We start from the raw sequence: 103,568 nt of genomic DNA on the forward strand, positions 1-103,568 counted from the left end.
TAAGAACATTCTTCAGTCGTTCTTGGAGGATCTTCTTGGACCCGCTGCAATCTTCATCGCGTTCTTCTAGTTGCTCTCGCAACTGTTTTACTGAGAGTTGTACTAGCAGCATCTTTGGTCAGGCACACACGTACTTTTTAAATGTTCTTTCGTACAAAGATCACTACCGATCTACGCGGATGTTACCGACGAACAATACTTTTCAAAAGTTCAAAATTCTTTTTAAAAAGTCACTGCTGAATTTATTTCTTTTTTACTCACACCGTAACACCAACTGTAGCGTTTTTAAATAAAACGAGCGGTTCGAATTTATATACATATATTTTTTTATAACTTTACAGTTCGGTACTCTCTTATCGACTAACTCTACTTCTAACACTGTTACCTATATATACTACAGTTACTGTATCGAGAATATTCTGGCGTTGTCCCACCTCTAATTCACCTACGTGACCGGTTATTCTCTCTCGCACTCGATACGCCGCGAACTTTCGAGAGTATTAGAGATGCAATGCAACCGTTACCTGGGCCATGCCAAAAGTATGTTCGTAACAATATATTGCCCTAATTGGTTGCTTACATTTGTTGTACGCAAGTTATCCAAAATATCACAAATGAACGAATGGGAACTAGAGAGGCTTTGTTTGCGCTATCAATTATCTTAAAGAAGTGCCGATCCAACGAAAAGAAGTTTATCTACAGCCGGAAAAATGAAAGATTACCCATGAAGGATCATATCAATCACTTATTTTGTATTTGCTGTCTTTTTTTATAAATAACAAATGTTTGTTATAGAAAAAGACAGCAAATACAAAATAAGTGATTGATATGATCGTTTATGGGTAATCTTTCATTTTTCCGACTTGTATATGTCATAAATTATACTCATTATACTAAAGTATTTGACTGTGTCAAACATAGTACATGTTGAATATTCTGGAAAAAAAGGTTTGGACTTCAAGCATCTAACAATTATTCAGTACATCTACGAACACCAAATTCCTTTTACTGACTTCTTCTTTTAGTACTGATAACCAGAGTCTGCTACATTCTGTTGATGTTATACCAACATTATAGGTCCAATATACAAACATTAATGGATTAATAGATTAGAGACACGTAATCTACAATTAATTAGATAAACACAAAAATCAGAATATCAATCAGAGGGAACAACATCGCCCACAGAATTTAAATTTAAAACATAGCTATTTTACTACAAGTAAGTCGCCTGTCAAATCAATGCGAGGTACGATCGAAACCTGAAGTGGCGAAACCTTGCATTTTTATTAGCACATTTCATAACTACTAAGTTGAAGAAAATGGGTTTTCGCAAATGGTGTATTATAAATTGTAAAAATACAACAAGAAATAGTCAATTTAAGTTTAATTCGTTTCCAAATTATAAGCAAAAATTAATGCAAAGAGAAAAGTGGATTTCTAATATAAACTACAATAATGATTGTATTAAATAAACAAGTTTAAGTCATTCTGTCATTCTATTTGCAGTTTACTAAAAACTTCGCTGATCTATGACACTAGGTGTCGCTCTTTCGAAATGTCAGAGATATATAAGCTGCGAAATGTTTACCTTTTAACAACCTCTATCTTTAACGTTCAAATGATGAAATCAAAACATATTTACCCTTTTTACAATCAAAAATCAATTAAAAATTTTTCGAAGTTAAATATTCATATAAATGTATTTAATACAATCATTCATTACAATAATGATTGTATTAAATAAACAAGTTTAGGTCATTTTATTTGAACTTTACATACGAGTAATATATTAAAAGTGCTAACAATTTCACTGATCTATGACACTAGGTGTCACTCTTCCGAACTTGCACATAAGGAATATGGAGATACAAAACTAATTGGTAAACTTTATACTGTATTTTTGGTTTTTTATCTGATTGATTCAATATACTACACTCATCAAAAATATAGAAATCTTAATTTCCTGATTCTTCCCTTTATTTTTTTTTTTAATTTAGGTCCATTTTTCATGGCATTTAATTAACCTAGATAAAGTTAGTACTTAGTAGTTTTGAATAGGTATTAGTAACCATGTGAGAAAAGTTGCATAAGATAAAAAAATAATGAAGAATTTAAGTATAAAATAAACTTCTACTTAACAAGAGATTCATAATGACTATCATTTTTTAGAAAGTTTTTTCTCACTCATAAAGCTATAAGGATTTACAGAACTAATAACGATAAATGTAACATATATTGTATTATTTAAACCGATTTTATATTTATAACTATCCCTTTGTTATTACTTACCTCTCCCACAGCAGTTACTAGTTGTCAATGGCCATCCATTATCAGACTCTTTTTCATAATATTGAATTATTGAAGACACAAATTCCTTACAACTACTATTGAATTTTTTTTTGCATTTTGTTGATAGAAATAAAACACATAATTGCTTATTTACAGTATTTTAGCTTTTTTTTATGTTGCCGAAAACTTTTTGATATTAATATAAATCAATCTATTTGATAATTAATGACAATTATTGTTTTTGGAGTACTAAACTTAACAATATTTCTACAAATTTTATTTTATTGAGAATATGAGGTATATAAAAATATGTATGATTGGAATTTCTAAACAATTGATTGTACCATGACGACGTAGAAATATCTTAGTTATGTGCAACAAACGGTTTACAATTTATAATACAATAGATTAGGTATAATATCTAGCTATCATAGGTTATAACGAAATATGTTTTTTCTACATAGTTATGGTAAAAGTAAAAACTTCTGGTTGTATAATTTCCCTTAACATAACTTTTAATTCTCGATCTATCATAATCCTATGCAGAAGACAGATCGCATAAAACTATTTTTTTATCCAATTAAATATAATACAAAATTAGTTGAGAATGTTATTGCAGACATATCGTTGCACATACACAAACAAAAATAAATGAAATATCTATTTATGTCAACATCTTTTATTAAAAATATAAAATTGTAACAAAATAAATATCTGTTTTCAAATGTACATATAAATATTTGTTTATTGTGTAATAGACATGCAAGTAATAAATTAAAACACCTGTACACATAGGCTGAGTATTAAATATTGCATAGTGGGTTGTACATGGATCAGATTGACATCAACACAGATATACAAAATAATAAAAACAAAAAAGTAAAACTATACTTACATAAAAAAAAGCTATAAAAACTTAGTTCTTGATAATATATGAACACAAATAGTACTTTGTCTTTTGAGTTGATATGTAACAAAACCAAGAGTGCTATTACAAATAAAAAGAACATTTAAAATATGGCTTTGAAAGTTAACATGAATGAAATTTATAGCAAAATACTCCTAGTTATATAGTATAGATCTACATAATTACATAAGTCACCACATGTTTTTATTAATACATCAAATTAATAAATAAAAGAGAAAATATAGATAAGTACTGATAAAGTGGACCCCTTTAATTATTCTTAAATTGAAGGAAAGAAAATTAGCCTTTCCCACTACATATTAAGGCTTTATAAAGCTATATGTATAGACTTTTCATTTGATAAGATAATACAGACCATGTTTGGAATATATAGGTGAAAAGTGTCTTATGTAGGCAAGGAAAACATTAAATCTGATTAATTGATGACCAATGCTAATAAATAGAGATATTTAATTATAAATTTAACTTTTGCGGAGTTAAAACCTACATTTGGTTCCTCAAATTTTGTATTTGGTCCAATACAAAGATGAAAACTATACTGAACTGTTTGATCTAATAAACTTCTTTATTTAAAAATCAAATATATACAGTATACTCCCTCTATAACGAACACGGTTATTACGAGGTTTCGCTTATAAGGAGATACATTAGATGTCCCATGAAATTTCTATTGAACTATAACCGTCTATAGCGAGACAAATTTGGTTATAACGAGAGAAAATAAGATCCAAAAACGTGTTTTTTACGTTTTTGGTCGGTGTGTGGTACAAAGATGAACTAAACCATATTGAACTGTTTGATCTAATAAACTTCTTTATTCAGAAATCAAATATATATACTTATTAATATATATTAAATTTTATAACTGGTGCTTGGAAAAAGGTTTCTGATTTAGAAGGTAAAATGTCAAATAAAAATAAGTTTCTGCAATTGTGGGTTATTCAAAGTTCTATATTATGTACAATTATTTATAAATATTTGTAAATGCATGATTTGTTACATATCATACACATTATTAAAAAATTACATAAAAAGTAAACAAAATTAACCATGAAATTAATTAATTAATAGCTGGTAACTCCTGTATGGTTTATAAAAATGTATGTAAAAGCAATGCATCAAAAGTATCTAAAGTACATGCCACACAGGAAGAACCACTGTAGATTCTCAATGTTTATACTATTCCTACCCTAATGGCAATGAAATCTATCATTACACATAACTTTGTTAAGAATATCATTCACCAAGGGTAAAGTAACATCAAGAAAGAGTAAAGATGAGTGGGGTTGGATCTTCCTAACTGGCAATTACTGTACACATTATATTTAATTGGGGTTTTTAAGGAAAATGTCCTTAACAAAAAGTATCAGATTGGTTATAATTAAATTACATACTGAAGGAAGATTGTCAATATAAAGGAAATATGGAAATATTATTGAATACGTGATATATTTAAGAATGTTGTAAGTGTAGCATTCAAAAGCAAAGATGTATATTACATCAGGTAATATTACAAATAATCCTTAAATGTGTTCAAAACCCCTCATTTTAAGGTGAAAAATGTCACCTTAGAATTAAGCTGCATATCTTGGAGAACTATCAGTTCAGTTTAAGTTTAGGAATATGTCAAAAAAGCAAAAAAAGAACTAATAATATTTCAAAATACAGTGGTAATAAACAAGTAAATAATTTTTGGTACATTAGAAAGAGAAACCTACACATGAAATTATGTAGGAAGTAATTTAAAAATTTGCAAACAATTATAAAAAGAGAGACTTCATTAAAATATCAGTAGTAAAGACATTCAAAAGATACTAAAGTATCAAATGAGATTATTATAAAACATTAAAAACTAAACTACACAATTTAATTCTTTGAATATAAAAACAAATCACTATGGATAGTATAAAAAAAATTGAAACATATAAGTACTGTCTTAAACAAAAGATTTTTTTAGAGATTAAAGATAAATTGAATAATTCACTTATTAGACCACATAAATAAAAGGATTTATCAGTAGATATGCCATATAAGTAAATTATATCAAATTGTCTCTTGATTCAATCCCTGCATCTATTTAGCTTAATTTCTATATTGCCTTATAAATTACAATTCCACCCTATCATCTTGGAACATTGTCCCTACAGGTCCAAAGTTATTATGGGTTCCCTATGGGATTTTGTTATTATATTATAATTAGTTTGTAATTAATTTGTTATTTGTTGTAAATGTTATAGCAAATGATTGCTAACTATGTTGCTTCCTTTTACAGTTATGATATATTTGTACCTGATCATTTATACTATAATCATAGACTATTCCTCTACAATAAAAGCAGGATTCATAAGGTCGGTGAGTAATAATTTCTTTGTCAAAATGTACTCTAAGTCCTTCAAAGTTGGGGGCAAAATACAAATTGCACTGTCTACAATAATAGTAATTTTCTTTTTCATACTGAAGTACTTCTTCTTGACTTACTTTCGCAAATCTTGGATGAACTGCATCAAATTCTGACACTGTTTTTGGACGTTTATTTTCACTCATTTCTTAAATTTGGAAGTTAATTTATTAGGCTATTTTGAATATTGAATATGAACATAAGGAAGTCAACAACAACTTTGACGTTTTATTGGATAAGTGTCATGTGTCAAAAGTAGTGGCATATCTTGTCATTATTTGTCAATTTGATAACTATCTTTGTTTTACGTCGTGTATTAAACAGTGATAGTTTTCTTACTAATTTTATCGTATTCTTTTAATAAAATAGAAGTAACACTAACGATTTATGATTTAACTATGTAGAATACTTATGTTGAATAACGCTCATTAGACATAATTTATGGGTAGTTTTGTAGACCATTCCTTTCATGAAAACATTCATCAATAATAATGAAAGGCAATATAACCAACTGACTGCTGAAGTATTCAGAAATTCCATTGATGTCACTTTTTAATGGCTACACTGTTTACTCTATTTTGACAAATGGGCCCCATAATGGCTTCCAAGCAACAAGAAATAGAAGTTTTAGAAAACTGGGAAGAAATTGAAGAGACTGATGTAATTCTTTATTATCTTTAATTATTTTTACTATTAAAGAAATTCTAATATAATTATATCATTCCTAAGATTTACTTTATAGGTTATGTAAACTAATCCTTTTTTAGGTTTTAGAGAAAAAATTTAATAAAATCTTAGCACCAAGTAAAACGCTTGATAATAAGAGGTATGAAAGACACAGATTTACATAAAATTACAACCTAATGCCAATAGTTGTTTTATTAGAAAGTATTAAGAAGTCATTTCACTATTAAAAACTGTTATATTTACCCAAAAAATTGTTTTAAATAATTGACAATTGCATTTGTTGTGGCATTACGTTTTTTCATGTTTTTAGTACTAATGGTAGTATAGAAAACTCTGTAAAAATAATTCTAACAGGAGATGATGCCTTAAGAACACAATATGTGCCTCCTGAGCCAACAGTAAAAATTTTGAAGAGACCTTCAAAAGATCTAAACAGTAATGGTGATTCTAAGGTGTATCAACCTAAAAAAACTTTACAGCAACGAGAATTAGAATATGCCGAAGCTAGGCTAAGGATTTTAGGTGAAGCTAGTCCAGAGAAAATAGAAGAAGCAAGGTTAGTAGATATTATGTTATATTAATACCCACCTGTGAAATTAGAAAGTAGTTTTTGTAGTCACATCCATATTACCTGACTTCAAATGAAGCTCTACTTGTAGTCACAGTATAGTTTATTTAGTGGTACAGTCCATACAAGAAATACATAGAAGTATAGTTTCTATAGATATGCAATAAATGTGTAGAAGTGTATATTCTAAAATTTACTAATTATGGTTAATCAGAATTAATCTCAATTTAAATTGAAAATGTGTTTATTTTGACTTTTCAATTTCTAATACTAATTAGTATTCTGAAGTGGAAATTGAAGTTTCAAAATAAATGTATTTTCAACTGAAATTATGAAGTATTTATTTATATCCATCAATGTAGATGGCCCCTTTGTAAGCTACCACTACTGTATACTATAGGAAGAATGGTAACATTCACTACACTGGTCTCTGATTTTGAATATGAATTGTAGATTTTTACATATATCATTTTACATATCATTTGAGATGTGGTGCTATAGAAGGATTTTGAAAATACCATGGACCCAATGAGTTACAAATGCAGAGGTGTTAAGAAAGCTACAAAAGGATTACCAGAGGTGCGAAATATGAGATATTAAGGCTCATAATGCAAGGTAAAATCAAGGGTAAAAGATCCATAGGAAGACGAATAATTTTCTGGCTAAGTAAGAAACCTAAGAGTGGTATAGTTGCAGCTCAGTAGATCTTTTCAGAGCAGCAGCCAATAAGGTACTGATAGCTGTGATAATAGCCAACCTCTGATAGGAGAAGGAACTACAAGAAGAAGAAGACATATCAAAAAGTGGTAAGATGACAATTAATATATTGTATGTGTTTAAGAAAACAATACTTGAAAGCAAAATGTATAGGAAGATATAAACCATATAAAAAAAATGAAACTAGATAAATGAGTTCATCTATAATAATTAAGAGAAATATGAGAAAATTTTAACTAAGAATAAGAAGTAAAAAAGAAATATTACAGATGAGTAACACACAAACCTATAACAAGAAAAGATTATTGACAAGAAGACAAAGAAAGCAGAATATCAGCTTCGGGGGGCAGAGAAGTGTAAAAAATGTCATTTGTTTGAACTATGTTTGACTGTGAAATAAATTTGATTGTATAGTTTTTGATTATTATGTGTATATATTTTTTTTTTTATATATCTTTGTATTATTTTTTAGAATTAGTATAGTCAAACCAAATCATTTGGAAAGTATCAATGTTATTAGAATGCCAAGAGGTCCAGATGGTACAAAAGGATTCAATGAACGTAGGTAGTACATTTTGGTAGCAGTCATATGATCTATTATTATCACATATCCATTTTCACTTTCAAAAATGAAAACTTGAACAGGACTCAATGAAATAGATTATTTACTTCGAGTAAAAGGGTCCAAATTGTGATGCAAAGGCTCATGTATGAACATATTGTGGTCTGTATATAGAAAGTGTTTTGGAGGCTTTTCAGTGGACGTTATATTTAAGTTTATCTCATTTTAAGATAGTACATGAACATTTTTATATATAAATATTATGTAAATTTACGCCTCTGGATGCCAAACTGATTTTTGTGCTGTTGATTTTATTTGAACGTTTCAAGACTGAAAGTAGATAATAAGACACTAGTAATAGTTTTGTATATATACATATAAGTTTTATATGCATGTGAAATGTTTTGTTATTTTATCTCAAAATATCATGGCTAGTGATTACTAAAAAAGAGATTTTTGTATCAATAATAGAATAAAACAAACAGTTAAGACAATATCTGATCACACTTCATAAAACGCAAAAGTATATCTCTTTAAATAAGATTATATGTTCTAGAAGACCAAAGTACAATAATAAAGATTTTATATTGAAATATTTTAGTATGCAAAACATATAATCTATATATTTGCAATATCATACAAGAACACTAGATAAAGATTTAGAGAAGTATAAAAATTTAAGTTAAAAAATAAATCATATAAACATATTTTTGATGTTAAAAGTCTGGATAGGGTATAGTGAAATAACAAGTATTTTTTTTGAGCAAAAACAATGTTGTTACATGTGAAATGTAATATAGGTTAAAATATGATTGCACAGTTTTGACTAAAGGCTGAAACTGAAACCTGACTTTCAGTCACTAAATATGAAAATAAATTTTATTATAACATGCATGGTGTCAAGATTTAACTATATTAAAATACTAAGGTGTGAAGAATGATAATAAAATGGGTATTTCCAAAATGGATATTAAAGTAAGCCAGATACAAGTCTCTTTCATTAATTGAATTGAAGTAATAATTCAAAAAATCGATCAGTTAGTTTTTGAGATCCATTTGACTGTCTGTATGTCTGCAGATTAGATAGAACAATTTTGATAAGGAATTCATGATATATATGGAAAAACATATCTAAGTGATTATTTTACTTTTGATGAAGAGCATTTTTAACTTGTGAAAATTGTTGAAAATGTTGATTTTTATGATGAAATATTATAGAAATAAATTAGCTCCATGTTGGGTGATTTACTTATATTGATCGATAAACTTTTTTAAGTTAATATTGTCGTCCATTTCTTATTTAATAGTATGAAATATTTATTTGCCCTAAATACTAAGCATGATACAAATATGTTTCATGTAAACGCAAATTTTTATATATTTCATTGATTTACACAATTTCCAAAAAAGTTGTAAAATATGATCCCTTGATTAAAAGTTAATTAAATATGCCAATACACAGTATATACTCAGCTCAGAGTGTTAGATTTTATATAACAGGCACAACAAAGAGTTCTACATATATTTAAATATACAAGGTCAATCATTTAGCTAATGAAAGCTTAGCAATAGCTTATAAGACTGAAAAATTTAAGATAGGGAGTGTATTTTTAACAAAAAATAAAAAAGCAGATGGTTATTCCTGTCGTGGGGGGAAACCACCATAGTTGCTAAAAATTTGTGTGCCCATTGAAGCAACTGAAGTCAAATAGAGGACTTGTTTACATACAGGGAATTATCGTAAATTCAAGTAAACGATTAATTTACTAGTAAAATTGCTTTCTACCACAAGTTGTGTTTTATCAGTGATAATTGATCAGTTTGTTTCTTTATTTGAGTGTTGCTTTTGTTTACAACAAAAAATCCATTGAATGGTATGCCAAGTGTAATTCAATCTACTTCGACAAAAATTTGGGAAGGAACAACAAAATGTAATATATTTTTGACAGAGTTAGGTCAATGTTTCAGGACAGGAAACAACCTAAGTGGGAAGTGCTGTCTGCGCCCGTCCAACCGGCCACATCTTAGTAAACTGGTATCGTACTGAAAGGGTTAATAAAACTTTAAGTCCAAATTATATAAATTAATTTCTAAAATTAACTTTAACAAAATTGGTAAGATTAGTTTTAATATTTAACTGTTTCCATAAAAGTGACATGCAAGAACATTTCTGAGGGTTTTTGTATATATAATTCCTATCTGCTATTGGATGGCACTACTATTCGATAGCCCGGTTAAGATAGATATTTAAGCTACAAAAATTCGCATAAAGCTCAAAATTGGTACGAGTGTTGAGAACACCATTATACATCTGCCAAAAAAATCAAAATCATAGGTAGCAAATAAGGGTTATTTTGCGTTTTTGTGCCAAATTGCATAAAAATATATCAGAAAAACATTGCAGAATGTGCAGTTGTCTATGAAAATTGTCTATATACTTTTTCTCCTAAGAGTTACCATTTCAGAAATATAACGATTAAAAAAGTTGAGAAATCTGTGTTCTTGGCGCATTTTTTTTAACGTGGTGTATTATGATTCTTTTTAATTCAATACTATTCAATAATAAAAAAACGGTACTATTGGAAATTATGAAAGCAGTGTGGATGAAAAGAAATTGGGGAAATTTGAAAATTATTAGTTTTATTCATACTCATATAATACTTCTTGTTCTTCCAGCTGGGTGCTAGTAAATTGTCCTAGTTGCGATGCATCAGATTTCTTCTCTCTGATGAATTCAATATTGGAGCAGAACAAATAATTCAACTTCAAGTGCAGTTGCATTTTGTATCACATCCCTTTTAACAATTGGAAAAAATTGTGCTAAGAAGTTTTTTCGGTGCAAGTGGGAACAAAGTCTGGATTGGTTCCAATGTGTTGTCGATTAAACACCAACCTCAGTTTTTTTTGGGTTTAGTTGATTACCAAGCCACACTTCATCTTGATAATATACCCAAAATAGGTGTTGATGAACAGAAGCAAAAGTTTGAGCAGAATAAGCTAATTACACTCGCTTTTTATAGGAGTATTCTTTACAGACCTACATATTGTAACTTATCTAAGCAGATATCTTTTTTTTAAGCTGCATAGATCTAAAGTAGAAAGCGAATTGCTTAGTTGAAGAACAGTGGACTAAATCTTGTTTTTCATCTTATCAAACATTTTAAAAGCTGTTGTTTTACACCTCCTGGAAGAATGCTGATGTATCACAGCCAGTCACTGCGTATAAAAATAGTATTAGATTTTGACACTATGTGAAAGCAGATAAACTTTCGATGAATATATTTCTGACTGATATTGAGCTTTCCCAGGTTTCAAAAAATAAATTTTGTAGGTTGTAGTTCGAGCAGTAAGTAATACTAGTAAATCAACCTCTCCACCAACTGCAACAGTTGTACTTGACATGTCAATCTGTTCATTTTATATTAAATTTTAAATGTGGAGGACCCAACAACGCCCCTTCGTGGGGGGAGGTCTTGAAATCTTAAATAAAAGCTTCATTTCTTATGACAGATTTAGTTTCCTTGTGAAAAATAGTAACTTTTATTCCATACTTTTTTTTCGAATTGTCGATCGATGGCGCTATAATCGAAAAAAATATTTATCCTGGAAACCCTAGGAAAATTATAGAAATGGTCTAATATCTTGAAAAATACACGTCCAAATTACAAACACTTTAGGTGTTTAGATGAAACCTATAATTTTTTTTCCAGATTTGGATTCTACGTGAAAATCTAAACAAGTTTTATCTAAATTGTTTCTCTCAATTCGCGATAGATGTAATCGCAGAGAAACAGATACAGTTCAGAAGTAAAATTTTGAAAAGATTATCTAATGTTAAGACAGTAGACCGACAGATGTGCTCTAATTTCAAAAACAATTCTTTCTCGTAAGCACTGTTAGCAACCCTAGAGAGTGGGATTATTGTGCGAGGGCCGTAAAATTATAGTACATTATTAAATTAAAATAATATTAAAGTAAATAATAAAAAAGTAATATTATTAAAAATTATTGTAGATCAGAAAAAATGGTCGTCAAATTTAACTTTATTGGATCTTATAATGGTTAATCATTATTAATTGTTTTTATGAAACAGTTTTATCAATCGAAAGTTCAATTTAAAATCAATAGATTATTGAAAGTTTACTTATATTTTGATCACTTACAGACGAGTTTCTGTTTTGACGTATGATTCATGCTGGTTTATCCGCTCGAATACTTTGTGGTCTTGAGGTTTCGCCCACTTGAAAATTGTTTGGTTTGGTTTTGTACAACAACCAATACACTTAAATCTATTCTGTCCAAAACCAAACCAAACAACACACAGAATAGATCAAAGAACTGCATTTATAAAATATATTGTGAATGCAACAATTTTTATGTGGGAGAAACCTCAAGACCGCTAAGTGTTAGGATAAACGAACATGAATCATACATCAAAAACAGAAATTTCGACAGATCCCAGATATGCAAACATTCTGGGAGAATGAGCACAGAGTACAATGGTAACATGCATCAATGATGAAAGAAACATACTTCAAAACAAGAAAAATCAAATAAGGAGCCCTCATCTTAAATGGAGAAAAATATATAGTAAACCCATCAACAGAATGTAGCAGACTCTGGTTATCAACACTAAGAGAAGAAGTCAGCAACAAGAATATACCAACATTAATGTATTAATAGAAGGGTAGGGACACATCATCTACAATTAACTACTTAAACACACAAATCATAATTTTGTATCAAACAACATTGTAACTCAAGCAAACTATTTACTCAAGTACACAAACAATCTAGGCCTTTCTGCTTGTGTCGGGGAGTTTGGGTGCGGTTCTTTTAAAAATCATTTAGAAGCTGTTTGTATTATCTTTAAAATTAAAATGAGTTGGGCGCCATTCCTTAATAGTTTATCTTCGTAAAGAAACGAGCTCAGACAAAGAAATCAAATTAAAAATTTAAAACAAAACGAACCTTTTATTTTGTTACGAACAAAAAGTTATTAAAAGATTCTACGTTAAAAGTTACGTCATCCCAGAAAAGAAATAAACAAGTCTGTGTTTACGGTATTAAATTACAAATGAGAAGTGCTTATACGAAACTGAAATTAAAATCAAATCGTAAGAAAACAAACATTTTATATGTTTGCGTATTAGATTATGAATGAGAAGTATATGATAATAAAATTATACTTTATCCCATATTTCGAAATTCGTTCACATAAAAAAATATATTTGTATATTAGGTAGAATGTAGGTACTTATTGTAATTAAAAAATCAATAATAAAGCACTTCACTGTTATTTAATTCATAGATAATCTTCACTGTTCAATAAAAAAATATATAAAATGGGTACAACCTGAATTATCGAAATGCTTGTGTGGCGTGTAGAAAGGATATAATTTTTTACCCTTTATGTACACAGGCTAGCAGAAACGTTGAATCTATCGGCAGCAGAAACATAATATCCACCATAAAATATATAGGATTGGGCGGCTAAGCAAACGGGATATTTTTCGAATTGTTGGTTTCAGAACACATACCATAAATCCATAGTTATTTAGATAACCTCGGACCAATAAACATAGTTCTAGCAACTGTTGGGGCTCCCGGTAAGGGCCTAAAATAAATATTTAAAAATATATAAGAGAAAAGGAGTTTTTCGGCTTACCTCGTCAAAAGACCACTCAAATAAAATTTTCCTCCTATCTGTTGGACGTTCAAAGAGAGAAAGGGAGGGAGATCAATGGCGAGGATCAACGCTCCAATTTTGAGACGATGGTCGGAGCTATTAGGAACTAGAGTTGCGTGCTTGAGGTAATTTAAATGCACTCGGCGGATATATGGCGTGAGCAACATTGATTTGAATATTTACTAGGAATTATAATAATACTTTTTGAAACGGTTACAACACATCAGATTTAATATCACAACATCACCCTCGGAATTTCAATACAAAACATCCTATTTCCTTACAAGATCGAGGCCAACTAAGTCATCTGTCAAATTGTCTGAAACAAAGCGTCAATGTAATTTTTATTACAGTCAATCGTGGTTTAATCTCATATAAATACAATATTTAACTTGAAACATGCCACAAGAAAACAATTTCAGAACCTCTTTAATCTCCCATTTATATTTTTAAAATGATTTTACAATTTTTTTGTGTATATTTCTTACACTTTTTAGGTTTTTAGCGTGTAGTAAAAGATACTTAATTATTTATACGACAATATTTAAAAATAAAATATATTTTATTTTAATTTTGGACTCATGTCTTGTGTGCAATTTCTTTATAGCATCATTTATGCGAAGTGTTGATATACCATCTGATTAAATGTGTTGCTCTAGTAAACCGGTGCGTATGTTTTTCTAAAGTATGGTTGTCACAATAAATGCCATTATATGCTTCTCTGGATGATATACTCATATCACCACAAAGGCCTTTTCCGGAACATGTAGCAACTGATATGCTGTTTTATATGTGAAGTTGTCGCTAATTTCGGATTATTGCTAGTCTTTTTATTTCTTTACTTAACTGATGTTCCTTCAGCAGTTTTTGTTTTTTTTTCTATTAATGCACTCGAATATTTAGCGCATGAAGTTCATCTGTTCTATGTGTTGTGATTTTGGAACAAATAATCGTCATATTGGCTCACTTATATTTGTTCCATGATTTATTGATGGCTTGGTCACTTTTTATTGAGTATTAAAAAATACCAAGACCTTAAAAAATTCTGTGTGAAATATCGTGTTATTTTTGTTATTGTCCAGTTCGTCCTTTTTGGCCAATTTGATATTGAAAACCACTGAAGTAAGATGAACCTGTCAATCGAATTACCAATGGTGGAGAGAAATCTATTTTCTAAATTAAAATTAATCAACCGCAATTAAATTATAAATATGTACTCTATTTACTTCGATGGTCGAATAACCCTTTGAGGGTTTTGATCTCCTACATAAAGTCTCGCCATTATATATATATATATATATATATATATATATATATATATATATATATATATATATATATATATATAATTATGATTGACCTCACGCGTACTGATAAACAGATGGAACGACAATATTAGACAACATACAATACCGTTATTTAATTTAAACTGAAATCCTTTAAAAACAAGTCATACATGACGGCTTCTAGGAATATGAATTAAGTAAAGACTTCCGTATTGAATATTTTCTATTTACCGGTGAAACTAGATAGAGTTGCCTAGGTGCTGGATTAAAAAACATACGTCCATGTTTAAAATTCTAACTTTTCTGTATCTGACAGACTGATATCATTCGTAGGACAAAATCCGGGAACTGGAGTATAGTCAAAGTGCTTTCTTTATGTGGCTTGAATTCAATAATGCGGATTTATATTTTATAGTAATTAAAAAATAACACACCAGACAGTTACAGTCTAATAAATTACATAGTTCACAAATATTACCTCGTCTACGTCATTCGAAATAATTCCCATAGTTGCATTTAAAAAGACTGGTAAAGTAAACATAAGAACCAGACAACCGAAAATTAAGACCGAAAATAGATTCTTATAAAACATTGGCTTCTGAACAGAATACTTTTAAGAATGATGTCAGTCTTTATTAGGACTGTAAATAATATTTCAGCCTATGAATTGTTCAAATAGCATTTACAGACTTATTTAATATACTTGAACATTGTTAAATCTTGCAAAATTATTTCCTTAAGGCCTCATAATATGTAAACAATAATATATTTTCTATCTAGTTTATTGCTATATATGGTACATAAGTTAGTTTAAGATGCATTGATGTATAGTATATTAATCAAATGATAAGATTTGTTTTTTGATATATTTATTATCTAAATTTAACAACCAGCTTTTTCTTTAGGTACCGTCTTCTTTAACGCGTTTATGCCTACATTTTGAGCCAATTTATTTATTTATTTTTTTTTCATAACAACAGTATTTAACAGCGGCTCTTTTAAGTGGCGTTGGCTCTTATAAGAGCCAGCGGCAGTAAACGAGTTAAGAAGATTGGCAATCATCATGGCCACTTTTACTTTTGATACTGCAGCTCTAAATAGTTTTTTAGATTATTTTACCAGAAAATGCATCTTCTTCCAATACTTCCATTTCCATTTTTGAATTATCATCGGAAATACCAAACACTTATCTCAAAAATTTTTATTAAAAAATTCTTTATAAAAGGTATATTTATTTAAAAGTACCCTTACGGGCTAAATCACAGAACGTTTTCGGAATAAATATTCCATCTTCAGTGCTGCTACTAGGTATACATAGTTAAAGCCACTAAATATATGGGCGAAAACCCTTTAAGCTATTTAGTTGGTATTAGATTACATGGTTGCTGATAATTTTGTAGGATGTTATTAAAATTTTAAGTAGATTGGTAGATTCACTTCATGGCGAGGTATATAAACTCTCAGCTAGGGTTACTGGTCCTGAGACGTATATCCATATGTCATAGTCTCTAAACGAACTGTAGGTATCAACTGTTACATTTTAACCATGTTTAAACATGTATATCAAGAAGCAGTACTGAAATGGAATATTTATTCCGAAAAAATAGTATGTGCTACCATAAATCACCTGTGTTTAGAGATTCGCAATAAACTCAAATTATCAAGGAATGTAGACTTTCGCGGACGGTGTTTTTTAATGGTACATTGTTTTCGGGGTTTATAGACCGTGCTCTGGTATTGTTTCGTCTTTAACTGCAACAGACTTTAACAAAACGATACCGAAGCTGACGTAATCTTCCGCCGCTTACTGCTCATCTTGAGTATCGTACTATTTATAACCTTCGGATTCTCCCGGGATTCGTCGGTTGGTCCGAATCGGTTTTGTATTTCTTCTTCTTCCTCCTCTTTATCCTCAATTCTGCATGTTCATTGGTAGATTGATACTTAGAATTCTTTTATAAACTATACGTTACATTTTCTTCTAATGGCTTTACTCCTCTTTCGATCTCTCAGCGTATTTCCTGTACTTCTTCTCGGTACTCTCGTCTCTGTCGGTTCCAGTAGTCTTTGTGTTGTGGCTGTGTCGGGGCTTGTTTCTGTTATATGTCATATTGGTCTCACACTGAATTTACAAATTCTTGGCTTCATCTCAGTGTTAATACGAGTATGTCTATTTGCTTTGTATACTTGATCTCTTACTTCTTTGTTCAGGTCTCCACAGCTGGACCTTCTAATTCCAAGGTATTTTATTTCCGTTATTTTTTTAATACTGATGCCATCGTATTGCGACAATTAATTTTGGATTTCGTATTGCTAATAGCAACATCCCGTTTAGATGCTGACTCTTCTTTACGATTAAAGTTAATCAGATGTTTTTCACAGGCTAATTTTTCACAGAAAAAGTAATCAGTGCAACAGTTTCTCTTGGGTTCGGTCAAACGAGCATTTACACTGTTTTGTTGTTCCAACATACATTGAACCACAACTATAGAGAATGGGGTAAATCCCTGGAATGGACAACGGTTCTCTTGGATCTTTGGCCAGTCTTAGACTATTTCTAGATGTGTCAATTCTTATTCCAAATATTCAGGATCACATATTCGGGTACCACGAGTTGTTTTCTTCGCTGAACGTTATGAAAATCTCGCTTTAGGTACTATGCCTCTTCAAGGTATAGAGAATTTTACGTTTTTGGGTTTGTAAATTTTTATAAATTCGATTTCAAATTGCAAACCCCCGTCTATGTCCGCTCCGCCTCTATATTCGGTCCCGAGTGTGTAAGAGTCGCAAATTCAATTCACAAGGACAAGAAGAGATTGGTTTTCTGTGGTTTCCCAATCTCATTGCTCAATTATACCTGTGCCTAGGTGAGGATCCAGCCACAGCTGAACATATAATGTTGACGCCTATGAAAGATCGGGCAGCTCCGTGTAGCTTTTTTTAAGCTGTGTTAGGGAAATTTGAACTCGTAAGGTTGATGTTATGGAAATTTTAAATACACATGACGACAGAGTGTATAAATCATGACGAGAAATGATTTTACTGTGAAAAATACTATATTCCGTTTATCAGCAAGTAAAATTAAGGCAACATTGAAACCTTTATTAATTGCTGTCTTTTTCAAAGGCTTAAGATTACTTTCAGATAGTTTTGCTCCTCGAAGTATTCGTAAAGAATAGTACGACAGCCTATAAACTCCAAAAACAATGTACCATTACAAAATCAAATTAAAAGTTAAAATGGACATGACTTTGCAATTAATACATTAACCAATTTTATTCAGACAGACTATCCATAATGCTGATGATACATACATTTTTCTTTTCATATCCTTTTGGCATTATGCTGTACTGTAACTACTTCTACTAGGTTTAGATTTCGCAATATTAAGGAAGAATACAGCATTATTATTTTTTTATTCATAATTCCTGCGTTTTATTCTGATTTTAAAATAGTTTCCTAAAATCTGTCAAAATTTGTTTTTCTTGATTAGTTAATTTAACTATTTGTTACTTTCAAAATTTTTAGTGTATATTCAGATTAGTATTCTCCTAGCGCTAGATTAACATACTTTACTTACTAAGCTTTGGATCACGCTGACCAGACCAATTATGGTATACATTATATATTTTTATAAACTACCACGTAAGAATATTAAAATAATTTTGTAAGATTTTGTGCAATATATTTTTGTGTGCATGTATGCAATATATATATCTCATGACATATTTAGGTTAAGTATTTATAAAATTATGTTTTGTGTTTATAGACATTTAAGTATTACATCAAATAACAATATATTTTTTGTTTTTGTTATCTTATATAATTAGGACAATATCTATTATTTATCCTTAAAATTGTTGTAATATAGTCAAGGAATAGGTAACTCATTAAATTAGTAGCAGTGTTAAGAACAAGTAGTAACTATCTTTTCAAATTACATCTTCTGTCCGCTACCGGCCATTGAAAAACGCAAAAAAAATGGAGTAATAATCACAAAATTAAAAAAAAATTGACAAATTGACTGGGAATACCCAACAAAAGTTACCTTTACCTGTTACCTGGGGGTCCCGATTTGTTTAGTCTACTCTCATCTGTGGAAGTGCTGCGACTTTCAGTAATGTTTGTTAGTCCGCACGTGTCATAAAATATGAGTTCTTCAAAGATACGGTATACTAGGCAATACATTGAGTATCCGTTAACTGGTGCCCCTGCAGATTTTTAACGTAAAGTACTTCCTTCGAAAGCTGATGTTTTACAGTGTTATTTATGGACAAGGTATAATTTAAAAAATTTCCAAACTCAGGGAAGCAACCAACGGTTTTTGAGATATCTAACGTACTGTAAGACAAAATTTAATGAATTTTTAAGAATGTGGCAGAAAGTTTTAATTCCCACCATAACAAGAAATCGTGTTTTACAATTAATAAATACTCATCAGGATAAGTATTTAAAACTTTTGAGGTATCCGGAAGTTAAGAAAAATGATAGTTACAAAATACGTGTCCAGGAATTTCAAACTGACATCAAACACTCGTCTGTTTGATGTCAGCGATTATAAATGGGAAATTTTTGGACAATGTTCTTGCGACAAGGAAAAAAAGGTACCTACAATGAATGGGGGCTTTTACTAGATCGAAGAAGACCTAGAAAAATGATTATTGGAAATAGCGATGTAAAGGAAACCTTAAAGCTAACAAATAAGGCCAGAAGAATGAAAAAAGAGATGCAAAGAAAAGAACTACAACAATCCGTTTAACATGAAAGCAGCAATAAGTTATTAAGAAAGCGAAAACTAGAAATTGATATAGAAGTAGATCATTCACTTCGCATGCCAATGTCAATACAGAAATGCAGTGTACGCAAAATTATTTCAAACTTCCTACCTTGGCCAAAGTCTGTGACCGCTATGAACTATCGGACAGATCTGCAACAGCTGTTCTACACCTTGGAATTGTTACCAACGCTAACACGAAAATCGTAATAGACAGAAATAAACGGATAAGAGCAAGAAACCAATCAAGAAAAGGTTTTATGCAAAGCTCCCCCGAAACTTTTAAGGCCATATATTTTGACAGAAGGAAAGATAAAACCTTCGTTATCGAAAATATTGAAGGCAAGCCCCACAGAAGAACACCACTCGAAGAGCATGTTTCATTAGTTTAAGAGCCAGGCTCTATATTTTTAGGTCACACAGTACCCCTTTCTGGATCGGCTCTTAGCGTTTGTCAAAGTATTGTCAACTTTTTAGAGAGTTATAGATATAATCTAGAAGAACTAGTGGTAGTAGGCTGTGACGGAAATGATGTAATTTCTCAACTAGAGTTAAAGTTAGGACGTTCTTTATAAAAATTGTCTGTCGGCTTCATTAAATTAATACTTATATAATTATGAGAAAACGTTTGATAGAATGAGCTACACAACCAATTCATGATACTTTTGAAACAAAAACAAATAGATACACGAGATTTTTTTTGTTTGAGAGTGGAAATCTTCTAAAGAACGTACCAGGTAAATCGTACCTGGCGTGAGTTGGATTCAGAGTAGACGGAGTACATTCGAACGCAATTCTCCTTTTGGGGATCTTTCCCTCGGATGCATCCATGGTACAATGCATACCAACTAAAACCACTCTTGGCTTACGCGCGTAGACCGTTTTCTCACGTACGCAGCCAACCTTTTTGTTCTCTTTTCTTTTTCTCTCTGTTGCTTATGTTTACACCTATTCTCTCTTTGCATATAGTTCCACTCTTTCGTCATTAAACTTACTGTATTCGAGCACCCAGTATTCTGCTGTGTCGCTTACTCCTCGGTCCACACAACTAGCATATTTGCCTTGCCCATCTTCTCAAGTTATGCTCTAAATGCCCAATGTCCCTTAAGAAATTGCGTGAAGAAGTAGTTCGTGCTTTTACATTTGTGCTCCACAACCAGTATCAGAGTTCTTGTCCACGCAACTCTCCACTCATTTACCTACTGTTCCTGTCATTTTGTAATGGTTTCTTTTCTTTCTTCTACCTTCTCTTGATTACTCTTGTCGTATGTTTTGGCTCTCTCTTTTACCTGCAGGTGTATTAGTTGCATCCCAGCTATAACTTGTAGGGCTACAGTCGAGGTCGTTCTATAGGCGCACCTTAATAGGGCTTTTCTTTGGGCCTTCTCTAAAATTTGTTTGTTAGTTACTTCCGTAAAAAGCTTCCGTTTTTTGCGTAGCGAGTGCCAACTCTCCCCCACAACGCCCCCTTTATCTATGAAATGAAATATTTGGAGTGGTCATAAATGGAATTCCAGTTAATAAATTACTAGGTATATGCGAACGATATGGTACTAATGGCATAAACTGGAATGTTTACGAATAATTAATTTTCAAAAAAGTTCTTGTTCAAACATGAATGTAAAAACTACTAATCAATCAATGACGTGCAAGTCATAGTCGCCAATAAAACTATTCTGCATGTTTACATGTAGATACCTGGACACTAACAGTAATGATTTTTTCAACATAATTATCAAAAATTGAAATTTCACGTAAATAAAACCAATATCATACACGGTATGGAAACAGCCATCATTACTAAATCCATGATGAAAAATAGGAACCTTTGAGACGTGCATGTATAGAAGACCGCGTGTAAATATACGTAGCGAATAAAGATAGAATAATGCTGATATCTTATCCACGTAATGGTAGCAGTAAAATACCAACTCCTTTAAGATATACAGGGAACAGTCGTGGGAAAACCCAACTTTAGAGAGAGACAAATATTTTGCCTAGAAAACGTTACAAAATGGTTCAATAGCGCTTCAGAGCTGCAGGAAACAAAGATCAAATAATCAAGATAAGGGCTTTCAAAAAGAGACGGCGCATTAAAAACTATATATACTGTTTATTCAATAAAAATAATAAAACCAGGCGTAGTTCATTCCATTCTAGTACAGATAGTAATGATCTTTATGTAATCATGCCATTTTATGCGTCATATGAAACTGTGATATCTATATCGGCTAAAGAAGGAATGATTAAAATATTTTTTTAAAACAAAGATATACAACATACCCTTGAGTAACATTCAAGTTATGTGAAACATAGATACAAAGAAATGCGAACTGGATACTTCATAAAGTAGGGCCTCACATATTACAAATAAAGAGAAATAAACGAAATAATTCAAACGTTAATACAGAGTAAGGAAGTCAAAGACAGATTATATAAGTACAAGTGAACATTTGCAGGAAAACAACGAGGCAAAAATATTATGATGGACCAGAGCAATAACATGTTGGAAATAATATGAGATACAAACTAAAAAGAGAAGAACCAGTTGCATATACTGTTGTTATATGCAACCAATATTACAAATTACTAGTCACAATGTTCGTCACAAAGAAATTTTTTGGGAATTAACGTGTTCTTATATAAAGATTAAACTTCTTTACGTCTTTTAATATTGCAAAGTGACGTCATGAGATTTATCTTAAAGTAAAATATAGATTTGTTATGTTGGTGTTAGTGCTTGCCATGCCAGCAGTGAAATGTTGTCATGTGCCTACGTCAGGAGTAATGTCACATTTGTCAAAATAAAACCATAATTACAAAAATGGCTGAGAAAAAGAGAGGCAAGAAAAGAAAAGATGTAAGTGTTTAAACAATTATTGATATTTGTATTTATGTTTACAAAAACAAAGATAATGCTATAGTTTATTATAACAATATAAGACGTAGGTTTTTTCGGTTTCAACAGATCTTAAGTTAACATATTGCAAAAATTATTGTGCAGGTAATCAAAAGTCCATAAACAAGCAAAAAAAACTAAGAAAGATTTTTATTTTTAGAGGTATCAGATTATACATTCCACCTGCTTCTTATACGGTATACACGACCGACATTATTATGTTTCTGCAACGTTTTTGAGTGATCAGTTTCGCATTAAAATTCTTTAAATTCACTAATTCTGCGTCATATTTGAATACATTGGTTTTGCATGATGCATATTATTAAAATTATAAAGAAAGTCGAAAAGTACGTGTCCAATTGCCATTATATTACATTATTACTTATTGTAATCATTGTATCTTTAATTATTTTCAAATAGTCATATACTAATTAAATAATTAACTACAACATATTTTAGACAAACTTTTGTTATTTTAGAGTATTAAAATGCTGAAATATTTCATGTTTTAAAAATTAGACCATTGTACTTGTTTGTGACCATCCATGCATTTTAGAGTGATGACTAACTGTACTATTGTTATTTACATACCTGCTGGCTATAACAGTACACATTTATTTCCTGTGCTCTGGTTACACTAAAAAACGGGATTATTACATTTATACCTTGGTTGCTAAGTAGGGTTTGAACTTTAAATAATCATTGTGTGATTTATCAACTAGTCATTTATTTGATTTAATATTTCAATATATACTATTTTTTACTTGATTTTGTTGTATTTTTAGTATGTTCAGGCTCTGGTATAAACTGTATTTTGAAAATATTCAAACCAATGTAACTGTTGTGACTTTATTTTATGATGTTCTGTTCAGTATATCCTCTATTTACTTCATCATGAACACTATATTTTCTTTCTGCTTTTCTGTGCCCTATATTTTTTTAAAATATCAGTTTGAGATCTCTTTTGAGTCTTTCCATCATTAATTGTTAGGCATATAGCCCTTCTCCATATTTCCATTAGTTTTGTTGGTGTATTATAATATCTTTGGGATTGGAAAGATACATTAATTGTTTTATGTAAGTTCCTTAATTTAATTAATTATATATTTGACTTATATGGCTACTTCTCTGTAGCACAGGTTCAGGGTAACTAAAATGGTTAGCTTTTAAATCTGTTACTATCCAAACATATAATTAAATTTTCTGTTTTTTAGCTCTTATCTATTCACCTGTATTGTATTTTCTATTTTGTGTACTATGAGTGTACCTTATCAATAATTGCAGCAATTTATTGATAAATAATTTATATGGATGTATATTTTGTGGAACTTATGACTGCTTAAAGTTTAATTCCTGTAGAAACAGTATTCACAGTTGTGAAAGAAAATAATTCCAAAAGCAAAACATGTTATCTGTCATTTGTTGAAAATGAATTCTTTTTATATGCTTAAGTTATTGGAAATTCCAATATTAAAATCTAAGGACACTTGCCTATCACATCTTTACATTCATTTCTGTAATATTTTCTGTTTCCAGTGCTCTGAGTTTATATATAGACTTGAAAATGTAAAAACCAGTAATTTTAACTTTTCCATTGTTTAGCATAGTTTACTTATTAGTTCTTCATGTAAACATTCACTGTTATAAAGAGTACATAAAGTATTTTCATCAAGATGTTTTCATGTTTATTCTATAAATTGTAAATGATATTGTGTTAAAAGGATAACATATCAAATAATTTAGAGGTTTTTAAATGCTGTTAAAAGGTTTTAATTAAATTATATCATGGGTGAAGTCATTCAAGTGTTATAAACCCTTTTTTGGATAATTCTTCTTCTTCTTCTATTTATTGGCTTGTATACTAGTGTATCCACCAGAACATTTGTTAGCATTGCAGCTTGTTTTGCTCTAAGCAATGCTGCAATACAAAAAACTTTTTTTTCCACAAATAATGTTAAACTTCAACAATACCACCAAACAAACACAGTACAGAACTTTATTTTTACAGACTTTAACTAAAAAGATATATTTCAATAATGATGATCAAGATAATTTAAAATACACTTAATATTCTTTGAAAAAACTGTTTTGGAGGCATGACCGTCACAGTCCCATACCCACCAAATAAAACTCTTGTTACCTGAGTTAACATTTCGGATTGTGTGAGCTGTGCCGTTAACCCAGAGTGAGACGAGTTTCAACCCTATGCTGTATTATTTGTTTAAACTAACATCTCTCGAAAAAATACTTCAACAGTTTTCAAATGACCACCATTTTAACAAGCACCTTTAAGTAAAATACCTTACAATACAAATATATTATCCGAGATTCAACTTTCTTTTTTTTTGTCTTGTCTTTCATGTCAACTTTTTGTTGGTTCATTGATGACTGCTGATTGTTGACTCTTTGGATAATTACATTAGAATGTCTCTGATGAAGTTTCTTGTCTTATTCTGTGTTAGAATTTATTGTGTATATACTATGTATATATATATATATATATATATATATATATATATATATACTTATGTGCATATACTTTAGCTGTTAGTCAGTTTGATTGTTAAAATATTTCAAAAATTACTCAGAAAATATGATTCATCAACTAGCCTCTAACATCCACTGCTGAACATAGGCCTCTCGCATGCTTTTCCACTTAGTCCGATTTTGCGCCATCTGAATCCAATTTGTAGTCACTCTTTTATGTCATCTGTCCATCTCATTGGGGGTCGACCTCTATTTCTGTTGGCTTGTATTTGGGGTCTCCATTCCAAAATTCTTTTTGTCGACTGAGCATCAACTGATCTTGCTACATGACCTGCCCAGTTCCACTTCAGTGTTGTTATCCTTTCAAATTATTGTCTGCTACTCCTGATCTTTTGGGTATAGTAGCATTGGGTATTCTATCACGTAGAGAAATCCCTAACATTATTCTCTCCATTGCCCCTTCTGCAACTTGTAGTTTACTCACTGTTGTTCTTGTGAGTGTTAGGGTTTCTGCACCGTAGGTCATCACTGGCAAAATACACTGATTAAATACTTTTCTTTTCAGACACATTGGAGTCTTAGACCTAAAAATATCCTTCATCTTTCCAAATGCAGCCCAAGCGAGGTTTATTCTTCTTTTCAGCTTGATTGTTTGGTTGTCTCAACTTATTCTGATCTCATGGCCCAAGTATTTATAGGAGTCAACTGGCTCAATATTTTGTCTTCTACTGAGATGTTTTTGTTGTGGACTAAATTTGTCATAAATTGTGTTTTTGAAAAATTTATTTTAAGACCAACTCTTTTTGTGGTAGTATGGAGTTCTTGGAGCATTATCTGTGCCTGATCAAAGCTGTCTGCAATAAGAACAATACCATCTGCAAATTTAAGGTTATTTAAAAATACGCTTGTAAAACAATCTATTGTTTTACAAGCGTATTCTAGCAAAGTTGTAAATAATTTAGGAAACATGTTGTCTCCTTGCCGAACGCCCCTTTCAATACGAAAGGTCCCAGTATCTTCATTAAGTCTTACACTGGCTGTAGCATGCTGATAGATGTATCTGATGAGGGATATGTATCAGTGATCTATTCTACATTGTGTTAGAGCTTGGAGCATTTCACTTTGATTGACCATATCAAATGCTTTTTCAAAGTCGACAAAGACAAGTATCAGGGGTCTATTATATTCAATGGTTTTTTCAATCAACGACTTAATGGTTTACAAATGATCATTTGTTCCGTATCCAGCTCTAAATCCTGTGCTCGCAAGGTTGATAGAAGTCTAGTTTTGATGTCAACCTATTAGTTATTATCTTCATAAGCAACTTATAAACGTGAGATAGCCGTGAGATAATAGTGAGATAAACGTGAGATAAAATATGATTAATTTCTGCTTAATATGGGAGATATCAATGATTTATTTTACTGGATATGTCATTTATATGTAAATTATTATTTACTCTAAAAATAAACAATTATAGCCTAAGATCCAACTGCAGGATCACTACATTCATAATGTAGTTAATCAAACTCACATTTTTACATACATTTAAAATTAGAACACATTGATAATAGGTTGATAGTCAAAATGTGACCGCAAATATTTTCAATTCAATTAACCCTGCATTGGCGTGGTGCCTAAAACTTACGTGTCTTGTGTGACATATCCCATAGCAAAATACGTCTTGGAAAACTCAATACTTGAGTATCTGCATCAAAAGTATATACTTTTCGTTTGAAATAGTGAGTATTATTCAAAAAATTGAAAAAGTATTATCTGCTTAAACAATTTATTGCACAGTTTAAAAATAGCAGAAATAGCAACTTAAAATCATTACATTTTTCTGAAGTAAAATAAAAGAACTAAAGACTTCTGAACACAAAACACAACACAATTTTCTTTATTGACTTATAAACAAATAAACATTATAAAGAATAATACATACATCAACAAAAGTTACAACATCATTTACTGACTTTCCTCGTTGACGCAAGTATCGCATTTGAAACATGCGTGTTCTAAACAAACAAAATGTCTGCAATCATACCACACGTAGCGACTTTTTCTGTCTCTTGTTCTGGGACACACTACACATCTACCTTGTACTTTCTGACGTTTAGGCAACGGTTCATCACATTCTGCAGTGTTATATCCCGGTGTCTCACGCAGTTTTCTCGGCAACCGAGGATTGTGTTGTCTTTCTTCCATATAATCTGCTGTTAGTGACAAACTAAGATATTTCAACTATTTTCGACGCTTCAGTGTATAGTCATTATTGTTGATCTTATAGATTACTTGGGAGTTAATTCCATACATATTCAAGAGTGCATAGCATACCGTCAACGGTCACCTTCTGCTGTTTCGGGAAACGTCGTATGTATCTGAGAACTGGTCAACGGTGTCAACCCCCCCTTTAGTAACATTGTAGAATGTGACTATTTCTGGCTTCCTAGCGTTTCCTGTAGATGAGTCTATTCTGTCATCATGGTGTAGTGTTGATAACAACAGAACATTTGTGTTTTTCTGTGGGATATAGGATACTAAGGTTGTATTTTTTTGGAAACCCAAAAAGTGTAGAATACTGTTCTCGATTTTTTGTGTTGACCATTGTGGAAGGAATTTGCTTCTTGTTCTTTCGGACAGTACCCACAGACGTTAATTGGTGTTCTTCAAGAATTTGTTGCATTAATGGATAATTAGTGAACCAATTATCGAATGTGATATTTCGTTTGCTGTCAGACACATGTGAAATCAATCGTAAAACTACATCTGTAGGCTTCATACTCAGCTTGAAAGGACCATCCGGTTGAGATGGTCCTTTCAGACCTCAGAGTAATCAGTATCGGAAGTTCGTAAAATTATTCAGAAACTGTTTCCTTGTGGCATGTTTTATCAAATTTCTCGTTGGGAATGAACCTTCTTATTCCTCTTACATTTTTGTATGGTCATAGTTTTTTATCTTACCAGTTGATCTCCTTCCAGTGAGTGATTTGCATCTTGCTTTGGAATACTCTGCTGTTATGCGGTTTTTGTGTTGATTCCACCAATTTTTACATACGTCCCTGTCCAGTCGTCAAAGATTTGACCTCTAAAAATGAGACCAACAAGATGAATTGTCAATTCCTCTAAAACTCATACTCTTAGAAGGGGGGGGGGCAAAATATTATCCCTTTTTGTGTAAAATGAACAGTTCTGTAAGAAACAACGCTTGAAGCGACTGGTGATTTTTTTTAATGTCAGTTACGCGCGAAATAAATTTTTTAAATAAAAGTTGTAACTCGACGGTAAACATTCGATATCTTTTGATCAGACTCTATCGACAAAAATCAAAATTGCGTTTTAATGGTGAAGAGTGCAGCTTTCGTATGCAATTTTTGCATATTGCCGCAAATGGAGTTACTATAAAGCTGTTAAACGTTGCGCGATCTTTACAGTAATTGATTACGATTCTCATAAGATCAATAAAATGTATCACTTTCATTGACAGGCCACTATGGAATTTCCATTTTTAGAGCCTAATCTTTAAAACATATAACACAAAATTTCGATTTTTAGTTTTGGCAACAAATATGAGCCTAAAAACGCTGAATTTAAACTTTTACATTACAACTGATAATCTTTATAATATAGTTGAGTCCTGAAGATGGGTAAACTGAGTTCCGAGCTTACGTGGGGCTTAGTCGGGGTCTGTAATGTTTTCGAAGAATATAGAAACAAAAATTAATTTTATATCACATAATTTTGTTATTTTACCCTTGTACTAAAAATGTGGGGTGGTTTAGAGGTTTATTTAGTAGTATACTAGTATATAATTGGCTTGAGCAATATGAGCTTCGTCGATATTTTTCGACCAACTCGTTGATATTTCTCCAATTTTTATTCCAATTTGTATTTTTATCTCCAATTTTGCCGAGGACCTAAGTAGTGTAGAATTGTTTTCTGCAGTGAACTGACTATCATTGAATTTTCTTGTCATATTAAGCTTATTTCAATACGTCCCCTTACTTCGACTGATTCGACTTTTAAATGACCATCAGATCCAAGCATTTTTTCCGATTTTCAAAATAATAATTTTCGATAAATTTCAATAATATAAAACACGTGCTCACTTGATAAGTTTTCGAAAGGAATTGTCGAGTTGCAGGTGCACAGGTGAAGCGGGGCACGCGGTGTTATATACAGAGGAGTTGTAGCTCGGGTGCGTACCGTTATAAATACAGATATAACTTCGTCTCTGTTTCGAATTTATTAATACAATTTTAGGAGTGTAACTACAGCATTGGAAAATATGAAGAGAAATAAAGCTGCAGGAGAAGATAATATTACCACAGATATGATATTAGAAGGAGGTAAGGAACTAATTGCAATTGTAACTAAGCTTGTGGACAGTTGTTTACATCAGGGCAAAGTCCCTAAGAGCTGGAACAACTCTAAAGTAATCTTATTACACAAGAAAGGTGATAGTCGAAAATTGGAAAACTACAGACCCATCAGCCTACTGTCACACCTGTTTAAAATACTCACCAAAGTCATAACTACTCGACTAACAAGGAAATTAGACGAATACCAACCATATGAACAGGCAGGTTTTAGAAAAGGCTATTCAACTTCCGATCACCTGTTAACCACAAAAATATTAATAGAAAAATGTAACGAATACAAGTTTCCAGTTTTCCTAGCATTTGTAGACTACGAAAAAGCTTTCGATACCATAGAACACACGGCCGTAATAAACGCAATGCAAAATTGTAGAATAGACAGCAGATATATTAACTTAATAAAAGAAACTATGAACCAAGCTACAGCTACATACTACCTAAATGAAAATGAACACACGAACCCTGTACCATTAAACAGGGGAGTCAAACAGGGAGATACTTTATCACCCAAACTGTTCACCTTAGTTTTGGAGGACGTTTTTAAAAACCTAAATTGGAAATATAAGGGAATAAACATCAATGGCCGCTACCTCAGTAATCTACGATTTGCAGATGACATAATCCTGATAGCTACTGACCTACAAGAAATGCAAACCATGCTTTTAGAACTACATACCGAATCTTCTAAAATAGGACTGAAAATGAATTTAAACAAAACAACAGTCATGCACTCCGAAGACACCGTGACAATAATAAACGATAAAGTTATAGAAAAAGTTGAAGAATATATATACTTAGGACAAAAAATAATACTAAATAGGGAAATTCAAACTGAAGAAATAAAAAGAAGAAGAAAGTTAGCTTGGAAAGCATTCGGTAAACTGAACTATATACTCAGAAATCAACAAATTCAATTACATCTTAGATCTAAAGTTTTTGATGCATGCATTATTCCGATATTAACTTATGCGGCACAAACATGGACAATCACAAAAAATAATATGAATATACTTAGAGTCACTCAACACGCGATGGAAAGAGCAATGCTAGGTATATCACTTAAGGACAAGAAAACAAACACATGGATAAGACAGAAAACCAAAGTCACCGATGTGGTGCAAAAATCATTAAAGTTGAAATGGGAATACGCTGGACATGTAGCTAGGAGCGATCTAAACAAATGGCACAGATCAATTTTAACCTGGAGACCATACCAACACAAAAGACCCAGAGGCAGACCTCCTATGAGATGGACAGATGATCTGAAAAGGACTGCCGGGAAAAATTGGCTACAAGTAGCGTACAATAAAAAACAATGGAAAGGAAGACTTGAAGAGGCTTATGTTCAGATGTGGACGTGAATGGCTAGACGAAGAAGAAGAAGAAGAAGGATTGTATTTCTATGCTACTAAGTATTGTTTTTAAATAAAAAAATAAAAATCGATTTTTGAAAATTTAGAAAGTACTTAAAAGTTCCCTTAAAATATTGTAAAGATGCTAAAAAATATAAACACACGTATACCCCCTCGTATCTCTGAGTATGTATACGCTGCCAGTGCGATCAACATTATGTCAAAAAATGTCGCTATTTTAGTAGGTAATTCCTAATTCTATAATTAACGCACTGTATTTTCTGCTAATAGACCGCAATCATCTCAATATTTTTAATTTAAATTTTTTGTACAGGAGTACGTTCACCCAGGGGAAGAAATTGATGACAAACCGACAAAAGAAGAGATTACCGTCGCCAAATGGATGAGAAGTAATGTTCAGATCAAGAAAACTAAATTTGCTAACCACAATGTGGAATATTTTACAGGTGAGATTAATTTATATTTATTTTAAAAAGTACAATAAATCTATATCTGGGGCGGATTTTCAAGTACCAAAAATTAACGTAAAGCCTAACACAATACATAATAAAAAAAGTTGTCTTGAAATAAACATTAAAAATAAAAATCGTAATATTTTGTGTTAAACATAACATACAGTAGATATAGTGATCGTCCGCCAGGAAGAACCAACTTCAGCCTTTTTAATATTTCCGAATGTTGCCGAGAAGCTGCCTAACAAACTTTTGTATCGTGATCGGTATCAACATGATGCCGTTGGAAGGGTATGAAAATGAGGATCTGAAGATAAGTTGAGGGCCATTCAGAGTTATGTCTGTATTTTTAATTTGTTAATTTCCATAGATTCTAGTAAAGATAGCTTAAGACCTTTATTTTGAATGTGAAGAATTTGAAATTCCTCATCAAAAGAATGATTATAGTCTAGAAGGTCAGGTGCGTACGTAAAGTCTATTTTTCTATTATTTCATATTACATAAAGTCCTTCTATGTTTTGCTATACATTTGATAAAAGTTCTACCAGTTTGACCGATGTACTTGGTCATGTTTTTGGGCAGTCGCCACTTTTAAATTTATATACACCACTGTCTATATAAATTTAAAAATTGCGTCTGCCCAAAAACTTAAGTACATCGGTCAAATTGGTAGAACTTTTAACAAATGTATAGCAGAACATAAAAGGGCTTTATGTAATATGAAATAATAGAAATAAAAGATATAAAATAATAGAAATATTGCTCATCTCTGGGTTTTTACCATGGGTTTCGCATTGACGAAAAAACACTGCATATACTTTTAGATCTGTTCAACAAAGTATATACAACAGGAGTAATACCCGAAGATTGGTTGCTGTCCACGTTTGTAACACTACCAAAGTCAGTACATGCGACAGAATGCTCCCAGTACAGAACAATTTCCTTAATAAGCCACACACTTAAGATATTTCTCAAAATAATACATGGAAGACTATACAAAAAAATAGGAGAAGATATAGATGACACCCAGTTTGAATTCAGTGGAGGACTAGGAACGAGAGAGGCTCTCTTTGCTTTTAACGTTCTCGAGCAAAGACAACTAGATATGAACCAGGATGTCTATGTCTGCTTTTTAGATCATCAAAAGGTTTTTGATAGAGTACGACATCAGAAACTCGTAAAACTGTTAAAAGAAAAGAATGTGGATAGTTGAGATATACAGGTTATTGTCAATCTGTACTGGAATCAAAAAGCAAAGGTTAGAATCGAAAATGTCGATACAGAATTATAGAAATCAAAAGAGGTGTTAGACAGGGTTGTGTGCTGTCCCCATTGTTATTCAATCTGTACAGCGAAGCTATTTTTAAGGAAGCAATATCAGAGGAACGACAGGGTATATCAATAAATGGAAAAACATAGATTCGTAGACGACACCGCTGTTTTTGCAGACAGTCTAGAAGCACTGCAATGCTTAGTAAATAGATTACATCAACTCAGTATAAAATATGGACTACAAATGAATGTTAAGAAAACCAAGTGCATGATTATTTCTAAGCAACATACAGTAGGAAGGCTAGATATCGAGGGAAAACAAGAAAGAGTGAATAACCACAAATATCTGGGAACCTGTGTAAATGAAAACAATGACCAAGGTAGAGAAATAAGGACACGCATTGAAATTGCAAGATTGCAATTATAAAAATGAAAACAATGTTTGTTAATCGAGACCTTCTTCTGGTGCTGAAGATGAGCCTTAAGATAAAGAAGTTGGAATCATTTGAGATGTGGTGCCACAGAAGGATGTTGAAAATACAATGGACCCAACGAGTTACAAATGCAGAAGTGGGAAGAAGGCTACAAAAGGATTGCGAGGTCATAAAGCACATCAAAACAAGAAAGCTGGAAAATTTAGGCCACATTACCAGAGGTGCGAAATATGAGATATTAAGGCTCATAATCCAAGGTAAAATCAAGGGTAAAAGATCCATAGGAAGACGAAGAATTTCCTGGCTAAGGAACCTAAGAGTTACAGCTCAGTTGATCTTTTTAGAGCAGCCGCCAATAAGGTACGGATAGCTGTGCTGTGATGATAGCCAACCTCCGATAGGAGAAGAAACTACAACAAGAAGAAGGCAATATTTTTGCCTGGGATTGTAGAATTCCTCTTGCTAATTTATTTTACAATTATATCAAATATAATTTAATCATATATCAGTTATTCAAATATCTCAAAAATTTTGATTCCAAAATAAAAATGAATAATTCAGTTTTATTTCTGGAAAATTTTTACATTTAAAACATTTATTGCTCCTTTCATGTTAATAATTATGGTTAACGTAATATGAACACAATCGATGCAAATGAATTGCTTTAGTGTTTATCGCATGATAAAATTTAAATGCAAATATAGTAGCTATTCAGAAAGTAATTTGCAATGACGTCTTTTATTTAATTATGTTCAATTATTCTTAAATCAAAACGAATAATTATAAAGATATCAACAAAAATTGGAAAAACGTAAAGACCTTTTTGAAACAAGAAATTAAGAAATCATTTGAAGAATGTTTCGAAGGAGAAATGTAAACAGTAAATTTATTTATTTAGTTAGTTCTACAAGCTATTGTAGATATTGGTCTGTTTCGGAATCAGTTTGAATTCTGGCTGAAACTCATGGTATGATTTTACTTATCATGGATTTCGGAACACAAGATCCGGCAGGGGGGACATATTTCAAACAAAGCAAGGGTCCTCTAGGTCGTCATTAAGCAAAATCCCTGCGAAATAACAATTATCACGTCAACATCAAGTGGTACTGTAAAAATCTCAGAAATGAACATAAAGAAGAAACATGGGACGTCACCAACATGTACGAAGCAGGAAAAAGCCATAACATTGTCCGGGAAACGAACAGACTCTATATTGATATCTTAGGAGTCAGTGAAACAAGATGGCCAGGTACAGGGCAACAGAAAATAGGAAACGATGGAAACAATCATAACAACCAATATATGACAGTGGAGTTACTATCTAGATTATTGGGTGCTAATTGTTTAAGAATAAAATGACACCTTAGTCATGTAACTATAAAAAGACACTTGAAATACCAATTTTATTGTTGGGGCTTCGACTAGCTCTGTCTCAGGTCTAGGTACAGTACATTCAACCAACGTACACCTATAAACGATTAATGGAATTCGCAGAAAACCTTTCGTTGTAGTAAAAGGCACGGTAAACTGCACTGGAGTTCTCCATAATCTTTTTAATTACTTACTTTGTTTAGAATATTTTTGCCTGTATTATCAGTTAGAGTTAATTTGTATAAAATTAGGAGCAAAAAATTCAAATGGTATTTTAATTACTATTATTGTTTTTTTGGCTAATAATGAATGTATAAATATAATGGTTAACCTGCTGTACAATTATTTTGTATATAACATTAGAATAGTGTACTTACTGATTATTTAAATTTATAAATCATCATCATCGTCACTAAATTCACTACCGCTATCATTATGTAAATCTATAATCACTGGATTAATTCCACTAATTTTATTTTCCCGGATCCACCACACTTCTATTAATCTGTCACATTTATTTACAGTTTTGGCCCATATTTCTGGAGTTGCAGTTTTAAGAGCTTCTTGCCACATTTCCCTAACTGCATCGTCACTCTATCCACTGCATCCAACGTGATTATCATAAACCGTTTTACATATGCCCCAGATGTGTTTAGTACTTGATGAAGTACTACGGTCACCATGGTATTGACCACAGTACTTTTTGAATTTAAATCCTAAATCCCTCAACACTTTCCAAGGCTAGTTCTCTTAATTTCAGAAACTTGTCTTTCTTTTATTTTCGCCAGTAAAGTATCTAAACTGACCTGTTGATTGTTTTCACGTATTCGATACAAAATATTGCGAATTTCAAATTTTTCTCCATCAGGTAAGTCAATGCTCCTAGAATGTTTACAAGTTGTTTTCTTGTCTTCGTGATACTCAGTCACAGTAAGATCTTCTTGAGCATCTCTGACAGTCTTCATTACAGTTTTTGGCTTACTTTCACTTATCCCGAGTGCGTCACAAACGCGTTGATTAATACATAATAATGACTTTAAAGGTCCAATATTTTATTTACTAGCTATTTCGTCAGATTTGGGAAAAACATAATAATCAGAGGGGGCCAAATCAGATTAGAAAGCAATTCGAAGCCTAGCTCATGAATTTTTGTCATTTGTCTTTTTTCATTGTGTAAGGAGAATCAACACTTGTCTATTAATAGTCTAAACCCTTTTAACTCATTTAAAATTGTGCATTTTCAATCTCAAAATACAATAACCATATCTTTTCCAACCCATTGAGCCACTCTTTGCCCAGTATAACATAGTAAAACGACAGTTGAGAAACACCTATGGATCTTAACAATACTGTTAAAAATAATCGTTGAAATTGTAAAAAAAAAAGTAAAAAGTACCTAACATTGCGAACGATCGTGCTGCGGATAATCATTTATTAACCCAAATCACATCCGATTAATCTATCGCTAGTAAACTGAACAAGAGAACTGAACAAGTCAAAATATTTCAATAAATAGAAAATGATGAGTGGTGAGACAAGGGCACATCTTGTTGCCAATGTTATTTAATATTTATAGTGAAACTATTCGTTAACAAAATCAAACGGAAAAATAATAACCATCGAAGAGATGATATCTAATATTAATTAGAGGACAATACTGTGTTTTCGGCTATGTTTTTGTTCTCGGTTATAAAAACTTCGTCATTCGTATAACAGGACCTCCCGAGATAGATTTTCCATTTTGTCGCTGATATTGAAAGTGTAGGAATAGTTACAATCTGAATGGGTGTATTAACCAAATACTTTAAAAAAATAAAGCTGATCTTAAGATAATGAGTCTAAAGATTTTTAACCCTAGAACAACAACGTGAAAGTAGGGTTACGATACTAACAACGTGGCGTCGTATATGACTCCAAAAGAACTGGCTGTAAAGCATAACAAAAGTACTTTATTTTTTAAATAAAGTGTTTTTATTTTTGGTTATAAACATATTTATTCATAAATTTTATACAAAAATATTTTTGCATAAATAACAAATGAGAAACTTAAAATAAAACTGTGGTACTGGATAAAAGTATAAAAAAATATTGACAATAGTTTTTTGGCAAAATGCAATAACTGAACAATTTTTTTTTATATGTAATGACACATAACAAACCAAAGGATGCATTTTTATAAACAAAAAGTAATTTACTTGCAGTCACTGCAAATGCACAGGCGGTGTTCGGCGCAGACCATTTTCGGGCAGTGCTCACATTTATCGCGCGCTTTTCGGTTTTTGCTTCTTGGACAAAAGTCACAGCGACCCATTGAACCTTGGGGCTTTTGTTCTATTATTTCTTCATCTTTACAATTTAAAATGTCTTTGATACTGCTGCGGATTTGTCTTGGCAAGTGATTATTATACATTCGTTCTTTTAAACAATCTTTAACCAAAATGAACGAAGGCTCCTTTAGAAAGTTTGATCGAGACAGTGGTTTATTAACATTTAGTTTATCTATGACGTAACTGTTGACTCCTGCAATATCCAACATGCCATAGAAAATTCGCAATGGCCATCTGCAAGTTTTTCTGGCGACTGTTGTTAAATGGCAGAGTTGATCAAACGTATCTACACCACCTTTTGTACTATTGTAGAACAAGATTATCTCTGGCCTTTTCGATTCTTCATTTACATCATCTTGAGTATGACATAATATGTATAAAAGAATGACGTTTTTATTTTTTTTTTGGAACGTATGACACTAAAGTGTTTTTCTCATCAAAAGCAAATAGAGATGATGAAACTTGTTTTCCTTTTGTTTCAATTAGTTGTTTAGCTTAAAATTTGAGAAAAATGTTTAGTAATTCCGATGCCACTTCAATAAATTGCTTCGTTTTGAATGGGCATAGACAGCTGAACTTTGTTAGATGATCTTCATCATCATCATCAATCAGCCCTGAGTTGTCCATTGTTGAACATAGGCCTCCTCTAGACTTTTCCATCTGCTTCTGTTCTGCGCCTCTGCTATCCAATTGGTCACGATTCTTTTGAGGTCGTCGGTCCATCGCGTTGGGGGTCTTCCTCGGCTTCGCTTGTCAGCCCGTGGTCTCCACTCAAGCAATTTTTTTGTCCAAATGTCGTCTTTCATTCTTGCAACATGTCCTGCCCATCTCCATTTTTGCCTTGTAATATGTTCGATAATGTCTTCCACTCCGGTTCGTCTACGAACTTCCTCGTTTCTTATTCTATTTCTTAAGCTTATTCCAAGCATCGATCTCTCCATCTTTCGTTGTGTCCGTCTCAATTTTTCGGCTGATGTTTTTGTGAGAGTTACGGTTTCTTCTCCGTATGTGAGGACTGGTAGAACGCACTGGTTAAAAGCTTTTCTTTTTAAATGGATGATCTTGATAATTTAATAACCATTTGTAGTCTCCATCAAATTTATTTGAGCCCGAGAGCAAAATTCTCTTGAAATCTGCTTGGTTACAAGATTAGTATGTTTCTTAGCCTTTTTCAGGTAACAAACTACGCAAGAGCTTAAAAATAATTCTATAATTGGTCGTGAAATGTGATTTTTAGATTTCAGACCAAATATCATTTTATATCTGGACCCATGCCCGATAGAAATATGCAAAGAATATAATATGTCAAACAAATCTTCATACGGAATAAAGTATGTTTTCACTATCTTCTAACTTTCTCTTAATTATGACTTGTTTGTGTCTCACCTTCAATGTATCATATAGGAATAATAAGTGATACTGCCTTCGGTTTTTTTTGCCATTGGTTTGCTTGGCGAGCAAAATTTCCCGTGCAACCTAAAATAAACAAAATGATAGATACCTAGTTTCTGACAATTACTTAGGAACTAACTGCAGCACTTGCATACTACTTTATTTACTACTTCTTTTTCGAAATTATTAACCATGTTCTAATTAGACTGAGTTATAATCTGCGGTAGTGTATAGGAATGAACGGTCGTGCATTTCTTATATTTAAGGTTAGATTTCAGTTATTCTTACCTTATTCATTTCATCATAATTCCACGGCTTTTTGGCGTCTTTGATCACTTGATAATATTGGTTTACTTTTTCATAAAATACACCCTTGTGGATATCCATATTTATATAATAATAACACTAGCAACGATTTTATCACATGTATGTGATAAAATCGTAATTCGACAACTGAATTGACTAAACATACAACCTGTCAGACGCTGTAACGTTCAATCATTCGGACGGTATCACCGTTTGCCGTCTGCCAGGGACGGCAGTCCTGAAATGGCGCATAATTTCAGTCAAACAAAGTAATATGAAAGTAATACAGCGTTTGCCGGCAATACGTGTAATGACTAGGCTTTTCTCGGAATAACGTATTACACCTATTGTCTGCGACATATATATATATATATATATATATATATATATATATATATATATATATATATATATATATTTATTCCAGGAAAATATTATTCAAATCTCTAATAATATTACCACAAATCAAATTAGTGAATTCACTATTCTTAATTTAGCTAATGTTACTTTACTTTCCTTCTCTGCTAATCTACAAATTTGCTTCCTTTTAGGAGCTCGAGCAGTCGATGCACTCCTTAACTCGCCCTTCGCAACCAAAGACGATCCCCTCTTCAAGACTCGAGAAGGTATTGCCGATTATCTCCACGTCATGTTAACGCACAAACTCTTCCATCGGGCACGTAAAGTACCGGTAGACGAACAAGAATTGAAAGGAAAGAAAGGCAAGAAAAAAGAAAAGAAAGAGGATAAAGAGAAGAAAAATGTTGATTCTGGAGAAGACGAAAAGAAAAAGGAGAAAGAAAAGGAGAAGGTGACTGACGCCGAAAGCAGTGTCGTCGAAGGTAGCAAGGATCAAAAGGTTAGTCGATGTTTTTATTTCTTTATTTTAAAAATATAACTATTTAATGAGTAATGCAATGGTTTTTAAACGATACGTTATTTCAACAACAGATAGATGTAAACAATTATAAAAACGCATAGAACATGCTTAAATTTAGCAATCCTTTTTTATCCAATAAAAACTGAGGAGCGGACTCCAATAGTATTGAATCCAGTTCCACTTGGATTTCGATTTTTAGTTCTGAAATATAGACCAGAAATGTTAAGATGTGCCACATGATGAAATATTTTTTTGAATGAGCAATAATTTTCAATTAAAAAAATATATTACAAGAAAGAGGAAAAATTTCAGAAAAAAGAAATACGGTCGTTTTATCATGAAGTTTAAAAAACTGAAAGGGGATACCAGAATTACAATTCATAGAGGAATAAAGAAGATGGGACACACGAGTAAAAAAAAATTAGTGATAGGTATATGGGAGATGCATTTTAGTGAACTACTGAATGGGCGAAATACAGATGAGAATGAAGATTTCCTTATAGAGGAATTGAATAGAGTATGCTTGAGTTGAAATATCTAGGCCTCATTATCTAGCTGCGGAAAGCTCGAAACAGAAGTGGAAGATCAAGTGAATAGAGCAAACAGAGCCCAGGTTGTCTAAGTTAAACAATATGGAAACAGTCATCAGACCAATAATGACATACGCGACAGAAACACGACCTGACACCGAAAGGACAAAAAGAATGTTAGAAACAGCAGAGATGAAAACACTCAGAAAAATTGGTGGTAAAATACTATGGGACAGAGCTAGAAGAACAGATATACGACATAGATGCAAGGTGGAGAACATTAAGGACTGGGTAAGAAATAGAAGAGTAGAATGAAATTATCATATAAGCCGAATGATAATAAATAGAGTAGTAAAGACGGCAAGAGACGGTTACCCAATAGGAAGACGGATCAGAAGGAAGACCCCGAACGACAACTTACTAAAGACACGTTGATAAACAGACAGAGTCATGGCTACATAAAAAGAAGAAGAGGATGATGGCATAATAATAGAATTGTCTAGTGAAAAAGAGAGTAAAAGTATAATAAATGGGCTTAAAATAACAAAAGTCCAGGAGAAAACGAAATAGATGCGGAAAGGCTAAAGAATGGAGGGGAAGAACTACAAAAAAGGATGTAGCCTTATCAAGAGGATATGGGAAGAAGAAAATATGCCCAAAGATTGGACCAAGCTGTATTGTGCCTCATATACAAAAATAGGAATAAATTGGCATGTGAAAATTACAGAGGTATTGCTCTGTTGGATACTTATTACAAGCCATTAGCCAGGATGCTAATACATAAGGTAACCCTTCATGCATTGTTCATAGATTTTAAACAAGCGTGTAATAGGATAAGAAGGAATAAAATGTATGAAGCACTGAGCTCCTTGGGCATACCCGCAAAACTGGTTAGGTTAGTAAGAATGACTCCGAAATCATGTAGTATGGAGAGGATTTTCATCGGATGAGTTTGAAGTGAATAGAGGTCTTAGACAAGGAGATTCATTATCCACGGTGTTTTCAATTTGGTATTGGAAACAATAATCACAAATAGCAGAGTTAAAACGACCGGATCCATTTTCAACAATGAACATCAATGTCTGGCCTTGGCTGATGATCTTATTATTCTAACGAAAACAAGAAAATAATTAAGAAATTTTATAAAAAGATTAGAAAAGGACGCAAAATATTTTGACCTAGAAATACACCAGGAAAAGTCAAGTACGTAATACTAGGAAATACAAAAGAGGGATAGTTTACTTTAATCTCTAATGAATCAAGGGAATATAATTTCGAGAGAGTGGTCCGTTTTACGTATCTGGGGATTATTATAGAAGAGAAAGGTCAAGAAGAATGGAAATTGAATGCCAGATAGGCAAAGGAAAGTGAAAAGATGGGAAACTTAAGACCGCTGATGAAATCCAAATATGTATCAAAAGAAATAAAGTTAAGGATATATAAAACGGTAATAAGGCCCACAACGACTTATGGTAGTGAAGCATGGACAATGAAAAAAGCAAATATGGAAAATTAGAAATATGGGAAAAGAAACTGCTCACAGCTATATATATAGAGACAAAAACACGGTTGGATGCGACGAATAAGCAGAAACTGTATAACGAACCAAACATTAGTCGCTTCATAAAGTCACAGACAGTGAGATGGATAACACGTGATGAGAATGGAAAGGAAGAGGATGCCAAAGATGATCCTAAAACGGGAACCAATTACGAAAATAACGAAAGGGCGACCCAGACAAAGATGGTTTGATAGCGTACAGGAAGATCTAAGATGAGGCCTGTTGAGCTTTGTAAATAAATAAATAATTTTCATTTTACAGTCAGAAATTTTCTTTTTGCACAAACGGCGATTAAAAGTTTGGCAAACTAAAGCGATGTAATGTTACTAATATGTGTTACAAGATCTATCAGTTGTATATTAATTTTGGCGTTCCAATCTTGTAGTATAACTTATAACGCCATGTTAATTGAAAATTTAGACACATAAGTTTTATGTTTCTTGTAGGCACGTGTCAACCTGTACTTTGTAATATATACTGTTATTTTGTAATGTAAAGTAATATCAATGTAATACAGAAGAAGAGATAGAAGAACTATACCATAGCATTAATCAAATCGTGAAAAGGTTGAAAAAGCAGGACCTAACAATTGTCATGGGGGACTTCAACGCTAAAGTTGGGGCCAGCAAAACATTATCTGCAGTTGGACCATTTGGTCTAGGAAACCGGAACGAGCGGGGAGATAGGTTGGAGATTTTTGCGGAAGCAAATCAATTAGTAATAATGAACACCTGGTTTATGCTACACCTAAGGAAACTGTACACCTGGAAATCTCCACAGGATTCTTTGGGAAGGATTGTAAGAAATCAGATTGATTACATCCTAATAAATAAGAGGTTATAGGAACAGCTGTACATCTGTCAAAACATACCCGGGGCAGACATAAATTCTGATCATGTACCAGTTGTAGGTAATTTCAAAGTCAGAATGAAGAAGGTTACAAGTAAGTCGATGAAGAAGTATGATGTTAGAAAACTGAAAGATCCCAATGTTCGACTGAAGGTGAGTGAAAACCTCAATACAAAGGTACTAAAATGCAAAAATACAGGAACTATAGAGGAGAGTCTGACCATCATACAAGAAACAGTGAGAGAAATTAAAGAACAACACCTGAAGAAAGATACAGACAAACGGAAATCGTGGATGACCGATGAAATACTTGAACTTATGGACCAGAAAAAAAAAACAAAGAAAATATCCAAGAATATAAGAGAATACATACCATCGTCAGAAGAAAAATAAGAGAATCCAAAGAGAAACAAAAAACAGAACAATGCCAAGAAATAGAGGAGTATCCGAGTCGATATGATAACTTCAATGTTCATCGAAAGGTGAAGGAAATAGCTGGCAAGTTCCGAAAACGCAACAGCGCAAAAATAACAGATGATGAAGGCAATCTTGCCATAACCAAAGAAGATAAAAAGAAAGTATGGGAAGAATACTTGGAGAAGCTTGTCCATGACCTTAGAACAATACAAGAGCCTATCATTGAAGAAAATTCAGGTCCCGAAATCCTACCAGAAGAAATAACGGCAGCCGTCAGACAAATGAAAGATGGAAAGGCACCGGGACTTGATGAAATTCTTGCAGAACTGTTGAAGCTATTAGAATAAAACAGAACAAATAAAAATAATAACTGAAATATTTAATGAAATATACAAGGCAGGAAAAAGGAAAAATACCAGTAGAGTGGCTCAAATCGGAGTTCGTACCATTGCCCAAAAAAACAGGAGCAAAAGTTTGTGAAGATTATAGGACCATAAGCCTAATGAGCCGTGCTGAGCCTAATGAGCTGAAGCTGTTTTTAAAAGTCATCCACAAAAGTATTTACCGGAAATGCGAGGAACAAATTGCGCCCAATCAAAACACCATCAAAACCAAGCTAATGATCATCAGCAAGGAAAACATAACTGGAGCAAATCTGTATGTGAACCAAATGAGAATTGAACGTGTCTCATAATACAACTACTTGGGAACTATAATCAATGAGTCGTGGGACAATACCCAAGAGATTAAATGTCGCATCGGAAAGGCAAAAAGTGCATTCTTGACTATGAGTTCTGTGTTCAAGACCTCACCCTAGACACAAAAATACGGCTCCTTAAATGTTATGTGTACTCAGTGCTTCTGTACGTATTGAAACGTGGACATTGAAGGCGGAAACTCTATCAAAACTTCAGGCTTTTGAGCTATGGTCATACAGAAGGATCCTGAAGATACCATGAACAGACAAAGTCACCAATGAAGAAGTACTGCGGAGGATGAACACAACTGCGGCTTTGGTCAACATAGTCAAGGCAGATACGAGCTACTTCAATGCATTTTGCAAGGTAAAATTGAAGGAAAAAGGGCCCCCGGACGAAGAAGAATATCCTGGCTTGCTAACCTGAGAGCATGGTATAGAAAGACCTCAACACAGCTATTTCGTATAGCAACCAACAAAGTCATCATAGCCAGGATGATCGCCAACGTTCGGAACGGACAGGCACCCTAAGAAGAAGAAGAAAGTAATATCAAGCCAGCGATAAAACGTAATTAGAGGAAGCTGTCAATTTGATATTTAAATAACGTAATTTACCCATCCATTCAATTTCATCTAATGACATGACAGATATGATTTGACATTTTCAAAGTAAAGGTTTTTTGTAAAGTATACTTTGCAAACATTTTTTTAAGAAAATCAAATTTAAAAATGAAATTTAACAGAGGGAAAAGTATATGGCGAGTGGTAGTATTCATTTCCATAATTTGTGTTTGTTCTACACATCTTACAGTTTTACCATTGTATAGAAGGAGTATTTTTAAATTTAAATAGACAATATTTCTAACAACTGACAGAATGATAAAAGTTTTATTTTGTTTTCTTTCTTTCTTTAATCCAACTGTAGTCATCCATATATTTTTTGTTTTTTAATTTCATCTGTATTTATATTTTAGAAATTTTAGTTGTCTAAATTATTTTTATGTTCCTTTATTAAGCCTACATTAAAATTTATTCATATTTATTTTTTACACAAAGTTAGATTCTATTTTTTAAAATGACAAAGGGGGGAAATTTATTAAAATATGTAAATTTATGTATTTCTCTTGTTATAGCCTGAAAAGGAAAAGAAAAAGAAGAAAATTAAATTGGAAATGCACTATGATCAACGTTTTGAAGACAATTTAGATGCGTACGTTTGGATATACGATCCAATTCCTTTCCACTATTGGATAATCGGTACTTTCCTAGTTTTGGGAGCTATTGGAATCTGTCTCTTCCCCCTATGGCCACCATCTGTCAGGTATGTCAATGTTCCTACTATTTCCTATTAATTTAGTCTCAATTTAACACGTATTTTTCTTAACTGCCTTAAAGTATTATCTACTTAGTAGTAGAGTGGAATCCCGGAAATCTAAAATAATTTAGGCTGATCTCTGTGCTTATCACCAAAAATTCGAATTTTTCGCGAATATGGACTAAAATACACTGAAACTATATGCGAAAATTCAGAACCAGATGTATATAATTTTGATTTTTTTTAGACTGTGGTAAATTAACATGATACCTCTAATTGCCAAACACATGAGACTCCCGGCTAGTAACGAGTGGGGTAATCAGTAGTGAGAACCCTGCCTTGAACGCCACCGTCACTATGACAACACACGTAAAAAATATTTTAACTACCGTTCCTTGTTAATTTCGATAACCGTTATCGGTGATCAGGTAATAATATATCAGTTATCAATTTCACCGTCACCATCTAACAAAACGTGTTTATATAATAATTATGATATGATATTCTCGGTGAACGTGACCGTGACTAACATCTGGTAATTTAAAAACGATGAACTTTGGAAACGTGTAGTATTACTGGTTGCCTAATCGACTGAAAATTACAAGATTCTGAATTGAACAGTAAATAGGCTGTATTTTACGAAACGAATATCCATATAATTTATGTTATTATCTATTGATATTTCTCTTTTTAAAATAATGTCATTAAACGTATTGACTATTTTTTTCTTTCATAAAAATTCTTAAAAGCTTACAAAAAAAATTTAATCGAATTCTAAAGTTAATATTTAGTTTTATGAAGCGTTTTTAAGAAAGTTTTATAGTGATTTAAATAGATAGCTTTATTATTAGTGTTGTAAATTTATTATTAGTCGAACCATCTAGTTGCGTTAGTGAAATATATTCAATATCGACGATATGTTTTTATAGTACTACCTAATAAAGTGCGATCGTATATTTAGTTTACGATTACTGTGACCACCTGTTACTGTACATAAAAGAACAGTGATTACGGTCACCATTTAAAATCACCGTTATTCGAAAATCATGATAACTTATCACGGCCTGATTTAAAAATCACCACTTACACCATCACTAAGGCATATTGTATTTTCTGTTCTATTGATTCTCGGTTTCTCTATGTCTAGTTTAACTGTGTAAATAATGACAGGCAATCATAAAGACCGTTCTTGAACATTAACAAAAGTAAAAAGTGTTTAAAGGATTAGATAATGGGGCTGGATGGGCACCATCACATAAAGCACACCTAGCAGGGGTATCTTTACTTTTTTTGTAGGCTGACATATTGTGTTCTCCACCACATTTGATGCACACAAATGATCTGTTGCAGTTGATCTTGAGTGGCCATATTGCTGACATCTCATGCATTGGGTGATACCTTTTGTTATTTTTGGAGGTTCCACTTGTATAGCTCTATTTTGAAGATTTGTCAGTTTGTAAATGTCTTTGTTGTTTTCTACTGGTTCTAAGTCGACGAAGAATATATTTAAAGTTTTTTTTGTTATTCTATCTTTTTCAGTTTTTATTTCATCGATGTCCGTCGTATGGTGTAGGTGTTTGATGACTATTTTATAGGCACGCTCATCTTTAGGTTGATAAGTGTGGTGTACTACATTTTTGTCCCTCATGTATTTTATTATTTTCCTATATGTGTCTGGTGTATCGCAACTTATCTTTACCGTGTTGTCTGCTAAGGATTTTGTGATGTATTGTGTGTTTTCTGCTATTAGATCTGTTTGTTTTATCATTTCATTGTATTTAATTACTCTGTAGACGTATTTTGGAGGTGGTTTTGATGTTTTATTTGCATTTTCGTTAGTTTTAGTGGATTCTCCTTCCTCTTGATCTAGGAGTGTTAGAGAACTATATTTGTTATTTGTTACTGTCTCTGATGGTTATTGGTAACATCCACTTTTCTTCTTTTCAAGACTTTTTTAACTACTTGCCAAGGATTTTCTTTATTTTGCTCGCTCTCATCAAATCCTAAGAATTCTTCATCGCTAGTTGATGATCTTATATGGTGGTGTTGGCTATTATTTATTGCATACTGTGTGGGAATTGATTGAGCTTCAATATTCTTAGGTTGCTGGTGTTGTGGTGTGCATGTGTTGCAGGGTGGGACATCCTGTATAGTAAGTCCATTATTTGTTGACAACATTTGTTGGTTGTAATTAATTCCTGGCCCATTAAAAGCAGGTAATGTATTCATTTTTTATCTGCTAGTCAATTAGTTGACCACTTTTATCATTACGCTGATAATCTAATTTGTTTTGTTTTTGTTTTTGATTTACACTTTCCGTAGCACATTGATAACGGGAGCAATCAACTGTATACTACGAAAGTCGGGTATATAAAATTAAAATAAAATTAAAATGAAATTAAAATGAACTTAAAATGAAATTAAAATAAAACAAAACAGAATAAAATAAAATCGAATCGAATTAACTGCAATCGAATCCGAATCGATTTGATTGGATACAAATAATTGATTCGATTCGATTAGAGTGATTGGAATCAACTCAAATTGAATCGAATGGAATCGAATTGAACCGAATCATATCGAACCGATTTGAATCTAATATAATCGATTGCAATCGATTTGAATCTAATATAATCGATTGCAATCGAATTGAATCTAGTCCAATCGATTGGAATCGAATCAAATCGATTAGAATCAATTGGAATCGAATCAAATCATATATATTAAATTAAATAAATTAAATGAAATTCTAGATAATTTTTATTTTATGTGTATTTATAGCAACTTTATTAGAAATCATTATACTCTTTTAACTGTAGAAATGATGATTTGCTTATTTCAGATTGGGAGTATACTATCTCAGTGTAGCCGCAGCTGGTTTCTTGGTATCAATTATTGTATTAGCTGTTATCCGTTTAATAATATTCTGTTTGATATGGACGGTATCAATGGGAAAACATCATTTGTGGATCCTTCCGAATTTGACGGAAGACGTAGGATTCTTTGCATCGTTTTGGCCACTCTATACAGTAAGTATAACTTTGCAATTATATTTATTAGATAACGTGAAAGTTTTCGTATTTTAGATGAAATGAAATCATTTAAGTTCATATGACAACAATTTTTACAAAAAACTGAAATACACTTGAGATACCAACAGTAGTATAAATTTTGTCACTGAATATTTCATAAAATCATGTAATATGTTCTGAATTTATTTATCAAATCAAACAATAAATACACGGCGGATTTCAACATTGCAAATATTTAATGTTTATAAACATTTTCCGAACGACTTTTAACCGAAAAAAACTTTTTTAAAGGAACATAACACAAGTAATGTCGGGTTAAAAGGTCACAAAATATTAGATTACATAGGATTAGCTCGAGTAATGTGTAGAATGAACTCTAAGCACTATGGAGCTTAGTAACCAGCATGGCCCCGTATCATTTTTAAAAATAAAAATGTATTTGGTTGTGCCGAGATTCGAACTAGTTAAAGTAATATATTCTTGTTCTCCTATTCTCTCCTCTTTGCCACACCACTGATTTGCAAAGAGCGTCCATATTTGAATTGTCTCAACTCTATATAAGGTTCGACATCCATATTTAAATTGTCCCAACTCTATATAAGGTTCGACATCGTCATTTTGGATACTTACGGGGACTGGCAAGTTGTTAAGGATCTGCAGTAGGCTTGGAGAAGGTTTTCTACTATCTTTTATATTCATCGACAAATTTTCTCTCATGACCGCCTTTCACATTTGTTTTTATTCAACGATTTGGTCTGAATATTTACTTTTTCAGAACTAGTTTTTTAATATGAATGGCATTTTATATAAAATTATGAAAATAGTACGTAATTTTGTAAACATAAAATATTTTTTTAATTTCAGTATGAATATAAAGGAAACAAAGGAAAGAAAAAGAAAGAAAAGGATTCCGATGCAGAAGATGACGATAATAAAGAAGATGAGAATCCTGCCGATGAAGAGTCACCAAATTCAGGAGTAGCTGAAGTTGCGGAGTAAGTGTATCATTAAGAAGGTTCTGAATCTGTATTTTCTTGTGGCATCTTGAAGTTAAATATTATTTTATATGAGTTTAATGATATAATTAATTGTAATTACATTTTTCATTTATTTTGTCTTTTCGGTTTCCAATCCGAAAATCGTTTTCAAAAATTGTAAAATAAAATTATGAATGATCTGACTTAACCTATAAATATTTATAATTGGTGGCGGGTGGTAATACCAATTTGACAGTTGACTTGCACAAACATTTTTCAGTCCACAAACAGACTTCTTAACATGCTTTCACAAACAGTCAGTTTCAAATGAATCACCGCGCCAGATGTGAGCCAAACGTGAGAATAGGCCTGACTATAAAAACCCATAGAGTACCAAAAAGAAATAGCAAAAAGAAGTACATTAAGGATGGAAATGGTCACGATAGAAACAAGAAAGGCAAATAATATCCATGTAAAACAAAGGAAAAAATTAAAGAGAGTGTTAAGAGAAAAGAAGAGAAAGCACATAGAAAATAAATTGAAATAAATAGAAGAGAACTACGGAAATAAAGAAGTAAAAAACCTTTATCCAGGCCCAAGAGATGAGAAAAGAGGATACCAACAAAAACCTATATTCTTTAAAAATAAAGCGGAAATAACTTTAAAACAGAGAAGAAGAAATCCTAGGGATATGGAAAGAATATTTCGACGAATTACTAAATGTCAAGGACAAGTAAAACAAAAAAATAGAAGCAGAAACAGCAAATAAACTCTTAGAAGATGTAGAAGACAATTCACCTAGCAAAGAAAAAATCGAAGAAATGATAAAAAAGTTGAAAAGTAAAAAATGCCCTGAAAGTGATAACATAACAGCAGAGGTGCTGAAGTGTGGTGGAACATTTTTAAATGAATAGATATACAAAACAGAATGCAAGCAATAGAAGTTTAGGCAAGGAATGCAAAAATATAGCTATACACAACAACGATACAGCAAGTATTTACATAGTGCAGTGAGACATGAACAATGACATAAAATCAAAATTTACTGGAAATCTAGGAAAGAAGAGTTCTGAAGAAGATATATGGGAGAATCCTGAATATAGCCTATGGGTGAAATCAAACGACGAGCTAAAGGAATTATACAATCAACCAAACATAGGGTGATTAAGGACCAGAGTTGGAAAGGCCACCTAGAGGCTGCCGGATAGAGAACTCCAAAAATCCTAAACTACATTATATCCTCAAAAAAGAAAAAATGAAGACGAGAAATATTTGAAAGCAAGAAATCGAAAAAATATGGAAAAAATGGGGCTAGAAGGTTGGAGAGGAAAAATGAACAACAGAAAGAAGTGAAGAAAAATCACATATCAAGCCACGGAAAAACTCAGCAGATAAAGAAAAATATTACCCTTCATTGGAAACCTGACAAATAAAATTATTGTCCTCTTCAAACCAAATACTAACATCAAAATTGGTAGGTATAGCTGTATTAATAACAAAAGTTTGTTTTCTCATATTAAGTGCAAGATACGAGCAATGTGCACTACAATCTACAAACTACCATGTCTAGACTGTGAAGGTTGCTATATTGGACAGACAAGCCAATAGCTAAAACAACGTATTACTCAGCACAAAAGTGACTGTCACAAAGGTAGAAATACACGCGCTATTATCGAACATTTCATTAACACAGTTGTTGACTATAATAGTTTGAAAATCTTACAAACTGTAAATAATTATAAAAACAGGCTATTTCTCAAAATGCGTTACATTACAAAAACAAAAAATGTAATAAACTGTAAAGCAGACACCAACTAACTGGGTAACATCTACTGTATAATCTGTAAAAACAATTAGAGAATTGAAAAACGTCAACTTTTTGACAAGTAACTAGAGGCAGAGGTTTTAATATTTATTAATTAAATGCGAAACTACAATTTTAGTATTTATTTAATTTATTCATAAAAATGAGCTTAAACTTAAATAAAATTAGTATGGTTGAATAGGTATTTTCAATACCTTTCAAACGAGGTATCACTGCCATAAGGTCCTATTTAAAATTATCTGTCACAGTGGCGCTGTAACGTCATCTGTCACTATTGCGTCACTTGTTATGAGTAGTTAAGAAGCCTACGTCTGTTTATTACATCGAGCAAAAAGACAAAAGAGGGAATGTAAAGGTAGTGGGGGCAAAAATATTGTTAGACAGGAAGTGCCATCTTGAGAGGCCAAATTAAACAAGGAAAGAGAGTCTTTCCTTGTTTAAGAAATCAAATTTAGTTGGGTTATGTTATTATTTGTCCCAATTGTCACATAAAATCTTATTTATATTGAAGTTTTTTAACAATTGTTTCACATTTTAGATTGTTATCGTTAATATTTGATTAAAATTTTCCTGTCTGACACATTCTGAAAACTATTTTATAGCTACTGTTAATAAGTGTCGGAAAATTTAAATTTGGCGCATTCGCATTTCCGGATATGTCCGCCATCAGAGGCCACTTTTTTGGTCGCCTTTTCATAACGATTAGATTTCCTCTTTTGTCTTTTTGCTCGATGGTTTATTACCTCCCTCCAAATTTCCCTATTATAAGTATAACCGTTCAAAACAAACGAGGGGGGAGACGGACTTTTGACTAGCACTGTATATACGCTACATTACGTAAAATTTTGTTTTAATTTCAGACCTGACAACAGGGAGCAGCAACTTGATAACAATGGATCTGAAAGTGAGAGCGAATCCAGCCAACGATCCAGTACAGGCAAAGATTTCGAAATTATAGAGCAGGAAGATGTTGAATCCTAAGCAATTAGAGGACTTTAATGTTTAAATCTTTGTGCACATACTGTGGTAGAAAAAATTATATCGGGTTCCCTCGTGCGATTTGAACTAATTTCCATATTAAATGACCTTCTAATGGCAAGAGTTTTAATAGTCCCTTTTATTTAAATAAGAAGACTATTTTTGTTTATCTAGGTGAGCGTAATCCTGAATAGAGTGTCATAAGAAGGTTTTAACATTAAATCTAAAATTCGTTCGACTTTGTATTAAAACAACATTTTATTCTTCATTATAAAATAAATATTGGTCATAGGGTATCAAAAGTTTTTTATTGACTACCTGTTAATAAGATCAAATTTGTTACAGTTCTCCTGCTTCATGTATTTTACAAAAACTTTTTTTTATTATAGTTTTTTAGTATTATATTTTTAATATCGAAAAGATCTTTACCTAAACATAGAATGTCTTTATTATTTCCTTTTAATTGGCTAATTTTTTCCGCTGGATGGAAAACTTCTAATTTAAATAATACATTTTGATAGTTCTGGGACACAAATTTAAACTGACTATTGATAACTTGAATTAGATTGTTATTCGATGGCAAGTAGTTCAAAGAGCTCGAAATGTACTTGGTCGGTTAGTTTGATTGATTTCAGGCTAATAAAATATTTTTATAGGGGTACTTTGGTTTTTTTCTTTGGATTATTTTTGTTCCTGAATACCAAAAGGTATACACCTGTGTACAGAGTATATAGAGACAAACGGTTCAATTCGTAAATGTAGTACTAACTAATAAACTATTATTTTATTTAAATATGATTGCATATTGTACTTTTCAACAATCGTTAAAAATAAGACCATAAAACTGTCATGTTGATTATTATCTCGGTAGTGGGGTAAAATGATCTGCTGGTAGTGGTGTATTTTAATAGATTTTTACCCGTAGTGAACTACGATTTTGGATCAAATATAAATGGGAATCAAACAATTACTTTTGTAGATCGCACACAGGGAAGATATTTTTTTCTATATTATAAACGTTTTCATTGAAACATTTGTCGCTAACAAATGTCATCATTGTAAGTACTTTCTAATTTTTACATCGTTAAATCCGCTATATGCAGCTAAGCGTTATCGTCTATAAGAATCACATTCCTCCATATAGAAAGTTAAGATTTAACCTTAGGGGTGGTTTTCTTCCTGTTAATATGTGTACAGGTTGTTCAAATGTTTCTGTTGATGGTAAAGTGACTACACGTGTGCATTGCGCTACATCTGTCTTCTTATATATACTTACTGTTTATGTTTGACCCATCTTTGGAGATGATTGTTGAAGTTTTTAGGGTTCATGTTCCATAAGCAGTTTTTTATTTTCTATGTTAACTTGTAAAGTTCTCTCCGCAGATATATCGTCCGTTGAAGCTCTAATCCTTTCAAAGAAAATTAGTAATTTGATAAGCAAATAGACTGGTCTTTAGGTCATTAGCGGAAGCGAATTCTAAATGATTTGCAGAATGTAAACATTTGTTTAAAAAAAATTATTTTACTGTCGATACCGACTGTCAACGTGTTATATATTTTTGGGGAGAACTATACCATTTACTTTTTTTGTAAATAATAATACTAAAGAAGAAAATGCAATAACGACCTTAGAAAACATATCTTATGGATATTATTGTCAAAAAAATATGTTTATTGAATTCGATAAAGTAATACAACAAATCTTTTCCCTAATTGTAATTGATATACTCTGTAATACTTTTATATTATTCTAAATGAACATTGAGAGTTTTTTTTAAATTTTTGTTTATTTTAACTGGGAAATATATAACGATTATAAAAATACTCAACATTTTCTATCAAAAATTTTTGAAGTTAATGTTCTGATTTTTAGTGAGATTTTTTAAAATCAATTTTAGTGGTTGAAATCAATTTTTTTGAGATTTATAACGAATCTTGATATTTTTTATAAATAAAGTACTGATACTCGGTTTAAAGGCACACTTTGTGTACTTTGACATTGACTTTCTGTTATTTTCTTTTTATAATAAATCATTTTGCTGAAAATTTCTTGAGAAAAAAGTTATATGTATTTCCGTACATTATGATTGTTAAAAGTACAAGAAAAATTAAAAGAATGTTTCACACCACGTTTTACGTAATACGTACGTACGTACAAACGTAAAAAACAACAACATAACCTAAAAATTGGATAAAATTAGATTTTCTTAGAAAAATTCCCTTCGACATAAGCTATAATTAATACAGTACGTAAATTTTTCAGCTGGACATATATACATTGAGGTAAGTGTGGCAACTGCTTTTTCTCAAAACCACTGCTGTCATCAAGGCCACAGACGTTTTAGTTTTATTTAACTTTTAGTATCAATTACTATTCTATTGCATGTGTTGCATGTGCATCGAGGGAGTTAATTCTGCAACGTAAATCTACGTAAATAATAAAGTTATTGTCATGCAGTTAAAAACCTTTGAAAAGCTTTATTGTGGAATATGTCCACCGAAAAACGAATAAGTATTATTCTAAAAGTAGTTAAACACAAATAAATAAATTATTTAAAGAAATTTAATAACAAACAATACATTCTACAGTACAAAAAACAAGTAAACTAAATAAAAGGTTCAAATATACCACCTTATTTTGCAAGACAATAACCTAGTTTGTATCGTAGCACATTCATTTCTTATTTTATTTTCTAAATCAACTAGATTTATGTGTTCTTTCGAGATCTTTGCCATAGATGGTAGATTTTCGCAGAAAAATCAATGGGAGCAAAATCGGGAGATCTCGTAGGCCTTTTAGTTTGGCTTTTTCGGCTTATAATGCGATCCTTAAAAATTGTGTTTAAATAATTTCTAACAAACATCTTCTAAATGTACATCTGGGAGATTCTGAATAGCTGGAATAATGATAGCTTGTAAAAGAGCAAGCTATTTAGCTGAATTCAGAACTCCCTCAAAAAAAAAAAAAAGAAAAATACCGTGTTCTGGAAGGATTGTGATGACCCCGTACTGAAAATGACGATTCATGACAAGGATATTTTGTATAAACATATAATTTTCGTGAGATGCATTCATTGCAGCTTCACAAAACTTCATTCTACGAAATTGATCTCCGGGAAATAACTCCTAAGTTTTTGAATATTTAAAACTTTATTAACTGTGATATGCGAGACCTCAACTCCTCGGCAACACTTCTAGTGCTTCTGGAGTTATCAACCTCAATGGGAGCACAAATAATTTCATCTCTCCTTTTGATTTCCTGCTTTCTTTTCGAGGTTATCTTTTTGCTTTTGTGACATTTTGTACAATCTTGTAAACAATAATGTGTTTCAATACTATTTACAATATTTGCAATTGTTTGTCTACAGGCTATGGGACTATTACTATTTTCGAAAGTAGTAGCAAAAAGATCTACACATTCTGACAAAGAATTGCCTTGATAATACCATTTAATTATTTGAACCTTTTCTGGAGAAGTGTAAATAAAAGTTTTAAAACAATACTCTTCGCTTCACTATCACTAACGCTTCGTGTGTTGTAATATTGGTATAGACTCGAGAAACCGCAGTTGCCACACTTACCTCAATGTATATTACCTATGTCCAGCTGAAAGATTTACGCACCGTATATATTTTTATTAAAAAAAAAAAATAATAATAAAGAGAAATAAAATACGACTTGTTTGATTCATGACTTGTTATAAATTCATACGTTTAAAAGACGGTTAAACAGAGAGAAACAATTAAGAGAGTATAGAACATCTAGTTTTTTGCAGTATATTTCATACATTACGTAGTTATGAACTTATCATAACTTATTTAATACTGCTCTGATACTTTACTGTTTTTTCAGACTTGCCATGATCTACTATCAATTTTTAATAATTATGATATGAACTAAACATTTATATTAAACATAAAAATTGCACACAAATATAAAGTCTTTAGGAAGTTTGTTTTCAAATTGCTCAAAACGCTTCATTACTGTTTTAATATTCATTATTAAGGTGGTAATGTCAACTCCACTGGTTATATCAGACGTCGAAACTATATTCCTATCAACGATACGAATGTGTTATTGCATATTATGTATTACAAGTAACTAATTTTATCGCGAAATTTTCAAACAAATTCGCGGATGCCTGCATATTGATATAGTTAAAAATAAAAAAAGAAAATTACTATTCTTATTGTGCGTTAAGGCAGAAAAATAACTAGTACATTAGTAGAAGCAAATTCTAAATTATTGTGCACGTTGAATTTGAAAAATAATTGTCTTTAATTGTAGTGATAGCTTGTTGTAGATTAAAGGCGGCATTTGTTTGAACTCGAACTATCGACGAGTAATATAAAATTGGAGTTAACTGTACACTATGATATTGGTAATCAAAATTTACCGTGTTGGTAACTGTACCTACAGTTTTAATTTGCAAATGGAATCATTAAGAAAAACTATAAAAATGATGCAAAGTCAAGGAAGTGTATCTTTAAACCAGGCTACTTTAATCAAATTATTTATATAGTATTTAAATCTCTCTGATATATAGTTGAAATTGACCTTTTATTTATCTGGTATAATTTTATAGTTGGTGCTATTTATTTTGAGAGTGTATACAGGGTCCACTCCGAAAACGTCCTTTTATCTTTATGAAGAGATTTTAAGGGGCCGACCTATTTATTATAGTTATTAAAATGATTTACGACAGGTTAATGCATTTAAAATTATATTAAATAAAATATTATGGTGTACACTTAAATATATAATTAAACATACTTGTAAATAATATTTATTTTAATTTGTCCATCACTTGTCTTAGCATTTGATTGCATAATGCTGCATATGGATTTAACTCGACAAGCTGAAAAATAAATTATGGTTTAAGTAACTTAGTATTTTTATTACATTATATTTGGAAGCTATCATGATCAACATAAACCAAAAATCTAACAATAACTCAACTTTATAGTAACACAAATCCAGAACTAGAATCCAGTGGTAAGAAACCACTAAGTTTCAGGTACCTTCTTCTTCTTTTTTCTTCTAATGGCGCTACAACCCTTTGTGAGTCTTGACCTGCTTAACAATGTTCTTATATTCTGCCCTGTCGGATACTTTCCTTCGCCACTGCCTGATGTTCATGGTTTTAAGATCCCTCTCTACGTCGTCTGTCCATCTTTTACGGGACCTTCCTCTTGTTCTGTTTCCTTGAGGCTTCCATCTCTGAACTTCTTTTACAGCTCGATTATCTGGCATTCTTTCTAGGTGACCAAGCTAGTTTAGTCGTTGTGACTTTACAAATCAAACAATATCTGCGCTCTGCATTAGTTCATCCAGCTCGTGGTTCATTTTAATTCTCCACGAACCATCGCTGCATTGGATTGGTCCAAATATCTTCCTTAGTATTTTGCGCTCAAATATTCTCAGTTGATTTTCATCAGTGGTTGAGAGGGTCCACCTTTCATATCCATATGTGACCACTGGTCTAATTACTGTTTTGTAGATTCTAAGCTTAGACTTACGATTCAGTAACTTACTTTTCATTAAGTCTTTGTATGCATAAAAGCACTTATTAGCTAGTTTCAGGTACCTACATTCTACAATAACAAAAATCCTCACTGAGGAAACAAATATTGCACAGCTGCAGTCTTAGATATAGAACAGCCATTTGATAGAGTATGGCACAATGAACTCTTATTCGCTCCGTGCGTGACCATGGTAGGGGTACTTTGAAACGATGCCAGCGTGCGTAGCGGCGAAATATGACACAATTGGACCTACCTTTTTACGCATAAATTTTATCAAAAATGTGTGCAAATACATATTGCGTATTTAATTGTGCTAATAATAGCAAAAATAGTAAGTGTAGTTTTAATAGGTTCCCAAAGATTACATATAAATTAGAGAAAAGAAAAAGATGGATCCGTGCTATTAATATGAAAAATTAAATATCACATAACTTCATTTTTATGCAATTGAAATAGGAAATATTTAAATAATTTACCTTAAATGATATTTTATAAGGCTTCAAGGCTGCAGAGTGCCTGATGACTTAAGCTTTTATATCGTAACTTTTACTATAACTGTTTTTAAATATATATGCTCTTTCACGTGAAAAACTTGATTTGCCAGTACTAGATTTTTCCCTCTCTTTTCCGTTTGTGGTTGAAAAGATATATTATGATGAATTTTGAGAAACCCAGTTTTTAATACTACATTTATTTTGTACATAAACTGAAAAAATATAATTAAAAAGTTAATTATTAATAATTGTCAATTTCGCATGAATTTAACAATGTCAAACATATGTCATATGTTTAACCTGAAAATTGGTAGGTCCAAAACTGTCAGATGAAGGCGGTAGGTGTCGCGTCAGTCACGCACGGAGCGATATTCACTTCAAAGCACCCTTCCAACTTCCTACTACCTCATTAAAAAAATCCTCATTTTCAAACTCCTCATCAAAATTTGATAGAGTACGGTACAATGGACTTTTATATAAACTTCTAAGCATCCATTAAAAAATCCTATGTCGAAGATCGTTACCTCCAAGCAGAATATAACTCAGCAACCTCCACGTACTCTCCCATTAAATCATGGGTGCCACTAGCAGCAGTGTGTTAGGTTCTATCCCTTACCTGATATTTACTGCAGACATCCCGTCCACAAATACAACAGAAATCTTTAACATTTTTCGATGCAACAATAAATGGCACGCAGATACCAGTCAAAGAAAGGAGACCCTGACAAGACGTGGGAATACACAAAGAAATTGATCACTGAAGCCATCAACACTACTAATCCCAAAGACAAAACAGCCAAGAAAAAACATTGGATGACTGAAGAGACTCTCAATCTTGTAGAAAAAAGATGAAAACTTCAGAAACGGTACATCAAATTCAAAACAAAAAGAAATAGATATATGCACCATAAATACAACTATAAAACACTCGTGCAGAAGGGACAAAAATAATTATATTAAAAACATATGTGTACAATTAGAGGAACATGCTGCATAGCGAGAGAATTCAAACCGTAGACACAGATCATCAAAGATAATGGTGGAAATACCATAACAAACCCAGACGGTATCGCAGAGGTGTGGAAACAATATTATGAAATACTATTCTCTAACAACGACCCAGACAATAATACAGAGAAAAGAAGTTATGAAAAAGAACCTCAAATATTGAAATCAGAAATTGAGGCGGCAATTAAAAAGCTAAAATTCAGAAAAGCAGAAGAAGAAGATGGAATAAAAGATGGCAAAGTAATGCTTAGAATTTGCAATGAGATCTGGAATACCGGAAAGTGGCAAAATGATTGGGGTAAATTCACGTTTATTCCCATATATAAAAAAGGTTCACCGACAGATTTCAGTAATTACCGTACATTAGCATTGATATCACACGCGAGCAAAGTACTTCTAACCATCATCAATGAAAGACTAAAATCAATTCTCTTACACAAATTCCCCTAGAACAATGCAGATTCGTCCCAGGTAGAGGAACAAGAGAAAATATTCTTAATATTCATGAAATTATCGAAAAATATCGAGAGTTTAACATAGAAACATATTTATGCTTTGTAGACTATTCCAAGGCCTTCGATGTCGTAAAATGGGATAAAATGTGGCATATACTTAGAGAAATGGGTACGCCAGAACATCTAATCTATTTATTACAAAAACTATATGTAAATAATACTGCTAATGTAAGAGTTAATAATGTGGTTTCGAAAAACTCTAAATTAAAATCTGGAAAAAAGAGGTTTAATCTTTGTATGTAGGTATATTTAAAAACCCTTAAAAGGGCTACATAAAAAAAAACAAACATTTTCGGAATAATAATTCCATCATCAGGTTAAAAAGCAGGTTAACATGCCTGAGCCACCAAAATACTAGGGTACAACCCTTTACAAAAAATGTACATGTTGTTTAAAAGTGAGTGATGTTTAATACTATTAGATTTAACTTCAGGCAACACATAACCATGCCTCACGTGAGTTCCTGAGTCCGGAGAGTAAACCTCTTCAAACGGACATCAGCTGGTAACTGGAGAGTTACCAGCTGATGACCCGTTGTGTCCTAAACCTAAATCTAAGTGTGTCATTTACTTAATATTGTAGTAAGATTCCATTTAAGTGTTTTGTTTGTGGTTGTGGAAGTTCAAAAAGCTAAATATCTTTTTTCAGGTAAGTAATTTTTGAAATATATCTATAAGTATATTCTTTTAGAAACATTAGGTTATGTTTTGATAGTCAGTGAAGCCGTTTTGTTTATTTAATAAATAAATTATTATAAATTATACTGAATACTTAACAATTTCAATTAAATGTTTTTTTTGTTATTAAAATCATAGGGCAGGGTAGGGTACGTGTAAGACATGAGAAATATGGGAATATGTGCTTGACGAAGGAAGGCGATGGATACGGACGACTGGAGAGAAATTCTTAAGGATGCTAGACTCACGCAGGGTTGTAAAGCCAGATTGATGGTGACATTAAGGAGAATGCTTTATCTTTAGTATGTAATTATATGATATGATACTAGTTAAGAGTTTTGTAATAAATGAGTATATCGGTAAAAATATAGCTAAATCATTAATAAAACCAAAGTAAAAGATGGCAAACATGCTGGGATAAGTTTGCTCACAATAAAGACGATTAGAAAAAAGAAAGGTATTCCTATATCCACAGATAATTTTTTTATATTGTGAACTGATTAATAGATATATAACTATATTTTTTGACATGCTGTTCAACATACCTGCTTTCTAGCAAATTTATTACCCATTTTTGCCGATGTCTCAAAATCTTCTCTTGCCAAATCTATCTTTTCGAATATTTTATGAAGTATACCTCTTTGGCAGTATGCCAAACTTAACGTTTTTTTGTGTTTATCTGAACATAGTTGTATGGCTTTGGTTACATCTTCAAATGCATCTAAAACAAATTTAAAAATTAGCCATGACAAGCTCTATATATATATATATATATATATATATATATATATATATATATATATATATATATATATATATATATATATATATATATATATATATATTTATATATATTTATATATATTACTTAATGGAAGCATTGCTTCCATTAAGTCCTCGTAGACACACCGTCTCAGGACTTGCAACTTCAACGTGGAGTCATATGTCACCATGTTACCTAATCCAACGGTAACTTTAACATCCTAATAATTTATAAAATATAATGTAAAACAAATGTAACTAATTATTTGTTAACGGGTTTTTACCCATGTATTTAGTGGCTACATTCATGTACTCCTAGACACTGATGATGGAATAATGGATTCCGAAAACGTTTTGTCTAAAACAGCCCGTTTGGGTTTTTAAAAATATATACCTTTTACAAAGGATTTTAATAAATTTTTTTAATATATGGTATACAGCCAAATACAGGAACGTAGATTCCTTGTGGAGATCGTTAAGTATTCCCTACGTAAGTAAAACTGGTATAAAAAGTCCAAAAAAAACAAAAAAGGTCAACTGCAAAAACTGTAACTTTCAGTGTTCAACCAGTTTTTCTGAAGAAGAACGTGACAAGTTATGCGCAAGTTTCTGGAAGTTACAGTATGAAAGGCAAAAGGACTTTATTCTATCTTGTGTTTCGTGGACTAAGCCAAAATATCGAAGGGTTCGTACTGGAACAGGCACTAAGAAGGAAACATCTAGGAAATATCATTTCCAGAAGAATGAGCACAGAATTCAAGTGTGCAAAGTATTCTTTCTTAAAACTCTTTGCATTAGCCACGGGCCTGTGGATACAGCTTTGAAGGGAGCAAATGAACATGGATTGTTTGCTGTTTCAGATAACAGAGGTCATCATGTTCCATCTAACAAAACATCTGAAGACATGATAGTAATAGTAAGAGAACATATTGCCAGCTTTCCTGCGATGGACTCCCATTATTGCAGAAAATCTTCAAAGCGACAGTATCTAGATCCAAGTTTATCAATTTCCAAGATGTATGACTTATGACGTCAATAAATGCAAAGAAGATAATAAACCATACGTTTCCGAAATTACTTATCGTCGTATATTTGGGAAAGAATTTAATTTATCTTTCTTTCACCCGAAAAAGGATCTTTGTGAAGTATGCGAGAAACACAAAAAGAAATTAATATCGGATGAAGATTACACAGCTCATATTGCGCGACGTGACGAAGCAAATCAACTCAAGGCCAGTGACAAGGTTAGAGCAAATGCAGATACTAATTTTATAAGTGCAACTTTTGATCTACAAAGCGTTTTAAATATTCCAACTTCGGCCGTTTCTCAAATGTATTATACAAGGAAGTTATGTGCCTACAATTTGACTATTTATGAAGCTGCGAAACCCAATAATGCTCACTGCTTTTCTTGGACGGAATTAAATGGTCAAAGGGGAAGTTGTGAAATAGGAACTGCGTTACTCTGCTGGATAAAAAGTATTCCAACTACTATAAAAGAAATTAGTGTTTTTTCTGATAGCTGCAGTGGACAGAACCGAAATCAATTTATTTCTGCTTTCTTTCTGTATATTGTACACCACATGCATTTTGATGTTATCCAACATAATTTTTTGGAGAAAGGGCACACATACATGGAAGTGGACTCAATGCATTCTGCAATCGAAAAAGCAAAGAAAAATGTATGCATCTTTACACACAATGACCTTTTAAACATTTTCCGACTTGCACGTTCTAATCGCAATAAAAATAAAAGTTGTAGTCCCTATAATGTTCAAGAATTAAGATTTTCTGATTTCATTGACTTAAAAGCTCTAACAAATACCTTAATTAAAAATAAAAGCAAAGATGAGAAAGGAAACAAGGTTGAATGGCTAAGAATACAATGCATGAGGTATGAAAAGGCTAATCCAGGATGTATTTTATTTAAATACAGACCTTCAGAGACCGAGTTTCATGTGCTTCGGGTAGCTGGAAGAGGAAGACCAACAGCAACGGCGATGGATCTACAGCCATTATATAAATCGTTGTTACCAATAACGGAAAAGAAGAAAAACAGTTTGCTTAAACTTATAACAAGTAGCATAATTCCACCTGAATATCATGATTGGTACAAGTCTTTGCCTGTGAATAATAAGGCGCTTGATAGAGTTCCAGAACCAGCAGTATCAGATTCAGATAGCGATATTGATATTGATTATTTTTATTGTATGTAAGCAATAAACATCTATACTACAAACAATTTTTTTATTTTTATCGGTTCTTACGTTAGTTTTACCATGTCAAGTTAGACATGCCCAAGTCATATTGGTTAATTTTATCTTACATCGGAAGTGACCAAGTCATCTTTATTGCATTTTTGTTAGTGTACCATAAGAGTTATTTTATTATTAACTAAAGTAAAATCCACAAGGAAAATAATTCCTGTAGCTGGCTGTATACCACGTATAACAAAAGAGGTTAGTCTTTGTATGTGGGTATATTTTATTTTATAAAAACCCTTAAAAGGGCAACATTACAAGCACGAACGTTTTCGGAACAACTGTTCCATCATCAGGTTAAAATACAGGTTACCATGCCTGAGCCACCAAAATATTTGGGTAAAAACCCTTTAAAATGTAATGTGTTACCAAAGATTGTACATGATGTTGATAATATTATATGATGTTTAATATTTTAATTAGATTTTACTTCAGGTAACATACACCCATGCTTAAGTGAGTTCCAGTGTCCGGAGAGTAAACCTCTTCAAACGGACTTCGGCTGGCAACTCCAGCAACTCCTTCAGTTGCCAGCCGAAGTCCGTTTGAAGAGGTTTACTCTCCGGACACTGGAACTCACTTAAGCATGGGTGTATGTTACCTGAAGTAAAATCTAATTAAAATATTAAACATCATATAATATTATCAACATCATGTACAATCTTTGGTAACACATTACATTTTAAAGGGTTTTTACCCAAATATTTTGGTGGCTCAGGCATGGTAACCTGTATTTTAACCTGATGATGGAACAGTTGTTCCGAAAACGTTCGTGCTTGTAATGTTGCCCTTTTAAGGGTTTTTATAAAATAAAATATACCCACATACAAAGACTAACCTCTTTTATTAACTAAAGTATTTGCCTCTAGATGACTAACCCTCGAAACATAAAACCTTCAAAACTGTGTAGTTATTATGTTCGATTTTATAGGCACTTCTAAAACTTTACACTTCATTTTCTCGAAACTACCTAAACATGACTTGGTCACTTTTGGCAGTATGCCGACGATATATATATATGTTATATGAGAAAATATTAACCTTGAACTAGCTTAAGTTCGCCGACTTCAGATTTCATCATCCCATTCCCATAGAAACCGCTGAGCACGCATTAGAACTTTGTACGAACCGTTGGCCAACATTCATGGGAACAGCAATTCAGCACTTCATACCAAACCTATAAATTACCATTCTCAGATGCCGGAATCACTCTTAGCTGCAACTTCGACCAGTCCAGTTATTGTAGTCATTTTAAATTAATTTAATTTTGTACTATTATTTAATATTTAATTTGTAACAAATAAAGTTCTTTTTTTAAAAAGTCAAATAAGTGATTAGTGATCTAACAATTGGCGCAAAGTCAGTAGGATCCGGTTAACGTTGCTAGAACACGTGTATACTCACTGGCAGCGGCGGATTCTCATCCCTTAACGGAACAAAGAATCTACGGAAGTCCTCACTCCTGTGACCTACGGAAGGAACACCTAGTGAAGCCCCTGGTAGCCGAGCAGAGAGAACAAGACGACCCTTAAAGAAGAAAGCATCTCCGAACAACCTCACTCCTGTAATCTACGGAAGGAACACCTAGTGAAGCCCCTGGTAGCTGAGCAGAGAGAACAAGGCGTCCCGATGTTCTTCTTTATGTAAGTGGATTTTGAATCATCTCGTTAATAATTTTGTTATAATAATTTACGAAATTGACTATACTGCAAGTCAATTAATCAAGATACATGAAAAAAATACAAGTTGATTATCTAATATTTGAAATTATTGATATTTCTTTACATACTATTTTATACTGATATTTTATTGACATATTTTTTTTTACTTGCTATATTTTGGTATATTTTTCTTGATATATTTTTATTTGGTATATTTGATACAGTTTTGTTGATATATTATTTGATATTTTTATATTGATACATTTTTGCCCTTTATATACCACCACATTTTTTTTTCTCCCTTATATACTGATACATTTTATATTTCTCCATACTTCTATTTTCATTTTCGTTTAAAAATATCTCGAAAAATGCCCGAGACACGTTCCCAGACTCAACAAGAGATCGAACCATACAAGCTTTCGGAAATATTTTCTATTATCCCAGAATTTGAAGGCGATCCGATTTCTCTTTCTACATTTTTAGATGCGTGCGACTGTGCTTTTAAAATGGCCACAGGCGATCAGCGCGTTCTATTAACGATTCACGTAAAAAATAAACTCAAAGGTAAAGCTGCACAGCTTATTAATTCTAGAAAACCAATTTCTTATACAGAAATAAAACAATTACTAAATCTACATTTCGGAGACAGTAGAGACCTGACCTCTTTAATACAAGACTTACAAAGACTAAAACAACTATCTAACGAATCTCCTCTAACTTTCTTTAACCGTTTACAAGTTCTGAATGCAAAAATGCACGCCTCGATCCAAGTAGCAAATTTATCCCCAGATCAAAAAACTGCCCAATGTGACTTAATCGATACCATGGCCCTAAACACACTTTTAACCGGTTTAGAACCTCGTCTAGGACAAATTATTAGGGCTAGTAATCCAAAAGATCTCATTGAAGCAAGCAATCGTATTAGACGCGAACTTCAATTGTCATATTTTGAAGAACAAAAATCTAATTCTAGATCTACTATTCCTAAATCCTCTCAACCAATGAGAAGACCCTCATCTCAGTTTACAAAATGTACAAATTGTGGCCGCATTGGTCATCTAAACAGTGAATGCCGCTCTTCACGTTTCGTACAGCCAAACCAAACTTTTTCTAGGCCACACGGTTACCAAAACCAATATAATAATGGACCTAACAACTATCAAAACAATCAGAACCCTAATAGGAATCAATATTCCTCCAACAATCCAAATTTCAACCAACAGAGACATTCCTTTTCATCTCAAAATCAAAATCAAAATCGTCCATCTGTTATTCAAAGAAACCCAAACTTCCAAAGAGCACATGTTTTAAACGAATACCCTGATGAAATGACGACTAACTATTATACAGACGATTACTATACAGATAATTATTATAATACCGATAATTATGAAAACTATGAAACGGATTATTATACAGAAAATAATCCGCAAACTGATAACTTTTACGAAACCAATAACACACAAAATTATTCGGATTTTCTTTCACTTCAGAATCAAAATCATCCTCCCAATCATACGAACCCCTCAACGGATATTACGAATATCCAAGAACAAATCCAAGCACTCAACTTAGACAACTTTCATCCGGATCTCAATTTTCCCGAACAGACATTCATGTAACCCCATTTCATACAATGAGTTCCAAAAATTTATATTACATTAACGATGCTACCAACACTTTTAAACTTTTAATCGACACAGGTGCTGGAATCACTGTTTTCAAAGAAAACACAGCACGCAATTATCATAATAGATTTCCTGAAAATGTTACTATTCAAGGTATAACCGATCAAAAATTGTTAATAACAGAATCTGTCCTGATTCCCTTCACTGACAATAATCCTCACAAAGTCTTTATTTTCAATTTAGACATTGATTTCGATGGCATAATAGGCCTAGACTTTCTAGATCATTATGAATGCGTAATAGATCTTAAATCCCGACAGTTGCATACAAATTTTAAAACTGTCACCCTTCACAAAGTAGGACACGAGACAAACACACCTCCTAAAGACAAAACACCGACACACCCTACAGAAACAACACAAAACGAACCTAAAATAAAAATTAAATCAGATTCTAAACAGGAATCAAATTTAAAATATCAAAACCCTATAAATGAAAAATATACTATCGTAAACAATCGAGATCAAGACAAAAATCTTGAAAGACCAGAGAGAAAACGAATAAAAGGAAAAAACAGAATTACCATTGACAGCCGGACCGAACAAATATGCAGACTAAAATGCAACTTATCAAATACAGATGCCATATTATCAGCTCAAGAAATAGAAAAAGTTAGATTACCTCATGCATTAGTCCATGTAGATGAAAATGGAGAATTCTTAACTTCCGTACTAAATGCTAATGCTATGCCGAAGACAATCGAATTTTCAGACATTTCAATCGAACCTTTCAAAAATTCGGAGACAATCCTATCCTACAACGGAAATGATTTTGAAGAACCCGTAGTAGATAGAACACGAATAATTAAAGAACAACTAAGAATTGATCATCTAAATTGCGAAGAACAAGAACTAATTCTAGATATATGTACTGAATACGCAGATATATTTTATGTCGAAGGCGACAAACTGACCTTCACAAACGAAATCAAGCACAAAATCGAAACAAACAACGCTAAACCTGTCTTCACTAAATCCTATAGATATCCTCAAATACATAAGGAAGAGGTAAAGACGCAAATTAATAAAATGTTAGAAGAAGGAATAATCCAGAAAAGTGTCTCGCCCTGGTCGAGTCCAGTCTGGGTCGTACCGAAGAAATCAGATGCGTCAGGAAAACAAAAATGGCGAGTTGTTATTGATTATCGAAAACTCAACGAACTCACAGTACAAGACCGTTATCCTCTACCACAAATATCAGAACTATTGGACCAACTAGGAAGATGCCAATACTTCACAACACTAGATTTAGCGTCTGGATTTCACCAGATTGAAATCGAGCCACAAGACATCCAGAAAACGGCCTTTTCCGTCGAAAATGGACATTACGAATTTGTTCGCATGCCATTCGGACTAATGAATGCTCCATCTACTTTCCAAAGAGTAATGGACAACATCCTCTTAGGAATACAAAACGAAAGATGCTTAGTGTATATGGATGACATAATTATCTACTCACCCACTATTCATGATCACATGTCACGACTAACAGAAGTTTTTAAAAGGTTACGAAAAGCAAATTTAAAAATACAGCCAGACAAGTGCGAATTTTTAAGAAAAGAAGTAGCATATTTGGGCCACCTTGTAACAGAAAATGGTGTAAAAACAAATCCAGCTAAAATATCTTGTATCAAAAACTTCCCGGAACCAAAGAACACCAAAGAAATAAAATCATTCTTAGGCTTAGCCGGTTACTATAGAAGATTTATTCCAAATTTTGCCAAAATTTCTAAACCCCTTACGAAACTTCTTCAGAAAGACGTACCTTTTATTTTTAATTCTGATTGCAAAGAAGCCTTTAACGAACTCAAAAATATTTTAACTTCAGATCCAATACTTATATATCCCAATTTTGAGGAACCATTTTTACTAACAACTGACGCTAGTGCATTCGCGATTGGAGCTGTTCTATCGCAAGGCCCTATGGGAAAAGATTTACCCATAGCTTATGCCTCCAGAACATTATGCGGTGCCGAAAAAAAATATTCGACTATAGAGAGAGAACTATTAGCTATCGTATGGGCAGTCAAACATTTTAGACCATATCTTTTTGGCCGAAAATTCACCCTGATTACCGATCATCGACCCCTTACATGGCTTTTCTCGATAAAAGATCCCGGAAGCCGATTAGCGCGTTGGCGCCTAAAACTCGAAGAATACAATTATAAAATAGAACATCGCGCAGGAAAAATAAACAGAAATGCAGATGCCCTCTCAAGGATAAAGATTAACCATTTCAAGGATTGTGCAAACTTTCAATCAAAAATCTCATTACATGCATCGAATGAAGATGACACGGAAACTCAAGAAAACGACGACGACGATGAAGAAAATATAGAAAAAATGTCCGAAGAACTTGACAAGTTTATCGAACTGTATAGAACAAAGTCAATAATAGATTATTCTAAAATTGAAACATCGAATACGGACTTATTAGACAAATCCAACAAAAATATTGTTACATTTTTTTGGCAAAATAAACTTGAAGAACTCCACGAGAACATAATGAATGACATATTCGAAGAAAACATGGAATATAGTAACCGAAGAATTAATATTGTACACAGCAAAACTGTAAAAGATCGAAAATATTTTATTATACCATTACCGTTTGATCCCGAACGAGTAATATCACACTTGTTTCTTGTACTTTTTGCAAATAAAGATCAATTCGATGAATCAAAAATATATTGCGTCGAAAATAATCTCGAACTACCTATCCTAGAGATATTTTCTTATATTTTTGCTGACAAAGAATTAAAATTAAGAATCTGTCAAAATATAATTAAAACAGCCAGCGAAGACGAAATCCCTCAAATTTTAGATCATTACCATTGCGGTAAAAACAACTTACATCGAGGAATAAACGAAACTGTCAGAAGAATAAAGCAGAAATACAACTGGAAGAATTTAACAAAAGATGTAGAGAAATTTGTAAAAGCATGTGAAATTTGCCAAAAAGTTAAGATTTGCAGGAAAAACTTAAGTGGACCACTAGTCATAACAGAAACTCCAAAAACACCATTCGAAAGAATAAATATGGACATATTCGAATACCCTACTAGGAACTACGCTTTAACTATTCGTGACGAATTGACAAAATTCACGCAAGCCTATCCTTTGGAAGACAAAAAGGCAGTAACAGTAGTCAAGACACTCCTACTCTTTTTTCAACATTATGGAACACCACTAAGAATTCATTGTGACTGCGGTCGAGAATTCGAGAATGCTATAATCAAAGATCTATGCGAATTATACGACATTAAACTAACATTTTCTAGCGTTAACCATCCACAATCTAATGGATCTATAGAAAGGTTTCATGCCACACTCTCAGAAATGATTAGAGCAAATCAAGCCGAGAACCCAAACGATCATCCCTTCACTATACTTCCTTATGCAATAATATGCTATAACAACACAAAGAATAAGACCCACGGTTTCACACCATATGAACTTATATTTGGGCACACTGCAGGCCGACCACCAGAAACTCTATACAATCAAAAAACACTAATGAGTAAATATATTCGAGACCTGAATAACCGCATGGAATATTTTTACAAAGTAGCCAGAGCAAAAACAGAAAGACAGAAAGAAAAGGCGAAAGTAAGATTTGACGAGAATATTTCAGAACGAAGACCTGATTTTAAAATTGGTGACAAAGTTTACGTAAAAGAATCCCAAATTAAATCAAAATCGGATAATCTTTTTAATGGACCTTTCGAAATTCAAGAAGTTTTTACAAATTCCGCAATTATCCTTAACCCCAAAACTAACCAAACCTCTAAAGTAAATTTTGACAGACTCAAACCTTATTTTGAATAATTTTCCTTTACAGATTCTATGGACTCCTTCCTATCGTCCAATCCCAAATTCTCCTCACTCCAATTAATAACACAATTGGAATATTTTTTCATGAAAAAGGAACTATACGAATATCTAATGACAAATGGACTTTACTTGTTTACAAAGAATTATTACCTATCAAAACTACAATATCCAATAATGACAGAATTTTGGAAAACCTGTTAGAAAATTTATTAACGTGGATACACCGAGAAAACTTGCCTTTCAAGCCGAAGTACAGACACATGTTAGTCTGCTAAAACAAATCTCAAACTCCGTTAATTTAAAATATAAAGAAATAACCTCTGACACAGTACCTTATAATAAACGCCTAAAACGCGGTTTAGTAAATGGTATTGGAACAATCTGGAAATCTATTACTGGAAATTTAGATGCCTCTGATGGCGAATACTTTAATAAATGTATAAATAAGATAAATTCCGATGAAACTCAAATTGAAAATCTCCTAAAAAATCAAATATCTGTTACCACTTCAGTTATAAGAACTTTCAACACTACAATTCAAAAATTGCAAATAGACGAAGAAACTTTTAACAAAGACTTAAAAACTATCGAGACTACACTTCTGGACATTAATAATGACATCTCCTTTTACCAAGCACAATTACAAATACTAGATTTATGTGAGTCCTTAATGGAAAGCTACGTATTTTTAGAAAATTATTTAAATGATATACTAAATTCTATCACATTCTCTCGCCTGCAAATTCTACATAGTTCTATTATTTCGCCCATAGACTTAATGGACGCATTAAAAGAAATCTCACAGTCATTACAAAATAACGTATTGCCTCTACCCACTTATATGTCAAATATAGCTCAGTATATTGACATAATAAAACTACAAGCTTATCAGCTTGATTCAAAAATTGTTTTCGTTCTCGAAATTCCGTTAGTTGATCCCGAAATATTCACCTTGTATCAATTATATTCAATACCAATATTAGATAATCAAACTGGTTTTCATCATTTACTTTCAACTGTTCATAAATACATAGCGCGAGATGATGATTCAATTTCATATGTTTTACCCATGGACACCGAAAAATGCAAACAAATCAGTCAAAACCAAAGAATGTGTACAGACATTCTTCCGTATCCCATAGACACAGATGCTATATGTGAAGCCCAGCTTTTGAAACCTCTCAGCAACTTACCAAAAACTTGCCAGATGTCCATGCTTTTGGCACAAGGTTACAATGTACAAGAAATTGACCGAAATTTATGGTTACTAACCATTTCCGATCCATTACCAGTAACAATCAAATGTGCAAGGAAAGACGTCACTACACAAATAATAAAAACAAATTCAATCTTAAGATTAATTCCCGAATGTATTGCATTCATTGGCAGTACCAGAATTCATGCTAGAGACCAAATTGAGAAATATACAAATATCACGTATAGAAGTCACCCAGTTAACGTACCCTACAGATGCTGTGACCATTTTGAGACAAAGAGTCACCTATCAAAATTGAAACCACTAAAACTCAGTAAAATCAACGTAGATGACTTAAATATTGCACAACACAAATTGGACCAATATTCAGAAGAACTGGACCATATTATGAGCCAATCATTCATTGAGGAACATCTACCCTTATTCACTATATCAACCTTATCCCTGATTATTATCCTAGTTATCTTATACCTTTTCTGCAAATACCGAACCAAAATATTCCCAAAAATTGCAATCTCCTTGTCCCAGGATCAGCCTCCAACTCCACTACCACGCAGAAATTCCATTAGACAGAAACTTCAAAGCTTAACCTCCTTCAGAAGAAGACCCAATGTCCAACAGGAAAGCGAAGCAGAAACACCAATTACTCTGTAAAAGTCAAAGCAATGGCATTGACTTTTCACTAATAAGGGGAGCTGTTATATGAGAAAATATTAACCTTGAACTAGCTTAAGTTCGCCGACTTCAGATTTCATCATCCCATTCCCATAGAAACCGCTGAGCACGCATTAGAACTTTGTACGAACCGTTGGCCAACATTCATGGGAACAGCAATTCAGCACTTCATACCAAACCTATAAATTACCATTCTCAGATGCCGGAATCACTCTTAGCTGCAACTTCGACCAGTCCAGTTATTGTAGTCATTTTAAATTAATTTAATTTTGTACTATTATTTAATATTTAATTTGTAACAAATAAAGTTCTTTTTTTAAAAAGTCAAATAAGTGATTAGTGATCTAACATATATATATATATATATATATATATATATATATATATATATATATATATATATATATATATATATACATATATATATATATATATATATATATATACATATATATATATATATACATATATATATATATATATACATATATATATATATATATATATATATATATATATATATATATATATATATATAGGAGTTCAAGATTCCATTAGACGTATAAGTTAAAGGCCCAAAAATTAAAATATATAACATAAAAATAACATTCGAAAAATAATCGTATTGATTCACAAAAAGTAATCATACCTTCAAAATTACGTAAATACTGTAGTATTTGCGCCCGATTGTTATACAAAGATGGTCTATTAGAGGCTATTTCTATTGCGTCGTTTATAATCTTCAGCGCACCTGTTAAATTTCCCTTCTCCGCTAGATTTACAGCTTCGATTTCCATTTGTCTTGTAATTTCTTGATCTTCAGGCAAAGTTTCTTCATCTGCAAATTAGAGTTTTAAAAAAGTTGTCGAAAAAATTAAATAATTTGTTATATTAAAAATTTTCTTCTGGTACTAATAAAGAAAAAAAGTACCTACGTATGTTACCATACTAAATATTTTCAGCATTAAAAATTTTTTTCATATGTTAAAATTTATAGTAATTACCTATTCTTTATTAATAGAAGATAAAAGGCAACAAGCTATACTAAGCTCTCATTAACCTGTATGGTCGCAAAGAGTACTTACAGTTGTTACCAGAGTGAAAAAGTATTTAATTTATTTTATTTTTAATTCAATAATGCATTATATATATATATATATATATATATATATATATATATATATATATATATATATATATATCTCAAGTTATATATGTTGACCCGAAACAAATGGTTTAATTTTTAGTTTATTTCTGGAATGTTTGACGATTCAGGGGGGAAAGACAATGCTAATAAAGTGGTTTTGCACCTTTTAGAATGGAAACTCAATGTAGGCCATTGCGTTTATATGGACAATTTTTACAGCAGTTTTGATTTAGCCAAAAATTTGCCGGAACTTTCAACTTACTGCACAGGAACTCTTTGAATTGACTGTAAAAATAATCCTGCAGAAGTAAAGCAAGAAAAAATTTTAAAAGGTGCAACAATTGCCCGTTGCCAAAAGGAGGTATTAGTTGGCAAATGGAAGGATAAGAGAGACGTTTACTATATAACAATAGAATGCCAAAACACCTTACAACAAGAAGAGGACAGCATGTAATGAAACCAGAGCCTATTATCAGATATAATAAAAATATGTCTGGTATTGATCGAGAAGACCTGATGCTTGCCTATTATCCGTGTCAACGAAAAACTGTACGAAGGCCAACAAAAATATTTATACATATTATGCAGACGTTGGTTATAAATGCCCACATACTATACAAGTATTCTGAAAAAAAGATTGGTATTTACGAATTTTGTTTAGAACTCTTTAGATAACTTTTAAAAATTAATAATTCTGAAGACAAACGTGTTACAAAAGATCACCTAGTAATAAAACGAGAGGTAAAAGATCTAAAGGGAAAAGTTATAAGAAAACGCTGTAAAACTTGCAGCAAATGAAATATCCGTAAAGATATAATTTACGTGCTGAAGCTATTTTCTTGTGGCATTTTAAAGTAATTACTATTTAAATGGGAATAAGCCACAATTAAAGGTTAAAGTACGTTTATTGACGTTTCAATTTCCACTTCGGAAATCGTTCTCAAAATACAACAGTAAATTAAACAAATTTTGTTTTTTTGTTACTTAGTGAAAAATTCTTCTAATAATTTAATTTTATCTGACTCATCTATATTGACAATTCAGACATACATTATACATTTTAAAGTAGACGACTTTAAAATGATATTGCCAATATTGTTGAGTTGCGTTCCTGGGACGACTTTACTTATAAGATAGTTCATTTGATTACATGAAATCAACTTTAACTTGAGAGTAATTTGGTAAGTCAGTAACATATAGAAGATACATCATTTATGTTTTTTAAATAACAAACATATAAAATCAGAATTTGGTGTTTATTGAAGGTAAATTAAATGCACGACCAAATACTTACCATGTCGGGATAGTATTATGAGTTTTTTTTCCTGGGTTTTCCCTCATAATTTACTATGGAATCACTAACAGGAGAATTTTACTGTCATCATGACACGTATTTGTCTTTTTAAAGACGAATTACATGCTATGATCTTTTCTGACGGATATTCTCAAGTTCAAGTTGATTTCATGTAATCGAATGAACTATCTTATAAGTAAAGTCGTCCCAGGAACGCAACTCAACAATATTGGCAATATCATTTTAAAGTCGTCTACTTTAAAATGTATAATGTATGTCTGAATTGTCAATATAGATGAGTCAGATAAAATTAAATTATTAGAAGAATTTTTCACTAAGTAACAAAAAAACAAAATTTGTTTAATTTACTAATGTTTGTATTTTGAGAAAGATTTTCGAAGTGGAAATTGAAACGTCAATAAACGTACTTTAACCTTTAATTGTGGCTTATTCCCATTTAAATAGTAATTAATATAATTTACGAATGCAAAACCTGTCCCGATACCCCTGGATTGCTGTCAAATATCTTGTTTCATATTCCTATATTTTATGTTATTTTGTATTTCTTGTTTTGTTTTGTATTAGTAAATAAATGCTTTTATTAAAACTAACGCGTTCGCCAACAACCCTTCTTTTATATAAGTGCATTCATTTTAAAATACTTAATTTATTCGAACTTTTCCAAAAAATAATAAAATGTCAATGTATTAATTAAACAGTAAATGTATTAATCAACAGTAAGCGGCTCTTGGTAAAAACCTACCCAGAATAGGTCGACAGTTAACGCATTAAGTGGTACATTTCTAGAAATAATCATTTTTTATAGTTGCTTTCTACCTCGAAGATCTCGGCATCTGACAAATTAAATATAAGGCCTGTTGTGTTGGTCTGTTGTGACATTGACCGTCATATAAGTCTGAGTTGTATATTAGTTGCTTGAGAATTTTACTAGGATATCCGTTATTCAAAAATATGTTCTATAATGTTTTTAAACTCTTTTGTATGAAAATATCATTGCTAATGTGCAAAATTCTTCATCGCAACAACAGTCTTATGTTTTTGGCTTTTTGAGTGCTGAGAAATAATTTATAAATCTTCCAGAGTCAGTTGGTTTTTGATACCAATCCAAAATGATCTTATTCTCTGATGTGCTTGTAACCTTAGTGTCTAAAAAAGGAACATTTTGTTCTTGCTCAACTTCAACGGTAAATTGTAGGTGTTTTAGCAAATTACCTTTCTTATATATTATAAATTTGTTATACTTCTAAGAGCTGCTCTGGCTATATTAAAACCACCATTAAAATATATAAATTAATTAAAAAAGCATGCATAAATACAGCAATCTGTAATATTTTACCTTTCAATTCCTCACAACAATCGATACCTTCCCCAATGGGCAAATGTGGATTAAAAATACAATTCACAATGGCATTATCACGTTCACTTAAACGTTCACTCATCTTTAATATTCGTACTTACAGTTTATATAAATTAATAAAATTAAAAATAAAACACAGAAACCGTCAGCGGGGTCAATATGTTTATCGAACTATTGCAAATATTTCTCAATCAGAACAAAAACAAAAGTCATTTACAAAATATAAAAGTTTATTTCATAATAACATCTCAAGACCAGATAATTTTATTATCGTCTCCTAATCTAATTTTATCCGAAGCTAGAAGTTTTAATGCTTTCGGAAAAGCTCTGTGCTCGGCGGTTTTTATTCTTTCTGTAAGGGAATGTACTGTGTCATCCAGCTCTATAGGGACCGATTCTTGGGCTATTATAGCACCAGCATCAACGTCTTCCTAAAATGTTCAAAAAAAATTCATTAGGATTTTCATTGTCTCACTATTGATGCGATCAATTTTTAAATATTCAATTTTATACTCTAAATAAATTCATCAATTTCCTGACCGTGAATTTTAAATAATATTTTTGTCTTATCGGTGAATTGCGATTATCAATGAACACTTTATTATTTATAACTTAGGCTACATCTTACACGATTGTATGATTGAAGGGTATGATGGTATGATAGAAGGGTATGATGAGGTTGTATTTCTCTGAGTTGGCGATCCAAAGTTCTTACCACTTGCCTTGGATATTCCTTTTGAATTTTGATTTTATATCTTCTTGTAGCTATACGCTGTAGATGAGTAAGTTGGATGTAGAAGCTTCTTTTGCAGCGCTATTAGCCATCTTTCCTTGAATGCCGATATGAGAAGGCACCTATATTATTGTTATTGAATTACCTCGGGAAGAGTGGAGAAGGATCGGTTCTAGTATTCTTTACACTAAGTGATGTTGATTAAAAACATTTTCTATGGAATGAATTGCGAATATGGAATCCGTGCACAGAGATACATTTTGATGATTGTCAAAAGGACATATATTCAAGGGATTTTGAAATACTGAAGAGTTCTCCGGAAAACACGCTACAATCATTGTAACCCAATACTGTATCAACTGTAGTGATAAAACAACTAACTCCATCTGCATTTCGGGATGCATCGGTATAAAGCACTTTATCATAATGGGATGTATTCACAATATCCTTGAACGCTTGTCGAAAAATGATATTATTTGTTTGTTGCTTATTAAATTTACAGATGGAAGTGTTTATATAAGGAGGTGTTGCTATGCTGCCAGTGGCGCGGGACAGGGAGGACCTTATCTTTGGTGCACAGCGTACATGCAACTATAATAAGGCTATAATTCTCAAGGGACCAAGGAAAAGGGACGGGATAACATTCAAATGTGCAGGAAAGAGAGTGGTTCCAAAGAAATGCATGAGGTATTTAAGGGTGAGTCAAAACGGAATGTGGGGGGAGCACGTAAAAGAGGTGACAAAGAGCTGCGGTGAGATCCGCCGCGTTGGGGGGGATCATGCCCAACATCGGAGGGTCCAAAACTGAGAGGAGGGTCCTTCATTCTGTTGTGCAATCGATCGTCCCCTACGCTGCGCCTGTCTGGGGTACAGCAGTTTTAACAAAGGCGCACAGAAAGCAGCTCACCCGAGCAGATAGGAAGAGTGGTGGTGATATTGAGGGTGGTGTGTGCATACAGAACAGTCTCTGCCGAGGCGTTGGGAGTTATCACTGGTGTATTCCGATGCACGTGCTAGTGAAGGAAAGAGGAAGAAAAATAGGTAAGATAGTTTCGAAACGGCTATGAATAACTGTTCTGATGAGACTTATTAAGTCGAAATACGTATCAACAGATACATAGACGCTTTGTACGTGAAATCAAATCTTTGCTGTCTTTTTCATTTTGAAAGAGGAAGAATATACGAGAGAAGAAATCAAGACATAGCAACAGAACGTTTAAAAAAAGAAGAAAGGGAGAGGTCCGTAATGGTGTGGCAAGAGGAATGGAACGAGATGAGAAGGGTGGCGCAGTGGACGAAGTCGTTGGTTCCTAATCTGAGAAGATGGATGGATTGCGGGCACCGGCGTTTGGATTACTTCCTGATGCAGATGCTCACAGGACATTGTTGCTTCAGGGCATACCTTTACAGATTTCGAAAGGCAGAAAATGACAAATTTTGTGAAATATCACTGTCTCGCACACTCTATTGGTATGCGATATATGGATAGGTGAGAGGAGCCTGCTTGAGAGAGAGCTAGGAAGTAGAGTGAAATCAGTCACGGAACTAGTGGAGGAGAGTGAAATCAGATCGGTGGAGAGCAGTTCAGAGATATCTGAGGAGAACATTGGAAAAAAAGGAAAAAGAAGAAAGGCGACCCGAAGGGAGGCAGGATGCCCAGGAGCAAGCAAGAAGATAAGGCAGAATGAGAAGGGGTGAGATTGAACATGAACAGGGAGGAATAGAGGGAAAGAAGAATTCAGTCGTAGCGAGAAAGTGCTAGAATGCGTGAGAATTGTGCGTGAATGAGAGATCGGGTGAATGACGTGCCATTGAGTCCCAATCAGGGCGATCCAGCCGGTAATTCATCGCTGAGGAGGGTGTTTTTTTAGCAGGTAGGTCTCTGGTATTGACGGCGATGGTGTCCGAACAACCCTAGCGCGCGGCCTCGGATATCATCGTGGCCACGCTGGAGGAGTCCTGCATAACCGAGGGTGGAAGGCGGTTCTGCCCACCTTCTAGGACCGGGGTATGTTTCGAACATTTGGACCACCCCCCCTCATAAAAGAAGAAAAAAAATTTTTTTTTCTTCTTTTCGATCTTGAATCCATCAATTACCTCAACAGAAGTAAAGACAAAGTCATTAATTAATCCTGAAAACCATATTATAACTACTTACCTCAACAAAATGTACACTACAGCCTGCAATCCTAACACCAGATTCTAGAGCTTGCTTCTGAGCATCAACACCCTTAAAAAGTGGTAGCAACGCAGGATGTACGTTGAGCAACCTTCCTTTCCATTTTCTTGTAAATTCTCCGGTTAATATTCTCATGAATCCTGCTAAACAGATAATATCCACTCCTGCTGCTACCAGCTCTTTATGAAGTGACATGTCATATTCTAATCTACTGGAATAGTCTTTGTGGCTCAATACCTGCAAAAATATTCATGTTACCACCAAGTTTACCTTAATAGATTCAATTTCAGATATACAGCGCCCCGTCGAAACTCTAACCGTTTAAAATATAAGTGCGTGAAATTACCTATTACTTATTGGAAATTGGTAATTTTATCAATAAATCGGTATCTTCAAATATACTGGCGAGCATGCACATATTCGTATAGTTAAAAATATTTCACGATAAAAAATATGCAAAGGAAATTGCTTTTCTTTAGTTTTTTGACCATAAAAGGAGAAAATTGAGGAGACAAAAGTTAATTACCGGAAGCGAAATCTAAATTATTTTACATAAATCATCTCATTTTGGTAATTTTTCGGACTAAGGGGGTTTTTAATTGAACTCGATACCGACCTTCGATAGAAGATACATAGGTATATCTGGAGTCGACTATATTTCTATTTACTAACAGTATTTTAAATATGAATCTGAAAATCCAGATCAAATTTACCAACAGTAATAGTTAACGATAATATGTATGTATCTTACTTTTGTCGGAATGCCGGCCCTCTCGGCTCTCTTCAGCCCTTCAACACCTGGTTTATTCGAGATTACTAACACTATATCGGCTCCAATTTGTTGCAGAGGATCTTGAGTTGCGTCAATGAGCGCCTGCAAGTTGGTGCCGCTTCCTGAGATTAAAACTCCTACTCTTTTCTTCAAACTAGGTGTATTTTCAACGACGCTTGGGACGTATTTTCTCATCGAAGCTTCCATCACTTCAGAAAAGTTGTGAACTATCACTTGATCTGGAAAATATTAGAAGTAAATGATAGATAAGTAGCAAATTTTTCTTTTAAAGAGGGGAGATGAAAGAAAGAGTAGGTAATATAAACTCGTTTTTGGTGCGATTTAATATTATTTGGAATTACATATGAATATACAATAAAAATTGTGTTTCTATTAATAGTATGGTAAACTCTCATACATTGTATACAACACACAATATATTTTGTCAACACACCCCGAAGCGGATTGGGGCTATGGTTCTGGAGAGAAGGAAGAAAGAATTTTTCCTCTTAAATCAAGAGGAATAAAGACAAGATTTACCCCAACAAAATCATTCATCTCTTGTCCGATCAATCAAAGACAACATTCTAAATGAACAACATGGAGTTTATGAAATTCAAAAAATTAATTAAAATCCTTTGTAAAAGGTATACAGATTGAACCAATTTAAAACGGAACATACAATTTAATATATGTCTGTTTGAACTGCATTTGAAATAGTGGACCAATATAAAACTTGGACAAAAATAAATACATACCCGGTGATAGACATTGTATAAAATATCGTTCAACTATCTGTCTCCTTTAAAGGAAAGAGGAGTTTGCCTAATAGTCGGAGAGATAGAGCCGAAATTTTGAACTGATCAGTAATATGACATTTCTCTATTGGAATATATTCATTGTATCTGGGTTAAGACTTTGCCTTACAGGCGGACGTCCCTCGTGGTACAGGGGGTGGCTATACAGGGATGAAGTTGAAATTTTTTTCGGAAAAATTAACGATCGATAATATGGCTGAAAATTTGCCCAGAGTAAGATCTTGGTATAACTAGACGAAATCCCAAAGGGCGGGCGCGAGAGTGGATACATAAGGGGTGGCGGACAGGGGTGAAGTTGCAATTTTTTGGGGAAAAATTAACGATAAGTAATATGTCCGCCATTTTCATGGCTTATTATTTAGCCCCTAAAAACTCTAAATCCAAAAGGGCGGACAGCTGGGTTGGTACAGAGAGCCACAAAACGGGGTCAAATGTACCACTTGCCTGCGCATTTTAGGTCTCGGTAACAATTTTCAAACTGATTTTATTATGATATTTTTATACCGATTGATTTGAAAATTTGTATGCTCACTGCTGTTACTATTCTGAGAAGCGTCAAGTAGAGTTTTCCTCAAAATTTTCCAAAAAAATTTCCGTAAATGAAAATTTTCGTAATTTTTTGAGGTAAAATCTAATTTGTAGAATCCTTTCAATTTTCTGTAAGTTATACCATGATTTTTTTCCAAAAATTTTCAAACGATTTTTCCGATAAGAAAAAAAAAATTTAGAAAAACTTCGTCATTTTTCTCACTCTCATTGATGTTATCAAATTCATAATCTTCGTCACTTTTACTTTCAATAATATCACATTCATTATCTGCTTCATTTTCAATCACTACTTCTCGAACTGATTCTGGCATCTGAGGTCCACTAAACCATTTGAATTTATATGTTTCATCTTCAAACTCCCAACCATGTTCTTCAACAATCAATTCTGTTGGTACTTTTTATGAGCATTTGTCCAAATATTTGAAATATAATGAGCTCGCAGTAGATGTTGGTGTAATTCATCTTGACATGGTGGTAAGCTTGAAGCATCGAAATTTTTTAGTTTTTTTTTAAGGCTCGTTCACATCATGCAACTTATACTACCGGTTAAATAGTAAAAATCTGACATCGTTTACTTTTCTTTTTGGAATTGTTCTCGTCAGTCCTGTTCCATATAAGTGACTAAGGTTTCAAAAACTTCATTACAATCGAAGTCAGTCAAATCGAAGTTGAATAAAAGCATCTTGATACTTATTACATTTAGCGCATGCGTCTAGAATTACTGATCTAAATGAACGCGCATCATTATTATTTTAATATTTTAAAATAATAATGATGCAAAATTAATGTCCAAACAGAATTTGTAAAATTATAATTAACTAATGAAAAAAAATTCAATCAACTTGAAAGTTAAAAAAAAATCGGTTGCCTGTAAAGTCGGTTTTACGGGCGAAGATTTTACGTGACAACGTCTTTTTCTCGGTAGAATATTTATTGATATGAATATTATTAAATTGCACAATAGGAACAAGGAATTGAATGAAAATAAGAATTGCACAAATTTTAACTATAGAAATATATTTTGTTTACTAAAACATTGTACATGTAAATTTAAACTTAACTAATTTCTATTTGAGTGATTTTGTTGAGGATAGGACGATGATAGGAGAAATATGAAATGAAAGGAAGTGTTTCTGCTGTAATGTGTCTTGAACGCCAAGAACGCTCGAGAAAGACAGAGACACAAGCACGGAAGCACGCACCGATTCAACGCGCCTAATTCTCTAGTGCTGCGCGCGCAGCGGACCGATCATGTTTGAGTGGGAGAGAGACGCAAGGCATTCGCCGGTCCGGCGGGCCTCTCTCTCGTTCGGTGACTCACTGTAACAGACGTGAGCGGGCGTTACACTTTTTCATGAATGACTCCGAGCCACAACCTAATTTAAGACGTTGTCACGTCAAAAAAATATTGAAAATATCTACAAAGTAAATTTCAAAACTTAAAAAATTGATAATTCCACTATTAAATTGATTTTTATTAATAATTATTTATAAAATGTTAAAGGAATTCTACAATTTGAATTTTACCTATTGATAAATAGAAATAATATATTTTGTATTTGATTATTAATGTAATAATAAATCAAATTTTTCTTATATCTGAACAATCATTATTTATGCAATGTAAATTTAAAAACCTTTTTATTGTAATAAAAAATAAGTAAAATTACTATTTGTTATACCAAAAATATTTAATAGTTAACATTATAAATTCGGCCCTATCTCTTGGACTATAAGGAAGCGATAAGTGGATTGACAGCATAATAACTGCTTTTTAAGTCTAGTTTTTCAGTGATTCTAGGCAACCTATTTGGGTGGAGTTTTGACTTGTTCTTGAATGAGTTCCGAATCCAGTAGCCCGCTGAAGTATTGGATTTTTATAATATAATTATTTGACAACCTTTTGTTGGCCAACCACCTAGAGCGGAGTTGAGCCGAAATACATTGATTTCGTATGTTCCGTTTTAAATTCGTTCAATCTGTATATTTAGGTATATTATATATTTTAAATATATACCTTTTACAAAGGATTTTAATTAATTTTTTTAAATATGGTATACAGCCAACTACAGGAACGTAGATTCCTTGTGGATTTTATGAAATTCCTTGTGCAGACTGCCTCCGATCATATATAGGCCAAACAAATCGTAGAATCCAAAATAAGATTTATGAACATTTCAGTTCTGTTCGCAATTCCGATTTAATTTCAGCTCTATGTCAACACCATCTTCACACAGGTCACAAAATTGATTTTGAAAACTCTAGAACCATAGCCCCCTCCGCTTCTATAAACCACGAATTATCCAAGAAGCCATAGAAATTGAAAAAAGGCCAAATTGTCTCAATAAAGGAGATGACGGCATACGGTTACATTCGACATGGAGACATCTCATAAAGACAATATCGTCTGCTCCACCTGCGAATCAAAATCTTATTGTCAGCAATTTTCGCGCCAATCTCCACTCTAACCCCCACGCCAACCTCCACCTAAACCACGTTTAATCGACGGTATAAATGAACCCTCCTCTGTTCCCAGTGACAGTAATGCATTGGTTAGTGATCAGTGTAGTAGTCTGGGAGCTCGGGAGACAGATCTCAAAGAAGACTTCAAAGAGGATGTCGAAAGCTCGGCGCAATGATAATCCACGCGGTTAAACTCTGAAGGCTGTTGAGTTTAATATTAATTCTTGTAATAGTATTAATCTTAGCTCTAGGTTTAATTGTACTAACCGCAGAAATCTTCCGGAACATATATACAACATAATAGTAAAATGAACCATGATTCAGATCAGTGAACTTGTGAAAATAACTAAAAAATCCTTTTTCCATACACAATACATACCTTTTTCCTTTTTGACAACTTTTCCCACGATTGTAGCCCCTTCGTTCTTTACCAAATTCCAAACAGCATCGGAATCCTCTGACTTAACAACCAAAACTCCTCCAACTCCACAGTTAAAGGTCCTAAGAAGTTCTACTTGATGAACACCCCCGGCGGTTGCTAACCAGGGAAATACTTCGGGAATAGACCATTTGGTAGCATCGAGTTCAACCGCCACGTTATCCGGAAGTATTCTAGGGATATTTTCTAGCAAACCTCCTCCAGTAATGTGGGCGAAAGCTTTAACTTTGCCTGTCTTGATGGCTGGAATGACGGATTTTACGTAGATTTTCGTGGGAGTCAATAGTTCAGCACCTGTGGACAATAAAATATAAACATAAATGTTTCATGTTTACATTACTTATTAATTTTCATTTGTTTAATTAAAGAGGGGTATGAAGGTAATCTAACACACTCTGTATGTATGTGTGTTGTCTATATTGTGCCCATGTAAATTGTGGTCACTATTATGGCTGTAATATTATAACTTAAGAGACCTCCATCTCTCTTTCTCATTTTTGACATTAAGTATTTAGCTTGCTGACTTGTAAATCCTAAAAACTTATTTCACCAACATCCGGAGATCACCTCAACTCGCAGTTAGCGAGTTCTTTCAGAAAAGCAAGAAGCTTTTTTTAACAGATACTAGCGAACACCATGAAAACCCTGTAACAACACACTTAGACCTAACGACAAGAACATCTACATCTAAAGTGGGTAGTACTAGGCTATCAGCTATCCAACTTCATCTCCTATGGATCTGAGGCGGCAATTAACAGAGATAAGTACCGGTAGATAACCAAATGGACCACAACAGGCCATGCTTTGAATTGAATTGCTAAAAACTTGAATAAGCGAAATCGTTGGCTTACACTATTAAAGATGAATGTAGACATTTCGTTGATTGTACCAAACGACTTTTTTTCATTAATGATGATACAAATAATTGTAACACAAATAAATATATTTAAACTTACTAACTTACCAAATGTCCTATTTGATTTACTGAATGGAGCAATACTATTGTAATCTTTCCCCGCCAGTTTCATGACCTTTCTCACCAAACTAAAACCATTACTGTGAACTCCTGATGACGGTAAACCAATTACAACATCTCCAGGTTTAATATCTTGAATATGAGGCATTAACTGATTCCTTTCGACGGCTCCAACTGCAAAACCTGCCAGGTCGTAGTCTCCAGGCTTGTACATGTCAGGCATTTCTGCTGTTTCTCCACCTACAAAACAAGATACAATCAGTCTAAGGATATTTGTATAGGAAAATAATTATTACCTATCAGACAACATCCTGCTTGTTTACATCCATCTGCGATTCCTGTTACGACTTGCTTGGCTACTTGTACATCCAAATTACCACAGGCGAAGTAGTCCAAAAAGAATAAAGGTTCTGCTCCATGAGCTAAAATGTCATTAACGCACATGGCTACAAGATCTATTCCAATTGTATCGTGAACGCCAGTAGCTTGGGCAATCTGTAAAATCAATTTAACATTATAATATATATAATAAATATCTAAAATATATTAAACTGATATATTCACTATATTTCAGAAAAATCTCTACTTTGGCCAAAGTAATAATAAAAACAAAGCTCTCTTAGGTAAATATAACACAATATTTAAAACAGGAAATGTAGATAAATATATTAAAAACAATAAACAAAATTTAGATACAGTTAAAATTCGCACAAACAGTCATAAGTGTGTTCCAAATTTTATTATTCACCAAACTAAGAAAGAATCACGAAGGCGTGCAGTAACAAAACTGTTTTTGTAATGAAAACCTCATTATCGTTTAACACTCCAGGTTGCTTAACTACAGTGTTGTCATGCCGTGATACAAATGTGGAGAGTAAAGAAACGGCAGGTTCTAAATCACTAGACAAAAAAAATAATTCATGTTTTAAAACTCCCACAAGGAGAAGCATCTAGTCTAGAGTGGACGGCTACGCATAGCGTCTGACCCAGAGTAGGCGACTGAACAGTAGGTCCCCCATAATGGGATTTTAACGCCAAGAGTTAGCAACCTGGCAAATGTAACTGCTTAAGAGTGGAAAGACAAAGGAAAGAATACAAAAATAATACACCTCCTAAGAAATGAGCCCAATTGGATACAGAGAAAGAACGCATCTACTCTAAGTGTAAGAAAGCTAGCAAGATTGGAGAACGAAAGATACGGAGGTAAGAGCGGAGATTGGGATGATAAATCTCAATATAAGGGAAACAAATCGAGACAAAAAGCAGAGAAACGGAACCAAAAAAAAAGGAAGAATATGTAAATAGAAAGTGTCCTAATTCTAGAAGTACGCTCTACTGAGTTAGCAGATTTGTGTGATTGCAAGAATACACTTTTACGTTTAATTAAAGAACTAGAATGCTCTCAAATAATGCCTGCTCTAGCATTATTACAGGACGATCCTGTCAAACCATTTAAAATTATTACACGTCGATCCTGCGGTCTTTGTTAAGTAATTATTGTAAATATTTAAGTGTACAGTTTAGAAGTTAATTAATTACTTAATAAACGTAGAAATTAATTATTAGATAAGAAAATAAGAAAAAGTTAAGTAAATTTGAAGTAAGTTAAAGAGTAACAGAAGATGGAAGCGACCAAATCGATAAGAAATAATAGGTGCCAAAGAATAAACAGTGGACATAGCAAAAGTTTGAAAAGAGGATCATATGCAGCTGAAAAAATCATAATAAATAAAGAAGAAAGTGAAAAAGAAGGAAACAAAGGGTTTTGTGATTGTACAGTCTGACCAAATTTACTTTGTATTTAAGATTTTGATGCGCACTGGTGTTGACGTTCGGTAAACCAGGAGGTAATCAGTCGTAGACCCAACGTCGCGGACCAAACGGTATTAATTCTACAGTTGTTACAGTCGGTGAAAGAATTTTTGAAGACGGAGTTAAAATCGCTAATAAAACATAAAGTTCGAAGTGTACAAAGTCGTGAAATAGTAAACAATGTGTTAAATTTTACGAAATTTTAAGCAGAACATGCTGAGCCATTAGTTCCTGTATCAAAAGCACACAAACGGGTTGCACAAGTAGTTACTATTAGTCTGGGTACGGTAAGCAACATTTGTGAAGCAAAGCAAAAATATTGAGAAGGGGGACCTTTGTCATTTGAAACAAAACATAACAAAAATAAAACTACAAAAAAGATCGAGTTAGATGATGTTGATTCGAGAATATTTCGAAGACAAATTCACAATTGTAGAAAAATGTAACGTCAGACATCATTGGCAGTTTAAAAAAAAATTAAAGTTATTAAGAGAAGAGCGAAATGAAAATAAATTTGTAAATTTTTGTAGCATTTGTAAATTTGACATAATTATGAGATATTAATGTTGATTTTAAAAATTTAAGAAATTTCAACTTTAAATAAAATTTTACAATTAATTTTTATCAAATATATTATATAAATTGTAATTGTATACTTCTAATTGAATTGAATATAATTTGATTGGTTAATGTTAATTTCGTATATTTTAACTAATGGATTTTTTATTTTTTTGTATACAATTCTTCTCATAATATTTGCGATAATATTTTTGTAACCGTTTCAAAATTTTAAATTATTTTAAGTTTCAAAAATTTATTATTATGATTTCTAGTAAATATTCAAATTAATGTTGGTCGGAATTGTTCATGGTATTGGTCATAGGTGAAATACCCTACGCATTTTAAGAGTGAGAATGCTATTACCCCCTTGTGTGTTTTTTTATACTCCAATCGTCAGAGACGAAAATGCCACTGAACCTCTAAAAATCATACTAACAAGCTGAATTTTGCCGAGCATGTTCATTTTGGGACCCAAAAAAGATGCAAAAAAGTTTACCACTTTTACCCCCGGGCTGCCCTCTAAAATCCCCCTCCTAGGGGGGTAAAAACGCAAAAAAAATCGATTTACCAACAATCTGTACACTGTAGAAAAAAATGTTTAAAAAAAATGCAGCTGAGATTATTTTAAACAAAAATGTTTATAAGCATTTTTTGTGTAAAATGAACCGTTTTCTCTTAGAAACAACACATGAAGCGACCGTTGACTTTGCATGTCAGTTATGTGCGCGAAATCAATGTTTAATAAAATTTGTATCAGCTCGACGGTAAAAATTCGATATCTTTTGATTCAAGTGACCTATCGACAAAAATCACGATGCTTTTTAAATTTTACTACAACAGGTCAATGAAAGTGATCAATTTTATTGATCTCTCAAGATTCGTAAAAAATGGCAAACATCGCGCCACGTTTATTTATTTAACACCTGTATAAAATCTGAGTTTATTTGCGGCAAAATACAAAAACTGCATACGAAATCTGAACTCTTTACCTTCAGCACGCAACTTGATTTTTGTCGATAGGTCACTTGAATCAAAAGATATCGAATTTTTACCGACGAGCTGATACAAATTGTATTGAACATTGATTTCGCACGCGTAACTGGCATGCAAAATCAACGGTCACTTCAAGCGTTGTTTCTAAGAGAACTATTCATTCTACACAAAGTTTTCAAATTATATTTCAAAGTTTCAAAAATTTATTATTATGATTTCTAGTAAATATTCAAATTAATGTTGCTCAAGCCATCTATCCACCTAGTGAGGAAGCACCTAATTTCCTTAAGGATCCAACTTGGTCCCAAAAGCGAGAGTTCCTTCCCGCCATTCATTTTCCCTTTCTCTCTTTGAACGTCCAGCATACAGGACGAAATTTTGTTTGAGTGGTCTCTTGACGAGGTAAGCCGAAAAATTCCTTTTTTCTTTTATATTGCAAATAAATATTTATTTTAGACCGTTACCGGGAGCATTAATAGTTGCCAGAACTATGTTTATTGGCCCGATGTTATTTAAATAGCTATGGATTTATGGTATGTGTTCTGAAACCAGAATGTATAGTTGGCCGCCATTACATGACACCCTCAGCAATTTGACGAATTACCGTTATCTGGTATAAGTGCTTTTTATGGAATATCCCGTTTGCTTAGCCGCCCAATCCTATAGATTTTTATGGTGGATATATGTTTCTGCTACCAATAGATTCACCGTTTCGAAATCCCAGCCTGAGTACCTAGTTGGTAAAAATTATATCCTTTGGTTGGTAAAAATTTTATTTTTTTATTATCTATGAACTAAATAACAGTGATCTGATTTATTATTATTCTTTTAATTACATAAATATCTGCATAATATATGAATATCTTCTATATAATGAAATTCTTTTGTATGAACAAATTTCGAAATTTGGGATAAAGTATGATTTTATTTCCATACAAGTATTTCTCATTCATAATCTAATGCCAAGATATAAAATGTTTATTTTCTTATTATATGATTTTAATTTTAGTTTCGTATAAGCACTTCTCATTTGTAATTTAATACCTAAACAGAGACTGTTTATTTCTTTTCCGGGATGATCTAATTCTCCTAGAACCTTTTAATAACGTTTTGATCGTTATAAAATAATAAAGATTAACTTGTTAATAGCTTTGTTTCAAATTTTTCATTTTATTTCTTTGTCTGAGCTCGCTTCCTTACGAGGGTAAACTATTAAACGATGGTGCTCAATTCATTTTAATTTTAAAGATAATACAAAGAGTTTGTATATGGATTTTGAAAGAACCACACCCAACCTCTTACCGACGCGAAGAAAAGGGCCTAGAATATTTATGTACATAAGTAAATAGTTTACTTACGTTACATATTGTAATCAGAATTTTGCAGAAAAATCACGGAAAAGCCTAAATAATTTTACAGTTAAAAGGATTGTCACCCTGATCATCGTTGAATTATGAAACGCTTGAAATGATTGTGTTAAATTTAAGATACTATATAAGAGTGAATATAGCAAAATGAGGAATATATTGATTTATACACAAGATAAAACGTAAAGTGTAATGAAGATGATATTATTTATTTGATGCGAGATCCTTGATTAACGTCTGCACTACGAGCGTCATTGAGAGACTTTATACATACGTATACAAAAAGAATATTAAGGAAGTAGTGATTAGAAAAAGAAGAAGATAATAAAGAAAATAATTTGAGAATCCTTCACTCTATGAGTATGGTTGAGAGCCTTGACTAAAAATATGTGCACGAAGGAATTGTTAGTTACATAAAATCGTGAAAGAATCAAACTTTATTAGTATGAATTATTTGTATTTGTCAGAAATCTCGCCAGAGATCTGCAATTTACAATGGTCAAAATGCTCTACCGCAAAATACATTTCCAAAAGAGAAATGTAAAAAAACTATATAAAAAATATGAACAGAGGAGGGAAAAAATTAAAGATGAACTAGATATTCAAAATATAAAATTCATATCTACTCAGTAAATACTACATACACAGTATACATGTAAATTAAACAGAGGTGTTACCTTCAATTTAGTTCCGACTCCATCAGTACCAGAAACGAGAAGTGGGTCCTTGTAGCCTGCAACTTTGGTATCAAATAAACCTCCAAATCCACCTAAACTTCCCATAGTACCAGTTCTATTTGTCGATTTAGCTGCTGGTTTAATATGATTAACTAAATCGTTACCGGCATCTATGTCAACGCCGCTCTGTTTATAAGTGAGTTTTCCAGACTGAAGAATAGCCCTTAAAAAAATAAAAGTTTACAAAAATATGAATATAAGTTTAAATATATTTAACAGAAATTTTTCAAGAATTATTGTTGCGAACTTCGCAAAAAATTAACAAAACTGACTTGCAAGTCAATTTAGCAAGAAAACCTTTCTTTAAAAACAAAAAAATTAAAATTTTGTCATTTTTGAATAACTATTCTAAATAAATTCCAAATTAACCAATTCACAATACTTTATTCAAAAGTAAGTAAAAACAGAAACTCTGCTGTTTTAATTAAAATTGCGATAAACAACCACATAACTATTTCGCATTTGACTGAATACAATCCTGGCACCGGTCAGATTTGTATGCAATACCTCTCGATATGTTCAAAACTTAACAATCCTGTTACAATTGAAAGAAGGCTGTGAAAAGATAGTATATACAGCAAGTAACTGAAGAGCCATTAATTATGGTCCTATCTCTCAATATATATGATTTATTTCGTGTATTTTAAACCGAGCAGAGCATAGAAGGAATTTCACCAAGTTAAATATTCGAATTCAATTCAATGTGTCACCAAGTGTTTTACCTTGCAATTCCTTTATGTGATATATCTCTGCGATATTGTTGTCCATCAAATCGGATGATTTCACAAGATTTTGTAGCTTTCGCGGCAGCGACTGGAAGTTGTGGTGCTAACGCTACAGATATCAACACTCGACCACCATTTGTGACAACATGTCCGTCTTTTAGGGCTGTACCACAATGGAAAACAATATGGTCCGTATTTAATGCAACTTTTTCTATTCCTAAAACATAAACAAACATTAAAGCCTTAATTCGTTTGGATGGTTAGTCCCTCCCAAACAAGAAATTCAACATAAATATTACCTAGCTCAACTTGTATATACTTGATTATATGGTGTCTTTAAAACACATTTTAAAAAAATAATAAAATAGTCTAAAACGCGTCTAAATATTTTTGGCTACATTTGTAATATATATATATATATATATATATATATATATATATATATATATATATATATATATATATATATATATATATATATATATATAACATTTTTCAAAGTAAAACACTTGCACGTCACTGTATTTAAAATTTCCAGAACATCAACCTTAGAGTTCCAATGTTCCTAACACAGCTAATAATACGAAACCCATACGGAACTGCCCGATCTTTCATAGGCGTCAACATGGTGTAATAATCAGATAAATGTAATCATCATTATATTGGAAATTTTAGAATTATATTGATTAAATAACCAAAAACATTTGTTATTATTAATAATATAAATTTTATAAAATAACTCTTTAAGTCTAATATTCCACAAAATAATAATTTTAATTAAATATATTAGACAATTGTACGCAACTGATATGGAAATACTTCAAATTTTATTGACAGTTCAGCGTGTGGCAAAAGTGTATAAAGTGTTGCCGCTTTTTTAGAGTAAGAATTTTGTTTATGTTTCGATTTCTTACACAATTTGATCATAATATATTATATATTAATAAATTGTATTTATAAATACATATTAAATTTAGATTAATAGCTTAAAAAACTAATTATTGTTATGTATTGTGATTGTACTATGCAAAAACAAATAAATAGTACGTAGAAAGCTGATAAGCTTTCATATAAGATAGATTATTTTGAACAAGAAATAATGGCGGGACGTTTTTACTATTAAAGTCCTAAAAGAGGTAAGTTTAAAATGTAGAATATATAATTTAGTATTAACATTTTGTTTATGTAATTTAGTATATTGCAGTAGTCTTAAAACTAAGTGTATTTACTGTTAATATAATAGTTTGACAAAAGGTTGACATTTTAAAAATTCCTCACTTACTAACTATTCTGATGTTTTGGCAACGCTGTGGGGTTATGACGTCGTAAATCTTGAATGACATGCAAGCATTTTTATATCAAAAATGCTATAGAGAGTTATTTGTAAGTAATGTAATCAAATGCATTTATAAATGTGTAATAAAAGTAAATAGAATTAAATATCATTAAGCAAATAGCAGTAAACAATGGGTACAGCGAACAAACAATACATAAAATTTTAAATCAAAAACTAGATAAAGCCTTGTAAATTTTTTTCATTTTATGCACGTCTCTAAAAAATACGTTTATTTCGAAAACGGCGTACTTTTTTGATTTGAAACAAGAATACCTTTTTTGTGTAGAATTGAATGTTATTTCATGTTTTTTTTTCGTAGATGTTTATTCAAGGCGGACAAAAAATTATGGCCCAATTAATGAACCAATGTTATAGTAGGTGGCGCCACCTAGTGTCAATGGTAAAACTAATATAATTTTCATATTAAGCATACTAAATAATAGCAAGATACCAAATTTCACTTAAATCGGTTGAATAACTAGCAACATTTTGCCTCAGCAATTTGAGCTCAAACGCTTTATTTTGATGTCAGCTATTACCCATTAGCTAATGTTTAATTAATTATGGGACGCCCTGTAATTTGTCTATGTATTTCTAATTGGCACACTATTTACATAATTAAAAACTCGTTCACACTTAATGTTTACTTAATTTTCAATGGTTGAATACTTTTTTAAATAATTTTTCCAAAATTGTTTGTTAAAAATATTGGCTAAACCAAACTTTAACAATACCAAACAAAAAAGTCACGTCATCCAACATTGGTGACTAGGATACTACCGAGCAGTATATTTACGTAATTCCATGACCTATTTCAATTACAATTTTTTTTCGATTGCTGTTAAATTATAGTCTTCTTATAGATAACTATATTCAGATAATATCAAAATACTCGTCATTCAAGGTTAAGTTATGGGTCAAATGAAAGCCCTCAATTAAAGGATCAATTTGGATATATCCTCCAAGTTTGCTGTTGAGCAGTTACCGAAATAATAAAAAAATGCGTATACATTTATGTTCATATATTATTTACTTGACAATTCCATAATAAAAAAATTAACTTAAGTTTTTTTTAAATGAAATTAAATGTTTGTTTTAATGGAATTAATTATTTATGATATATAAAAATCTTATCTATTAAAATTCAAAACAACTCACAGATTTGTGTATTGTTTGTGTAAAAGCAAATGCTCTTATCTTCTCATTAACTTTTTATATCCATCAGGGCTTTTGATTATCTTATGGTATACAAATATTAAAATATAGTAACAGTACCAACCTGAAATTACTTGTCCTTTACTTGACGTTTCTGGATATCCCCTAGATGCTAACACTACTCCTACAGCACTAATGTTTTGCTTCCATGTTATATCTTGTTTATCCAAGGTTCCTTCAGCACAAGACAGCATAATGTCATATAAATCAGACTCAAGCAATGGTAATACGACTTCTGTTTCTGGGTCTCCAAAGCGGCAATTAAATTCTAAAGTTTTTGGACCATCTGGGGTCAACATTAAGCCTGCATATAATACACCTAAAATATTTTAAATGTTTTAGTACAACAGAGCATTTCCAGGGTCAAATTTTATAAATTCACCGATTTTAAATTATCTATGAATTATGTTCAAACACCTCTTAGCTGCTCTTTACATAGTTTATTGATCGGAGGGTTGAAGCAGATTAAGAGTGTGGATGGAAGAGGTTAAGAACCGATGTTGAAATAAAGCAAAGATGGTATGAGTACTTTAGAAAGTTACTAAATGAAGAACACCAGAGAAAAGACAGAGGATGCGTGATTCCCAAATGAGAATGTAATACCGGGGATAATGGGCGATGAGATTATCTAGGCATTAAATAGGATAAAAAATGGTAAGGAAGTAGGACCTGATGGAATACCTATAAAGGTTTGAAAGGCTCTAGGAGAGGGAGTTGATGTTTTGTGGCAAACAATGAGTAGAATATATGAGGAAGAAAGGATGCCCAATGCATGGAGATCATTGTGATGGTATGTATCATTATATAAGATAAAGGGGACATTCAGGACTCTAACAATTATAGAGGAATAAAGTTAATATCACACACAATGAATATTTGGTAGAGAACTATAGAGTGAAGGTTAAGGGGAGGAGACATCGAGAGGAGAAGAACAGTTTGAGTTTATGCCAGGAAGACACAGTTCCTAGACAAGAGCTATGGAGATGTATGAAAGAGAAATGGAGAAGTATTTAAGGCTCGGGAAGGATATGTATGAGGGAGCGTACACATCATGTGATAAGTAAGGACTTGTGTTGTATTGACCGAAAGTTTTCCAGTGACGGTTGGTTTGCATCAAGGCTTTTCACTGAGTCGCTACCTGTTTAATCTCGTTATTTATGTACTGACAGAGAAGGTAAGAGGGGGCTCCTTGGTGATGATATTGTTTTATTAGAGAAAAGCAAAGAAATGTTAGAGGAGAAGTTGGAGAGTTCTAGAAGGACTACTGAAGAGGGTTAAGGTTAGCAGGTAAAACGGAGTATATGTGGTTGGAAGGAACAGCAATGGTTGGGGACATCGAAATCCTCGGAGAAAAACTAGGATGAGTAGGAGAATTTAAATACCTTGCCTCCTACATAACGCAAAATGGGACACTAGATCAAGAAATTGACCACAATATACAGGCTGGTTGTTTACCTGTAATCGAAAAATCGGAGAAGGGCTGAAAGGAAAGATATACAAGAGTGTGGTGAGGCCTACGTTGGTGTACAGCGATGAAGTGTGGTCTATAAAGAAGATTCAAGAAAATAAGATGGAGATAGTTGAAATGAAAATGTTACGGTGGATGTTGGATAAAACTAGAAGGGACAGGATCAGGAACGACTTGATTAGGGGAAGAGCCGGGGTGACTACAGTCTCAAAAAAGATTCAATAACAAAGACTACAGTGGTTTGATCATGTCAGACGTAGAAATGAAGACTTTGTGGGACGAAGGATAGAGCTTTTAGAAAGAGAGGTAGAGAACCGAGGAGAAGATGGGAGGACTGTATGGCAGAGGACTTAAGGGAGAAAGGGAAAAGCTGGGGAAGAAAAAAGAATTGATCGGAGGGTCGATAAATGTTGATAAGGAGGAAATTAAGACTTGGAATCTAAATTAAAGAACTTTTCACTGTTTTCTGTCACATGAGAATAGTAGAGTATTGGATAAAAATATAACCAACACCCATTTCGTTTTCCTCAATGGCTTAGCATGTCATATTTAGTCTAAATATACTGACACAATACTGCTTGGATCTAAACTAAGATATGTTTGCTTGCGGATTATGAAAAAGCCTTTGATAGAGTGATATACCACAAATTCATGACAATTTTAGAACAAATCGACACACCAAATATTAAAATCATAGAAAACCTACACATATCCACAGAGCACAGATAAACCATACAACATAACATCAGAAAACATTAAAATTTTTTTTTTATTATTTGATTGAATATCCCAAACAGGAATATCCCAACGGACGAACAGACGTTTTTCAGAACTCATAGAAATGACTTTTGAAAACCTCATTGCAAAGACTGTTTAAATATTTTAGTTATTAACAGTATTGATTAGAAAATAATGTTTTACTTGTTAAAAATATCAGAATTTTTTTTTTAAATATCTTACCCACAAATTTTAAGTTATCTTTCTTAAAACCATCAATCGCTCTTTCAAGAATCTCCTTCTGTACAAATTTGTATTGTTCGTCGCTTAACAGTGGGCATGGACAATATGCCCCCATTCCTCCTGTGTTTGGTCCTTGATCATTATCAAAAATTCTCTTGTGATCTTGAGCCGGCAACATAGCTTTTACAGTTGTTCCGTCTGAAAACGCTAGGACTGACACTTCTTCGCCAGAAAGCAGTTCTTCAATGACGACTGTTTCTCCGGCAGATCCAAACTTTTTATCACCCAAGATTTCATCAACTGCTCTGCATGCTTCGATTTTGTCTTTTGCGACAACTACACCTTTACCAGCTGCTAATCCACTTGCTTTTACGACAAGAGCAGCATATGGGGCACTAAAAAAATTAAACAAACATATTGGAACCTCGCATATTTCGAATAATAAAATTTAAAACTTATTTTAACTAATTCAAATTAATAATAGAAAATCTTGATGAAGAAACGCGGTCGCCGATGAACATCAAAACATGAGACAATTATATACTATAATATTACTAAACAACTAGCCAACAAAAGATATGCCACCCACCAATCAATTGTGGAAAGCAATACAGATGAAGATATAACATCGCCAATGGAACAAGTCAAAAGATGGCATGAAAATTTTAGTGACTCTGTGCAGTTCTAGTACTACCCAAAGACGCACAAAATATACCATTAATGAACCAATAGCGCAAGAAATAGAAAGCAGCCGGCCTTGACAATATTCCACCAGAGTTGTTAAAAGTGTGCCCAAGCACAACAACAGTGCTAATCAAACCACTCTTGCGTAGGGTCTAAAGAGAGGAAAAGTTCCCCAAACAATGAAAAATATTACTTGAGCAGATACCAAGAAAGGACAACAAAAGATATTCCGAAAACTGGAGAGGAATCCAACTTCTGAATGTCATAATTAAATTAACAGCAATAATTATAAACAACTGATTGATAGACAGTGTGAAGGCAATGTTAAGGAAGGAATAGTCAGTTTCAGACCAAACCGATCATGCATAGATCAAATTAACACACTTAGTAATCATAGGACTTCAAAAGAACCTTGGACACACACACACACACACACACACACACACACACACACACACACACACACACACACACACACATATATATATATGGCTACATGGAAAGCACTGTGGGAAATAGGAACACCAGAAAAAACAATAAATATTATCAAATAATTCTACAGTGATACAGAAAGCAAAATCCTACACAACAGCATACACTAACCCAATAGCTGTGCTACATTACATTCTTCTTCTTAAAGTGCGTATCCGTTCCGGATGTTGGCGATCATCACGGCTATCTTTACTTTATTTATTGCAGCGCGGAACAGTTCAGTGGTAGTCGTGTTATACCACTTTCGTAAATTTTGAAGCCAGGAAATGCGTCTTCTTCCCAGTCCTCTCTTACCATTTACTTTCCCTTGGAGAATCAGCTGGAGAAGGCTGTAACGTTCTTGATTTCTCATTACATGTCCTAGATATTCCAACTTTTTAGTTTTGACGGTCATGAGAATTTCACATTCTTTCCCCATTCTACGCAGGACCTCCACATTAGTAACTCTGTCAATCCAGGATATACATAAGATGCGCCTATAACACCACATTTCGAAAGTTTCGAGCCAATTCATAGATGCAACAGTCAGTGTCCATGCTGCTATACACTAACCCAATACTCCATACACTAACCCAATAGCTGTGCTACATTACATCAATACACCAATTAAGAGTTTTACAAAAAAAACCTTCATATATTTTAGCCTAATCGAATCTTGAATGAAAATTTATGGAACCAACCCAAACAAGAAAATGTTATAAAGCAAATAAGGCGAAAAAAATGGAGATGGCTGGGACGCATACTAATAGCCCCAGATGACATTGCCAGGAATGCTGAATTGGAATCATCAAGGCAAACAAAAAGTAGACAGGCCTAAAAAAACTTGGACAATACTGGGCAAATGGAAAATCCTGGTTTGAAATCAAAGCACTAGCCAGAAATAGAGTTTGCTGAAGACACTTCATGTTTCTCTTAGGAATCTCGGGACTATATAAATAAGTCAATGACAGACCATTAGAAAATTGAGAAAAAGAATAAACTGTTTGACAATAATAAGACTGTACAGAATTGATTGATGAAAAAATGCAAAAATGAAAAAATATTTTGGTTTAAACTATGTAGCATTCTTATATTCATACTTTATAATATGCCACTCTCTATAAAATGAATTACAGGAATTTGTTATTTGGTATTTTCAAATATTTTTGAGGTTGCTATGTAGTTCAGACACACAATGGTCTTATTTTCTGTCATCATCTGTTTATAGATGGTTCAGTGACTAATTCTGTGAAGCACACATGGATGCTGTGTGTAGCATAATTGAAAGAGATTAATTTGACATATTCCATATCATGAGTGTGCTTAGGAATGAGTCAAATATAAACAATTATTTATATTGTTGCACAATTTCTTTAGAGAATGGTAGAACTGTCAATGCTGAAATATATACAACCATTTGTTTGCCAAAAGTGGTTGATAAATTCCCAAAAACAACTGGAATCATCTCATACCTGTGCATGATGAAAATGTCAGCTCTCACACAGTTCACATAACAAACAAGTATTTAAAGGAGAAAAACATTTATTTGGTGGGCCATCCTGCATATAGTCCTGACTTGGCACCATGTGATTTCCTTGTGTTCTCAAGAATCAAAAACAAATCATAATCATTTGTATCATATGTATCATTTTTAACCTTTGATAGTTCAATTAGGCCTGATGATAGGATACAAATTGTAAACCGCAAAACCAATAGCCCCAGTTTACATCAACAATATATTTAATTTGAATTGTGAATATCTATCCCTTCTGTGCTTAGTTAATTATGAGCTCTCAACAGCAACACTTTCATCATTTGAAAATTAAGAATTCTTGCAAATTTTAGTATAAGATAGTAACCTTGAATTTTACAGTAAATATTTTACTTTGTTCTTTTAAGCAAATATAGCAAAAATATGCATTTTTAGACTTGTAAGTGTTAATATTAAAAACCTTTATCTAATTTGTTGCAGCAAAGTAAAGGTTTTTCTCCTAAAAGCCAATACTATCTAGAAAACTTGTCAAATAGCTGGCTAGTTAGAGTCATAGAAAAAGTTTAGTTGGTTGAGACATTAAGTATTATTTTTATTAAACCTGGCTCAATGAGAGACATTTTTCTGATAGCTTAAAAGAACCACTGCCAGTTATTCTTGGCCCATAGTAAAAAGTATTTTTGCCTGTTTTATTATTTATTATTTATTTTTTTCTATAGAATATACACTAAGGGGAAATAAAAATTTAATATCAAAGTACACTGTTATTTTCCAAAATATCCTATGTGATCAATTATGTGATTTTCAGTTGTTTTTCATTTATTAACTTTTTCAATATGTAAATTTCAAAACAGATCTCAAATTTAGGATAAAGAAATTACCTGTTTATGAAATTCTTAGCCTGTTGGGCATTAGTAAAAGATTTCCACCTGGCAGTTGGTATTTGATGTTTATCCATAAAGGCTTTAGCCCAATTTTTATCTGATTCAATTTGTGCTGCATCTTTTTGTGGTCCAAAAACTTTAATTCCTGCTGCTAGAAGGGCATCAGCTATTCCATTTGCCAATGGATCCTCTGGACCAACTGCTACCAAGTCAATTTGGTTATCTTTACAAAACTTCACAATGTCCTAAAAATAAATGATGATGAAAAGTGCATAATAACAATAATAAGGATAACATAACTCGATCACAGCACACTCCCAATGGTATTTTGCTGTGAACTGGATTGTCAAAAGGAGAAATTTACAATTTACTAGCAATGTCCCAATAACAACTGAATGACTTCATGTGTTACTTATTTGCCTGATGAAGGTATTATTATACTCCAATGGAATCCTTTCCAGTATCTTTAAGTAGACAATGTCCTGGTATTAAGATAACTCTCTTTTAAATTCCTTAGGAAGAATAATATCCAGAATAGATATCAACGCGATTATAACATGTAGACATTGTGCCCCTCATTCCCCAAAGTTGTGAAACTAGGTAATAAGTATAATAATTAAACAAAAATCTTAATATTATATAAATTAAATATTTAACACTAAATTGAAAAGAAGAAATTATGTACCTATCTACTCACTTTAAATTGTTTAATATCCAAAGTTACCGACTCGGCTTTTGCCACCTGTTGAATTCCATAGCTACCTGGGCTGACAAATATTTTGTTTACTTTTGTACTTTGGGAAAGTTTCCAAACTATAGCATGTTCACGGCCTCCGCCACCAACAACTAGCACATTTTTTGACATCTTTGATTAATTTTCCAAGTTTTCCTATGGTGGCCAAGTTAATACTTTGTTAATACTCGTGGAATTAAATAACTTAATTTGACTTCTTGATTCTTGCGAAAGAGGTTAGTTAATCAAAATCAACACATGTTGCTGACCAATCACATTCGAGAGAATGACGTTAAAGTTGTAATAGGCCAATAACTTATCGTTGTGTTGATAACCTTGTTTAATCTGTTGATTGTCCCCTATGGTGTTTTCAATTTTAAAATTTCTCGAAATATGAAATAAATAAGTTTGCACAATTTCATGATGCAAGTACATCAAAATTAAAATGAAAACAGAATAAAAATAGATGTACCTCTGTATCCATAATAACCTCGTTTTTAATAAATTTGACAGGGCCGGTTTATTTTCATTTCTTGATTTTACCAAAGAATATAGACGCTTATAGCGTCTATATTCTTTGGTTTTTACTATTAATTATTGGTTATCTATTATTTTTCCCATATGGTTAAACCAAAAATTTTATATCTTCGGTGATTTCTTCGATGTGTTAACAATATTTTTTAATTATTTGGCTTTTCAGATTACTTTTCCTTTAAAACGTGGCAAATCAAATGACAAACCAGAGAACTTCAGACTCATATATTCATTAATATATTTCTGTAAACTTTTGGAAAAACTTAATAACAGAATCGCTGGAAGAATCTTACAGAGACTACCTGCGGAGCAAGCTGGTTTTGGATCCAATCGGAGCTATTGCGAACAGGTACTAGCATTAACAATCCAACCAATATCGTAGTCGGCTTACAGAATCGTCTTAAAACAAAGTAAAAAAACTGAACAATGGGCTCCAGCAGATTTCCGTTCTTGCACCACTTCTTTTAAACATGAAGGTAGGTAGGTACATCTCGGATCTTCCACATACCAATACTCACCAATTTTGCTACACTGAAGATGTAACACTTGCGACTAAAAACAGAAGAAACTTTAACGACAGATTTAAAAGGTATGGAATAAGATTTAAAAAAAATAGATGTGCTCAAGTGCTGGCAAAACTTCATCTCCATAATAAAATGGCACACAGAAAATTAAGCTGGAGTCAAGATATTCCAGACATAGAAAGAAATACGCTAAAATACCAGAAACTCGCCGCTGCTTACTTTCAGGTTTCTAATATCCGACAACTTTGAGACAAACAATTAGTAGAAAAATAGATAAAAACAAAGCACAGAGTCACACATTCATATAGTACGCAATCCTAGTCATCTGGTTTAAGGATTTTATATAAATTGTAAGACAATGGGTGATATTAAATAGAGCCTGTACCGTATGAGCATTAAATAAATTATAGCATTAAAATAATCAGCTAAAAATACAAAAATAAGTTTAATAATAAACACCAACAAAACGAAGTACATGAAAATAATCACGCAACCACAAATCCTACGGCCACTTGTTATAGACAACGACGTCAACGAAGCAGTTAACGAATTTGTTTACGTATTATGAATTTCTTATGTGACAGTAACTAACTATTCGTAAAAAGAAAAGCTTATTCCAAGATCTGCTTTAAATTACGTTTTTTTTTTCGATGGCTCGTTAGAATTTTCCTTAATTTGTGCCATAGGTTTAGGGCCGCCGAGAGGGATGGGATGAGTGGGCCCCGGTAAGAAGTGAAGAGCGGGCCTCCGGCAAAAAGTAAAGAGCAAAAAATGTTGTTTAATTTTTATAGAAATAAAATTATCTATAATAATACTATTTCAAATATAAAATTTAGATTATATTTATTAGAATGAAAATATTTATAATAGAAGCACTTTTTGAGATTTCTAATTGGCACAGATGTCTACAATTTTCGAAAAATCGCGTGATTTTACCAAATCATGCTCAATATACAAAGTTGCTAAGCCAGTTAACTAAAGGATCTTTCCGCTTCTGCGACTGTCACCGGCAATGTGGAAAATATTCAAAATGCAATAACGAAAGTTGAGATTCACCAATAGTATCCTTGTATATCGCTTTCAAATGAAAACTTTCATCTATTACTTTCTTTAATTATGTCTTCTTTATAAAATTCGCGCAATATATCAATTCTTTTCTTAGTATTGTCGTCATCTTCATCTCGGAATATCCATAAAATGTTAAATAGCGAATTAAATCTTCTGATTAAATTGCTTACTACTCCAGTCGTTAGAGACGAAAATGCCACTGAATCTTTTCTCAGAAACAACGATTGACACGATCGGCGATTTTGAATGTCCGTTACGCGCGCGAAATCAATGAATGCTCAATAAAATTTGTATCAGCTCGACGGTAAAAATTCAATATCTTTTGATCCAAGTGTCCTATTGACAAAAATCAACATGCGTTTCAAAGGTAAAGAGTGCAGCTTTCTTTCAGCGATTTTCATGAGATCAATACAATGTATCCCTTTCATTGAAATATGCTTAAAAATGCTGAATTTAAACTTTCACATTACAAACGATCTAAAACTTTCGAACTGCTCTTTTTTAATTACACTAGTACGTTTTTCACAAGTCATTAACTTATGCTATAAATTACACCTAAAATCGTCTTCTTGGAGGTATTTCCCGTGACGTGCGATCATTTGTCATGTAAAAGTTTAAATTCTACGTTTTTAGTCATATTTCAAATGCCTCATATTTGTTGCCAAAAATCAAAATCGAATTTTCATATTATAGATTTTGAAAACTGGCCTCCAACAATGGAAACTTCACTACGACCGGTCAATGAAAGTAATAAAGTTTATTAATCTCATGAGAATCGTAAAAAATGGCAAAAATCGCGCAAAAGTTATTTATTGAACAGCTTTAAAGAAGCTGACTTTTTTTGCGCCAAAATACAAAAATTGCATACAAAAGCTGCACTCTTCACCTTTAAAATGCCATTTGGTTTTTGTCGATAGGATGCTTGGATCAAAATATATCGAATTTTTACCGTCGAGCTGATGCAAATTTTATTTAAAATTGATTTCGCGCGCGTAACTGACATTCAAAACCACTGGTCGCTTCAAGCGTTGTTTCTGAGAGAACGGTTCATTCTACACAAAAAGTGCTAATAAACATTTTTGTTCAAAATTGTTTCAGCTACATTTTTTATTTGAAACATTGTTTTCTACGGCGTACAGATTCTTGGTAAATCGATTTTTTTTCGTTTTTACCCCACTACGCGGGAGTTTTAGGGGGAAGCCCAATGGTTAAAGTTTTAAACTTTTTGGAGTCCCAAAATGGATATTCTCGGCAAAATTCAGCTTGTTCGTATGATTTTTAGGG

The 103,568-nt window shown here is 32.4% G+C and overlaps 4 protein-coding genes across 5 annotated transcripts; 2 read left to right on the top strand and 2 right to left on the bottom strand.

Annotated features, from left to right (window-relative positions):
- The first annotated feature begins 5,920 nt into the window (after nt 1–5,920).
- Nucleotides 5,921–18,938, top strand: LOC140440021 (SUZ RNA-binding domain-containing). 2 transcript variants are annotated; one of them, XM_072530261.1, is made up of 4 exons: nt 5,921–6,278; nt 6,386–6,444; nt 6,628–6,861; nt 8,063–18,938. In XM_072530261.1, exons 1-4 carry the CDS (start codon nt 6,204–6,206, stop codon nt 8,157–8,159), a joined length of 465 nt encoding a protein of 154 aa, XP_072386362.1. In that variant the 5' UTR covers nt 5,921–6,203; the 3' UTR covers nt 8,160–18,938. The 2 variants fall into 2 exon arrangements, with proteins under 2 accessions (XP_072386362.1, XP_072386361.1); XM_072530260.1 differs by having other exon boundaries at nt 5,927–6,278; nt 6,616–6,861.
- A 3,704-nt stretch (nt 18,939–22,642) lies between these two features.
- On the top strand, nt 22,643–52,315 carry Trp1 (translocation protein 1). The gene is made up of 7 exons (XM_072530263.1): nt 22,643–22,761; nt 31,353–31,485; nt 39,145–39,452; nt 44,661–44,848; nt 47,685–47,871; nt 48,739–48,869; nt 51,537–52,315. Exons 1-7 carry the CDS (start codon nt 22,726–22,728, stop codon nt 51,655–51,657), a joined length of 1,104 nt encoding a protein of 367 aa, XP_072386364.1. The 5' UTR covers nt 22,643–22,725; the 3' UTR covers nt 51,658–52,315.
- A 2,979-nt stretch (nt 52,316–55,294) lies between these two features.
- On the bottom strand, nt 55,295–75,927 carry LOC140440024 (tetratricopeptide repeat protein 36 homolog). The gene is made up of 4 exons (XM_072530264.1): nt 75,771–75,927; nt 72,622–72,810; nt 60,419–60,594; nt 55,295–56,512 (listed from the first exon to the last, which is right to left on the bottom strand). Exons 1-4 carry the CDS (start codon nt 75,871–75,873, stop codon nt 56,441–56,443), a joined length of 540 nt encoding a protein of 179 aa, XP_072386365.1. The 5' UTR covers nt 75,874–75,927; the 3' UTR covers nt 55,295–56,440.
- Nucleotides 75,928–76,003: 76 nt separating this feature from the next.
- On the bottom strand, nt 76,004–100,424 carry Gart (trifunctional purine biosynthetic protein adenosine-3 Gart). The gene is made up of 12 exons (XM_072530262.1): nt 100,123–100,424; nt 99,423–99,670; nt 95,895–96,289; nt 93,531–93,785; nt 90,913–91,132; nt 90,131–90,353; nt 85,017–85,215; nt 84,709–84,960; nt 83,685–84,038; nt 79,455–79,714; nt 78,683–78,940; nt 76,004–76,222 (listed from the first exon to the last, which is right to left on the bottom strand). Exons 1-12 carry the CDS (start codon nt 100,288–100,290, stop codon nt 76,040–76,042), a joined length of 3,015 nt encoding a protein of 1,004 aa, XP_072386363.1. The 5' UTR covers nt 100,291–100,424; the 3' UTR covers nt 76,004–76,039.
- Nucleotides 100,425–103,568: the final 3,144 nt, after the last annotated feature.

Source organism: Diabrotica undecimpunctata, chromosome 4 (genome assembly GCF_040954645.1).
Source record: "Diabrotica undecimpunctata isolate CICGRU chromosome 4, icDiaUnde3, whole genome shotgun sequence".
Taxonomy (NCBI): domain Eukaryota; kingdom Metazoa; phylum Arthropoda; class Insecta; order Coleoptera; family Chrysomelidae; genus Diabrotica; species Diabrotica undecimpunctata.

What these genes read in the sequence shown, in the direction of transcription:
- LOC140440024 (XM_072530264.1), bottom strand. Translation starts at nt 75,873, where the DNA reads ATGAGTGAACGTTTAAGTGAACGTGATAATGCCATTGTGAATTGTATT. An exon ending in GTATTTACGTAATTTTGAAG is followed by an intron (nt 60,595 to 72,621) that starts GTATGATTACTT and finishes AATTTGTTTTAG; the next exon opens with ATGCATTTGAAGATGTAACC. An exon ending in ATAAATTTGCTAGAAAGCAG is followed by an intron (nt 56,513 to 60,418) that starts GTATGTTGAACA and finishes TTTATTTTTCAG; the next exon opens with CTTGTCGAGTTAAATCCATA.
- LOC140440021 (XM_072530260.1), top strand. Translation starts at nt 6,204, where the DNA reads ATGGGCCCCATAATGGCTTCCAAGCAACAAGAAATAGAAGTTTTAGAA. An exon ending in AAGAAATTGAAGAGACTGAT is followed by an intron (nt 6,279 to 6,385) that starts GTAATTCTTTAT and finishes ATCCTTTTTTAG; the next exon opens with GTTTTAGAGAAAAAATTTAA. An exon ending in GAGAAAATAGAAGAAGCAAG is followed by an intron (nt 6,862 to 8,062) that starts GTTAGTAGATAT and finishes ATTATTTTTTAG; the next exon opens with AATTAGTATAGTCAAACCAA.
- Trp1 (XM_072530263.1), top strand. Translation starts at nt 22,726, where the DNA reads ATGGCTGAGAAAAAGAGAGGCAAGAAAAGAAAAGAT. An exon ending in CAATGTGGAATATTTTACAG is followed by an intron (nt 31,486 to 39,144) that starts GTGAGATTAATT and finishes GCTTCCTTTTAG; the next exon opens with GAGCTCGAGCAGTCGATGCA. An exon ending in CTATGGCCACCATCTGTCAG is followed by an intron (nt 44,849 to 47,684) that starts GTATGTCAATGT and finishes TGCTTATTTCAG; the next exon opens with ATTGGGAGTATACTATCTCA.
- Gart (XM_072530262.1), bottom strand. Translation starts at nt 100,290, where the DNA reads ATGTCAAAAAATGTGCTAGTTGTTGGTGGCGGAGGCCGTGAACATGCT. An exon ending in AGATAACTTAAAATTTGTGG is followed by an intron (nt 93,786 to 95,894) that starts GTAAGATATTTA and finishes AAAATATTTTAG; the next exon opens with GTGTATTATATGCAGGCTTA. An exon ending in TCACATAAAGGAATTGCAAG is followed by an intron (nt 90,354 to 90,912) that starts GTAAAACACTTG and finishes TATTTTTTTAAG; the next exon opens with GGCTATTCTTCAGTCTGGAA.